The 107,791-nt window shown below is 38.2% G+C and overlaps 5 protein-coding genes and 3 long non-coding RNA genes across 12 annotated transcripts; 4 read left to right on the top strand and 4 right to left on the bottom strand.

Moving 5' to 3' along the window:
* Positions 1–4,147: 4,147 nt before the first annotated feature.
* On the top strand, positions 4,148–14,188 carry LOC123873393. The gene is made up of 4 exons (XR_006797684.1): positions 4,148–4,506; positions 5,459–5,462; positions 8,667–8,674; positions 14,176–14,188. It is a non-coding gene; the product is annotated as an uncharacterized LOC123873393 (long non-coding RNA).
* A 2,330-nt stretch (positions 14,189–16,518) lies between these two features.
* On the bottom strand, positions 16,519–18,430 carry LOC123873371 (protein elav). The gene has a single exon (XM_045918216.1). It carries the CDS (start codon positions 18,031–18,033, stop codon positions 16,936–16,938), a length of 1,098 nt encoding a protein of 365 aa, XP_045774172.1. The 5' UTR covers positions 18,034–18,430; the 3' UTR covers positions 16,519–16,935.
* An 870-nt stretch (positions 18,431–19,300) lies between these two features.
* On the top strand, positions 19,301–23,035 carry LOC123873382 (39S ribosomal protein L33, mitochondrial). Its single transcript, XM_045918231.1, has 3 exons — positions 19,301–19,472; positions 19,784–19,887; positions 20,580–23,035. Exons 1-3 carry the CDS (start codon positions 19,432–19,434, stop codon positions 20,630–20,632), a joined length of 198 nt encoding a protein of 65 aa, XP_045774187.1. The 5' UTR covers positions 19,301–19,431; the 3' UTR covers positions 20,633–23,035.
* Positions 23,036–26,292: 3,257 nt separating this feature from the next.
* LOC123873360 (1-phosphatidylinositol 4,5-bisphosphate phosphodiesterase) lies at positions 26,293–92,627 on the bottom strand. Of its 4 annotated transcripts, none has more exons than XM_045918194.1 (22): positions 92,435–92,627; positions 66,976–67,096; positions 61,951–62,064; positions 53,538–53,597; positions 51,362–51,499; positions 49,582–49,661; positions 44,607–44,843; positions 43,966–44,132; positions 43,146–43,356; positions 42,028–42,286; positions 37,677–37,874; positions 36,552–36,711; positions 35,669–35,826; positions 34,697–34,903; positions 34,325–34,489; positions 33,573–33,777; positions 33,079–33,210; positions 30,663–30,840; positions 29,957–30,160; positions 28,942–29,098; positions 28,392–28,481; positions 26,293–27,637 (listed from the first exon to the last, which is right to left on the bottom strand). In XM_045918194.1, exons 2-22 carry the CDS (start codon positions 67,030–67,032, stop codon positions 27,569–27,571), a joined length of 3,246 nt encoding a protein of 1,081 aa, XP_045774150.1. In that variant the 5' UTR covers positions 67,033–67,096; positions 92,435–92,627; the 3' UTR covers positions 26,293–27,568. The 4 variants fall into 4 exon arrangements, with proteins under 4 accessions (XP_045774150.1, XP_045774152.1, XP_045774149.1 ...); XM_045918196.1 differs by having other exon boundaries at positions 37,677–37,856; XM_045918193.1 differs by lacking the exon at positions 49,582–49,661 and adding an exon at positions 46,494–46,573.
* On the top strand, positions 38,464–40,178 carry LOC123873384. The gene is made up of 2 exons (XR_006797675.1): positions 38,464–38,943; positions 40,078–40,178. It is a non-coding gene; the product is annotated as an uncharacterized LOC123873384 (long non-coding RNA).
* Positions 92,628–93,003: 376 nt separating the features above from the next.
* On the bottom strand, positions 93,004–96,641 carry LOC123873391. Its single transcript, XR_006797682.1, has 2 exons — positions 95,992–96,641; positions 93,004–95,858 (listed from the first exon to the last, which is right to left on the bottom strand). It is a non-coding gene; the product is annotated as an uncharacterized LOC123873391 (long non-coding RNA).
* Positions 96,642–97,257: 616 nt separating this feature from the next.
* On the bottom strand, positions 97,258–103,669 carry LOC123873364 (PR domain zinc finger protein 5-like). Of its 2 annotated transcripts, none has more exons than XM_045918200.1 (5): positions 103,475–103,669; positions 102,689–103,253; positions 101,353–101,632; positions 99,780–100,431; positions 97,258–98,024 (listed from the first exon to the last, which is right to left on the bottom strand). In XM_045918200.1, the coding sequence occupies exons 1-5, from the start codon at positions 103,523–103,525 to the stop codon at positions 97,344–97,346; spliced, it is 2,229 nt and encodes a 742-aa protein (XP_045774156.1). In that variant the 5' UTR covers positions 103,526–103,669; the 3' UTR covers positions 97,258–97,343. The 2 variants fall into 2 exon arrangements, with proteins under 2 accessions (XP_045774156.1, XP_045774155.1); XM_045918199.1 differs by having other exon boundaries at positions 99,780–100,435; positions 101,357–101,632.
* Positions 103,670–104,004: 335 nt separating this feature from the next.
* Positions 104,005–107,426, top strand: LOC123873426 (chymotrypsin-1-like). The gene is made up of 6 exons (XM_045918270.1): positions 104,005–104,015; positions 104,088–104,113; positions 104,888–105,119; positions 105,779–106,013; positions 106,870–107,040; positions 107,268–107,426. Exons 1-6 carry the CDS (start codon positions 104,005–104,007, stop codon positions 107,424–107,426), a joined length of 834 nt encoding a protein of 277 aa, XP_045774226.1.
* Positions 107,427–107,791: the final 365 nt, after the last annotated feature.

Here is a 107,791-nt window from a genome sequence, read left to right as displayed (position 1 = left end):
GTGCTTCAAGCACACTTCAAGCGAGCAGCCCAGTTGGGCTAACATAATGCCGACGAGATATCACGCGACGAGAGAGAGAGACATATTGTCGATGTCGACTGTTTTCTCATTTACACTAACATGGCGTTGTACAGCGTGCGGACCATTCGAGTAAGTTGTAACGCGCTCAGTAAGGCGACGCTACTGCTAGCAGTCATCACGTGGACAGCGAGCTTTCTGGCTTTTCCTGCATGGCAGTGGGAGGGCGGGCGGTGCACATCGTATTCTGCATGTTGCACCACACAGATTTGTCTGGTTTAGCGGGTTACAAGCAAATTAAGCTTTTGGTTCCTTGGACTTCCGCGAAATAACGCCTGTTTCTATACTACAGCGAGCTTTCGAGCTTTCGAGCAACCTAAACACAGGTTTTTCTACCGAGTTTAGGGACAGTGGATCAATAATTTGTGTCTAGTTTTGTTAGGTTTAACTAAATTATTCTAAATTATATTAGTTGTGAGTGCCTTAGTAAAAACTTTATAATTAGTAATTCGTAAAAAACTAGTCGTAAGCTGCTTTCAATAAAATTATTGTTTATTTATTTATTCTGCTAGCTGTCAGCGCGTGGACAACTAGCGGTCACTTCGATTTGAGGCGGAGCCGTGCGTGTGTCGTGTGGGAACGGTGTCGTGTAAATGAGCTACGACCTTAACCGTGACCGTACCTACTCGGCGATCGTCAGTCAACGGCCATGCCTGGCGGAGTGCCATCGTAACGACGTATGGCGTTACTAACGCGCCTTGTTGGTGTTTTTGTCTATTTCACGCGTATTTGTGTGATATAAATATGCAAAAATAGACAAGAACATCAACAAGCCGCGGGCTTTGATGTGAGTTTACTTTATTTAAAACTAGAGGATGCCCGCGTGGATTTCGGGTTTTTTAAATCCCGTAGGAGCCCTTTGATTTTCCGGGATAAAAACTAGCCTATGTCCTTCCCCGGGATGTATCCCAAGTCTGTACCAAATTTCATTGAAATCGGTTCAGCGGTTGGGCCGTGAAAACGTAGCAGACAGACAGATAGACAGACATACTTTCGCATTTATAATATTATATATAAGTATAAGTATGGACTACACATCCCACTTCTGAACTTACAATCCTTTTTTAGTTAGAAAAAATAGTTGACTACTTAGCTTTATCATTACAGTACCGCACTCAAAGGGTGCCAACGGGATCCTGTTACTAAGCCTCCGCTGTCCGTCCGTCCGTACGTCTGTCTGTCAACTGGCTGTAACTCGTGAACCGTAATAGGCAGAGAACTGAAATTTTCACAGAATGTATATCTATATCAGAATGTCGGATACAGGTATAATAAAATATGGTCCAAAGGTTGTCCATCGCCATTCAGCGGGGCAATGCTGCCAGCTTGATGGGCACTTTTGGTCCAGGGGCAACCAGGGGTGGTCTTTTTGACGACGATAACTAATATTAATTTAAATTTATAAAAAATAGTAAAATTTCATGGCAGCAATGAAAATTTTTAAAAAAAGGTCTTATTTCTTAAATGAAAGCCATCAAACTCATTCGGCATTGGTTGGTTCTACATTGCTGCTTCACTAAGCGATATAAATATAATATGTCGTAGCGCTTTCATTCAGTGATGATCACTGAGTTAGCGAATCACCTCACAGGTCATAGGTCCGAAAAATCGAGAATAACTAACTCATTGTCCGATCTACCCTGCTTCAAACGAAGACGAAAACTTACCTACTTAAATAAATACTTGAATATTAGAGATAACATTATCTTATCATTATCAAATAATCACTTTTTTATCCATTATTATAAGGGCCATTTAAACGAGCCGAGAAAAAAATGGCGTATTCACAAAAAAAAAAATATTTTCCTGGTTTTTTAAAACATTAGTCCAAAATTGGTGTTTAATATCGGAAAAAAATAGTTGAATAATTACATAATTAACGTTTTTACTTTTTAAATAAGCACTCGGTATTTTCTTATAATTTCATATTTTGGCCGGAATGTAGGTAATTGGGGGCACTTCAAAGGCTTCCTTTTAACGAGTGTTGTGTGTACTAAAATTGCGTCCAAAGTTCATGATTTCGAACACTAAATACATATTTGAACTTATTTTCAAGCAAAACGACATAAAACTGAGCTAAAAATGAGCCCAAAACTCGATTTTTTGATCAAACAGTACGATCACAGCAGTTTTAAAATCTGATTGAGTAAATATTTCGTGTAATTACACTGTTTTGTTCGCCAGCTCCTCAATTGTACCGAATAAGACACATTATAATCCCCAAAACTGAATAAATAAACTGGACCCATAACTTCTAAATCTGCAGGTTATGGGCCCAGCATCTAAAGTTTCTGAGTTTTCTCGCCTTTCTATCTCACAAAATATCAATTAAATAACTATGACATCAATTTCACAAATCATATCACCTTTATCAATGTAGGCTTGTACACGTACTTAAAAGGAATACAGATCTGAATGTTAAGGGGCAAGCGACGGGTCTGCCCGCGAAATTCAAATTTAATTTGGTTTTTCGCAATTTGTAATCTAATACGACAACGTAGGCTTATGGCACTCTAGTTGCGACAATGGCAGTATCATTTTCACGTGTTTAGATAAAAATCTTTACTTGACAAGGTCCAGTTTAAGAAATTAGCTCTAGTATCGACTAATTTGTGAGTTACAGTCGATACTAGAGCTAATTTTTTAAACTGGACCCTTTCAAGTAAAGATTTTTATATAAATAGGTGGGGATGATACTGTTATTGTCGCAAATAGAATGTCATAAGTCTACTTTGTTGTATTAGTTTACAAATTGCAAAAATCAACTAAAATTTGAACTTCGCGGGCAGACCCGTCGCATTCACCTTAATACAGTAGGTACAATAGCAGTAATGAGTAATGACTCACAGACATACAGGTTCGCCGAGACGGATTACGAAATAAGTATTTGTTTTGTTAACTTCCAATGACGCATGGCGTAGTTGTGACATCGCATATCAGTCAATCGAGCTGGGTAAGGAACGTTGACCTACGTCGGTAACTGGATGACTGATTTTGGTCGTTTTGTTTCCTCCGTGCCTCGGAGAGCACGTAAGCCACCGGTCGTGGTTTATTGCCACTAACATCCTATAGTCGATATATTCCCATACTCTGTATCTACTCTTTCTAATCGTAAGCGGTAGAAGGAAAGGGGTCATACCCCTCAGCAATGAGGAATAAAGTATATTGCACTAATGAGGTCATGATTGATAGAGATAAAAATTAAACAAGTGCGAGTCGGACTCGCGCACAGAGGGTTCCGTACTCGGGTATTTTTTCCAACATTTTGCACGATAAATCAAAAACTATTATACATAAAAATAAATAAAAATCTGTTTTAGGATGTACAGGTAAAGCCCTTTCATATGATACCCTACTTGGTATAGTTATCTTACTTTGAAAATTAAAACACATTTTGATTTTTTTCTGTGATGTAACCACAAATTCGCGGTTTTCAGATTTATTCCTGTACTTGTGCTATAAGACCTATCTACCTACCAAATTTCATGATTCTAGGTCAACGGGAAGTACCCTATAGGTTTCTTGACAGACACGACGGACAGACAGACAGAACAAAGTGATCCTATAAGGGTTCCATTTCTCCTTTTGAGGTACGGAACCCTAAAAACTGCGGTACGGTATAGTCCGCGACAGGTCGACATGGCAATCGGAGTGGGGAATACCCGTACAGCCCTCATGCTAACCAAGTGCGGTATACCGCGGGTGCTATGTGGGTGTGCAGGGCATCCCCCCGACTTAAACCCCGATTGCCATGTCAACTTGTCGCAAATTATAGATATCTAATGAGTCTCGAAGGTGCTCGAAGTCTGTAGTCTCAACTATATAGAAGATACAGTAAAAGTAAAGTAAAAGTAAAATATTCTTTATCGTACACCAACAAGACAGTAATATATAAATAGCATTATAGATTTATGTACAAAAGGCGGCCTTATCGCTAAAATAGCGATCTCTTCCAGGCAACCTTAGGGTGAGGAGATAATAAAAAATTAAAGAAAGTGGAAGGGGTGTACTAATAAAATAAAGTAAATGAACATAATGTATATATAAAATTTAAAGTAAATAATTAAGTAAATAATAATAATAATACTACAGTAAATAAAGGTAATTGAGATTACAAAGATCGTATGTTTAAATGATGGTAAAGAAAGCTCTACCTACTGATAGTGGAGAGAGCCACAGAATTCAGACCGTGTTTAGAGATTTATATTATCATATTTATAATTCTGTGTGCTCATGCTTTTTTTTGAAGTCAAAACTAATCTAAAATTCTCTAATATATGTAGGTAACTAACCTAATGTATTCATATTTCAGAGGTCATAGAATAATTATAAACGGCCAGACGAAATTACTTTAATATTAACATAATATTATATCCAGTTTTGACTTGGCTATCATATCATTAGTATTTCTCACATATTCAGTTAGTAGTTCAGTCATTTGGTAGATTTAGATGGATAGTTTTGGATGGATTTTGACGTACTCTTTTAGAATTTTAATTTTGCCACCTCGTATATTTACCGCTCGCGTCGCCATCTTGGAAAAATAGCGTCCAAAAACAGTTTTTCGACGATAATTTCTTTCCGACTCATTTTACGATAAAAATGGCTATGTAACAATTAAACTAGAGACAATTTCCTACAATTTATTCAGTCACTTTTTTTGTAGACTCAATATTTTTAGCGTACGAACGCCACAAAGCCCACTCCAACACTCATTTGGGCAAATAACTCATTTCCACACCACCATGTTGAAGAGTGAGTGGCGCGGTTTTTTTTTATGGTATCTCCAGACGACGGTAGTCACCTTCAATTTTAGCCATCACTACGTCCAGAGAAAACTAACACTCTTCAGAATTCCGCTGCTAATAATTCCTAGTTATTTTAATGTAGCAACCGATTGTACGTGCGATTTACAAATCACTTTCCGTGAAAAATCACCTGTGAAATCACTGTGAAGAAAAAATCATTTCCCCAAATGAAAGTGATTCAAAATTAGCAACCATGATTCATCGTTAGTAGAAAGGGCACAGAGTAGCGGAAAGGGTACATAACATAGTAGGATAATACGCCTGGCAGGTGACGAGTCGACAGCAGCTGGTAAACGCATGCCTTTGCCATGTTTTAACTTTATTCACTTTAAAAAAAATAGCCTCTTTCATGTAGGTACCTATTTACTTTATTAATATTCTTTCTAAATATATTAATAAATAATAAATTAAGGGGCTCATCGGACATAATTAAGTTCTAATAATAAGTTCTACTGAAATCCATATTAGGTACTTTTAAGCTTGTTGTTTCTTGGTTTATCCTTCAATCACGCGACAAACGGAGGAACGCGCAACGGATCGGCGTAATTTTTTGCAAGAATATGCTAAGTTAGTTAAGTTAAAAAGTTAATGATCTGGAGAGTGACATAAGCTACTTTTCATCCCAGAAAATCCAAGAGTTTCCACAGGATGCGGAATAAATAAAACCGAGCAAGTAGATAGACCGAGTTTCATGCTCATATTTACACGACTGCCCAAAAAAAGGAGTAATGTTTTCAGAGTGTATGTACGTGAGTCTCTTTATTGCACAATGACTTCTAAATTCCTGAAAAGATTTAGATGTATGGCATCGTTAGAATCCTTACATCATCCGAAATGAAACTGGCTATAATTTTTTGAAAAAAAAAAAAAACAATTTGGCGGACGTAGCCTGTATGGCGCCATTTTCTAATGTGAACTTACTTTTTAGTTTTTTTTGGAAGTAGAGTTTTTTTTTAATAACGACTAGTTTTCGGTATGGGAGAATTGCTCCTGTCAAGAAAAACTAGTGGTAAATTAATTAACTACCAATAGATAGAATTACACCTCAACTCTACTACCTACTCGACCGGTTTCAACTTTATATCGTTACCTGGAAATATGATACTTTTATTCCTACAGGATTAAAAAAAATTGGCTAAGTGCGAGTTGAACTTGCACACGAAAGGTTCCGTGTCATCACTTTTTAACTTTCATGGCGCCCATTTTGTAATTTTTATTGTTTGTTATAACGACAATAGAAATACGTTATGTGAAACTTTCAATTTTCTCCCTATTACGGTTCACGAGACAGACAGCCAGACGGACGGACAGCGCAGGCTTAGTAATAAACCCCCGTCGGCAGTTTAGCATCCTTCGGGAATCGGGTACGGACCCCTAAAAACGTAAATTCACGGGGATAAAGTTGCCGGCAGAAGCTATACGTACACACATTCTGAACAAAAACACTTAGAAATTTAAAAAGAATGGAACTAAAGTTAACTACAATACTCGTAATAACAATAAAAATTAAAATACACTTAGCTCTCAAGGTCTCGCCAAGTTACTTAGCTGTTTAAAATTATATAAAAACTAAATTTTATCTGTCTTTGCTATGAATTTGTGTTTTGTTTTGTCTGTCTATCGGTTAGCGCAAAACTTTCTATACTCTATAGTTGTTGTTGGCGCTTGCGATGTTTCTGACATGGCCTACTGTCAGAAACTTCGAATTGGTGTACCTATACCAGAGTGAACTAGAATGAGGGAATTCTCGATTTGATCCTAAATAGAGAATATGTCAAATATTAGGCTAAGCTGAGTAAAATCAAAGAAAAATAGGGCTCATTTAGGGCTACCTGCGTCCAATGTTACTAACATTTGACGCCTGCCAGTGACGTCGAAGCCTCGACGTTTTGTTAGAAGTTCCCAACTGTCATCTTGAGGAAACCTGCACGATTGAGAGTTCTCCATAATGTTCTTAGAGGTGTGCGAAAGCCAATCGTTACTTGGCCAGCGTGGGGGGCTCTGCCTTAAACCCTTCTCATTCTAAAAGGGGACCTGTACTCAGTAGTAGGAGTAGGTATTCCGGTGGCGATGGGTTGTGATAATGACCATCAACTTATAGTTCGCGACAGGTCGACATGGCAATCGAGGTGGGGACGCCCTGTACACCCGCACGGCCTCCGCGCTAACCTGGGTCACGTGCGGGTGTACGGGGCGTCACCCCGCCTCATACCCCGATTGCCATCTCGACCTGTCGCGTAATTTAGGTACAAATAAGCGGCGCACGATTAGCACTGCAATTCGCAACGCATATCGAGCAATAGCTAGTATTGAAATACATAAAATAAAATAATAATGAAAACGTTTTCGCATGTTTTTTGCCGTTTCTACGCCATATACATTAATTATACATTAGATGGTAAACGAGTTTCCTGGCTCGTCATTCGATTAGGTACGTGTAATTCGAATGTCAAGTCCGCGATGATAAGATCGCGATATTACGAATTCGGGACGAGTAATGATAAAAGTGTTATTACACTACTAGCTGACACCCGCGACTTCATCCGCGTGGATTTAGGTTTTTGGAAATCCCGGGACAACTCCTTGGTTTTCCGGGATAAAAAGTAGCCTATGTGCTAATCCAGGATATTATTTATCTCTATTCCGAATTTCAGCCAAATTAGTCGTGTTTTTGCGTGAAGGAGTAACAAACAAACATACATACACACACACACATACACACAAACTTTCGCCTTTATAATATTAGTGTGAAGTGTGTGAAATGTGAAAACTAGCGACCCGCCCCGGCTTCGCACGGGTTTACAATGTTACAATTTTTGTAGCGATCTCTAATTTTTTTGAAAATAAATTAATATAGTCCATGTCACTCAAGAATAATGTCGCTTTATTCTGGTGAAATAATTTCCAATATCGGTTCGCCCATGAACATTTGCAGCACCAGAGGAACCGCCAACGCGTTGCCGGCCTTTCAGGAATTTGTTGGTCCGCCCTTTGAACAACCCTATATGTAATCTAGTGGCTAGTGGTAGTAGCTTAGGTAGAATCTACGTTATAGAGAACCTCCAAGCCAAATCTCAAGTTTTAAGACTCAGCGGTGTAAGCTGTTATATTTATATTTACTGATAAACTAGATGATGTCCGCGAGTTCGTCCGTGTGGATTTAGGTTTTAAAAAAATAGCCTAGGTACCTATCTCCGTCTTGAAGAAGCGACCTTTTTTTTTTTTTTTTCATAAGATACCCACTCGGGTTATGTGGGATTTGTACCCACTAAAACCCCCTCGGTGGCCCTCCTCAGCACATATTGAGAGGCTCCGGGAACTCTGACGAACGTGCGCCGGTGCCTCTGAAGAAGCGACCTACAAGTATTTCTTCTGTATCTTTCTTCAAAATCGGATAAACGAATGGTCCGTGAAAAGGTTACGTAGACAAATCGACAGACATACAGCATTTACAATATTATTTATAGTTATGAAAATTAAGTAACTAGTTAAATTACTTTAAAAAATGATATTTTTAAGACGGTATTTTCCGGATGTAATATTTTTACTTTCTATTGATATGTATTAAGAATTGTTTACCGTTGTGTAAACTTATACATTTTTTCTATCAATAAGAATACCTACGTCAGAAGCAAAGAAAATAATACAGATAATGAAAATGGATATAGCAGTGGAAAAAGTACGAACGCCATCCATACGAATTTCTCCGGGTTTGTCCTGGATTGAGCTACATAGTAAATAGTTTTTTAACCCCCGACCCAAAAAGAGAGGTGTTATAAGTTTGACATGTGTATCTATGTAGGTATCTGTCTGTGGCATCGTAGCTCCTAAAGTAATGTACCGATTTTAATTTAGTTTTTTTTTGTTTGAAAGGTGGCTTGTTCGAGAGTGTTCTTAGCTATAATCCAAGAAAATCGGTTAAGCCGTTTGAAAGTTATCAGCTCTTTTCTAGTTACTATAACCTTCACTTATCGGGGGTTTTATAAATTTTTAATTTACACTTGTTTTAACTGATTGCTTGTGCGAAGCGAATCGCAATCGAAAAATGGATTTCCTGTTATCATCTAAAAACAGGAACTAGTTATATAAAACAATTAAGTCATAATCAAACCTTGCCAAAAAAGGTCTAAAATTTGAAAATGGCGCCATTATACCGCGACAATGATTTTTTTCAAAAAAATTATAGCCAGTGTCACTCGGGGTTATGTAAGTATTATAAGGATCTCCCATTCATCTTAACCTGTTCAGTCATTTAGAAGTTATGGTGGAATATACACACCCTTAAAACATTACACTCCTTTTTTGGGCTGTCTGTAATGACAAATTTTATCAACGAACAACTCAAACCGTTGGGTCTTCATATTTTGCGTATAATTATTATGGTCACTCTATAACTGACCTATTAAGATCTCGCGAGAAAATCTAGTAATAAAGTAATAGTTAAAAAATCACCGACCAACTGTTCCTAGGTTCAAATATTAGATTTCGGGACACGTCCAGATTTTCATGATCGTTCATGGTAATCTCAGTTTATGGTTAAAAAACCCGACCAGTCGTCGGCGTAAGGCGTTTCAGACGAGTAATTATCATACCTACAGCTCGATAAACGGTGAACGCCCTTACCTAACGGCCGGAGCACTGTAGCTTCATAGTTCATACCAGAGTGTGGAGGTATTATTCTCAATTCTCATTTCTATACGTTACTGTATCTATTGTCATTTATGCTACGCAGGTTTTTCGTCAAACTTTAATTTATTTATATTTTAAAATATAAAAGTTTAGTTTAGTATTTATAAATTGTTTAACAAATATTTTAAATAATTTTTAAATCGTCAACATAATAAAACAACTCGTAAAAATAATTTATTTTATGGCCAAACCTCGAATAGTTTGATAGGTACCTACTTAGCTACTCTACCATTTTTAGGCATTTTAGAGGAAAAGTAGAGAGGATTTTGAAAATGAAATCGATAGATAGTTTTTGATTTATCGTGCAAAATGTTAGAAAAATACCCGAGTACGGAACCCTGTGCGCGAGTCTGACTCGCACTTGACCGGTTTTTTGGTCAAGCGTGAGCTGTCCATAAAAATATATGTAAAGTAGTAGTAAAAGTGTATTTTTTGCAATATATAAATGAATTATGAAAAAAAACTTTTTTAATTTAAATTTCATGTAAGGGTCATTTTCATTGCATCGAAAGAAAAAATTGGTACAGCAGAAGTTGGTCAAGTAAATGTTTTTTCATACAACATGAGGAAGCAATGTCTCCTATGGTTTGGATTTCCCCATACACTCCCAATTTAAAACAAAAAACACTGCATATGTTTGGATGGATGATCAAACAAGTACATGATACGGAGGGGCCTTGGATACAAATTAATTCTCCGCATTGCTCCAACATAAAAAAATAATACAAAAGGATTCCCTGGACGTAGACGATATGACCTTGCGGGGGTTGGGGATACGATCTTATTTGACCTCTTCTGTGCGTATAAGCCGATACAATATATCTCCTATTTACTCAAATACAGACGAAAGTAGGCGTAAGTACGTATACATAACATCGGTGATAGCCTAGTGGTTAATACGTTCGCTCGGCCTCCTAGTTCCTAGGGTCGGAGGTTCAATCCCGGACACGCTTTAAAAAAAAATTACGCTTTAAGAATATAAGCCATGCTAATCATGACTAATACTGCCTTTTCCCTTCCAATTAGGCGTAAAGCTTGTGCCAGGAGTGGGTACGACAATAGTACAACGGGTGGGGTTTGAACCGCCGACATCAGAATTCAGTCCGCCCCTCAACCGTTGAGCTGTCGAGGCTTTCTCTAACGTTTCGGAGTTATTTATGTACGTTTTAAGTAATAAGGTTTACTGGCTTTAACGGTGAAGGAAAACGTTATGAGGAAACCCGCATGCCTAAAGAGTTCTCCATAACATTCTCAATCGTGTAATCTGTCAATCTGCATTTGGCCAGCGTGGTACACTATGATCAATCTCTTCTCATTCTGAAAGGAGACTTCAGTGTGGTAGCCGCGGCCCAAGTCTCCCAGTCCCATTAGACTAGACCAGAGACAGTTATTGAGCAATAACTTACTGGAGTAAGCTTTTAAGCGGAATTTACATTACGAAATTACTTTCATGCATGTTGAGATTAATGTCACGCAACTAATTTCAATACGCACGAAATTAGACGTTTAAACGTGAAATTGCTTATGGAATTTATTTCATGAAACTAATTTCATGCCACTAAGTTTGTAATATAAACTCGGCTCTACATTATAAAATTAGTTGCCGATACTAGTTTCATCCAAAAATCGCGTCTAAACTGTTTAAGTTTCATGCAATTAATGCATGCATTGAGAAATTAGACGTTTACACGTGAAATTGTTGATGAAATTAATGTCATGACATAATTCGTAATGTAAATTCGGCTTTATGGCTCCTCTATGCACGTCATTATTACTGTCCATTGTCCAAGCCTAACCAGGTTGTTGATATTCTAAGCGCATAGTTTTTGACAAGCTAGGTGTCTCCTTAACGTATAAAGCTATGGTTTCCTCCAAAAGCGGTGCCGTTTTTAAACGGACGCAATATGATGACCTCAAAAAGACGGCCGTAAACATGTGGAATGTTAGAAACTGCATAGACCGTTTTATTACGGTGAACAGACCACAAAGTACGTGTCAATGGTTGAAAATGGACGAACTTGATTTAGCGTTACTAGTATATTTGGAAGATGAACAATCATCAGAAGACGAAAATAGTCTAGTCTTTATGTTTTACATTATAATATAGCACATCATGAACCCGCACAAAATCAATTAAAATTTCATCATCCTCGCTGGTCCAGTTGATGAAACTCATTTTGAACAATAAATATTTTAAAATGACACGAAAATTAATATTAAGCTTGAAAATACCTTCACCGCTACATGAAAAAAACGTTGACAGACACTTCGACACCGACAAGACGGCCGTCATGCAAATGGCGGTACCGCTTTTTGACGTTACGGTGTCAATTACCGTTATCTAGGAAACCGCGCCATATTGTTTACATAGACAACGTTCTAGTGACGTCATTCACCGCTGTATTAAGGCCGCTACATGATGGCACCGCTTTTGGAGGAAACCAGAGCTTAAGTGGCTACACAAAGCGGCCCTACTCTGACGTGGAAAAGGTCGTCGGCTCCTATTATGTACAGACGAAAATATTTATAGCGCCTGCCCTTGAGAAGGACAGATGAGTGCCATGCTACGCGCCCGGCTTATAGGCGAAGAGCTGGGGAATAATATGTACAAGTATTTTGTACAAAACCCAAAATATTCATCAAAAAACATTACTTATTTTATTTAGCGTTGGTTGTACACTTACATTGTAAGTCTGCAAACCTGTACTGTTTAATTTTTTCTGCAAAACAGTAAGATAGATATTAATTTTAAATCGTATGAGATCATTAGCAATATATTCAAAATTACAATATCTCAAATTCAATAATATACATTATAAATTTGGATGAATTGCGAAATGCGATTATAGAATTACAATTATTGCTAGCGACAAAATTATATTGGGATACTTATACTCTACCGATATCATAATATCAGTGCATTTAGATTTCTGGTATTTATAAAACATAAACGTACCTATTCCGTACGTATTTATATACCGTAAACGTATAGTAGTAATACGTAACGTATTTGCGCGTTTAATGATTCACTTTATTGCTTAATATAATTGAGCGATTACAAATAAGTACCAATTTATCAAGGACGACACTAGCTCCTATAGCACAGTTTTCACATTTTTGGGAGTTAGAGGCTAAATTAATTACGTGAATATTCTATTTTTTGGCAAACACAAGATATTATTGTTATTTCCGCCATGAACCCTAGATATAAACAAATCTTCAACCGGCTCTTAGAGTATCCGACAAATTGCTCTAAATTGACAACGCATGAAGAGCAAAATCAATAGGAGCTTGGCGCGATTGATCAAATGTTTTCTTTAACAGCGTATTTTATCAAACGTTTCTCGTTATTTTAAAGTAGTACAGTAGAATACCATAAGTACCAGTAGTAGACCATTTGGGCCAGTATAAACCCTTAAAAGAAATAGTTCACCAGCTCTTGGAGCATCGGACCAATTGCTTTAAATTGACAAAGCATTTGAATATTGTTTGATCACATATTAGCACTTGACTGCGATCTCACCTGATTAAGTAACGATGCAGTCATAATCTATAGAGAGCACTTTGAATTTCCTCAGACTTATCTAAGCAAAGTTACGTTTTAAGTGTCTTAAGAGACACTGTTAAAACGAGACAGCGATATACCGTTGGCATAAACCTGTCTCGTTTTAACTGAACTTAAGTCTAAGCAAAGTCAAAGTGCGCTCTATAGATCACAACCTCAATGCCCAGATGGAATCATGGCAAGTGCCTAAAACCTAAAAACTCAGATATTTTGAAAGCCTAGTCGAAACCTGACAAATGCCTATTAATCCTAGGATCAATCCCAACGTCTGGTAACCCTGAAGAGCAAATCGATGCGTTGTAACAGTACCCTGGCGCGATTGGTTGAACGTTACACTGGCGATCACAGAATTCGAAATAGATTTAGAAGTGGTAAAGGTGCATCGTGTAAATGTGTAGTGAATATCATAACGTCAATGCAACTTTTTGTAAAGAAAGTCGTATTTTCAATGAGTTGAAGTTGTTTCACACTGACACGCAGCGACATTCTAAGCTTCTACGCATCATATTTTAACCTCTATCACCACAATGTATTGCACTTTGTAACGAGAAAAAAAAATCTTTTCATAGTTTTTTTTTTCGGTAGAAAGTGCATTACATTGTAATAATAGAGTTTAGAGATCAATAGGTATATATATGTGTGTATTGCGTACTGTCAATCGACCCTTCGAGTTTGAGTTTAATTTACTGTAATTGAGTTTAGTTTTGGATGTTTTATCTATTCGCCACTGTCCTTGACCAATGTAAATCAGCTGGCCTAAGGGGGTCGACACCGCTTCTATTATATTATTTAGGAATCCGTGGGTGTACTTTATCAGACCAGCGCGGCGTGTTATCAACACGTTACGAAGTAGGCACCATGATTGTAGTGGGTAGTTAAGGGCACGCAAATTGTATAATTTTTGCCCACAAAATTAGGGTCTATAAAAACTAAATGGCACCCGCCAATCACGACTTCGTCCGCATAGATTTAGATTTTTAAGAGTCCCGTGGTAACTTTTAGATTTTCCGGGATAAAACCTATGTCCATCTCCAGGGTGCAAGCTATTTCGGTTAAAAGGATGGGCCGTGAAAAGGTAACAGACCGACAAACATACCTACTTTCAAATTTATCCGTATTAGTATGGTTAGTAAACATTATTTTCTCTCGGACGTACTACTCTTCATTGCTGAGGGTCGTGATAATTTTCCATTTAATATAATGGCCCTACCATTGTATTTCATTTTCAGGGTTCCCTAGAAGAAAAAAGGAACCCTTAAAGGATCACTTTGTTGCCTGTCTATCTGTCGTGTTTGTCAAGAAGACCTATACCTAGAGTACTTCCCGTTGACCTAGAATCATGAAGTTTGGCAGGTAAGGAGGTCAAGCACAATAAAGGAAACAATCCAAAAAGCGTGAATTTGGTTAAAAAAAAAGTTAATGTGTTCACGAAAAATTAAAGTAACTTACGTATGTAGGTATATCTTGTAAATGATACAGAACCCTTCGAGGTCAAGTCCGACTCGCACTTAACCGGTTTTTCTAGTGATAATAATGGTAGGTACCTACCTACTCTACTAACAGTAATATGTATTTTGAATGTTAATTTATTTATGTTTGAACAGGCACCGACGCGTGACGGGTAATCACTCTTCGAGGCATGGAGAATACGAAAATGCCAAAATTGAACCTCTAAAGTCGGTCACCCAACCAGTTACCATCTCGGACCACCATCGCTTACCCAGCGCAATCGGCTGATATGCGCTGTCACAACTATACCACTCCTCCCTAACTTTATTTTAATTTAAACTTAAAATAAACAATTGATAGATCTAGTACTTTTGTACGTATCTGATGTACTTTTGTTGAAAAGCGGCTAACCCCAACAAGCAGTTTTTAAGTTATCGCCAGAAAACGTGGTAATTTTGAAAAATATGCTACATAGGGCCAAGGTTTTTAACCCCCGACCCAAAAAGAGGGGTGCTGTAAGTTTGACGTGTGTATCTGTCTGTGGCATTGTAGCTCGTAAACTAAAAAAACCGATTTTAATTTAGTTTTTTTTGTTTGAAAGGTGGCTTGATCAAGAGTGTTCTTAGCTATAATTCAAGAAAATCGGTTCAGCCGTTTGAAAGTTATCAGCTCTTTTCTAGTTACTGTAACCTTCACTTGTCGGGGTGTTATAAATTTTTAATTTACACTTGTTAGTTCTTAGCCCTACTTAACATACTTTGTCAGAAACTACAAAAGGTATGTTTTTGCCAAAAACAAATGAAGTTTCTAAAAAAGTATGTTATGTAGGACCAATTCAGCTAACAAAAAATCAGTCCTATCTAGCACACTTTTTAGATAAGTACACGAGTTTTTCAAAATTCCCAAATTTTTTGATTATGAAAAATACTTTTAGGAGTTAGCCACTTTTTAACAAAAGGATGTCAGTCATAGCCTCTACCCAACCATTCTGATTTCACCAACCAGTAAATAATACATTACAATTTATTATAATGTATGTACTGATATTCTATCCCAACTATGCAAGGTACTTCGAGATTCAATAAAAGATCCACAGTTGAGATTTTAACTCCAATCGATCCAAGTTCAGTGCACCTCTACACCATTGAACTACTGGTTATAAGAACTATAGTTATCCTTATCACATAAATGGAATGTTAATGTTAACTTTCAGTACTGAACTTAAATTGGTTTGCAAAGTTAATTAAAAAAATTATTACAATACTACTCACCATCACATGAAGAAGTCTGAAGTGTTCTATACTTCAATGTTTATTTTCCAAAAGCAGGCACCAAGTCACAGCATAGTAACTTTATTACTTGTGGCAATCTCTAAATCACAGTTATTCCAACATATTTTTTGGACCACTTATTGCAGTCTTATTGTATGTCCATCCGTAACAGTTTAACTCTCGTAATTAAAATTCACATGTTCATGTTTACATCACGCCTGCACTATGTAGAAGCCATATAAATTATAAAAGATTAAAGCTGGATATGATACATCGCCCGTGACGGTCTCAAGGCGAAGCAAGCGTTTTTATAGCTAAGATTCCCCAAACTAGACTGACTGACTGGCTCTAGCACCAAAAATATCAAAAATAACTAAAGGAGGCAAATAGAATAATGGAGGGGGCCATAAAACCAGCAGTAACATATACAAATAAACTATTTCTGTGCTCCACTACACAACATGCAATAATCAAGCAGTTTTACACAGCGACCTGTCCATGGACAATACACAATAGTATACTATACACATGTTAACACTACTGCCACAAATAATTATGTATATTAATTATAGATTATAATGTATATTATAAGTAAGTAAATAAGGAGAGGACTGGGAACCATGTATATAGAAACAAATAGAGAAATATACAATACACGCTATTTAAACATGAAATTTATTAAAGATAAAAAACATACAATGTTTGGTTTTACACAAAATAAAAATACCTGGAGGGTGTAAGAGGGCCAGGCGGACTGGCAGGCGGGCCGGCCCCATAAATACATATCCGACAGGTCATACATAGTTCATAATATAATACCATATCATAGGATACAAGTACACATATAGGATACGTTCAAGCAACTCAACTCTCAACAAGTCACGTCGCGCTCTCGCCAGTACGGTACAAAACTATATTAATCTTACAAAAATACTTATGCCACTAATCTGAAATGCACATAGAGGATCTCGCGTCTCCACTACAAAAATATTCTGAGATTGGAATGAAATCTTTCTTTAAGCTTTCGGCCCCGGGACGATCACAAACGAGAGGTGGCGTTCAAAACGTCCGTTAACTAGTTACTTCTCTTCTGCGTCTTAAAGCTAACCGAGAGAACCTGTCCGTTGAGCGTGTAACCGTTGAGGCCCTGGATGGCCATGGCCGCCTCGTCGTACTCACGCATGTTGACGAAGGCGAAGCCCTTGTTTTTCTTGGTCTCCGGGTCCTTAATGACCTTGATGGAGTCGATGGCGCCGTACGGGCCGAACAGCTGCCAGAGTGCCAGCTCGTCCGTATCTTCGCCTACGTTGTAGACGTATACCGTGGTCTGTGGCGCGGCCGGCGCGCCCAGAAGCGGCACGGGGCTGGCGGGCGCGCCCAGAAGCGGCAGCGCGTGCGCCGTGCTAGCCATGGGGTTGAAGCGCTGCTGCCCTTTGGTGACGAAGGGCAGCGCCTTGCCGGGCGACGGCAGCAGCGGCGGCGGCGACGCCTGCGGGAAGCCGGCGAAGGCGGGCCGCGCGCTGAACGCACTGAGGTTGGTGCCGTTGAAGGCCGGCGCCGCGCCGTTGAACACGGCCGCGCCGTTGTACAGCGCCGCCGGGCCCGTGCGCCGCGTCACGCCCTTGCCGCTGGGCTTGTTGGCGAACTTGACCACCAGAGCGCCCGCGCCCGGCAGCGGCGTCTGCCCGTTGAGGTGCGTGATGGCGTCCTCCGCCTGCTGCCGGCTCTCGTAGCACACGAAGCCGATGCCCTGCGACACGCGACTGTTGGTGATGTGCCCGAACGGCCCGAACAGGGCGTTGAGACGCTCCAGAGTCATGTCAGGCGGCAAGTTGCTGATGTACAGGTTGGATTCGATGTCGGGCTTGTGGCTGGCCTTGTTCTCGGGGTTGAGCAGCGCGAACGACACCTTGAGCGTCTTGCCCTGCATCAGCAGCCCGTTGAACGCCGCGCGCGCCTTCTCGGCGTCCTCGTGCTTCTCGTACTCCACGAAGCCGTACCCGCGGTTCGCGATCAGCTTGCAGCTCTCGATTTTGCCCATCGCGGAGAATAGCGCGTACATCATATCCCGCGTCATCAGCTCCGGTATATAGTTGACCATGAGTTTGGTCGGTGACACATTGGAATTATTAGCGTCGCCGCCGCCATTCTCCACACTCATTTCGTTTAACATCGTTTCTTTTTGACGAACTACACTACTTAACACAAAATACTAATAAAGTCACACGGATGGCTGTTTGTTACTTCATTTGCGACATGGAAACGAACAAAGGACTAACACAAAAAACCCAAATCGTACGAAAACGCCAACAGCAACGCCGGTTCACAAGTTCATCATCACACGACACATGAACGAGTTTGTTTTTGGAATGTTACCAGAACAATGTTACTTTAAAAGTTTGAAACGTAATGAACATGTAACGCTAACATCTAAGCTGTAAAGCACTATTTATTGCTTTTCTCTCCACACTTTTAGCGATTTTTCACAATTTACACGTGCAGAAAATTGTCAAATTTTATTTATTTTTACGTGGCAAAAATAATTTTTTGGCAAATTTTGTCTATTGGTCTATGTCAAAATATTTATTCTATGGTCAGCTATGGTCCTAGAACTCAAGACTAAAAAACTTCTGCTTCTAGAATGTCTACATCTGTGGTAGACTTCGTCTGTGATGGCGTTTGCTGGCGCGCGTGCTGTGCTTGTTTGGAGTGTTTTTTTTTGTTAAGAGTGGCTACTGGCTGGTTTTTATGTTAGTTGGTGTTTTTGGTGGTGGAACTGACTGGGAAGCGCTCTAAAGGGGCGCCGCGCGTATGTCGGCGGGCGCCGGCGCAGACGGAGTCCATACTTGTATAAATTCAATAACTTGAAAATATCACAAACTTGACATTGGCTAGTCAGAGTAAAGCCAGATTAAAAAAAAAAAATCTGTGGTCTTTAATATCTGTAATTCGTGGTCTGTGCCTGTGCCAGCCCCTAGGGCATGAATTTAATTTTAAGTGTGCCTGGAATACTTAATTACTCGTATTATCTAATTAACTACTTGACGCAAATTACCTGTAGAGTATATTATTAATATTTGCATGCTGAAGTTTCAGTAAATATGCAGGGACTAACTAGTTACCTAGTTTTTTAGTTTGTAACATATTTAGCAAATAAATAAATTTCAATTTCAACTAACTAACTATCCCACTTCGACTGCCTACCGAGTTCGAGAGATCACAAATTGTGATTCACAATTATTCGCACTCACACCTCACTGAGGTTCGATCTCTCGTTCTAATTTGAGTCGAAGTAAAGTATTGAAAGTGAACTCGTACAAACACCTTCATGTTTTTAAATCTTATATTAGTCTATGGGTTAATGTTTAATGTCAATGTCAACTGTCAAGAAAGATTTTTGTCATTTGTAGTTGTCTGTGGTAGGTTGTCATCTGACATCTGATCAGGGGTTGTCAATTGTCATATTTTTGTTATGATTTGTATTTTGCGAAATTAGTAATTTGGATTATCGAAAGAAATTAATGTTTGATTGATTTGTATTTTAGAAATAGCAATAAAATATATTGCAACCATGTTTTTAACAAATGCTCTACTTAAAAAGGCCAAAAGCAAGTGAGTACTCTACCACACAGTTCATGCATTAAGTTACTTATTTTTAACCCTAGGTAGGTTCTAACTTCTAACAGCTGATCTGTTTGGGATTTATAGATTTCTTACGCCCGCGACTTCGCGTAGATTTAGCTTTTTAAAATCGCTTGACAACTCATTTTGCGGGATAAAAAGTAGCCTTTGTCATTCCCAAAAATCACGCCGATCCGTTGCGGCGTGATTGAAGGACAAACCAATAAATATGGGTAATAATATGAGTAAATATGGGTAGTGATTAAGATTTAAGATATGGATTCATTTGGGTCTTCTTTCAGAAACATAATGGTCATGATGGAAAGCATAGTGAGCGGGCACAGGTTCAACACCGTCCGTGAACGATTAGCAGACAAATTGGAACTGATTCGGTTTGATCCTTTTAGTAAGTGGAGTTTTTGTATAATTCTTTTTCTAGCCAACTTTGGTCACTGCTAGAATTACTTCTGAAGTGTGGTCTAGTTGTGAAAATGCATAGTTGTGATTGCGATTATTTAACAATGTTGACCACCTTGATGTCTGGTGCACTTTGAACACCGGTTGTGCCAGATCCTGTGGTATCAACTTCCATTGGCGGTGTTCCCACTAGACTTTAACATGGGGTTATTCGAAGGGCAAACCAACAAATTCGACAAGACTGTTATAACAAGACAGTGTTATACTGCTGGCATAAATCTGTCTTGTTGTAACTGAAACTTAAGTGTAAGCAAAGTCAAAGTGAGCTCTAGATTTCAACCTTAGTATAGTTGTAGCAAAAAGACATACACATTTTGTATGTTTATTTTACTTGTACATGAAATATTTTACTAACCATGGAACCATGAGGACAACACTTTTTCTTCTGCTTCTTTTCTTGTTTGGTGGCATTTTGTTGTGCCATCTATTATATCGATGGTTGTGCCAGATCAGCACAATATACTTCGCTAGTGTCAGGTAGTAACCCTGTTTTTGTTAAGCTGGCATCATTATTTTTAAGTTTGACATTTTTCTAGCTGTTTAGTCTCTGAGATAAAAAAATAGACTATAATTAAAAGTTGAGAAAGCAATGTCGTTAACAGCTGTTTAATTACTTTTCAGTACAGCGTGAAAGCATTTACAAGGAAAAGAAGAAAATACGAAGTATCAAGTAAAACTTGTGGCATGCAGTATGTTCATAAATTATTATTAAATTCATAGTTTAGGTAAGAAATAAAACAAACACACTATCTTTTAAATAATATAATTATAGTACTTTAAAACAATAAACAAATCTTTGGATACAATGTGTTTTAATTACTAGCAAATAATAATATTTTTTTTTTTCAGTTCATACAGATTATATTATTCCATATAATATGATAAATTTAGAATATATGCTTTACGTTTCAATCTTATACTAAAACAAATAGGCAATGTATAGTCTCTTCCATCTATTCCAAACAATCGGAGTAAAATAGTTTTTTTTTATTCTATTCTTTGCTAGTCAGTTATTCAGAATAAAGGTCTTAGCTCATTTACACGATACCCTTCCCATAAAACAAACGCACGGCTCCGCCTATCGAAGTGACCGCTAGTTGGTCACGCGCTGACAGCTGGCAGAAAGCTCGCTGTCCACGCGATGACAGTACAGTGTTTATAACCTGCTTGAGTGGGCCAGCACGCTGTGGATGCGTGGGCCGCTCGCTTGAGGGGCATGGTAAGCGACATAAAACTAAGCCAACATTTGAAGGTTAATTTTATTGTACCGTGCGGGAGCAGTGTCGTGTAAGTGAGCTACGACCTTAATACTTAATTTATTCTTGTGACTCGCCAATCTGCTAAAAACATAAATACTGACTGACTAATATATAAATGTACAGATCTGTACCTGGGTCAACCTCGGGGTCTAAAACTTGAGAATTTGCATAAAGGTTCTTTCTACAATGTAGACATGACCTCCATGGCACAGTGGTGAACGCTGTGATCTTATAAGTGGAAAGTCCCAGGGTTGATTCCCGACAGGGGCAATTTATAATTTCTAAAGTAGCTAATATAGTAGTAAGGTCTGGTGGGAGGCTACAGCCATGGCTAGTGACCACCCTACCGGCAAAGCCGTGCCGCCAAGCGATAAGGAGTATGGGTTTAATAAAACTGCCATATCCTTTCTAAGTTAGTCCACTTCCATATAAGACTGTATTATCACTTACAACCAGGACAGATTGCAGTCAAGAGTTAACTTATAATAGAATTAAAAAATGACTTATTATAAGAAAAAAATATCAGAAATTCCAATAGTGAAATGTGCCTAAAAAATAAGCAAGTTTATTGGAAGTATGGAAAAAAAAACCATTTCAAATAACATTAACTAATTATAGAAGCCAGTTGGAATAGATAAAACAGACAGTATTCAGTAAACTGTAAAATACACTCAAATGTGCTCTTATTATAATATCTTAAAGTGCTAATAAGGTACTTTAAAAGAAGTCTGTGCCCCACTCAAATTACGTGCACAAACAATTTAAACCTCTATACAAAAGTAGATACTCCACATTTTAAACCACTTCTTTTAATCATCTCTAGGCTATTTCGCTGTACTATATTTAGAATTTCCTCTTTATTTATTCATTCCCTAATTATCGTCATACTATAACAAGTACCTTTTGAATAGAAGCGACGAATATATCGAAATAATAGTATTAAATGTGGTCAGTTAATAGAAAATATGATAAGTAACAATAGTTTTATTAATTTATAAGTATTAAAAATAACCGTACAAATACTATCTTATTGTTTTCTTATAGGGCTAAGGACATATCTAACGGGAAAATGTGAGGAGCTTAAGGCCGCGCTCATTTTATATGCGTTTACGACTTACGTACGTAATTTAGACGTGCGAACACGTGCGATAAAGCACGAACGATCACGATCTTTCAAGTACTCAGGAGCGATAGTTACGGCCGTATTAACAAATGTTAGTATGAGGTCTCACAGTGCGCTCGAACGCATAGTGTAGGTTCCACCAATCAGATCATTGTAAATTGACGTGATACAGTCATCTGATTGGTGGAACGGACACTGTGCGTTCGAGCGCACTATGAGACCTCATAGTAACGTTTGTGAATACGAGTGTTAATCGTACATTCTACCAAAGTGTGAGCGCTGCCAGTACTGGAAATATTGGGATCATTCGTGCCTTTTCGTACGTGTTCGCACGACTGAATTTCATACGAAAACGCATACAAAGTGTGCGCGGCATTATTTTAATCTTTTCCGTGCAGACATGGCACTCTTAATGCAATCATAATAATATTTCATTGTTACGGAATTCCGCTAGATGTGTTCTTAGCCTAAGATAGAGTAGGAAATGATGTTTATAAAAGATCAAATATATACAGGGTGTATTTTCTTGTAATATTTTTTTAACATTTAATATACGTAATTACAATTATTAGAGTCTAGATGCTTATAATTATTCTCACTATTTTTATTTACCTATAGGTATTATATAAATACAACAAACACAATAAAGTGTAATCCACACCAGAGCCATATACTTAGGTGCTTATTTTATTTATTTATTTTATTTATTTAAACAGCTTTATTGCACAAAAAATACAAAGATAATAAATGATAAAATTTTAGAAATGCAAAGGGCGACCTTATCACTAAAGTGATCTCTCCCAGGTAACCCGTATGTTCGAAACTACAGAACTATAAGACGAGGAGTCGTCGTGCAGCTTTATATTATACAATTAGGTATACATAAACATACACTCTAATAGGTACATACTATACAATAAATATCTAAATATATATATATATATATATATCTAAATATATATATATATATATATATAAATATATATAAAACATTAAATCTGTGTAATATAATTAAATAAATAGTACATAGTTAAATAAATAGCGTCGTGTACATAATATACTATGACAGAAACTAAAGATTTATAGTGATAGATAGTGTTTCTTGACACGATTTTTAAAGATTGCCAGTGATTTGGATCGTCTTATTTCGACCGGAAGTGCATTCCACAGCGAGGCTGCTTTTATAGTGAATGACTCATGATTTATTTATTAAAAAGATTTTTATTTAGATTTTATTGAGATAAAACTAAAATTTCAAGTTATCAACTTGAAATTTTAGTTCTATGTTGCAGAGTTAAGAAAATGTTTTATTTTATTATGATAAAGCTTTTTTTGAGTATGACTAAATGATTCAAAAGTACTTGTAAAAGTCTAAACGTATCACATCACACTAATATTATAAAGGCGAAAGTTTGTATGTGTGTGTGTGTGTGTGTGTGTATGTTTGTTACTCCTTCACGCAAAAACTACTGGACGGATTCGGCTGAAATTTAGAATAGAGATAGATTATACCCTGGATTAGCACATAGGCTACTTTTTATCCCGGAAAATCAAAGAGTTCCCACGGGAATTTTAAAAAACCTACATCCACGCGAACGAAGTCGTGGGCATCAGCTAGTAAAAAATATTTTGAATTTGATAATAACCTTATGTAGGTACAGTATAAATAAAGGTAAGACATGCAAAAAAAAGTAATATATATAAAAATTGAAGGAGACAGCACAATATATTTATTTTAGTCATGGCATGGATTATACTTCATGATTAAAAAATGTAAGAATCTTAATTAGTAACAATTCCAAGACAAAAGTAATTGATTATATTTTTTATTTATTTATTTTTTGAATAATAAGTAAACTGTACTTAATATTCGGAATCTAAATGTATCTTATTAATAAAATTGACTAGATAGTAGTTTCACAGTTTTATAAACTGTAACTAAAAATCAATAAAAATAGTACAATAATATGATTACAAATATCAAATAGAATCATCATTAACGATTTTTTTGAATTGATTGTATTAAACAATAACATACATAATAATATTTAATATAATATTAGATATAATATAATATGAGATAAATTATTATTATACTTAATGCAATGTGTCAATCAAAAATATTTAACTAAATATGAACTACTCATACAATTCCTCAATTCAAAATCAAATCACCCTTTATCTTTATTCTGAAATAAGAACTTATACTAAACTTCACTTGCTGGCTGTACAATTTTCATTGGAATGGTGTTTGTTAAGGGGCAATCGACGGGTCTGCCCGCGAAATTCAAATTTTACTTGGTTTCTCGCAATTTGTAAACTAATACGACAACGTAGGCTTATGGCACTTTAATTGCGGCAACGGCAGTATCATCCTCACAGGTCCAGATTAAGAAGTTAGTTCTATTATCGACTATAACTCACAAACTAGTCGATACTAGAACTAACTTCTTAAACTGGACCCTTTCAAGTAAAGATTTTTATATAAACCTGTGAGGATGATACTGCCATTGCCGCAATTAAAGTACCATAAGCCTACGTTGTCGTATTAGTTATACCAACTAGTTATCGAAAAACCAAGTAAAATTTGAATTTCGCGGCCAGACCCGTCGCTTCCACCTTAAAGGTGCCCACTCTCTTTTCTTTTTCTATACTCTCCAGCCGCGACGCGCATACGGTACGTGCGGAATATCGTGCGGGGCGCTGACGCGACGCGCAGTTCAGTTCAAGTGCGTGGGCACCTTAAGAAACAGCTGAAATGCTTTTATAATAATTATTGTATTTTAGTCACTATGTTCATATTTTGAGAATGCTCGTAGGTGTCATTATACCCAAAGGTGCGTAACCAGCGCACCAGTACCTACCTGTCTAATGTATCTAATCTGTAATGCTACGCACATTAAAAAAAAATTAATTATAGGCTCACGCTTGATCACTATCAACACCTGATGGAAAGTGATGATGTGGCCTAAGATGGGACGCGTTTGCCTGATGCCTGCATATTCACTCTTGTTTTAAAGATACCCAGATTATAATATTTAGTAAGAAACAGGTCGTGGAAAAGTATTCCAAACCTTAGTTAGTTAGAAAGTTAGTTTTTGGTTGGTTATTTACATAGATATGTGTTATTTACATATCTATGGTTATTTGTTTATATTTTAAACAATCTATCAACCAAAAGCGAGTGAGATATTTGGTCACCCATCCAGTTATCAACTGTAATCAATGTACAAGTTTAAATCGGAGACAGTTACCTATAGGTTATAATATATAATTTCTAAAAGATGTAGGTATTATTCAGTCATATTTATTATACTTATTTAATTTAATAATAATAAAATGTTAGTAATAAATTTTTTCTATATATTTTTAAATTTTTATATACTTTAGAGTAGGTATTTATATTATTCTCTTTTAGAAACTATTAAACTTTGAAGACAGTGTGTAGCTTATTCAAATTAAGTATATTTTCTATTTATTTTAATTATACTTATCATATTAATTAAAAACTTAATTTTAAACTCACTTATTAATATGTTATTCTACTAATAAAAAAAACCTGGTCAAGTGTGCTTCAAAACACGCATATGGTAAGGTTCCGTAGTCACGTTTATACAAATCGTTTTAAAATCATTTTATACTTAGAAAAATAAGCAGAAACAAAGTTATTTACTGAACATTTTTTCTCACAATAACCGTGATAATTTAGTTTGTAACTTCATTTATATTCTAGGTTTATTGATTTTTCAATGCAGTAGATACCTAATTTAATTCATGTAAAATTGCCATTTTGAGTCTTGTCATTTGATAAATGTTATTTTATTTTCGGCTAATTGTTATATAAGGTTTTTAATGACTCATAATGGTTTATTCAAAGAGGGCCTTAAGCGAAAGTCAATTTTTTTTTATATACTATTCATGTTCAGTTAAGAAGTGCCCGGATTTTTTTAAAATTCAGTATATTATAATATGTCTATGTAACAGTAACAACTTTCTATAACTGTGCCAACTAATAGTTTGTTTTTAAAATGACTGTGACACACAGGCAGATAGACGCACATTACTTGACAAAACTATAAGAGTTCCTTGATTCACTAAGGAACCCAAAAAATATAATTAAAATAAGTACATACCAAAATTGTCTATAGTAATATTCGATCAGTGACTAGGTAATAAAGAGGTTCTATACTTTTACCCGTAAAGAGAACAAAATCCTAAATCACGCTATAAGAAAAAAATATATCAAGAGAAGTCTTAAACTATGCATGTATGATGTTAAAAAGTTATATTTTTTATTAATTTACAAATTCAAAACAATGCGAAAATTATTCTAAAAGTGCAAAAAAAACCTTTATTTTTCAAATAAAAAAAAAACCTACATTTTGTATTAGGTCATTAAATAGTGAAAATATAAATGAAAAACGGTTGTTTTGGCACTTTGCGTAAACCCAACTTTTATAGTTAGGCAGATACTAAAAGTACCACTAAAAATATAGATTTTCCATACGAATAAATAATGAATTGCTAAATTACGCAGTATTTAAAGTAGGGTAGAAACACATTTTTTAAAAGCCACCCCACGCGTCGCATAGCAGTAGATACCTATGCCACGTGCTGTGAAGTTACCTCACGACACTTAAATAATAATAATTATTATAATTATTTCAGTACCTAATACTCCTTTAGGCACCAGGGTTGGCGCCTGAAAAGTTAAATGAGGGTAGATTTATCAAACTTTTTCGATTTTCAAATAACTTTTATCTGAGGAATGACGTTTTGACAGATTACCTATACAAAAACTAATACCTCAAATCTGTTCCTCAGATAAAAGTTATTTGACGGTTGAAAAATCGGCTCTGAAAAAAAAAAACAGTTTTAGTGACTGGGTGGAGTGGCGTGTTGCGAATGTGTTTCCATCATAAAGCCGAATGTCCACTGGCAAGTTTTCTCGCAGAAGTCGCTGTCACTATCGGATTAACTGTCAATTTCTGCAAATTTTAGTATGCAAAACTTGCTGAAGTCGACTTGCCGCAAGAAATTGGAAACTTTCCAGGAACTTTTAAGAAACTGACCCTGGAAAGTTCTCCACTGCGAAAGCCAGTCCCAATGGACAACCGGCCTAATATATTTAAATAATTAAGTATGTATAGTTATAATTAAGGAGATCACTTCACTGTCAAGTCAGTTCCCGTCAATTGCTCAAGTAACGGAGCAATGTCCGGATACTTTCATGCAAAGAACTCGGTCTTGCTCGCCATCTCAAATTCTGATTCCTCCATTTTGTACATCTCGATCAGCTGTTAAAAAAGAAAATCTTGGAATAAAACACTGGTACTATTTTTTGGCAAATTTTTCGGATTGTGAACTGGCAACATGTCCTGTCTTCAATTTTAAACGATTTCACTTTAAATACGATTTCGTACTCAAACAATCAAAAGCTTAATTTGCTAAAATCCGTTGAAAAAGGCATGTATGGTACAACATGCGACATGCACCACCCGCCCTCCCACTGCTAAGCATGCAGAAAAAGCCAGCCATCAAGCAAGCCCTAAGTACCACCATGCAAATCCACCAGAACATAATCGACGCACGTTTCGCTCTGACACCGGAGCATCCTCAGGAGATGTACCTAGACCTTACAACGCACAAATTGCACTTTGCAATGTACCATATAGATTTGCCTTTTTCAGCGGATTATAGCAAATTAAGCTTTTGATTCTTTGCATATCATGGACTTTCGCAAAGTAACGCCTAAAATTCCAAAAAGCACTATGAAGTGGTCTGAGTTAAGAGCAACACCGCACTGCGGAATTCCACCGCGCGATTTTTTTCCGCAGAATTCTGTGACATAGGATTTGTGTGAAGTCGTTCGCGCGTATTCTTTTCGGGAGTGCGTGCGGCTTCATACAATTACCATACGTCACATTGGATGGTGTATCAAAATGGTTAACGCCCACTGAGATTTTTGTCTCTGTCATTTGTTTGGGATTGCGTAACAGAGAGAGCGTTATACTAACTTCTTTCCGTGGAAGGAGTAGGACAAATACTCACATTATCGATGTCCTTAGACAGTTCCTCCATCTGTTTATCGTGGGTAGCTTTCAACTTGTCTTTTTCGCGATTCTGTTTGATGGTTTGTGTCTGTAATAATAACAACAATTAAAGGTTGAGTTCATAGTAGATATACAGGGTGCAACCAAAACGCTAGCAAAAACGAAGACAGGTTATAGTAATGACGATTACTGATATCATAAAAAATCCTCTATTTTTTAAAAGTTCACAATATATTGCAAATAAAACATCTGACTGACGCCAGGGGTCCACAAACGTTCCGTAAATAGGTCACTCGAAGTCAATGCCGGGTCGTAGGTAGGGTATTGACCCGAATTTTGCACGCTATACAATACGGGTTTGAAAAATACTAAATCCGACAGAGCTTTCATCGAAAATGCTGTCTTATTCTTTTGTAATAGGACCAAATAATGTTGCTAGATGGAATTGTTAGAATCTACGATCATTCGTGCCAAACCGGGGTGGGTCGCTAGTATGAAATAAATACATTTTATTTTATGTCATTGAAGAATAAGTAAAAAGTACCTACCTTTCGTTCGTCCATGAACTTCTTGGTGTTGTTCTGCTTTTTCTCGCGCAGGCGCCGGTCCTTCTCCTGTTTGGTCTTCAGCGTCTTATCGTTGGCTACCTCCTTGCTCGTCTCCACGCTGATCTTGGCTTGTCGCGTGTTCATCTCCTTCAGCTCCCTGGGGTATTGCAGAAAACCATATTAATATCACAAATCCATAGTTATTTATGGTTGGAAGCGTAAGAAATTAATCCTTACTCTAACTACTCACTCACCACCTAGTCTCACCCATCTCATACTTACTCACTACCTAGCCTCAGCCACCTCATACTCATTCACTAGCCAGTGCTTAGCGTCAAGCCGCTTCATCTGCGACAGTTGCGCCTGTTCCCAGAACTTTCTAATACCTCACGCATTTCATACTCATTCATTACTCAGTCTCACCCATCTCGTACTCACTCATTACACAGTCTCACTCATTACATAGTCTCACTAGTGCATGAACTTCTTCAGCATATCTCTGTTCGTGCAGCCTTGTCCTGGTGGCCTCACATAATTCAGCACATTGTTTCCAGCTTCCAGCAACAAGCACCCGCTTATTTCTTAATAGCTCATCCATCTCATACTCACTCACCACCCAGTCTCACCCATATTTCGTGCTCACCCACGTGGGCTAGTGGTAAGTGGTGATTACAAGTTTCACCACTTACCACTAGCCCACTCACCTCTCATGCTTGGCTTCCAGCTGCTTCATCTGCGCCAGTTGCGCCTGCTCGCTGAACGTCTTGAGCATATCCCTTGGCTCGTGCAGCCTGGTCCTGGTGGCCGCACATTGTTTCCAGCTCGCCCTAAAGGCCCGCCTATTTCCTAATACCTCACCCATCTCATACTTACTCGCTACCCAGTCTCACCCATCTCATACTCACTCACCGCCCAGTCTCACCCATCTCATACTCACTCACCACCCAGTTTCATCCATCTCTCGTGCTCACCCACTTGCTAGTCTCACCACTGTCTTACAGAGTAGCCCACTCACCTCTCATGCTTGGCTTCCAGCTGCTTCATCTGCGCCAGCTGCGCCTGCTCGCAGAACTTCTTGAGCATATCCCGCTGCTCGTGCAGCCTGGTCCTGGCGGCCGCACACATCTCAGCACGTTGTTTTCGCACTAGCTCGCCCCACGCGCCCGCCTGCTCCCCGACCAATGTACGGAAGGCCGCGTCGGCGCTTAACTGCTCCTTACTGAAAAGTGGAAGAAAGTCGTAGTTTAAAGAACCGGTCGAGTGCTAGTCGGGGTCGCACACGAAGGGTTCCGTACCAAGAAGTATACAAGGAGTTATATTTTTTAATTTTTTTGTGATGATCTGTTTCTGCAGCGTCATTTTGTCCTTGGCTCGGCGCTTCTTAATCATGTCTAGATTTTTCGCTCTCTTGCCTATCAAATACTTAAAATACACTTCTTGCCCTGGATCACCTCTGTATGCAGTGCACTTCTGCCTTGTTTATCTTTTGCCTATATCAATAAAAATTACACTTCTTGCCTTTTATCAGCTTCTCCAACACGGTGCACATCTGCTTCTTACCTACTTTTTGACTTCTTTTGCTTTCCTCTTCCCTGGCTCAACACTAAATTACACTTAATCACCTTTTCTAGCACAGTGCATTACTGTGTCTTGCCTAGCTCTTGCCTGACCTCGCAGCCTCTTGCCTGCCTTTATATCAAGTAGTTTTAAATCACACTTACTTCTTGCCCTTGATCATCTTCTCTAGCGCAGCACACTGCTGCTTCTGCAGTGTCATCTTCTCCTTGGCGTGGCGCTTCTTCATCACATCTAGATCTTTCTGCTGTTTCTTGCCTGTCTTCAAGAAACCCTTCTCTTGCCTTAACGACTCCACTGTAATTGGCTCGAAGACTAGAGGCTCTGAAATCATAGATAAAAGATTAAGGATTTAATAAACTCAATGAGCCATTATAGGGAACCTTAAAAATAAGTGATGTTTGTTTACGCCAAAAAAGTATACTAATTTACTAGACTTCTGAATCTCTAATTAAAAAAGTTTATTTTGATTACAATATCTATCGCCCATTTCTTAAATCTACTCGTAAGTAGGTCATGGCAAATGTGTGTATGTCCGAACTACATATTTGAGTTTCAAGGTGGTCATAGCGCAGTAATCATCAATTCCCAAAATATCTCAGTTCGACAAAGAAAGAGTAATTGCAGCTATAAATCGGTTAAAAAAAAATTGTGGCTATTTCGCAGTAAAGTCAGAAATTTCTTATTCCTAGTGGGATGAACTACTCAATTCAACAGTTTTTTAGTAAAAAAAAATTTTTTCAGTTCTCTTCTTGTCTTCACAAGACAAAACTATTTTTAGGGTTTTGTACCCTTATAACCAACTCCTTATAAGCCTTTGCTGTCTATCTATCAGAGGGATGTATCTCATGATAAGTAGAGAGTTGAAATTTTCACAGTGTTTATTTCGATTTGCTACTATAATAACAAGAAACAATTAAAAAAAACAAGAAGGTGAATTTAAAATGGCCGCCATGCAATTAAAATAATCTAATAAGTGAGTACATATTATAATGTATGATGGTACGGAACCCTTCGTGAGCGAATCCGACTCGCACTTGACTGATTTATTAAACTTTTGTTTAAGTAGGTACCTACCTTTAGTTTTCCACATTTCAGTATTATCACTACACGTAGCTACACAGTACGCACTAATGAATACCTACTTATATGACAATAATCCATTTGTGACTAAAATATATTTGGTACATAGCACTGCACGGTATATAGCACTATTCGGTATATAGCACTGCACGGTATATACCACTACTCGGAATATAGCACTGCACGGTATATACCACTATTCGGTATATAGCACTGCACGGTATATACCACTGCACATTATTTTCCAACCTTTTTGTGCAGCGCAGTAATACGTATGGGCAATCTACAGCTTTCGCTATAATATCTGCGCTCGAAATATGGCAAATCCCAGGTTGTATGGCGCAAGTGATAGACGTAGCGATTTGATATTTTTACCGTTCCGCCAGATGCTTGAGATAAACAACATACAGCAAGCATCGGCAAACACCACAGATCGCTTGCTTACTAAGTATCTTTAGCCGCCTATCTTACATTTTGGCCTTAATTGAAAAATGGGGAACGAAAGATACGTTTATCGGTTTTTCAAAATATGTACCCGTGCCCTGTTGCTACACGCTGAGCTACGTCGGTTACTCTGGCTCTCCTACGGATCTCAAAACAATGATCTTTTCCTTAATCAGCCGCTAAACAGAACAGCTTTTTTGAGGTCGCCATCTTTAACCGATGTGTTTTAGTTTTATTTCAACCGCGGAAAGGTTACATGCACGATTTTTTATTATCGCTATTGCTTAAGACTTGGGCATTTTAATGAAGACCTAAATATCGAATGGACACGGACGGGCACGGTACGCGGGAGTTTCAGCGTAAATTATGATTTCAGTGGCTATTTCGGGAGTCTACCTACAGGCCGACTACACAACGTAAACAATCTGATTTTCTTTAATCGGACGTCATAACTTGCGTTAATTTCTGCGAATTTCGGGCATCTCTTCAAAACATTTTGTACTGTACCTAAGTTTTAACCGGCCAAGTGCGAGTCAGACTCGCGCACTGAGGGTTCCGTACTCGGTATTTTTTTCCAACATTTTGCACAATAAATCAAAAACTATTATGCATAAAAATAAATAAAAATCTGTTTTAGAATGTACAGGTACCCCTTCATATGATACCCCACTTGGTATAGTTATCTTACTTTGAAAATTGAAACATATTTTAATTTTTTTTTTAAATGATGTGACCACAAATTCGCAGTTTTCAGATTTATTCCTGTACTTGTGCTATTAGACCTACCTACCTGTCCAATTTCATGATTCTAGGTCAACGGGAAGCACCCTATAGGTTTCTTGACGGACGGACGAACAGACAGACAACAAAGTGATCCTATAAGGGTTCCGTTTTTTCCTTTTGAGGTGCGGAACCCTAAAAAGGACCCTATATCTGTCCCCGGGATATATGATAAAAAGTAACGTACAAACCTTCACATACAAACACTTTCGATTTTGTAATGCCAGTATGGATTATGGTAAAGTAGGTACCCACCTTCTTTCTTCTCCTCAACCGGCGCCTTCTTCTCTGGACCACTTTCCTCAATGCCCATCTGTTTCATGTTGTCCGTTCGTTCCTTGGCCGCCCCCATGAATGCTCGAGGGTCGGACAAGGCAGCCATGAAGTCTGAAATAAGAATAGTTAAACTTTTTTCATAATTATGGGTATTTAAAAATGTCAACCGCGCAGAAGATATCACGGAGAATCAAATCGTTTGAAGACTAAAACATGGTTACAAATTACAATCTATGACTAACTTTACAATGGGTGTATTGGTAACCTCTATGCTCTCTGGTCTCTGGTCTCTCTGGTCTAAGCTAGTACAAATTGAGAGGGAGCAGGGGGAGGGTTTGATTTTGGTGTCCAAATTTCAAATGTACTAACATTTGAAACAGCCTCCATCATCAGGGGGATGTGCCTGTACCCGGCTTGCAAGTCTTAGTGGGTGTGATGCCAATGAACTTTCACTAGAGTTAGTAATCTCTTACCTTCAAACCCATCAGGCACGTAGATCTTCAGCTCAATATTACAGAACAGCATGGGCAGCGACATGGGGAAGTTGGCCTCCGTCCGCAGCGAGATGTGGCGGTAGCCAGCCTGCAAGCCGTCCAGCGGCAGGATGCGTTGGCCGAGCAGCTTGCCGCTCTCTTCGTACACGCCGAAGCGGAGCACGGCCAGGTCTGGTAATACGACCTGTGGAACGATGATATCGTAAAAACTGACGACCTTTCATGGTCTTATTAGTGGGAGGCCCCGGGTTCGATTACCAGCAAGGGTTTAGAATTTTACAATTCATAAATGCTCTTGTTTGCTCTGGTGGGAAGCTTGTCGTGCCGACATGCCGTGTAGAAACCAAAGGGGTACGCGATTAATAAAACTGCCATAGGTATACATTCCAGGTTAGCCCTTGACTGCAATCTCACCTGGTGGTAAGTGATGATGCAGTCTAAGACGGAAGCGGGCTAACATGGCAGGGGTATGGCAGTTATCATTAAACCAATACTCCTTTGGTTTCTACACGGCATCGTCCCGGAGCGCTAAATCGCTTGGCGGCACGGCTTTGCCGGTAGGGTGATAACTAGCCACGGCCGAAGCCTGCCACCAGAAGTAGTAGAACTTTTACTTTCATTTTGTTGCGTACCAAAAAAATTATCGATATCGATTACCCGGTATGATATATCACCTTACTAGAAAATGGCCATCACCATCTGTAGGGAATAATAGTACTTGTAAAGCTCACCTTTCGGAACAAGAAGGGTTCCTCATTATAGACCGGGTTCAGTCCGTTGGCGGGTACCATGCGCGTACGGAACTCCTTACGGATGGTGTCGGTTGGCAGCCCGTACATGTCCACTTCCACGTATGTGCCCACTTTCTTGTCTGACAAGAACTGCCCGGCTATGACCTGTTGAAAAATTCGTCATCAGCATCATCATGATCAAGCCATCGCCGGCTCACTACAGAGCACAAGTCTCCGCTTAGTATTAGAAGGGTTTGGCCATAGTCTACCACGCTGGCCAAGTGCGAACTGGCATACTTCACACACGTTTGAGAGCATATGCCGCAGTTGCCGTTGTACTAAACTGGCCGGGTTCAGGATTGGCGCACCTACCTGCACACCACACTGCGCAGCGATGACGCCATCCACGGGCGCGTCGGCGAAGGGATCGAAGCTGCGGTCGGCGCGCCGCATGAAGTCCGGCTTGAGCAGGTAGCCGCAATTGCCGTTGTATTCGAACTTGCCCTGGTTCAGCTGCATCGGCAAGTCGGAGGTCTGGAAGTTGAGGGACACCATCTGGCAGCCCGCGTTCCAGAACACCTGGAGACAATTGGATAATAAATAACAGTAATCAGTAATGAGGAGATCCATCGGAGAACCACAGTAACCGACATAGCTTAACTGGTTGCAAAGCTGAAGTGGGTGCTATATGGTTCGAAAAAACAGACACTGTTGTCCCAAGGCGCTAGAATGGCAACCTAGCAGCGGAATGCCGAGTGTTGGCAGACCTCCCGCTAGGTGGACCGACTACATCAAGCGATTCGCAGGAAGCCACGGGTTTCAGGTGGCGCAAGACCATGGTGTGGGAAAATTCCTATTTCTTATAAGATACCTATTTCCAGCAATGGACGTCTATCGGTTGATGATGAAAGTAAATACCATTAACTAACGCTTTTTTTTAATTTATGAATGTATCTAAGCTTGTCACAGTCAGATGATTACAAATTGGTCGATATTTGTAACTCCTTTTCTGTCAAAGCAGAATTTCGTAATAAAATACTGAAAGCTTTAATAAATGATGCCACAGTTCACTATGATGATGCGCTAATTTCGTAGGTTTTAAAATTGAAGGACGTTACATCAGAAGACATCTAAATAGGTATATAAAAGGAATAGGTGACTGACTGACACACACACAGCTCAAAGTACTGAACGGATCAGGCTGAAATTTGGCATGCAGATTGTTATTATGACGTAGAAAATTCAACCCCTAAGGGGGTTAAATAGGGGGTTGAAGTTTATGTAACCCGCGCGAACGATCATAAGCTAGTCATGAATAAAAAGAAGTTGAATTTTGAAAATTACCTGAGGCATGTAGTTGGAGGAATCAGCGCGTGTGCCCTTGGGATAGATTCTGGACATCTGCCGCTTGTTGTAGTTGACGAAGTCTATGGCTTGCGACTTGAGGTAGTTCATGCCGGTCGTCTCCGCGAACGAGGACATGTTGTGGTGGATGTTCTTTTCTGAAGGGAAAATACACTGTTTTATTCAAATGCAAAGTATTTTTATTCAATTAAACTTTTACAAGTGCTTTTGAATCGTCAAAATAATCTACCACTAGTTTGGAATGCCGTTCCTACCGAGAAGAACCAGCAAGAAACTCGGCGGTTGCTCTTTTCAAGTATTCAATATACAATAATATTATGCCATACTGTATACAAGCAATTGCAGCACCGTGTATTGCTGGAGCGAGTTAAATCCAAGCTTTTTTGTCATTTACATAATCTTCGATTGTATAATGAGCTTTTTCCAGGAGCATACTTTTAATACATTTTTAAAACTTGTGCTTTATGGGACTTTCAGCCTCCTCGAAGCTCACGAATTTGATTGGTTACGCGTAGACGACGGTCAGGGATATATATTGTGATCGATCCTGTATATTGTACGGGTCGCAGAACATCATTCCAGCATGCTGCTGCTTTCGCTTCTATTACCTATACAATAACCTTTTGCTTTGCTCAGATACAAGTTAGCCCTTGACTGCAATCTCACCAGGTGGTAAGTGATGATGCAGTATGAGATGGAATCGCAGTAACCTAGAATGGGTAAGGCAGTTTTTATTAAACTCTTTGGTTTCTGCACGGGATCGTACCGAATTTGCCGGTAAGGTGGTAACTAGCCACGGCCGAAGCCTCCCACCAGAGAAACTTTATTGCTCAAGTACTACTAGCTATAGTGTGATACATACTCTCAGCCTCCTCGAAGCTCACGAATTTGATGGGTTGCGCGTAGTTAACCATCGATGATAGCCAGGGGTGCACGTTGGTGGTTGATCCTGTGTATTGTACGGGTGGCGGGGCGTCGCCGTCTCCTGTAGCTGCCGCCTCTGCTACTATTTCTTCTTCAACCTGAACGAATGAACGAATGAATGAATGAATAACTTGTATTATATACCGTAGAGAAAAAGAAATAAGGTAATATAGCAAGTTCCGATATAGTTAAAAACTAAAAAAAACTAAACTTTCTCTCTCTTAATAATTTTATATAATAGTATTCAGATTAGTCAGTCAATGATTAAAGCCTCAATAGCTCAACGGATATAGGAGCGGACTGAAAAACGAAAGGTCGGAGGTTCAAACCCCACCCGTTGCACTATTGTCGTACCCACTCCTAGCACATGCTTAACGCTTAGTTGGAGGGGAAAGGGGAATGTTAGTCATGATTAAAATGACTAATATTCTATTAAAAAAAAAAGATTTCCAATATGTTCTGGGTGGTTAATTTGATGCTCTGAGCGTCCATTTGAAGGATGATTGTTGATGATTGACATCCAGGTTCGCATGACTTTCACGGCAATCGTCACTATTATTATCACTTACTCATCACTACCCATATATGCCAAAGTCTGTTTGTTGGTTTATTGGTTTGTGCTTCAATCATGTTGCAATGTGATTTTTTGCATGAGTATAATTAAAGACCTGGAAAGTGCCATAGGCTACGATTTTATCCGAGATGGTGAAAGGAAAATTGCAGGAATCCCAGGGGTTTTAAGTCGTAGCATTATCCAGTACTGTTATATTATACTAGCTGACGCCCGCGACTTCGTCCGCGTGGATTTAGGTTTTTCGAAATCCCGTGGGAACTCTTTGGTTTTCCGGGATAAAAAGTAGCCTATGTGCTAATCCAGGATATTATCTATCTCCATTCCGAATTTCAGCCAAATCCGTCCAGTAGTTTTTGCGTGAAGGAGTAACAAACATACACACACACACACACACACACACACACACACACACACACACACGCACACACACACACACACACACACACAAACTTTCGCCTTTATAATATTAGTGTGATTCTATGTGCTTACTTTCTTCTCAGGCAAGACGACAGCAGAAGCGTCTTCCTTCACCTCATCCTCAATAACGAACTGCCCTTGTCGGAACAGCTCCAACTCCTGCTTCTCCACTTCAGGCTTGAGGCGCTTGTTCTTGATCATGATCTTGCGCTTCAGCAGCGAGGGAGGCGGCAGGGGCTGGCCAGGTTCCAGCTGGAAGCAACGGTTTTTCTGAACCATACGTTATTAAAACTGTACTGCGATTAGTATTTTTACCCATTGGATGAGCAAAGGGTTTGGGGTGTTGTTATTAAACGTAATTTAAACTGACATAACCTAGTAACCTCAATTTTTTCTGACGACTTCTCTAGTAAGGTAGGTACTACCTTGTACCTTTTAAATGGTAGGTTTTAGGTTCGATTATCAGTTGGAATAATTTGAAAATTGAGGATTCCTAAATTAACTCAGGTCTAGTCCGGGAAAATTCGGCTATAGTATCACCCTAATGACTAAGTCACAAAATTCTACCAAACTCTTCTAAAACTGACATAACACTTTCGAGATAACCTACTAGGTACCATCTTAAACTCAAACTCAAATCATTTATTCAAAGTAGGTACTATAATTGTACACCTTTTGATGATCAGAATTGTTAGATTTGTAGGATGATAAACTTAGTGGTGATAATTAATTACGTAAACTTAAAACGAAAGCTACAAGGATTCTAAATGCGCCCAGGTCTGAGAAGAGCCCACAACAAACTCAGCCAGGTATTCGTTTTAGGGTTCCGTACCTCAAAAGGAAAAATGAAACCCTTAGAGCGTGTCCACACGGCGCGTTGCGTTGCGTTGCGTCGTCGCAACGCAAATATTTTGACGCATAGCCGGCCACACGGGCGCTGCAGCGTTACTATGACGCAGTCAACGTTCCGTCGGCGCAGCGGCGACGCACAGTTGCGGCAAGTATTTTGAAAAAAATTCGCAGTCAGTCTATAGCAAATCATGGATCGGAAAAGACGTCTAGCATTGCTCCTATTACTACGTCACCGCCGAAATCGACGCAAGATCACAAGACGGTACTGGATCAGTCCTTTCATTTCATTAAGAAATCGTGATGGACAGTTTTTTTTTTTAGAATATCGGGAGTTGCTATTAGACGAAAAGAAGTTTTATAATTTTTTTAGAATGAGTGTATCCAGCTTCGAATGTTTATTGAAGTCCTTAGAACCACACATACGAAAAAACTATACTAATATGAGGAATCCAGTGGAACCAGTAGAAATGCTGGGAATCACTTTAAGGTAACTATATAAATATATTTAAGTAATAAAAATATAACAGTTTTTTTGGTTTGTTTAATTAGTAATCAACTCACAAATAATCAGCAATTGTCATAATTTTAAATTTAGACATTATTTAAGAGAGTAATCAACTCACAAATAATCAGCAATTGTCATAATTTTAAATTTAGACATTATTTAAGAGAGATATCATCCAGTAATTAGAAATTAGAAAAATCGTATTCAGTTTCTTCACTTGCTTGAGATGTTTCTGGAGATGTAATTGAATTATTAAAATCAGAAATGTATGTACTTTGAAAATTTGCTGTTTGATACCCATATGGTGGTTGGTGAGACGTTGATGGGCCACTCACATATGATGATGTTTGTCCATACCGCATTTCATCTATAATTTGTATAACTTTACTTTGGAAACGGAGAGTTTCTCGGTCGGAAAATTCTTGAATAGATGGCAATATAGCTCTGAAAAAGGACATATGGCGATTTTCCGGCTCCTTGAGAAGTTTTAGTCCTTCTCTTTCAAACTCATCCATTTGCATTGCCCTTTTGCGCGCGACTGGAACATAGCGCGGAGTGTTGTCTGTGGTAATGTCATCATTTGTAGACGTAGATTCATTGTTGATTTCTCTAGGCGAGTCTAAGCTAGATTCGGTGGCATTTTGTTCCACTTTTCTTAAAAAAAGGAGTTGATTGTATAAATGATACTTCTTCAGTTTCGTAGCGCCCGAGCCCGATTTTGATGCTTCTTTTAATTTTTTTGAATATCTGAAGTAATTATCTTTTACACTTCTCCATTTTTTTATTAAATCATTACCTGCAAAACCAATAGTAAACATGATTTAATAATTTATACATAGTGAATTTCTCGATAAAATTTAATGACATATTCAGATATCGTTAACAAACACTATGTGACCGACTCTGGAATCGTGAAAATATAACAGCTGTTACATACAAAAAGCAATACCTACTGAATCAAAATGTATGCAACAGCTGCTATTTTTTTCGCGATTCCAGAATTAATTGGTTACATAGAGAAAGTTATTTGCTATCGATGTCTGAATATGTCAGTATTTTTTTTCGGGTATCTATCTATCTCATAAATGCATATTATAATAATTATTTTCTTTTCAGATACCTAGGAAGTGGAAATTCAATAACTGATTTACATTTCAAATTCAAACGGGGAAAATCTACTATTGCATATATAATACAAAGAGTTTGTCGTGCTATATGGACCAATCTTCTTCGAGACAACATCCCTGAACTGACAACTGAAAGTTTCCAAACAATAGCGAGGGGTTTTGATGTAAAGGCAAATTTTCCTCAATGTGTTGGTGCCATCGACGGCAAACATATCCGCGTGTGTAATCCTGCAAATAGTGGCTCACTTTTTTTTAATTATAAAGCCTTTTTTTCGATTGTGTTGCTAGCTATTGTGGATTCAAATTACAAATTCGTATTTGTCGACATCGGTGCATACGGAAAAGAATGCGATTCAACCATATTACAAAATTCTAAACTGTACGAGCTAATGATTAACAACAACTTACCACTACCTCAACCCCAGCCACTCTCTGGTAGCAATATACCAACCCCGTATGTATTTGTGGGTGACGAAGCTTTTGGACTGAGCAAACATATTATGCGCCCATAATACGGTCAAAATCTCGACTTACAACAAAAGGTTTTCAATTACCGTCTAAGCAGAGCCAGAAGATATGTCGAATGCGCTTTTGGGATTATGGCTAACAAATGGCGCATTTTTCACAGACCGATAGACGTGTCCTATGACTTCGCTACTGACATTATAAAAGCATGTTGTGTATTACACAATTTTGTCGCTGATCGAGATGGTTTTAGACAAAGAGATAAATTTGCTATAAGTGTTGATGAATTTCTCCCAATACAACCCGTACATGAAGAACAGACAGCACCGAATGTCATAAGACAGCAATATGCGACCTATTTTATGACTAGAGGAACTCTGCCTTGGCAGCTAAATAAGGTATAATTGTATTATGAGGGTTTTCAAGATTTTCTTGCACCGCCAATTCCGCGATCAGTAAAAAAATAATATTTTATACCTACTCAGCGTAGTCTAGCTTAGTTTTGAGCTAAGTAATAAAATAGTACTCACGCTAATCTAAATTCCCTAAGTTTTAAAATTTTAGAGTGTCGAGATATTAATTTTGTACTGATCGCGGAATTGGCGGTGCAAGAAAATCTTGAAAGCCCTCTTAAATAAAAAAAAACATAAATATCTGTACTGTGAACTCACCAACTTTATTTTTTCGTTCAGCTGTGAAATTCTCGGAATCAGGAAATAAAACTTTTGATATGTCTTCCCAGGCTTTTGTTTTTAAATTTTTATTTTTAAAATCTACGTTTGACTTGCCCCATATAATTTCCCTTTCCTGTATCAATGTAATCAAGTAATCTATGTCAATTTCTTCAATGGTATTCATTTTACCCTGCAAATAAAACTAAATACAAAAACGTAAACGTAAAACGAAATGAGCTTCCGTGTATCCTCTCTGTCAACGCACAAGCAACTGAGCGCTGACGCTCCGACGTCGCACGAGTACACCCCCTCCCGCTTCGTCTCGGGGGCTGCTGTCCGTCATGTGTGCGTTGCGACGACGCAGCGCGCCGTGTGAACACCTTGGTTATTTGTATGTAAAACAACGCAGTGGTAGCGCTGCGTCGACGCAACGCTGACGCAACGCGCCGTGTGGACTGGCTCTTATAGGATCACTTTGTTGCCTGTCTATCTGTCAGTCCGTCGTGTCTGTCAAGAAAACCTATAGGGTACTTCCCGTTGACATAGAATAATGAAATTTGGCAAGTAGGTAGGGTCTTATAGCATAAGTAAAGGAAAAATGCATAGTAGTTTTTGATTTATCGTGCAAAATGTCGGAAAAAATACCCGAGTAGGTACGGAATCCTCGGTGCGCGAGCCAGACTCGTACTTGGCCGTTTTCGACACTGGGTTACCAGTTCGCTCGTTTAGAATCCGCGGTTTTACTAAACGGCGCTAATAGGTTGCCGAAACATATCTGAGGTAAAGAATCGACAACTTACTGGATAGTCAGGCAAAGGCTCCTTCTGCAGCAAGTCCCCGAGGATCTCGTCGCAATACTTGGCTAGTTTGTACTGCTGCGCCTTGCAGCAATGGTTCTCAAAGGACAGGATGACGGGGTAGTCTGACGTCACGAAGGCCGTGTCTCTCAGCGCGTAGATCACGTCTTTGAACAGTATGTCGGTACACATGGCCATGCCGTGGGTGATGATTGGCTCCTCGTCTTCCCCTTTGCCGTCCCAGCAATCCAGTTCTACGCATCTGAAACGAAGACATGATTTAAACCTTTTGACAACCTCCCTGGCGCAGTAGTTAGCGCTGTGGCCTTATTCGTGGGAGGTCTTCGATTCCCGGCACGGAAGTTGAAATTTTGTTATTTTTGAATCACTGGTCTGGTCTGATGAGAAGCTTCGGCCGTGGCTAGTTACCACCCTACCGGCAAAGCCGTGCCGCCAAGCGATTTGGCATTCCGGTATGATGCTGTGTTGAAACCAAAGGGGTATTAGGTTTATATAGGGTAGGTTTGAATAGTACAATCGCATACGTTTCGATACGATGCTGTGTAGAGCCCGATAAAGCTGTATATAGGTTTAAAAAAACTATCATACCACTTCCAATCCCCGCTTCCATCTTAGACTGCATCATCACTACCACCAGCTGACTCTAGCCAAAGGCTGACTTATAATGGAATTTAAAAAAGTAAGCCGACCTTGTTTGAATACAAGGATGCCTAAGACGGGCAAAATGGGTGAGGAAATGTGGGTCAGTGGACCCAACCTAGATAGGGCTTGAGTGTCTACATCTTAGGTTGAGATATTACCTGCATCCAGCCAACAAGACTTGTCGGTACATCTCCACAGAGCTCTTGCCGCCGAACTGTCTCCCGGACAAGTAGGTGTTGTGTGAGGAGTTGATGTAGTAATGCGACAAGGGCTGGTCCATCTCCATGTAGAAGTCCAGGCGGTAGACAACCATACCGGCAAAGCTGTGCCGCCAAGCGAGTTAGCGTTCCGGTATGATCTCCTACACTACTTCCATCTTAAACTGCATCATCACTTACCACCAGGTGAGATCGAGAACTTGTATCGGAATAAAAAAATATCTTAGGTTCAGACGTTACCTGCATCCAGCCAGCAAGACTTGTCGGTACATCTCCACGGAGCTCTTGCCGCCGAACTGTCTCCCGGACAAGTAGGTGTTGTGTGAGGAGTTGATGTAGTAATGCGACAAGGGCTGGTCCATCTCCATGTAGAAGTCCAGGCGGTCGAGGAACACCGGCGCGTTCTCGTCAGACATGAGGTACCGGATGAGCCCGTCTTTTGTGAGACATTCTGGAAATTAGAAAGATGAAACTTTAATCGGTATAAAATCATCAAATAAATAAATAAAATCACACTACATAATATTATAATGGCGAAAGTTTGGGTGTATGTGGGTGTATATGTTTATTACTCCTTCACGCAAAAACTACTAGACGGATTTGGCTTCAATTTGGATCGGAAACAGATAAGCACATAGATCCTGGATTAGCATATAGACTACTTTTTATCCCGGAAAATCAAAGAGTTCCCACGGGATTTCGAAAACCTAAATCCAGGCGGACGAAGTGGTGGGCATAGTCAGTAACAAAATCACTGGTTTATAATAATACATCACTAAGCAACATAACCGTTTCTCCGTAGACGGAAAGAAAGAAAAGGTGCGAAGCGCCGCATTACAGCGGAACAAGCCCTAAGTCAACCAATGTATGTGGATGTGGATATGTTTCTGGATCTGTAAGTGGGTGTTGCTTGCGCGCGCGCGCGCGTTTGTTTGTGTGTGTGTGTGTGTGTGTGTGTGTGTGTGTGTGTGTGTGTGTGTGTGTGTGTGTGTGTGTGTGTGTGTGTGTGATTTCAATGAAATCCAATTGTTTTATCCAGCTCTTGGATGTAAGAACTCACTGGCAGTCTTGGCATCCTCCTCCTGCTCGTAGTCGTTGATGATCTCGAGCGCGCGCTTGTCGTCGTACAGCGGGTAGAGGATCTCGTTGAGGCGCGGGTCCCGCTGCTTCTCGTTCAGGAAGTTCACGAACTGCTCCAGATTGATGCGGTCTGACTTGCCTTGCGTGCTGGAATATTTATTGATATTTGGTACAATTGTGTTGTATTCTATCCCTATTTTAGCGTTTAAACTATCGAAATTCGTCAGTGATGTTCGATATAAATATAAATAACTGAAGGCTAAGACCCGATTTCACCAAACAAGGCATTTGTCGCGAGTAAAGGCCTATTCAAAAGGGACCATTGACGGGTTCAAAACTAGTCGGCCATACTCCGACAAACACGAGAGTTTGGTCGTCAGACATTTAAATTTTAGCCTTGTTAATGAACCGCCTAGAAGATGTCATATCATCATCATCATCACCATCTCAACCTATCGTAAGCCCACTACTGAAAGCGGATCTCGTTTCAGAATGAGAAGGATTCAGACACACTACATACCTTCGAGAACATTATGGCGTACCTACTCTCAGGAATGCAGGTTTCCTCACGATGTTTTCCTTCGCCATTATTCAGTTCAATAGCTACGAAAAGTTACTCACATCGATCTAAACAGTTCCTCAATGTCGTTCCTCGGACAAATCTTATGGTACAGGGCGTAGAACTTGTCAAAGGTGAAAGCTTCCTTCTCCATGGCTTCATTCTTCCCCGAGGGCAGGCCCAGGTCTGACAGGCACTGGTAGACCAGCTTCTCCGTCTTGCCCGAAGCGAATGTTCGTGCAACCACCTTTACTGGAACTTTGCCTTTTGGATCCGTTAGGAAAGACAAGCGCATCCAACTAGAAAATATAAAATTAAATGAAAAAACTAGGTAGGTACTTAAAGTAATATGACATGTGATTTTTCACAAGTAGCATGTGTGATTTTTCACATGCTACCTGTGAAAAATCAAATGGACTTTCTCTAATGCCCACAGAACAAATAAAGGCTGATTCCCACTTCTGCAGGTATGCCAAAATATTTCATCAAGCTTAGTTTGTGTTATTATCAAGAAAAACGCTGCGCCTCTTCTCTGTCGGTGTACATTGCCCTTAAGGTCAGGTAGATCGCAGTCAAGTGGCAAAAGTATCAACGTACCCAACCCTTATATTATTATCTGTGTAGAAGTTAAATAAAAGCTTTTATGTGTCTAGAGATCGTGAGCGAGTTTATATATCGAAAATAAATATTAGTTCATTAGGGTTGTCACACGTACAATAGTTGGTATAGTTACTAATAAAAATATTCTGTACCTACCCGCAAATCACTACTCATCATATTATTCATGCGAAAGTGTGTTTGCTTATTGGTTTGTCCCTCAATCACGTTACAACGGAGCTACGGATCGACGTGATTTTTGCATGGGTATAATTCTTTAACCTTGAGAGTGACATACTTAGGCTACTTGATCCTGAAAGATGAAAGATTTCCCACGGGATTTTTAAAAACCTAAATCGCAGTATGCAGAGAAACTTTCAACTTTTATAAAATAACGTAGGTCTGGCCCTCGCTGACTCCCTCTCTATAACGGACATAGTAGGTATGTTACGGTTAAAGATTTCATGTACTTAATACAAATCGATCATGCAACGTTCCGTCAGTGTATTTTTTTCATGAAAAGGTGACAACCCTACTTCTGATACATAGCCATAGACGCATAACTTTCAAACAACTTTTATGCGAAGAGTAAGGCGAAGAGATATTTTGCTACAAGATTATTTCTGAACCAAACGAGCTACAAAGATTTGTTGTTCTTGTTATAGATGTTGACGTATGATTAAACAATCTTATACCTACAACAAGAACAGTATCTTCTAACATAAACACTAAAGCGACAAGGCGTGTCGCTTACGCTTTTCTCCGAAAAGTATTAAGTAAGTATTTTAATTTTTGCTCAAACTGTGTGAGTGTTATGACGCTCTATTTCTGCGATTTGTTTATCTTTAGAAAACTAAGGGATACATAGACATACTAAATAATTTTAAATAGATAAGTACATATGAAAAATTGCAAAAATAAAAATTAACAGTCACTTCAGTACTGAGTAACATACATTCGTCACTGGCAGCAAGCGAACCGTGGCTTATCCATATCCATAACTAATATTATAAATGAGAAAGTGTGTCTGTCTGTCTGTCTATCTGTATGTCTGTCTGTCTGTATGTCTGTCTGTCTGCTACGCTATCACGGCTCAACTATTGAACCGATATTAATGAAATTTTGTTTAGACTTAGGATACATTCCGGGGAAGGATATAGGCTACTTTTTATCCTTCACCAAACTAAAATGGGACTACCTCGGAAGTATGACCTACCAAAAAAAAATAAAAAATCGGTTCGTATTTGGCGGAGTAATCGCGTAACAAACATACAAAAAAAAAAACATATAGTCTAATAGAGAACCTCCTCCTTTTTTGAAGTAGGTTAAAAATAATAAAAAAGAGTACGCACTGTTTCATGAGGCTGATCCGGGGGCAAATGTTGTTGATCTTGTTGTTATGCGTGATGGCACGAAGCGACTCCTTCCACACCTTGCCGAAGCGGGACACAAAGCACATGCAAAGTCATGCCAACATATGGTGCTATCATGCAAAAAAAAAGATTCTGACGAATTGAGAACCTTCTCCTTTTTTCGAAGTCGGTTAAAAAAGGGCTAAATATCATGCAAAAAAAAAACTGAAACCTTCATAGCCCGCAATTGTAAACATAAAGCGACATTGGAGGCATGCCTGAAAACCAGCGCTGCAGTCGACTGACTGCCGCATCAAGCCCTGTTCAGCTAAAACACATACAGTGGACCCCCGGTAATCCGGCCCCTGTCTAATCCGGCACCCCCTGTAATCCGACATGTCTATTATTATTGAATTTACTAAATTTGCCATACATAGTGAAGTATGATTTGTACTGATTTGTTTGTATGTATGACAGAATCTTATCATTGGATTTGTAATTTGTCGGATTACAAGGTATTTTTTTGTAAAAAAATCCGGATTATAGGGGGTCTTAGACAGTACTCCATAATCCGACAAATTCGATAGTCCGACAATGTCCTGCAAAACGTTTGCCGGATTACCGGGGGTCCACTGTACTTATTAGCTAGGTTTAAGAATTCATTAAGCTAAAAATAGATATTAAGCTAGATAAGAAGTGAGCAGCTGGCTCTCCGGGAACCAAGGATCATAAAGTTTAGTCGGCTCCTTGGTTCCCTGGGGACTATGATACTCTCTCTGTTTGTATTTCATTTGTTGTTTTTGGCTGAAATATTTTTTATTATTTTACAACGTAAGTAACAGGGTTATTATTGAATTATAGCTGAAGGTTGAGTAGGTGAAGCTAAATGAAGGGGCGACGGACCGAGTCTTCTGGCGAATCTAATTTAAAATACAAAACCTCTGGGTACTGCGCGAAAAAGTAAGTCAGTCAGTCATGAGTAGAGGTGTAAAAGTAACGAAAACGAGCGTACCCGTATGCATTCGTTACTATAACAATTAGTACTCGTTACTTTCGTATCGTTACTTGTTACTTTTGATCGAGTCGTATTGCGTACGACAGTATGATGTCGCGGCGTCCGCGTCGCAACATTCGTAATTTGTAGAAAACATACTGAGGTCTACATTACATACAAAGCTGCGTAAGGTGCAATTTCTCACTTTTCCGTATTTTGAACCAGACGTGTGTTTAAGTTATTCTCAATTTAGTTTGATTTAATAAGTGTAGAATCTACTAAAATATTTAAAAAAATTACCTTGAGCTTGAGCTTATGTTAAATATCTATACTAATAAATAAAATTAGAGTGTCTGTCTACAATTTCGAAATAACTGTCTCATTATTAAGCTCATATGGTTATTTGAACGATACCATAACAGAATCGTACGTTTTTAAAATTTTAACAATAAACTAAACAAACATCGGTTTTTGTAGCGTACGTTTTTAAATTCACCGAATGAGCGCGCCTGCGCGTAAAACATACGGTTAGCAAACATTTCAATACACGTATCTACGGTACTTGCGTGAACCGAAACAGTGTAGGAACGGCCATACGACGAAAAGTGCGAGTAACGAGATGCATTTGTGAGTAACGTTTCGGTACTCGGTACTAGATGGCGCACCCGTTACTCAGTAACGAATACATACGGTTCGCTACAGCTCTAGTCATGAGTAAATCAGTCGTCAGTCCAGCCTGCTTGTCAGGCAGTATTTAGTCAGTCAGTTAATGTCAACATTTTCGTACTCTAGGTATAGGGGTAACATAATTAGGTATCTTCTAGAAATAACCGTTGATTGAACCTTCGGCTTTGTATATGAAATGGAAACGATTGACAAAAATCTCGGTATTAGACTGAGAACCATTTCTTCCATTACAATTCTGTGGTCCGTATTCAGATCTTATTAAGAATTCCGTGGACGTAACGCAAATGGTCGGGAGATAGGTGATTTGAATTCATTTGACTTTCATAATAAAAATAAAAAGTCCCGATTTCGTCCCGTTAATGTTTTATTGAAACAAAATCTGTTTAACAAAGCAGATCGTAGACTGGCTGGAGTCTTTCACACGAATTTTTTTTACCCATTACCATATTTTGTCCGTATATCAAGGGAAATAAATAATACATAGAGAACTACGAAATTTTTCTTGATCGAAAAACTTTGTTTATCTGCCGTTCCGTAGTAGTAAATGACGAAACTGACTGACTAACATACCTAGGTACCAATCTACAGCTCAAACGGGATCTAGAAAAAGATTTTTCATGTAAGTTCGTTCTCTCTAGAACTGTAACTCTATCAAAGCATTTTCGAAATAATTTAATTTTACAAAATGATTGGGCTAAAATTACTTTCAAAATTCTATATAACATTATAGGTAAAAAACCACACAGAATTTATCGATTTGTCTTCAAGATTAAAAATACAGGACACACTCAAAAACAAAGGGCGACCTTATCACTACAGTAATCTTTTTTCTGGCACCCCATACCTAACTCAATATGTAAGTTTGGAACGTAAACTAAAATTCGGGAATGGCTGACTTACGGTACCTACCTATACCTACCCTAATACCTACTTACCTAGTACCCTACTTCTTCTCAATTATTTTTTTGTTGTTTTTTTTTGTTTTAAAAAAAAAAGATTATTAGCCATGTTAAAATGACTAATATGTCCCTTTCCTCTCCAACTAAGCGTCAGGCTTGTGCTAGGAGTAGGTACGACAATAGTGCAACGGGCGGGGTTTGAACCGTCGACCTTTCGGTTTTCAGTCCACTCCTTTACCGGTTGAGCTATTGAGGCTCTAAATTATTAGTAATTATTGCTCTTAGAATATCTCGAAACCGTCTAAAATCCACGTAATACCTCCACCGACCGCCAGTATTCACTACATGACTAATTGTTTATACCAAAAATAATGCAAAGATTTGCCAACACATTCAAAATAAGCCATGCGGTTAATCCATGCACCGAACGCCGACTAAGCATATTAAGTTATCAATAATTATCATGCAACATCAAGGCACTAAGATGAATGCCTGCAAATAAACTTACTGTTTCTTGAGGCATGTCATTGGACACACATTGTTGGCCTTCACATTGTGTGTGATCTTTCTCAGCCCTTGCAACCATACCTTTGTACAAATAAGTATGACCGATTAGATGGAAAACATTTGAAAGGCCGAGGTCTTATTGAAATCCATTCTAAGTAACTTGAGGAATTTGTAATTTGTATGATAGGATAGGGTTGTAGGATAAGATGGAATTGTATGTATTGATAGAATTGTAGGATAAGATAGGGTACAATGAGGCTGACATGCATAAATGTAAAAGCTTATAAATAAAGGATTAAAAATAAAAGACGAAATTTCTTACACGGACTTTGACGATTCTTAATGATTTAATTGAAAATTTCGTCCACCATTATTTAATGTGTTTCGCTAGGTTAACAAATGAAAATATTACAATAAAACTTAAAGCTAGCCTTATCTAATCACTATATAAATCATGCCCGCGTGGAATGGTGCCAAGAATACTGGCAGCATTTCCACGCTGGACAGCCAGGCTGATCCGTTGCGCATAAAATGAGCTAGCCCTTCTGTCACCCGATGAGGCTATTAAACGCGGTGTAATGTCTCGTAAATTTCCCAAAACCCCATAATTCTCAGGATAGGATCATAGTATTTACTTTTCTAGGTTCTAATGTAGCTAAATTATTTTATTTTAAAGTATATTATCAGATATTTAAAAGACCTTCTTTGAAATCAGAGGGCTCTCTCCGTCACTCGTTTCATACAATCGTAGTTCCAATTTCATTTGAATATTAAGCAACCAAAGCCCATGAAATTTTGCAGACATATTCTAGAAACTAATATCTATGTTTGTGGTGTTTTAGATTTTTCTAAAAATATGTAGTTTTAAAATTACAGGGGCTCAAAGATTTGTATGTAAATTTTTAAGACCGCGTAACTTACCCGTTAAACTTTAAGACCGAATATTTTAACAGAAATCTGGAAAACAACAGACATAGATTTTAATTTCTAGAATATGTCTGCAAAATTTCATGGACTTTGGTTGCTTAATATTCAAATGAAATTGGAACTACGATTGTATGAAACGAGTGACGGAGAGAGCCCTGTTAAGGAAAATCTGCTAAAGACTTTATGACATAGGTACATAAAGTATGTCGCCAGCTTGTGATTTAAATATTAAAGCGAGAACACAAAGTAGGTATCTACAAGCAGAGCACAATTTTCTTATAACAAAGCAGAACTTCATAGCATTTTCCCTTTTGTTTTTGCTCATAATGGCTATCTTATTTTGCTCGTACGTCCCACGGCTCTTTGAACCTTTTCCCTTACATTGTCTGTACTTTTGATGTTAATAATCGTATTGTTTACATATTTCGAGAATGCTGTGCAAATTCATGTATATTTGAATAAGAATATTTTTGTTCAGTTTTATCTAATTTGAATTGTAATTTTCAAGAATTTTCTATATGTATATACATAGTTATGTATATATAATGTGTATATTTGAATTGCTATAGACTGTTTAGTATAAAAGCAACAAATATATGGGTCGCGACAGGTTGAGATGGCAATCGGGGTGTGAAGCAAAGGGACGCCCCGTACGATGCCCGTACGTTAGCCCGCATCAGGTAAGCGCGGGGACTGTGCGGGTGTGTGGGGCTTTCTCTCCCCGATTGTCATTTCAACTCTTCATTATATATCATAGACTGTTTTGTATAATGTATAGTAATTATAAATGTACATTATGTTGTATAATTTGAAGTCATTTTAATTGTGTGATATGTTGTATAATTAATACATACCGTGGCAGTGTTCGCGTCCGCGCAGACGACGTGCTGGTAGTTGATGTTGATGTAGTCGGTGCCGCTGCATATTGTTAACGATTTCTCTTCCAGATCTTTGCCGTGTTTCTTTTCTAGCTTGTCGTTGAGTTTGGCATCCTGAAATTAAATCACCACTTTAGTATAGTATGAATTATTTCATATTTTTTATATTCGACATAAAAATAAATAAAACTAGAGGATGCCCGCGACTTTGTCCGCGTGGATTTAGGTTTCTAAAGAACCCGTGGGAACTGTTTGATTTTCCGGGATAAAAGTTGCCTATGTCAATTACAGGGACGCAAGCTACCTCGGTACCTTTCATACAAATTGGTTAAGCGGATGGGTTTTTGGGAATCCCGTGGGAACTCATTGATTTTCCGGGATAAAAGTAAGCTATATCCTTCCCCGGGATATAAGCTAACCCTGTACTAAATTTCGTCAGAATCGGTTAAACTGTTGGATAGACAGACACACTTTCGCATTTATAATATTATAGTATTAGTATGGATTGAAGTTTCAATCGACTGTGATTTCAAATTAATTAATTACTTATACATGGTCTTGAGATCTATAGAGCGCACTTTGACTTTGACACTGTTAAAACGAGACAGCGTTATACCGCTGGCACTGGCATAAACGAAACTTAAGTCTAAGCAAAATCCACGCAAAATCAAAGTAGGCTCTAGAGATGTTAACCTAAATCCCAGTGCCACCAAAGTCGCTATTTACATTAATTTTTAACGTCTATGCGGGATGATTTGTTTTTGATCATTCTAATCTAACACGTATCAAATATCAATGCCAGCGCATGTCATTGAGATCGGGTGATATTGGGAGAATATAGACACGTGCCGACAGCCCCAATCTACCCCTACACGTGTCTACTAGGATAACGGATGCCAAACATTATTTGTTGGACCTCATGTTGTTTGATGACATTGTACACAAAACGTTTCTAGTGATTACACGAATGAGTCTGCCTATCCACACTTAGCCAGCATAGCGGACTATGACCTAGCCTAGGCCTGGCCTGGCCTAGCCCTTCTCAATTCGAGAGGAGAGCTGTGCTCTGAAGTGTGTCAGTCTAATGAGTTGATCATGTTGGCACGAATGGAGTCCAAAAAAGGAGTGTAATCTTTTCTGGGTCCTTGTATGTATGTGAGTTTCTTTATTCCAGCATAGCTTCTAAATGCCTGAACAGATGTGGACGTATGGGGTATCGTTAGCATCCTTCCATCATCCTAGCGGATACCGGCTATATTATATTTTTTTTAAACCAAAAATTGCGGCTGTATCTATCTATAAGTATTTTTTGCCCGACTACGGCAAAGCCACAACAAAGGGTTATGATTTTGGCAGTCTCATGTATGTATCACATCACACTAATATTATAAAGGCGAAAGTTTGTATGTGTGTGTGTATGTTTGTTACTCCTTCATGCAAAAACTACTTGACGGATTTGGCTGAAATTCGGAATGGAGATAGATAATATCCTGGATTAGCACATAGGCTACTTTTTATCCCGGAAAACCAAAGAGTTCCCACGGGATTTCAAAAAACCTAAATCCACGCGGACGAAGTCGCGGGCGTCAGCTAGTGTAATATGTATGTATGTATGTTAGTAGTTAGTTCCACCGTGGTTCCACCGTAGCGCCTAAATTACTGAGCCGATTTTGATGAATGAGGTGTCAATTGATTCGTTATCATGGCCCGGGCGACATAGGCTATATTTTATACGAAAAAAGTCGACCTTACGGATGTTACATCCAATAAAGTGTGGGTCTCCAAATTTTTTTTGCAATTGTATCGAGTAGGATATCAAATGAAAGAGGAAAAAATTCTGAGTTCACAAACATAGTGCAATGTTTAAAGTACACCGAGAGACAGAAAAACAATTTTATTATATCTATCGCTATCTAGTAGTTGGGTTTTAGTGCTGTTTAACTTTTTAAATGTGAAATTTTTACCGCCGCAGGAAAATCAGTTTCTCAAAACAATGTAAGTAGGTATTAGGTAAGGTTAGTGTAACAAAACCGCGCAGGCCTGTCAGCATTTGATTAAGGTGATTAGGGTTAATGGGTTAAACTTAGCCATTCCAGCAATCTGACATGGCCGTGGCCGCCAGTAATATTAATATCATCATTACGAATATTACCTTTGGCACTCCCCCAGACCTCACGTCGCTCACTTGGCAAAGCTCAATCACGTCTCCATCCTGAAACAAATTATCACAAATTACATAAAACATAACAAGTATAAATTAAAAATTTATAACACCCCCGACAAGTGAAGATTACGGTAACTAGAAAAGAGCTGATAACTTTTAAAAGGCTGAACCGATTTTCTTGGATTATAGCTAAGAACACTCTCGATCAAGCCACCTTTCAAACATAAAAAAACTAAATTAAAATCGGTTCAATAGTCACTATGCTACGATGCCACAGACAGATACACAGATACACACGTCAAACTTTATAACACCCCTTTTTTTTGGGTCGGGGGTTAAAAATAGGTATTATGACTTTGACTAATCGGGACAGTTTACAAAATACTGAGTAAATTTCTAAAAAAAATCCGTTGTAATTTGTAATTCTTCGATTTTCTAAATTTCATCAAGATAGTTTCAGCGCTTGTGACCATGGCCGTAGCCTGGAATTGGTTTCGGTTTAATATACTTATTTACAAAGGGGGGTATTTTGAACCCCTAAAACCCCAGACAGGTACAGCCCTGTATAATAATGTTTCGTCATAATCGGTAACTGTTGGACCGTGAAAAGGTAGCAGAAGGACAGATAGACACACTTTCACATTTATAATATTATTATTATATATATATAATTTTTTTTTTATTTTTTTTAAAGAATATTAGCCATGTGAATCATGACTAACATTCCCCTTTCCCCTCCAACTAAGTGTAAAGCTTGTGCTAGGAGTGGGTACGACAATAGTGCAACGGGTGGGGTTTGAACCGCCGACCTTTCGGATTTCAGTCCGCTCCTATAACCGTTGAGCTATTGAGGCTTAAATTATTGATATATTGATGGATTAGAATTAATAATGGATAAATAATAAAAATCAAAGAAACAGATTTTTGAGTAACCTAACTTACTAAGATGAAAAGATCTTATGTTTATAATAAACTTATTATAAGCATTAGTTTACAGTGTGACCTTTAACATTAAGAACCATAGTCTAACCTCTATGTAAGTATAAAGGATGTTATTTCAATGTCAGCAAGCTGCATCCGCGCGACATCAGAGAGACATCCGCCCCGCTGCCGACACGCAATATCCGTGCAGCCTGTCTACACCCTCCCGGAAACGATCCAAACCGGAAATGAACTTTCCGCGCTTGCATTTAGCAGTTAGTACTTTAGTAGTTGCCCTACAGTTCGATTACGAAAAAGCTGCATCAATCATTGCTACAATCTCAATTGCTGCGATGCAAAATCACGAGGAAACTCTTTGATTTTCCGGAATAGGATGTAGCCTATGCGTTAATCCAGGTTATAATCTATCTCCATTCCATATTTCAGCCAAATCCGTCCAGTAGTTTTTGAAAGACTAACAAACATACACACACACACGCCTACAAACTTTTGCCTTTATAATATTAGTGTGACTAGCGACCAGCCCTGGCTTAGCACGGGTAGCTTATTAAAATTTTCGTTGAGATCGCTAATTTTTTGAAAATGCATTATTACTTAGGAATAATGTACTTTCTACCGGTGAAAGAATTTTCAAAATCGGTTCAGTAGTTCCAGATATACATCCCTACGAACAAACTTACAAACTTGAGCTCTATGTCTGTACATGAGCTGAAAATTGAAATATCAAAAACTGCGCTTGATTTAGTACCGAAAGCATCAAGTTAGCAACAATTGCTTGCACTTTATCTTTCAAAGCTCACGGAACTTTCAAAAATAACTAGCTTTTCCCATTCGGCATTATTATACTACTTCAATGTATTCCACAGTCAGCTCTCTTCAATACCAAGTTCCTTACCGCTCCCATACTATAGTGTAGCACCTCTCTAGTTAGGAGCTTGTTACTTGTTTTGAAGAACCTTTATTCGTTTCAAAGAATAGGTGTTTGTGGGTAGAGGTATACCGATATACTAACTCTATCCGTCGCTGACAGTAGTCTGCTGACGATACTTTTTCACAGCTGCCATATCGAACATAGCTCAGAACATACTTATTCAAAACTAGAGGATGCCCGCGACTTCGTCCGTGTGGATTTAGGCTCTTAAAGATCCCGTGGGAACTGTATGATTTTCCGGGATAAAAAGTTGCCTATGTCAATAACAGGGACGCAAGCTACCTCGGTACCAAATTTCATACAAATCGGTCAAGCGGATGAGTCTTTAGGAATCCTGCGGGAACTGTTTGTTTTTCCGGGATGAAAAGTAGCCTATTTCCTTCCCCGGAATGTATCCTAAGTCTGTACAAAATTCGCTAAGACAGACAGACAGACAGATAGACAGACAGACAGACAGACACACTTTCGCATTTATAATATTAGTATGGAGGATGTTCTGCTGTTCTCGCCTCTCATCAATGGCCTTATACCCTTCACAACTTCATGGTGTTTGGAAGTTTCTATAGAAGACCTATTATTAGCGCATGGATGATGATGGTAACTCTGTCACAACCACCAAAGAACGACAAGAGAGCCTCAGAGGCACAGATCCCTTAACTTATGTATGGTCATAGCGCTCCAAAATCAATGGTCATAGCCTCATAGGTATCTCTTACAACGCACGTCTCACAATTATTTTATAGGTAGGTACGAGTACATACATCCTTTCAATGATTTATATGAAAGCGTTCAGGTATTGAAATGTTGAACGGAGATAGAACCGATATGCGGAACACAATGATTGTCTTCTACACGACTGACATGACAGCACCATTCAACCTTCATGTCGGGTGCGACCTAGATGTATTCAACTTGTACGGAAGCCTGCAGTGGGCTTTTACTCCACCGTGACAAAGCTTATGGAGAATTGTAGTTTTAGATAGGCATAGCTTTGACGATTCTAAAGCGAATACAAAATATTAGTTGATTCCTCTATTTCCTGCATACTTCTAATCCGTCCGTCTGTCCGTCCGTCGTGTCTGTCAAGATAACCTATAGGGTACTTCCCGTTGACCTAGAATCATGAAATTTGGTAGGTAGGTAGGCCTTATAGCACACGTAAAGGGATAAATTTGAAAACCATGAATTTGTGGTTAGATATATCATTAAAAAAATAATTAAAATGCGTTTAAATTTTCAAAGTAAGATAACTATACCAAGTGGCGTATCATATTATGAAAGGGCTTTATCTGTACATTCTAAAACAGATTTTTATTTATTCTTATGCATATTAGTTTTTGAGTTATCGTGCAAAATGTCGAAAAAAAATACCCGAGTACGGAACCCTCAGTGCGCGAGTCCGATTCGCACTCGGTTTTTTGATATTGAGGATTTGAACGCAATGGAACGCAAAAGGCATGATTGCATTTCTGACAAGTTTGTGAAGTAACATCGGAACATAAGTTTTTATAAAGTGTAGTGTAAGTTAGAAACTAAACTAAAGTTAGCGCGTTCGTTTTAAAAGACCTTAGAATACATCTCAAAACTTGTAGGTAAGTACAAAAATTGAATAGGAACGCACCAGCGTTGCCAAAAAAAAGGTTATACTTATCTAACTCATCGTAGAAACCTTTCTACTAATGTTGCAAAATGTCTGTTCATTTATCATCACCTACCCCCTAAAAGAGGTCATTTGGGAAATATACCTAGTTCACTTTGTAGGGAGCGACAACCCTTGCTGGGTTACCACTTAGCGTGAAATGGGGGCGCTTAACCTATCCTTTTCATGTTTAAGGATAATCAGTGCGGTCATCAAAACGGAGGGTTGAAGGGAATAAAGGTCTAACTTCACTGTAGGTAAACTACGGATCCATACAATCATATAAAAGTTATCCTTTGATTTATACGACCGACTAACTGACTCACCTACAGCTTAAGCTATTGGGTCTAGAAACTTGAGATTTTGCTTACCTTATAGCCTAAGTTCGTTTTTAGATAACAGATACGCCTTCAGTAAGAACCAGATGATAAGGGCATCGAATAGAATAAAGGTCTATCTTCACTGCAGGTAAACTACGCGTGGATCCATAAAATATGTACCTATATGAAAGCTGTCCAATATACATACATATAGCATGCCGATTTACTGACTGACTCAATAACACCCAATCCATGATACCTTTGGACTAGCTAAAATTTTGCACAAAAGTTTTTTTTATTGCGAAATAGGCTTGCTCATGTATAAAAAGCAATGATGAGGTCTAGCTTGGAGCGCGCTTGTCTAGATGTCTATTCAGTTTAAGGTAGACAAAGAGGACAAGATTTTTTGATATTTCACCCTCAGAATAGAGAGAGATTCCACCTGAGCAAAGCCAGGGCAAGTGAGCTAGTCGCGAACATATTGGTCCTTTGATAAATCATTTCCCTATCATTAATCTGTATGATCAAAGATCGCCGTCCCCAAAAATTAGGGCACCTGACTACATGACCCTTGTGCCAGAATCACAAGCAAGTTCAAGGGCCATTCACCTCTACCGAAAAGATGTAAATTGTACTTACTCCACTTTGTATTCTAGTACGCGGGCCAAGTGCTCCTTGAACCTTTGTACCGAGTAAATCGTAGTACTAGTATACTATAGTATAGTAGTATTACTAATGTACATGCCCCAGGGTTTTGTTCTTTTTTCCTTTCTCGTCTGGCTTTACAAAGATTAGCCAATGTCAAGTTTGTAGTTATTTGTAACAAGTAAGTTAAACTATACAAGTGTGGACCCCGTCTGTGCCGGCGCTCGCCGACATACGCCCAGCACCCCCTTAGAGCGCTTTCCAGTTAGTTTTAACAAAAAAAACACTCCAAAAAGGCAGAGCACGACCGCCAGCTAACACCAACACAGACGAAGTCTTTTGTGTCTTTATAAAAAAGTTACAAATTCATCATCATCATGGTCAACCCATCGCCGGCCAATTACTGAGCAGTCTCCTTTCGGAATGAGAAGGCCATAGTCCGACACGCTGGCCAAGTGCGGATTGGCAGACTTCACACACCTTTGAGAACATTGTGGAGAACTCTCAGGCATGCAGGTTTCCTCACGATGTTTTTCAATACCGAGTTTAAAGCGAGTAATATTTAATTGCTGAAAACGCTCCGAAAAGTTGGAAGTTCGTGCCCGAAATCGAACCTCCGACCTATCGAATAGGAGGCGGACTTCTTAACCACTAGGCTATTACAGCTAGTTGTTACAAATTTCTCAAATATCTATCTATCTATTTATCTATCTATATTTTCTATTAACAGCATCTAGTCTATCCCTAGTCCTACTTCATGATCCTATACAACGGGACACTGAACACATAGTTAAAGATGCTGGCGGCTATCGGTAATTGGACGAAACTGTTGGTAGGTACATAGCACGGCGATCACAGAGTGTTGGCCAATCAGGATGGATTGATTTGATCGATTCTTCAAAGTCTGGCATCATACGGAAATAGGTGTTTTAGAAAAACAGACGCAATGATTGCCACATAAAATTACTGTAACTGCCAGTGTTCGAACTGAAGTAGGTACCTACCTAGCTTGATACGGGCCATCTGAAAGCTTTTATAGATCTACCAGCTTCGGCCCGCGACTTCGTACGCGTGGACTACACCAAACCCCTTATTTTACTAGTGTAAATTAAGAATTTATAACACCCCCGACAAGTGAAGGTTACAGTAAGAGCTGATAACTTTCAAACGGCCGAACCGATTTTCTTGGATTATAGCTAAGAACACTCTCGATCAAGCCACCTTTCCTATCGGTTTATTAGTTTAGGAGCTACGATGCCACAGACAGATACACAGATACACACGTCAAACTTAGGTATAACGCCTCTCTTTTTGGGTCGGGGGTTAATGAGTTGAATTTTCAAAAATCTTTTCCTAGCGGATGTATATACGTTATACTAACTATCTGCATGCCCAGCCTGATCGGTCCAGTAGTTTGAGCTGTGATATATCAGTCAGTCAGTTAGTCAGCTTTTCCTTTTTAACCCCCGACCCAAAAAGAGGGGTGTTATAAGTTTGACGTGTGTATCTGTGTATCTGTGTGTCTGTGTATCTGTGTGTCTGTGTATCTCTGTGTCTGTGTATCTGTGTATCTGTGTATCTGTCTGTGGCATCGTAGCGCCTAAACGAATGAACCGATTTTAATTTACTTTTTTTTGTTTGAAAGGTGGCTTGATCGAGAGTGTTCTTAGCTATAATCCAAAAACATTGGTTCAGCCGTTTTAAAGGTATCCGCTGTTTTCTAGTTTTCTTGTAGAAAAGAAGGTTAGATAACCCTTAGGTTCATAATATTCAAGTGTCAATTGACAAATGTCAAGCTGTCAAGATGGACGTTGCCTAGATATACATAATTATTTATTTGAAAATGATTTGTCGGGGGTGTTGAAAATTTTTAATTTACACTTGTTTTATATATTTAGGTAAGTATATAGATAGGTATAGGCATAGCAAGTAACCTAGCAGGATCCCCAGATGTGAGGCGATTTCCGCTGCCGAATATACCTACGTATTCAGCACACAGGAACTGCCAATGAAAACCGTCTATTTTGGGACTTTGTTGATCCGTCCCTGGAATAACTTTAGTGAAAATCTATAAAAAAAAGAAACTGACTTTTTATATTGTAGATAACGGATACATACCACGATCAATTTAAATTAAGACTATAATAAGGTAAAATAGGGGTTTGAAATTCGTGTAGTCTTCGTGAACGAAGTTGCGGGCATAAGCTAGTCACTACTAATAATATTATTAAATGCGAAAGTGTTTGTTTGTTTGTTGGTTTGTGTTTCAGTTACGCTTCTATGCAACATATTGGTGGGATTTTTTGCATTGGTATATTTTAAGACCTGGGAGAGTGATATAAGATTTATTTTTATTCAGGAAAATCAAAGAGTTCCCCCGTGGGAACTTTTTGATTTTCCTAAAAAAAGATTGATTTTATTTTTAAAAACCTAAATCCACGCGGACGAAGTGGAATATAAACTTATTGCTGTTTCAAGTGGTCTTCCATTAGGATGATGGATGTATGGTCGAATGTTGCAACGATAACCAATGCAACAGATAACAGTAAGAACCTAGTAAAATTAATCTTTGGCTGTTTTGCAATAGTATTCAGAAATCGATTAGCAGCCGTCTAGACTCTAGCAAACCTGTGATTTTGCATGTGGGTTTACTCCCACGTAGGTATAACGTAGACCCCTACAACACCATACTCTAACCACGGAAAGAAGTTAGTATAAGGCTCTTTCTGTTACGTAATCCCATACAAATGACAGAGACAAAAATCTCAGTGCGCATTACCATTTTGAAACACCACAACCAATTTTTAGGGTTCCCTACCACAAAAGACCTTTATAAGATCACTTTGTCTGTCTCTCTGTCTGTCGTGTCTGTCAAGAAATCTTATAGGGTAATTCCCGTTGACCTAGAATCACAGAAATCCAAATAATACCCTAGAATCATGAAATTTGGCAGGTGGGTAGATCTTATAGCACGAGTAAAGGAAAAATACAAAAACCGTGAATTTAGGGTTACATCATAAAAAAATGTGTTTCAATTTTCAAAGTTAGATAACTATACTAGGTGGGGTAACATATGAAAGAGCTTTACTTGTACATTCTAAAACATTTATTCATTTTTATGCATAAGATTTAGATTTGTCCGAAAAAATACCCGAGTACGGAACCCTCGGTGCGAGTCTGACTCGCACTTGGCCGGTTTTTATTTATCGAGAGTGGGTGGAGAGTCGCTCCATGTATTAGGGGCAATAAGCAGTGAAAATTTCATTCACCTTTTATAAAATAACGAAGGACTGGCCCACACAGGTTCTTACGAGTACTCTATAATTTCGGACATGGCACTAAACTTCCGTTTCTGTAGCCATCATTGGCTGTCAGAAGCAATCCTGCCCCCTCGGCTACTATCGCATGCATTAGCTGGGAAGCCTGGGGGAAATAAATATCTGAAATTGTTACTCCAACTAGCACCCTTGATTCGGGTCGGTTGTTTGAATCTCAATTTGCATAGTTGACCGAATGCCTTTAAACTATTTAAATATCTATAGTGTGTTCATACTTTATGTAAGTGCTTATGTGAATTGTGAATACATATGGCTGCCCTTCTATTACTAAGCCTCCGCTGTCTGTCCGTCTATCTGTAATCGGGCTATATCTCATGAACCTATAATAATAGAGAGTTGTCACAGAGTGTGTATAATCTATGACACACCCGTAGGGTTGCGTAGAAGATGCCTATTCATTCTTGCCTTATCTACGTTAAAGAGGAACCCTAAAGCTCCCGACAGGTCGACATGGCAATCATGGGACGCCCCGCCTAATACCCCGATTGCCATATCGACCTGTCGCGAACTTTATGGCGGTCTACGGTGTGGTGGTGGTACGTTGATATGTCAATCATTAACCGATGATTAAAAATGTAAGACTGACCTTTCCCTCGCTCTTCCAGTAGATGAAGAAGCCATACTCGTCGACCTTGAACAGGCAGTTCAGCTCCAACTCCGTGTTATCCTTCTCCTCCGTCCAGCGGTCGAAGGTCGCACCCTGAGGACAAGAGGATCGTCATCATCATATTTCAGCCTCTGACCATCCACTGTTAACATAGGCCTTAGGTATTTCTTAAAAAGCGTCACCACCACACATGGTCCTTATAGCCTTGCACATCACCCACTTCCCGCTATAATTTAACAATCAATAAGTCAAAATATAAAGAAACCCCCGACACAAAACCCTCTATAAAAAAACTAGAAAAGGGCTGATTACTTTCAAACGGCTGAACCGATTTTCTTTGATTATAGCTACGAACACTCTCGATCAAGCCACCTTTCAAACAAAAAAAGAAATAAATTAAAATCGGTTCATTCGTTTAGGAGCTACAATGCCACAGATACACAGATACCTACACACGTCAAACTTATAACACCCCTCTTTTTGGGTCGGGGGTTAAAAAGCGTACATTTAGTATTCTACTAGTACTCTACTACTACTAGTCTCTAGTAGTTACTGGTGCAGTGGTAAGCGCTGTGGTTAGGTGCAGATATAGCTTGCGTCTCAGGGACGGATATAGGCTGCCTCTTGTCCCGGAAAATAAAAGAGTATAAATGGTTTTTTTCATTTTAGAATTTATTTTATTCCAGAATTACGTTTTTAATCAAATCCCGCGGTCTACCCACTCGCCAACCGAGCAGTTTTCCGCCGAATAGCAAGCTTTAGTGAGGTTTTGCTGAAAGAATATTTCTGATCGTCCCACACTCCTTGTGAAATGTAGAATTTTTATAATTACTTAGGTGGAGGAGTATCGTAGGTGGCAACCCTATATGTTAGAGCGAAGTAAAAGTAAACAGACGTAAAGCAAGCTTTGATAAATCTACGTAGTTTTAGTGTTTCTAAAAACCTAAAGGCAACTGTCGGATTTTCCGGAATAAAAAGTTGCTTATATTCGTATGCGATGCAAGGTATCTTTGTACAAAATAGATGATGGTTCGTCCAGTGGACGGACGGAGTGGATAGGTTTTTTTAAAAATCTCGTGGGGACTCCGAAACAAAAAGCAGCAGCCTATACATTCGTCCCTGAGACCCAAGCTGAGATAGCTTGCGTCTCAGGGACATAATTTCATCAAAATCTGTCTGATGGGCCGTGAAAACTACGTCGGACAAACAGACACACTTTCGCATTTATAATATCAGTATGGATTTTGATTTGAAGAAAAACATCGTAAGAAAACCTTCATGCCTGAGAATTCTCTTTAAAGCTCTCAAAGTTGGGTGAAGTCTGCCAACCACTTAGCCAGCGTGGTAGACTACGGCCTAACTGTTCTTATTCTGAGAGAAGACTCGGACTCCGTAGTGAGGCGATGTATGGATAATGATGATGATGATGGATTTTGATTTGCGAGTACTGAATCTGTTGGTAAAAATATGTTTACGGAAACGAAATGGCATAACAAAACATAGGCAATTAACTTCGAAGGTTTCTTCATAATTGCCTCGTGGTATCGTTTGACACAGATCAAAGACCTCGTTACTTGGAGAAACGTGATTGCGATCGTTCAGGAGATGCATTCGAAATTTCCGAGTTTATTTAAAGTTTACCCGTGACAAAACGTGCGATTTATTTCACTGTAATTGTAGTGTGTACTAAGAAATAGATGTCAATAAAGCGATGGTATAAAAAATCAAATTAGGTATGTAACCTACCTACTGACTAACTTAAGTTTATTATGTACCTACCTGTATTTTGTGATTATAACTAGTTTTTATAGTTTTATCATATTATATTAACACAGTGCCCAGTAAAACCGACTGTGGTTTTTGTGGCACTGCATGTGGCAGATACATATACTTGCAATGTAATATACTTTGTATAAGTTTCAAAAAATAATTTTAAAAAATGCATATCGTTTTAAAAACTGTTACTTAATAAACGAAAAAGATATAACGTATAAAAATACACATTTGAAATTGTAAGAATCCACATAAAGAAAAAACTACAAAAATAATAATTAGTAATTTTTTTTTCACCGTTTTTGACTAGAATTGAAAAAGATAGTATTATCGAGCAGTTTTATGGCCATATTTCAAGAAAAACCTTAGAATTTAAGTGTCTACTAACCCAAAAAATTACATCTTGACAACCCTAATCTCATATCAGTTGAGAATCTCATGCGAGGTGCGTTTTTTCCATTTGAAATATTGCATGAGCTTCGGAACGCAGATTACGCGAGTGAATAGCTTTCCGATGATTCTTTCCAAAAGCAGTGTGGGGTCAAATCTGATGTTCGATATTTCATAAACTATGTTATAACCACAGAGTAAGGATATGATATTATGATATTACATATTGAGGTTCGACGAGCCTCAATCACACTAATATTATAAAGGCGAAAGTTTGTGTGTGTGTGTGTGTGTGTGTGTGTGTGTGTGTGTGTGTGAGTTTGTTACTTCTTCACGCAAAAACTACCAGACGGATTTGGCTGAAATTTGGAATAGAGATAGATAATATCCTGGATTAGCACATAGGCTACTTTTTATCCCGGAAAATCAAAGAGTTCCCACGGGATTTCAAAAACCTAAATCCACGCGGGCGAAGTCGCGGGCATCGGCTAGTATGTAATAATACGAGACAGAACAATCGTATGGTAAGTACAGGACGAATGACCGTCTGCCGAATTGGCCTACGTTGTTAGGGCCGTATGTCAAGGAGCATGAGACGGGTCTGCCCGTGAAATTCAAATTTAATTTGGTTTTTCGCAAATTGTAAACTAATACGACAACGCAGGCTTATGGCATTTTATTTACGCCAATGGCTTATCATCCTCACAGGTTTGTATAAAAATCTTTATTTGAAAGGGTCCAAGTTAAGGAAATTAGCTCTAGTATCGACTAATTTGTGATTTATAGTCTGGTAGGTGACTGATACAATATGTTGCAAGAAAATCGTAAACCTCCGTCTATTTTGAGTCTATTTTCGTATTAGTGTGGACGCGACTTAAACAGCTAAAGAATATAAAGTTACAGTGTTGGTATTATCGGCTTAAACCGCAACTCAATTTATTTCCTCGTTATGACCCACTTGAGCGCTTACTACTAATTGCATTATGTTGGACGGATTAAAACTTTCCTATTATTAAACCATTATCGCACCGGTCAACTACTGAGTACGGGTCTCCCATCAGAATGAGAATGGTATGACCACAGTCTACCACGCTGGCCAATTGCGGATTGGTAGACTTCACACACCTTTAAGAACATTATGAGAACTCAAAAGCGTCCTTTCCTCACGACGTTTTCCTTCATCGTCAAATCAAGTGGTATATTACCTAATTAGCCGATGCCCGCGACTTCGCCCGCGTGAATTTAGGTTTCTTGAAATCCCGTGGGAACTCTTTGATTTTCCAGGATAAAAAGTAGCCTATGTGCTAATCCAGGATATTATCTATCTTCACTCTGAATTTCAGCCAAATCCGTCTAGTGGTTTTTGCGTGAAGGAGTAACAAACATACACACACACACACACACACACACACACACACACACACACACACACACACACACACACACACACACACACACACACACACACACACATATTGGAGGTACGCGCCCGGGATCGGACCTCCGACTCCCTAGTAGACCGAGGTCTTAACCACTAGGCTATCATCGTTTTTAGGGTTCCGTACCTCAATAGGAAAAACGGAACTCTTATAGGATCACTTTGTTGTCTGTCTGTCTGTCAAGAACACCTATAGGGTACTTTCTATTGACCTAGAATCGTGAGCAGGTAGGTAGGTCTTATGCATAAGTAAAGGAAAAAAATCCGAAAACCATGAATTTGTGGTTTCATCACAAAAAAATGTGTTCATGAACAATTAGTATTTTCAAAAGCAAGATAAATACACCAAGTGGAGTATCATATAAAAGGGATTTACCTGTACATTCTAAAACAGATTTTTATTTATTTTTACGCATAATAGTTGTTGATTTATCATGCAAAATGTCAGAAAAAAATACCCGTGTACGGAATTCTCGGTGCGCGAAACCATCGGCAAAATGCGAGTCAGGCACTTGGCCGGTTTTTTATCCTTACTATCTGCGGTCAAAAGTATGTTATCTAAAAAGAGTTAAGTACTTCTTATCTGTAAAAGCCTAGCCAGTCATCACATAATACCTATCGATATCAAAGGCGCTTCAATATACAAAGTGCATTTCAATTTTCATCAAGCAAAGTGCAAATGTTGCCAAACTGCGGTCTGAGGAATCCATGTTTTACTAACTCTAACCATATTTCGAATTTCGAGAACATTCTCCGTTCTATCTCTGATTCTCCATTTCTATTCTCATTTTCTCCATTTCATGTATAGGGTCTGAATTAGTTCCACAAAATGTCTGTACAGAATAAAGGCTTGAGCATACATATCACGCGATGGAAAACAGGAAAACATGTCCACTTTCTTTCTCTATCAAACTCGTATTTATTAGTCTGTGGCGGTATTGCTCCATTCCACTCCACTCCACTTACCCGAACTACGCACTTCCTTTGCAATCAGATGCCTACAGATCTTCGCAAAACCGATAGCCGATGGGGTTAAGCTATGTCGGTTATTTTGGTTCTTCTACGGATCTCTCCATTTCTGATTTGATCACGTAGAGTAACTTCTCGGGCACCTACCTCCCTCTCCATATCGCTTTCTTATGAGTTGTGCCCATAGCACAACTGCCATGGGCACAACTCATAAGAAAGCTCGAGTCATTGGAAGTAAAGATGTACAGTCATAGGCCGTAAGTTGTTTAGCACCTTGATGATCATATATTCGCGTGGCACGGTTATGCACATGCGTTAGGTGTACGTGGCGTGTTTATAGAAAAAGGTCATAAGTGAGTCAGGTTTTTGATGCAATAGTTTCGCGGAATTGCTACTCGAATTCTGAGGCCACCCGTACATTCCTAGTTTCTAACCTGCAGCAGTGGTTCCGGCACTGGTATCTGCCAGTTGAACTCGAACTTCTTAGTCATGGTGCAGGGCGCTCACTCCACTCGCCCGAAACTTCGCTCTTCCTGTTTAGCAGCTGGCCATCTCCTGAGGACAACGGAGCAAGACATTATAAAACAAGTCTAAAGATACCATTACAGATGATTAATGGAGTGGAGACATCTAGAATTATAGACAGCAATCATATTGTGGGATCAAACGTGAAGTTTCAATCCCAAAATAGACAAGTTTAAGTACAGTACCTACCCGGCAGAGAATATTGGATCTTTAGAAAGAGATAGCGGTTTCGTAGAGCGTTGTCTCTGTCGTTGAGACCGACAAAATGTCACATAGGTAGGTATGATTATGCGGATGTGTATGTCTATCTGCTAGCTTTTCACGGCCCATCTGTTTAGCCGTCTTTATAAAATCCCAGGGAAGGACTGAGTTTTTATTCTAAGGACATAGACTACTTTTTGTCCTGAAAAATCAGTTCCCACGGGATACTTAAAACGCCTAAATCTAATTGGACGAATTCGCGGGCATCAGCTAGTATTTTTATGTGTTAAAATATAGATAACGCTTCATCATGCATATTTTGACGAAATTAGATCAAGGTCGTTTTTACGTAGGTAGGTACCTACTTATCGTATCCCGATTCTTGATAGGATGTTAGTATTATGTGTGTATAAAAGCGAACTTTTTGTATTATACATTAGTTACCAATCGTTGACGTCCGTGGTAAGGTCCGAAAAAACACAAAAAAAGTACAAGGAAAAGGAAAGGGTAGAGCTGATCTATCAACGCACAGATCAAGCTACTGGACGGACTGACGGATGTTTCGCATGTAGATATGTATGTTTTTACGACCTTTAGGTGGAGGTCCCGGGTTCGATTCCCGGCAGGGGTTTGGAATTTTATAATTTCTAAATTTCTGGTCTGGTGGGAAGTCCTCGGCCGTGGCTAGTTACCACCCTACCGGCATAGCCGTGCCGCCAAGCGATTTAGCGTTCCGGTACAATGCCGTGTAGAAACCAAAGGAGTATGGGTTTAGTGAAAACTGCCATACCCTTTCCAGGTTAGCACGCTTCCATTTTAGACTTCATCATCACTTACCACCAGGTGAGATTGCAGTCAAGGGCTAACTTGTATCTGAATAAAAAAGTTAGCTATTATGACTTAGAAGTCCGCTAAGAAAGGATTTTTGAAAATTGAACCTCTAAAGGGACTATTATAGGGGTTTGAAATTCGTGTAGTGCATGCGAACGAAGTTGCAGCCATAAGCTAGTACTTTATAAGATAACACAGACAGACAGGAGGTACCTTCGTAGAACAAATTAAAGGAACTTTTCCTCATACCTATTTGTACAATGAAATACCATGGAAAACAAATAAGAAAATACTTAAGATTCGTAATGCTTTTTTGATTGAAACCGCGAAAAGAAATATGTCGGTATATTATTCTCGCTCCAGACAAAATGTTTATACTTTTTAATACTTCGGTTACCGCTTTGTTATTCCGCCCTACATTCCTACAGCGGATGACTTAAAGTGCGTTTTCAATACACCTTACAAGACGTGCGTTCATGCGTTCACAGATATAATAAATAGATTAACTAGCCATCAACACAGAAAACTACAAGGAGGATAAAATACAAAAATGTTAGGAACTACAAAATTAAAACTAATCTTAAAACCTTTTGAACCTTGAGTTAAAAATAGTTACGGAGTGTATTTAGTAAGTGTAAAACTAAATCAATCCCGTGTATCAGCTAAAGAGTCTACCGCATAAGTAGTCTTTATTTTTATCATAGTCAAATAATAGTTAAATACTTGTATTAGCTATTAGCTCTGTGCTTGTGAACTCAAACTCAAACATTCTGTTGGATAAAATTTACTCTAAAATGCTTCTTTTCTCGCTCCGAAAGAAATCTTCTGATTATCTCCTTCCAAAAGCGATTCCAGAAAAGGGAGAACTTTTCTTTATCGATTATCTACCTACCGAATCTGAAAATCGTGAAATTCCTACCGAAATCGGTAAAGAAAAAGCGCTCTCTTTCGAAACGCTTCTAATAGAAGAGGACAGGATATTTTTCTTAGCGCGAGAAATGCAATTTGTAGCGTTATTTAGGTGATTTCCATAACAGTTTTTAGAGGCTATAATTAAGTGGAGTAACCGTTAGTTTAAAACCGTTCAACGAGCTTTCAAAGTTTTGGCATACACCACGGTCCACGACTGTCTGATATGCTTTACATTTGCGTAATAAAATAAGCAACTCACTTTCGGAAACGTACCTTAACTTTTTCAATGACATTCGAAATAAAATACGCCATCTCAAAACTCCTTCGCAAGCTGTTACAGATAATATTTTATGTGTGTATATAATGTGTTTTCACTGGGCTTTTGCCATGCTAATCTGGCGTTACCTTCTCTAGAATATATTTCGAAATACCTACTTTGTGGTTAGCGAAAGGTCGACGGTTCAAGTTTCAACCCCCAACCACATGCCCCAACCCCGTTGTACCTACTCGTAGTAGCATCAATTTCCTATAGCACATTTTTTTTTAAATTCAGATACAAGTCATCCCTTGACTGCAATCTCACCTGGTGGTAAATGATGACTGGCTGACTGACTGGCTGACTGACTGACTGACTGACTGACTGACTGACTGACTGACTGACTGACAGACAGATTGCAGAGAGCTACGAGTACGTCATGTCCGCTACGAAAGGATTTTCGAAAATTCACCCACTAAGGGGTAAAATATTAGTTTGAAAGCATTGAACGTAGACGAAGTCGCGGTTATTGTGAATATCTACTGCCAAGCTATTTGAGTTTCAAATCAGTTCAACAATGGAGCAATAAAAAGTCAATCACACAAATGACGGGGCGTTATCCCTCCCAGTAAATCAGGCAGACATAAAACAAAATAAATCCCCCCATTATTCATCCGCCATCTTCATTTTGTAGTGTATTTAAATTTTAAGCCTTTATTGCGAGCTTCATTAAGCTTGGAAATCAACTATGGTATATAGGTTTTTAAAAATCCCGTGGAAAGTCATTGATTTCCCGGGATGAAAAGTAGCCTATATGTTTATCCAGGGTTTAATATATCTCCATTTTAAATTTCAGCCAAATCAGTCTAGTAGTTTTTGCGTGAAAAAGTAACAAACATCCATACATACAAACGTTCGCGTTTATAATATTAGTAGGAGATTAGCGACCATGTTTCGGATCCATTTGTCATCACTGATATCCTTGTCCAATTTACCCCTAACGTCGACAACAAAGTTACAAGAACGCCACTTGACTCTGAGGTCAAGACTCAAGCCATCCAGACCAGCGGTCCCTGACCTCGCGCAGTACGACCCTGAGGCGAAGCCTGGAAGGTCAAATATGCTCTCACTGGAACAAATCTTTATAACTACGTAAGTACCTTTTTCCCGGAGGTCTCGCATTTCGGACCTTCGTTCGCCCTTCGACCGTTTCCAGAGAAACTCACAAGTAGCGAAGTAGGATATCTTGTTTTCTCGTATCGTTAAAAATATCTACCATCATCAACATTATTATCAACCGATAGACGTCCACAAATGCACTGTCTCTTATAGGGACTTAGGGATTTTTCCTTTGTGTTATAAGATCTACCTATCTGCCACATGATCCCTGGGAAGTACCCTATAGGTGTATAACAGCTATCCTATCTCTTTTTAGGGTTTCATACTTCAAAAGGAAAAACGGAACCCTTATAGGATCACTTTGTTGTCTGTCTGTTTATCTGTCTGTCTGTCTGTCAGGTCTTATAGCACAAACAAAGGAATAAATCCGAAAACCGTGAATTTGTGGTTACATCATTAAAAAAATAATTAAAATGTTTTTAAATTTTCAAAGTAAGATAACTATACCAAGTGGGGTATCATATGAAAGAGCTTTACCTGTATATTCTAAAACAAATCTCTATTTATTTTTATGCATAATAGTTTTTGATTTATCGTGCAAAATGTCGGAAAAATTACTCGAGTACGGAACCCTCGGTGCGCGAGTCTGACTCGCACTTGGCCGGTTTTTTCCTTTTGAGATACGAAACCCTAAAAAAAGTAGCCTTTTAAATAGTTCGCTTTGTAGCCAAGAGATATGAAACTGGAATTCAACACAAAAGAGAAAAATCCCCGTCTTTTTGATGAATTTTTGGGGAGGAATTTTCTTGAATTTTCTCTTGTAAGCGCCGCTTATTATATTTATTAGCCAGGGGTTTTTAATGTTCGCAAAGTTAGTACTACGTTACAGGGATTCGCAATTTTTTTATGAAAAGCTTTATTTATGAAGTTTTTACTCTCTAGCTTATGAATTTATGCAAAAGGACTATGGCATCTGAACACTTAATTTATTCCTTCGTATATCATAGTACAGTGCCGATATTTTACCTCCATTCGTTCATTATTATTCTTGTTAGGTACCTAGTTAGTTTTTGTTTATTTGTAGGTATGCATCACGTAAGTAAACATACTATACACTTTTTTTTAAGAATATTAGCCATGCTAATCATGAGTAATACCCCTTTTCCCCTCCAATTAAGCGTAAAGCTTGTGCCAGGAGTGGGTACGACAATAGTGCAATGGGTGGGTTTTGAACCGCCGACCTTTCGGAATTCAGTCCGCTCCTCAACCTTTGAGCTATTGAGGCTCTAACGTGATTACATACGGCTAGACCACCATTCAGTGTAAAGTAGTGATACCTACACCTTTAGCGGCTTTAGCCTTTTTAGCGGCATTCTACGCTCTCGTCGCGAACATCCTGAGGAAACTTGTATGCCTGAAAGGGCTCCATAAGTTCTCAAAGGGGTGTGAAGTCTGTCAATCAACAGTTGACCAGCGTGGTGGACTATAGCCTAAACCATTCTCATTCTGAGGTGGAACCATGCAAAATGGCGAGCTCGGCGATGGGTTGAGATGATGACCATTCACATCATCAACCCATCGTTGGCTCACTGAAATGGGTTAGGCCATAGTCTGTCGCACTGGCTAAGTGCGGATTGGCACACAAATAAATTGAGAATACTCTGGCAGATCACATAGATTGGCAGACAAATAAATTGAGAATACTGCAAAATGTTATAAAAGGAGTGCCAATAGGATAAATTGGATTCGATATTTTCCTGTAATATGTTCCTCTACTATACCGTATCAGCGGAAAGAAGTTATCTAGTACAGCGCGCTAGAAACATGATAGAGCCAATATTTGTCACCAACCAATCACAAACATATTTTCAAAAAACATTCGAAATTCAATGGGAAAAGGTTTTCAAAAAATATTCGAAAGTCAATGGGAAAATGTTTTCAAACAAGTGTAAATTAACAATTTATAACACCCCCGACAAGTGAAAGTTACAGTAACTAGAAAAGAGCTGATAACTTTCAGACGGCTGAAGCGATTTTCTTGAATAATATAGCTAAGAACACTCGATCAAGCCACCTTTCAAATAAAAAACAAACTTAAAATCGGTTTCAAACAAAATTAAAATCGGTTCATTAGTTTAGGAGCTACGATGCCACAGACAGATACACAGATACACACGTCAAACTTATAACACCCTTCTTTTTGGGTCGGGGGTCAAAAACATTCGAAATTGAATTCGCAAACATAGAACCCATTTGTAATTGTACACCTACACTTACTTTATATAACAATAACCTTTTCATAGCAAGGAAACCATATCAAAGTTAGACATAGGGCAGATTTAAGTTTGAATTGAAATCCTCGTAGGTACTACTTGCTTACATAACGCCACAAATCTCATTTGAACAATGATATTAGGAAGCCCTTGGGGCTCTTTAATGCGATTGTGCCGAGCCGCTCTCGACGACCACATAAAATATCAGTTCCAAGGTTCCTCTTACCTTGAAAGTCTTGAAACACGGAACCTTATCTTTAAAACAAGTGTAAATTAAAAATTCAAATCATCCCCCGATATCTCTCATACTACTTTAGATTTTGGCGCCATTCTTCATCCTCTGGGATTTTGTGATTACTTCGAATGTGGTTCAGAACAAAATTTGAGAACCAAAATCTAAAGTTAGGTTAAGATAAATTAAATATTAGAGCACTTAGGTATTCTTCGCCAATATTATCATTATCACTTAATGTTTCACTAGACTAGAATCGAAATCTGGTCATCTCGACCCTTTAATAGTCTGTCTTATCGGGTGACAGAAGGGCTGGCTCATTTTTTGCGCAACGGATCAGCCTGGCTGTCCAATGTAGAAATGCAGCCAGTATTATTGGCACCATACCACGTGGGCATGATTTGTATAGTAATTAGATAAGGCGGGCTTTAAGTTTTATTGTAATATTTTCCCCTAGCGTATTTTTGTGAAGAAGAACTGACCGACTGGTCAGTTCGGTCCGTCATTACATCATAAACTATGCTCAGTATTCTATGATACCACTAGATTTGTTTAGTGAAATGGTCTAATTGAGCTAAAATGGCTCCCACGATCGCCGAAAATCCTCTAAGACCTAAATTACATGAACCCGTTACGTAGTCGACTAGTTTCTATTGAAATTGACCGAAATTCAGGAAGACATCACACTTCACACTAATATTATAAGGGCGAAAATTTGTGTGTATGTGTGTGTGTGTGTGTATGTTTGTTACTCCTTCACGCAAAAACTACTGGACGGATTTGGCTGAAATTTGGAATGGAGATAGATAATATCCTGGATTAGCACATAGGCTACTTTTTATCCCGGAAAACCAAAGAGTTCCCACAGGATTTCGAAAAACCTAAATCCACGCGGACGAAGTCGCGGGCGTCAGCTAGTAGATAATATCCTGGATTAGCACATAGGCTACTTTTTATCCCGGAAAATCAAAGAGTTCCCACGGGATTTCGAAAAACCTAAATCCACGCGGGCGAAGTCGCGGGCATCGGCTAGTTTTAACATAAGGTCACAAATGTTATTTCAGCAATGACAATATTAGTAAGCCCAGGGGGACACTTTAATGCAATTTGCGGAGCCGGGCGCGATGTGGACGTGGATCGAAGCAAGGTCAACATTCCATTTGTTAAGTGATTCTGTTAGGGAAATATGTTTTTTATCTACCTTTAAAGTCTATTTGAGACCATTATAATTACAAAATTCACTCAGGTATTATTCGGCTTCCTACAACTAATTGAACAAAATTGTTAGTTATGTCTAGATCGCAGAGTCCATTTCTTAAGGTGCATGAGACGGGCCTGCCCGCGAAATTCAAATTTAATTCGGTTTTTCGCAATTTGTAAACTAATACGACAAAGTAGACTTATGCCACTTTAATTGCGCCAATGGCAGTATCATCACAGGTTTATATAAAAATCTTTACTTGAGTACCAGTTTAAGAAATTTGTTATAGTGTCAACTAAGTGAGTAACTCATGTCAAACTCATTATTTTGACTAATTTCAAGTAAAGATTTTTATGTGATCCTGTGAAGATGATACTGCCATTGTCGGAATTAGAATGCCATAAGCCTACTTTGTCGTATTAATTTACAAATTGCGAAAAACCAGATTTTTGAATTTCGCGGGCAGACCCGTCTCATGCACCTTAAAGCGTCGCGTCGGGCTGTTTCATGGGTAGGTAATTCATGAAGGGTCTGGTGTTTATTACATCAAAATAATTGAACAATAATTTTTTTTTCGCAAATGAAATGGCGCCATACAGCCGTCATATCAAATTTCTGTTCATAAAATTTATACCTAGTGTTATTCGGGATGATGTAAGGTTTCTAACGATACCCCACTATACAGCGAAAGTTCAGGTATTTAGACGTTATGGCGAAATAAAGAAACTTGCATACATGTACATCGTACATACATGAATACGGAAAACCATAACACTCCTTTTTATGGGCAGTCGTGTAAAAAGCGCCCTGCATTTAAGTATCCATTTATTGGAGTAGAGGTGTCCATTAACTGGACAAAATGGCTACTAAAGCGAAATCTGGGTCGCGGCAATACCAGCCGGGGTCGTGTTCGGAAATTCATTTAAAACGGCCCTTTCCCTCGTCATTCGCGTGTAATGGGGCAATGAAACACGAATAAACTGTAAAGTGATGTAAAATGAGTAAATTTGAAATCTTGACCCATTTTGATGATGAACCTGAATGGTGCCAACAACGGGACCCTTTGTATTAGAGTTCTGTGCCCCAAGGGTGCCAACGGGAGCCTATTACTAGACTCCGCTGTCCGTCTGTCTGTCAGCGGGCTATATCTCGTGAATTGTAATAGGTAGAGAGTTGACATTTTCACAGAATATTATGTATTTAAGAATTTCAAAATGACCGCCATAAAAATGAAAAAAAAAAAAAGTAGTATTTCTTGTACAATGGGGACCCGTCGTGTGCTAGTCAGACTCGCACTTGACCGTTTTTTTGTGCTATTACTGAGCCTCCGCCGTCGCTCGGCCCGTCTTCTGTTCGTCCGTCCGTCTGTATCTCATAGACCTAAGGTAGAGTTGAAAATTTCAACATGGCCGCCAAATTATTATTTACTAGAGGATGCCCGCGACTTCGTCCGCGTAGATTTAGGTTTTTAAAGATCCCGTGGGAACTGTTTGATTTTCCGGGATAAAATGCCTATACCAATTACAGGGACGTAAGCTACCTCGGTACCAAATTTCATAAAAATGGATTTTTAGGAATCCCGCGGGAACTCTTTGATTTTCAGGGAAAAAAGTAGCCCATGTCCGTCCCCGGGATATAAGCTAACCCCGTACCAAATTTTGTCAGAATCAGTTAAACTGTTGGGCGGTGAAAAGGTAACAGACAGACACACTTTCCCAATAATATTAGTATGGATTCCGAGAGGAATTCCAGCTGTGGAATCCATGGTTTGATCATGGTAATTACACTAGGCGATAAAAATATGTAAAGTAATTTCCACTGAACTGTATCCGATATCCGTTTCTATATTGTATTGTGTTGCCTGGCGGGCAGTTTGTTTACACATTTGGTAAACACTGCCGACACGAAGGCCGCCGAATTCAACCAATATCGTGCTATTTATAATTGAAAACCGTTAATAATGAAACAATAGGTACAAATTTTATATGTGTGGTGGAATTGTCACATTGTGTGGTTCAGAATGTTTGGCGGCAAAAGGGATGGATGACAGACGAGTAGGTAGGTAGGTAGTATAGCGCTGTCTCTGTTACGTAATGTAATACAAATGACAGAGACCAGAATCTCAATGGGGCGCTAAGCATTTTGTGTTATCCTTTCTTAGGCTGAGATCTATAGAGCGCACTCTGACTTTGCTTAGACTTAAGATCGCTGCTTAAGATAGAGTTAAAACGAGACAGAGGTGTATGATGTATCTCTCACATAAATCTGTCTCGTTTTAACTCAATCTTAAGTCTGAGCATAGTCAAAGTGCGCTCAATAGATCTCAGCCTAAGAAAGGATTACTCGCAATGCTTAGCGCCCCATTGAGATTTTGGTCTCTGTCATTTGTATAGCATTACGTAACAGAGAAAGCGCTATACTAACTTCTTTCTGTGGATAGAATATAGACGGTGCAAGACTGCGGCGAGTGGAAGTCTCTACAAGTGACCTATGTCCAGCAGTGGACGTCTACGACGATGACGATGAGTTGGGGGCTTGGGGTTATGTTATGGTTGGGGGTTTATGTTAGTTTTTACCCGACTGCGGCAAAGCCAAAACGAAGGGTTATGATTTTAGCAGTCTATGTATCTACGCATGTGAGTATTTATGTATGTATGTATGTATGGTTGCATCCAGTTTCTGTGTTCCACCGTAGTGCCTAAACTACTGGGCCGATTTTGATGAAAGAGGTGTCAATTGATTCGTTGTAAAGGCCCGGGTGACATAGCAACATTTTATACAAAAAAATTAACTTAACGGATGTTACAAAAAAGTGGGGGTCTACAATTTTTTTTTTGCTATTGTAACGAGTGGGATATCAAATGAAAGAGGAGAAAATTCTGAGTTCATGAATATAAATGTACTACAAAAAGCGACAGAAAACAATTTTAGTAGGTATAATATTTAGCGTTTACTAAGACGATCGCAGTCGGGTTTTAGTTTTCAACTTTATCTTTATTGTGATTTCAGGTTATTGCATTTTACAGACGATTCGACCGGCCCGTTGTGATAAGCGATGATAACACTACACTACTAAGGTCAGTGATTGCTTCATTGTGTGGACGGTTAGCGAAACGAAAACACTATCGTGTTTAGTATGTAATACAAATGTAAATTAAAAATTTATAACACCCCCGACGATCCAAAGTATCAGGGGGCACGGCAGTGCCCCCGCCAAGACGAGCCGAGCCAAACGGCGGCCGGGGCGCTACGTACCTTTTTCTCGAAGTGTTTCGCCGTATTTTCGACTCGTCATAACTTCGGTCTGGATGACGCTAGAAAGCTGAAATTTGCAGTATAAGGTGACCTCAGCAAATTTATCAAATATACCAAGTATCAAATATCTAGCTTTTATGGTTACAGATTTATTGATACCTAAAATACGCCGATTTCGTCCCTCACTGATGATCATCAAAACCTCTACTCAAAACCTCTAAGGTACTTCCCGAAGTCCTAGAAGACTGAAATTTGGTATGTAGACTAGAAATTGACAACAAACTACAGGAAAATTAAGAAATTGGAAATGCCCCCCCTCTACGCCTCTTATGGGTGAAGCAAATCTGTAAATTCTGTCGCTAGAATGCTGATATTTTCAGGATAAGATGTCCTTGGCAGATTTATTAAACGCATTGAGTATCAATTGTCTAGCTTTTATAGTTTCAGATTTATTGACAGTCAAAACTTCTAGTCTGTAATTCTAGGGTACTTCCCGAAGTCCTAGAAGACTGAAATTTGGTGTGTACACTAGAAATTGCATACAAACTACAGGAAAATTAAGAAATTCAAAATTTTCCCCCTCCACTCCCACGTATGGGGGAAGCAAATTATTTGTAAAGTCTATCGCTAGAATGCTGATATTTTCAGGATAATATGTCCTTGACAGACTTATCAAACGTACTAAGTATCAATTCTCTACCTGTTATGGTTTCAGATTTATTGCCATTCAAAACCCCTCTAGTCAAAAGTTCTTAAGTACTTCCCTAAGTCCTAGAAGACTGAAATTTGGTATGTAGGCTAGGGATTTCATTCAAACAACAGCAAAATAAACTTTTCCCAGTCTGTACATTTAAAAAATGTGTTTCCTGAAGTCCTAAAAGACTGAAATTTGATATATCTGCTTTAAAATTGAGTTGCAAGATTCCACCCAAACAAACATAGTTACATACATTGCAAGTGGAATAAAAGCTTTTAAAAAAAGAGGTAACGATAGAGAGCGGGCCATGAAAATGATGTAGGTACCTACAAAAAATAGATCCAAAAAAAAATCTAGGGCACCTGCCAAAAAGAAATGAAATCCCACCAAAAACATTTCATGTAAAATGTTGCCAAGACTCACAAGTTCATAATGCTTTCACTGTTAAAAAGTTATGAGATCTCTAGTAGAGCCAAGCCCCTAGCTGAGCTTAGAATTGCGCTGCCCATGGGACCTATCCCAAGTCCAAAGTATATAGCTCTTAAATGCTCTTGAGTATATCACATTTATAACAATAAAGAACAAATAACTCTACTTACAAGCTCTGATTTTACAAACCCTAAATCTTGGTTAAAAAAGTACGGCTTGGCCGTTTAATGTTCGTGAAACTATTACATGTCATAACATATTATAATATTAAGGTCATAAGGAATTGTTTGTTCGACAATTACTAATTTATATTATTCTTCATGATTGTCGCACAAGCTATTCCGGGCTTAAATGTCATATCAGATAAAAGTACCACGAACATTAAACGGCCAAGCCGTCCTTTTTTAACCAAGATTTAGGGTTTGTAAAATCAGAGCTTGTAAGTAGAGTTATTTGTTCTTTATTGTTATAAATGTGATATACTCAAGAGCATTTAAGAGCTATATACTTTGGACTTGGGATAGGTCCCATGGGCAGCGCAATTCTAAGCTCAGCTAGGGGCTTGGCTCTACTAGAGATCTCATAACTTTTTAACAGTGAAAGCATTATGAACTTGTGAGTCTTGGCAACATTTTACATGAAATGTTTTTGGTGGGATTTGAGTTTTCCAAAACATCATTTTCAAATAAATAATTATGTATTTAGGCAACGTCCATCTTGACAGCTTGACATTTGTCTATTGACATAATATTATGAACCTAACGGTTATCTAACCTTCTTTTCTACAAGAAAACTAGAAAAGAGCTGATAACTCTTAAACGGCTGAACCAATTTTTTTAGATTATAGCTAAGAACACTCTCGATCAAGCCACCTTTCAAACAAAAAAAACTAAATTAAAATCTGTTCATTCGTTTAGGCGCTACGATGCCACAGACAGATACACAGATACACAGATACACAGACACACAGATACACAGATACACACGTCAAACTTATAACACCCCTCTTTTTGGGTCGGGGGTTAAAAAATACATTATTACCATATAATTACCAAAGGAGTAAGAGTTTAATGAAAAATGCCTGAAACTCCATAATGTTCTGAAATCTGCCAATCCGCACTTGGTCAGGTGGTGGATGGAATAACTATACTTACTTACCTACTTATTTACTTATATTATAAGGCGAAATTTTGTTTGTCTGTTGGTTTGTCTTTCAATATCGCCGAAACGGAGCAACGCGACGGATCGACGTAATTCTTACACGGATATAGTTAAGCATACCTACTTGTAGGCTGCATTTAATTCCGGAAAATCAAAGAATTTCCTCGAGATTTTAAAATGGTAAATCCACGTGGACGAAGACCATACCTTGACCATTACCTAGTCCAAGCTGATGCCAGCGACAAGCGTCTGTGTGGCCTAGACCCTTTTAATGATTCTCGTAATTCGACGATTCGCCATAGAGAATGCGCGAATAATTGATTAGCTATTCGGCATATCCTATAGCGAATATTCGAACAATCGCTAATCGATTATCCATAACAAGTATTCGAGGCATCTCTAATCTAGATCTGTGTGTTGTTTACATCACGAAATGTATGAATTAGGTCGCGTCGAGTCGCGGTCAATGTTAGTGAAACAGTTTCTCACGCTTCGATAATTAAAACGCAATTAGGCTACTTTTTATACATGAAAATCAAAAAGTTTCCTCGGGATTTTTAAATCCTAAATCCACGTGGACGAAGATCATACCTTAACCATTACCTAGACCAAGCTAATGCCAGCGACAGGCGTCAGTGTAGCCTAGGCCCTTTTAATGATTCTCGTAATTCGACAATTCGCCACAGGGATACAATGCGCGAATAATGGATTAGCTATTCGACATTCCCTATAGTCGAATAATCGTTAATCGATTATACACCATAACAAGTATTCGCGGCATCTCTAATCTATATCTGTTGTTTACATCACGAGACACGCGTAACTAATGAAATGAATGAATTAGGTCGCGCCGAGTCGCGGTCAATGTTAGCGAAACAGTTTCTCACGCTTCGATGATTAAAACGTAGGTACCTATTAGTAGTTAGTACCACTTTGTTTGAGGGACTAGCTTAAGAGGGCTCTCTCCGTCAGTCGTTTCATACAATCGTAGTTCCAATTTCATTTGAATACTAAGCAACCAAAGTCCATGAAATTTTGCAGACATATTCTAGAAACTAATATCTATGTCTGTGGTTTTCTAGATTTCTGTTAGAATATTCGGTTTCAAAGTTACGCGGTCTTAAAAATTTTCATACAAATCTTTAAGCCCCTGTAATTTTAAAACTACATATTTTTAGAAAAATCTAAAACACCACAGACACAGATATTAGTTTCTAGAATATGTCTGCAAAATTTCATGGACTTTGGTTGCTTAATATTCAAATGAAATTGGAACTACGATTGTATGAAACGAGCAGAAACGAGTGACGGAGAGAGCCCTGCTAAGCCTGCGACTTCGTTCGCGTGGACTACACAAATTTCAAACTCCTATTTTACCCTTATTAAACCCTTCAGGGGTTAAATTTTCAAAAATCCCTTCTTAGCGGATATCTACGTTATAATAGCTATGTGCATGACAAACATCCCGATGCTGTTCGTTGAAAGATCGGTCAGTCAGTCAGCTTTTCCTTTTATATAATACTAGCTGACGCCCGCGACTTCGTCCGCGTGGATTTAGGTTTTTTGAAATCCCGTGGGAACTCTTTGGTTTTCCGGGATAAAAAGTAGCCTATGTGCTAATCCAGGATATTATCTATCTCCATTCCGAATTTCAGCCAAATCCGTCCTGTAGTTTTGGCGTGAAGGAGTAACAAACATACACACACACACACACACATACAAACTTTCGCCTTTATAATATTAGTGTGATGTGATGTGATTTAGTAAGGGATGGAGGATGGAGAGAGCTATACTTGGAATCTCTTACGTGATCAAATCAGAAACGAGGAGATCCGTAGGAGAACGAGACATAACAGCGGGTTGCGAAGGTGAAGTGGCAAAGGCGAGACCCATAGTTCGATAAACCGATATCGTTGTCCCAAGGTAATTTGAATGGCAACCTCACACCTGAAAGCGCATGGTTTTGAGATCCTCCATACTGAAACGGCTATACTTACTCACGTATTTAGTCCATGTAAGCCCGATTAATTTCGAACCCATCCGGTGTCCTTTTTCATACTCGGCTCTCCTCTAGTTTGATAGACGACATCAAACAAATCGAAAATGAGAAGATATGATTTAATCGCTTTATACTGAACCTCAGTAGTGTTGCCATGATGCCAAAATTGGTATCAAAATATCTAAAAGTGTCATCCCTTTACCCGTAGCAAGGGCAGTTAACACTAAGCGCTCTATATAAAATTTTCAAGATGATTTCTAGAAAAATCCTCTTTACTCTAGGAGTCTGTAGGTACTTTGTGATGTCGCGAACTCTCAAAGCGAGAAAGTAGGTCGAGCTGTCCAATTACAGGACAATCGCAAACTGTGTTGGTACACAGACAAACTTTGCTGTGTACTTTACTATATAGATCACTGTTGGGCGCTCAAATATTTGGGCTATTGTAGTTACATCGGAGCTCGTGTGCAGAGTGCCAGTACGAAACGTTTTAGCTCACGTTTCTGGTACGAATACTATACGAAATTACTGCATTAACAAGAATCGAACTAAAAAACATATTGAAAATTACATCAAAAATCAAATTCAAATTTATTTATTTCAAAAAGTCATACATTCTTAAATTTAATAACTTAGGTACACCTATAATACTTATTTGTACACACAATACACAGTATGATACTGTGCACACAAATATTTAAACAAATACATGAAATACAGCCGCCATATTTTATTTATTTATTTTATTTTATTTGCTTTGGAACCGTCCACAGAGTTACACATTTAAATTATATATGTTATTCCTTACGTTCTATGGCTCTTGTGTTACTCCACTTATGGGCAGTCACTGCGTGCGTGATATTGAATTTTATCCAATATACGAACCACTAAGGTTTCACAATCCACACCTTAGCGGTTGGTTACCCTAAACCCTTCCGGTATCCATGTTTCCTGCCATAACTTGTTGAACAACAAATGTTCCATCATAACATCTAGAATTTAGAATCTTTACCTCATCATCCTGAGTGACTATAGATATAAATTTTTTGAAAAAAATTCAATATGGCGGCTGTATGGCGCAACTTTCAAATGTACTTCAAGTGGTAGAATGCTTTTGACGATTAAAAGTACTTGTAAAAGTTTAATTAAATAATAATATTTTGAAATTTTGAATTTTGTGATTTTTTTTTTAGTTCTTGATAAGATAGAATAATTAGATAGACATACATTTACGGCCCGGATCTAAATAGGTTAATCTTCTACCTATGTAGCACGCACATTGTAGCTACATTAACGATTTATCACATAGGTAGGCAATACAGGAAGACAGGAAAGTGGGTCACTCGATGGTGTCGGATGGAGTAAGGTCGACAATGGTCAGTCATTACTGGTAAATTACAGCATTGTAGACCTATATTGTAGCAAATGTTATTATTAACTAGCTGCGTTCGCGTGGAATAGTGACTTATAGCCACGGACGCTCAGGCGCGAGGCGTGTAGTACGTACTCTGTACGTTAAAAATGTTCGCCGTGATTCTTTAAATTGACATAACTTTTTTATTTATGAACCGATTGACATGAAATAAACACTAAATGTTAGTGAAGCTTACTACAATATATTAGTGAAAACCGTATCTAAATCGAATAACCCGTTTCTGATATTAGCGTGCACAAACACACAGACAAACAGACAAAAAAAAAATTAATTACAATTTCGGGTTCGGCATCGATATAATAACAACCCCTGCTACTTTTTTTTATATATTGCCATTGTACAGACACCACTTTTCTACAATTTTATTATATGTATAGATGTGATAAATAATACATACCTACTTGTTTTCAATATTGAAACTAACGTCTTCATCTCCTAAGGGTGCTCCAGTGTCGGAAACGTGCGTCGAGTGTTTTTAGTGGATTTGTGTGGTGTTGCATTTCAGGCTTGCTTGGTGGCTGGTTTTTCCTGCATGCTTAGCAGTGGGAGGGCGGGTGTGCATGTCGCATGCTGCATGTTGTACCATACAGATTTGCCTTTTTCTGATTTTCCGGGTTAAAAAGTAGCGTATATCACTTTCTAGGTCCATACCTAACTAACTATACCGATGCAAAAACATATCCTGGATCCATTGCTCCGTTGCAGGGCGATTGAAGGACAAACCAACAAACAAACTCTCGCATTTATAAAATGGGTAATTAATTAGGTACTAATTAGTGATTCCTTAATTAGTTAATTAGGTTAATTTAGGTTTTATTAATTAGGTTAGGATTCCTTAATTAGGTTAGTTATTTCTGAGGTACCATTCCGGGACGCAACTCTAATCTTTCGAAGTTATGTGCGTTCTAGGATCACTTGCTTTAACGATGAAGGAAAGCAACGCGTGAGGAAACCTGCATGCCTGAGTGACAAACTTTCAGCTTTTATGAAATAACGAAGGTCTGGCACGCGCTGGCTCTTAGTCCATAAAGCAAGTGATATCTAATTGCTTAACACACACCACTTATACACTCGTAACTCTAAAAAGTTAGAGGTGGTGTAGTATACAGCTACCTTTTACTGAGTAACTTTTATTCATGCGTGACAAAGAGACATAATAGATTGTACGCCAGGCCTTATTAGTTAAGAAATTGAAGCTATTATGTTATTAATGTAATGAGCAATTCGTGGACATGATAGCTGAAGGTACTATGTCACGCGATGTAGTATTAGCTTAATTTTCATCCAGGAAACAAAGGTCGAGGTCAGATAGATACATGATCACGCCACTCTACACTGGGCCAGTGTAGCAGACTACAGCCTAAGCCCTCACTCAGAGAGGAGACCCGTGGTCTGTAGTGGACCGGCAAGAGGTTGATCATGATAATAGATAGATAGATAGATATACTCACACTAAGGGGAAAAATACTTTATTACTCAGAATAACGGGGAAAAAGAATGAAGATTAAAAGAATGCCTCATGAAAAGAGAAATTGCCGAGTTTCTTGCCAGCCCCTCTACTCTAGTCCAAAGCTTCTCTGCTTGTCAATTATTGAATCCGTTTTGCAAATCGGTGCATTGGCAGTATTGAGTTGCCCTTATCTGATAAAAATATATTACGGGCTAGTTATAATAAATATCAAAATTAATTCATTAGTACTTAACAATAATAAGAGATAAGGTGGCCAAAATTTTTAGAGAATTTTGCTATTATTACCAAATACTAATTGGCCTTTATTTACTTAATTAAATTAACAGCACTTAGATTAAATAATTTGTCAGGATTTAATTAATTTGTAATAGCCGAGTGGTTAGAGCTTCTAGATCGCTTAGGAATGTGAGTTTGAATCCAGAGTTTCTATTACATTTCACTAGGAAAGTAACACATATTTTTCGGACAGTAATGTTATGTAGTATTGTCATATAACACTCCCTTTATAATTTGGTTCCACAATCGGAACTAATAACCGCTGGTAGTCCACACCTAAAGATCATTCCCTAATACCTATCTCTATATTTTCAAACAACAATCGTGGTCTACGAAGCTGTTAAAATTAACTTGTCACTGGACCTCTAAGTTGTAACCGCACATTTTTCGGCCATTCTTGTTTGTACCTTCTTCAAGCTACTTGAGACTTTTTGAGAGAGGTTGATGCGCCTATATTTATATATTTTTTCGATTGAAATGAGTAAATAGATTTTTTCGATTGAAATAAGAAGGTAAAATGTTTTCGCAAAAGGTTAGAGTTAAGTGAGACGGTAAGCTGTGAGAGGGAGCGTAGGCGCCAAATGACCCGTTAAAGACGACCCATTGTTCTAACTTTAGGTACCTACTGTACGCAAAAAAAGAACCAAATTAAAATTAACAAGTAGATCTTAATAAATGTATAAAGGGGAAAGGCATCCAGTTAGCCATTAATGATGTGGGCATCCGCTAAAAAAGGATTTTTGAAAATTCAATTCCTAAAGCTGGAGACTGACTTGTACTGTTTGTTTCTAATGTATCATTCGAGCTCTGGGCGTAAGTGTGCTACATTTTTACTCAAAATAGCATACCTGCGCTGACTTGGTAATGTAACACCCTTATCTAAGGAAACATTAAAGAATACCCGATAATAATCTCATTTAACGTAACGAATGAAGAGTGTCCGTTGTCGACTAGAGATAGGTTTAAATGACCACACACCACCAGGTAGCATGTCCTATTTTTAAATGCTCTAATATTATAAGCGTAATCTAACCCGTAGGTATAGCGGGTAATAGCTTTCAAAATATAAACGTTTTTTCTTTATTTATTTACTTAAACAATAAAATTAAAACTTCAAATTATTTTAGTTTTTAATTTAATATTTTTTTAAACTTTTAATGTAGATTTAAGTTTATTTTATAGAATTGTCAGTTATTCTTTACCAACTCTTTTTTTGCGGAAGGTACAGCGCCCCATTTAACGCCCGTGGGGGTTTCATTTATTCAGGAGCAACCAGTGAAATGTGCAGACGTTGCTTTGAATATTATGTTTTGGGGCCATTTGTCCCAGATACGCATAACGGTTTGTTTATAATGTAAAAACATTTTCGATCGTATTGAAGTGGTTCTGCAGCTGTCAAAACAACCTACCCTTTAAATTTTTACAGCCTCAATAGTTCAACCGGTAAAGGAGTGGACTGAAAACCGAAAGGTCGACGGTTCAAACCCCGCCCGTTGCACTATTGTCGTACCTACTCCTAGCACAAGCCTGACGCTTAGTTGGAGAGGAAAGGGGAATATTAGTCATTTAACATGGCTAATATTCTTTAAAAAAAAAAGTATTACTTTCTATAAATATTTACTCCTCGAAAATCATGTCTAATGCTTATGTCCCGACTCCCGTCTCATCCAGTAATCGCTGAGAGTACTGGAAATTGTGAAGAGTAGGTATATATAACGTATTCCTGGACAAAAAGTCCGGTATGGTAGGTCCAATTTTTTTTAAATAACAAGAAAACGAGCAGGCGGGTCACCTAATGTTAAGTGATTACCGCAGCCCATGAACATTTACAGTACCAGAGGAACCGCCAACGCGTTGCCGGCCTTTCAGGAATTTGTTGGTCCGCCCCTTGAATAACCCCATGCTGTAATCTAATGGGAACACCGCAGAAGGGAGTTGATTCCACTCCACTTGATGGGAACTTCCAGAAGGGAAGCTTCGAGATGTATTCTTGTCCAAATTGAGTCCACAGAGTGCGTATTGCTAGTGAGCATTGAGCAATAAAAATCACACTATCACACTAATATTATAAAAGCGAAAGTTTGTATGTGTGTGTGTGTGTGTGTGTATGTTTGTTACTCCTTCACGCAAAAGCTACTGGACGGATTGGGCTGAAATTTAGAATGGAGATAGATTATACCCTGGATTAGCACATAAGTTACTTTTTATCCCGGAAAATCAAAGAGAGAATCACGCGAACGAAGTCGCGGGCATCAGCTAGTTTTATTATAAAGCTTTTATAAATAAAAAATTTAATTAGCTTATTATAAATAAATAATAGTATATAATGTACAAGATCCGTGTGATTTTCGAGTTCTTATCCCAATATCCGTCGGTCCTCGGAATTGAACAAGATCACTACATGATCACTACGACGTGACCTAATCACGTCTTCGGCTTGACTCAACACGTATGACGTCACGCGTCGTGATCACTGATCACTGAGACGAACTCGCACGAATCGCGATGTTTCCTCTCCTTGATTGTATACCTTTGTCAGTTGTCAGTTGTCACCTTCGCGCCGCTCTGAACAATCGCAATAATATAATATTTAATACATATGTAATGCAATACATAATATTATAGTGATGTCTACCTACATTAAGGATTAAGGTTTTTAAAAATCCCGTGGGAACTCTTTGCTTTTTGGGAATAAAAAGTTGCCTATGTCAATTTCCGGGACGCAAGCTAACTCTGTGCCCAACAAAATCAGTCAACAAAACTGTTAGGCCGTGAAAACTAGCAGACAGACAGACACACTACCGCATTTATAATAGGTATTATATATACCTACAGTTAAAACCCATCTAATATAACACATATAATAGGTATTATATACAGTTAAATGACATAAAAGGACAAGTGTAAATTAAAAATTTATAACACCGATGTTACAGTAACTAGAGAAGAGCTGAAAACTTTCAAACTACTGAATCGATTTTCTTGGATTATATCTAAGAACACTCTCCATCAAGCCACCTTTCAAACAGAAAACTAAATTAAAATCGGTTCATTAGTTTAGGAGCTATGATGCCACAGACAGATACACAGATACACACGTCAGACTTATAGCACCCCTCTTTTTGGGTCAGGGGTTAAAAAGGTGACTGGCTGACTGATCTGTCTTCACAAATTCCGAACACGATTTTTGTCGGATTCGTAGTCTTGTCTCTGTCGTTGAGACCGATAAAACGTCACATATCATAATATGAGTCGTACATATTAAGAGTGACGGAGACAACGTTCTACGAAGCCGAAATCTCTTTCTAAAGGTCGATGTACAATATTTCTTGCCGACTACTGCACCTACCTTCTGGGAGGTCGTTGAGTTACATGCCAATTAATGTTTTAAAAAAAAAAGTCTTATTTTTCTGCTTTATTTTATCCTGCAGAAAGTCAGTTTAGATTACTTTACTAAGCTATCTAATTCAAGTTCTTGAAAGTTGTTACATATACAACTACAGGGCATTAATGTTTAACGATAAGCCTTTGGCTACACGTTGCCGTTGTTTACACGAGCTGTGTACAGAATACTGTGTACACGTGGCCTTATTTGCAAACATAAACAATTACACACATTAAACTTAATGTTAATGTTTCCACATATGCTTTGTTCGCATAGTACCTAAGTACATTATGATTAAACTTGTTGGTTCGTTAAGATATTATTACCTACCTAGATTAAGTAATAAAATATTAAAAAAAACGGGCCTAGTGTGACTCAAACTCGCTCACTGAGGGTTCCGTACTCGGGTATTTTTTCCAACATTTCGCACGATAAATTAAAAACTACATAAAAAATATAAAAATCTGTTTTAGGATGTACAGGTAAAGCCCTTTCATATGATACCCCACTTGGTATAGTTATCTTATTTTGAAAATTGAAACACATTTTATTTTAATTTTTTTTTTAATGATGTAACCACAAATTCGCGGTTTTCAGATTTATTCCTGTACTTGTGCTATACGACCTACCTAGTACAGCTACCTACCAAATTTCATGATTCTAGGTCAACGGAAAGTACTCTATAGGTTTCTTGACAGACACGACGGACTGACGGACAGACAGACAGACAACAAAGTGATCCTATAAGGGTTCCGTTTTTCCTTTTGAGGTACGGAACCCTAAAAATAATGAAATATTTAATGTGTATGTAGGTAAAGCGACGATAGCCTAGTGGTAAAGACCTGTAGCTCGATTGCGGCAGAATGACAGCGACAATGTCACGATCGCAATCACCTCTGATTGGTTGACGCTCGCTCACTATTGCAATGTTGCAACAATAGCATAGCCAATAACAACAATTGCGATTGTAATAATGATTGATGCAGGTTTTACGGAATCGATCTGCTGGAGACGATAGTGACATTGGCTAGGCTGTGGTTCCGGCATGCCTCTAACGGTGTTTGGGGGCATGTAGGGTCCGGTGGTGGATATGCTGCGGCGAGTAACGAGGCGTTGTCGGTCCCTTGTGCTCCGTCGTCAGGTTCTTCGTAAGGTTTTTTGTCGGTAGGAGTCCGACATAATCATTGTGCTCCCCCGTGGCCGATGGCATCCATGTCGGATTTTCCTCACGAAAAAAAGATACTTTTTGTCCAAAATAGAGAGTTCCCGCGGGATTTTTAAAACCTAAACACACGCGAACGAAGTCGCAGGCATCAGATAGTATTTAGGTTAAGATAATAAAATCCCGAACCCCTCGTACGAGCTATAATAAGCCACGAATATTACGCTACATTACCTATATCGCCGGTCACTCAGTGGCTAGTTATTTACAAACACCGGCAAAGGGTCCGCACGGGTCATATAGCTTGGATGATAATAAGCCTGGCGATGCATGTAATGCTATAGCTGCAAATAGCTACAGAAAATGTGTTAGGTACAGTCAACAAAGAAAATAGCTCTAGTATCGACTAATTTGTGAGTTATAGTCGATACTAGAGCTAATTTCTTAAACTGGACCTTTTCAAGTAAAGATTTTTACATAAACCTGTGAGGATGATACTGCCATTGGCGCAATTTAAGTGCGATAAGCCTAATTTGTCATATTAGTTTACAAATTGCGAAATTAAATCAAAAGTAGTTTTGAGTTTTTTTGATTTTTTTTTTGCAGTTAAAAGTAGTTCTGTCCAGATAAGAATTTGACTGTAACATACGCAACAATAATGTAACACAAGTTTTGTAATTTAATACCCTATAGTTCCAAAGCAAATATAAGGTAACTTAGGAATTGAAGCATAAGTTAGGGTATTCACCTAATTTCGCGCTCCACTGCATCAGGTGTCAGGTGTCAACGGCTAATATGAAGGCGACATCGATATAATTGTAGAGACGTGAACACTGGTCATACACCATCAAGTTTATTAGACAAACCGTGGACTTGAAGCGGCGCGGGGTCCAGTACCTGAACTTTTTAGGGTTCCGTTCCTCGAAAGGAAAAACGGAACCCTTATAGGATCACTTTGTTGTCTGTCTGTCTGTCCGTCTCTCCGTCGTGTCTGTCAAGAAAACCTATAGGGTACTTCCCGTTGACCTAGAATCATGAAAGGCAGGTAGGTAGGAAGTAGGTCTTATAACACAAGTAACGGAATAAATCCGAAAACCGTGAATTTGTGGTTACATTATTTAAAAAAAATTAAAATGTGTTTAAATTTTCAAAGTAAGACAGGCAACTGTTGCGCCGATATTCTAAACTTTGAAGTTTAGAATTGACCAGTGCTTCGTCACCAATGAGTCTTCTAGCACGACGATCCACCAAATCTAAAGGATCTTATTGAAGCAACAATTGGGGTGGGGACGCACCCCCCGCGTAAACCCGGTGTAGGATAGCGCGGGTGTGCACTGTGCAGGGGGCTCCTGGTCTCATACCCCGATTGCCATGTCGACCTGTCGCGGGGGGCTCCTGGTCTCATACCCCGATTGCCATGTCGACCTGTCGCGAAATATACTCAGTGACGCGTAAGTCATAGAGGCATAAGAGCACTGCATACCCTTATTGAAATATCTTAATGTTTATTTTTTATCATGACCTGTATGTAAATACAATATGTCTCTACTCTACCCATCCTCAGCCCAGTACTGAGCATGGGTATCATCTCTTCATGAGAAGGGTTATGGTCATACCTAGTCCACCACGCTGGTCAAGTGCGGATCGGCAGACTTCACACACCTTATAGAACATTATGGGAACTCTCAGGCAAGCAAGTTTCTTATGTTTCCTTTACCGTTAAATACAGTGATATTTAGGTAAGTAGGTATAATTGCTTAAAACGCACAAATTAACTCTTTCATACGTCCTTATTAGTACTCAGCATAATGTGTCTTGACAATATAAAGAGACTAGCCGATGCTCGCGGCTTCGCCCGCGTGGATTTAGGTTTTTCGAAATCCCGTGGGAACTCTTTGATTTTCCGGGATAAAAAGTAGCCTATCTCAATAAATAGTTTATTTGGATAAGGATTAGTATTTGACGATAATATGATCAATAAACATAGGCTAATAATAATTTTAATTACTTTTATTCTATGGAAAAGTGGTTATAATGGCTAAAATATAAATGTTTGGTTTATACTATCGCGGACTTTTTTGTAGGCATTATTGAGTTCTACAACTTTTCTATAGAAGTCAACCATACATCTCTAACCATTTAGGCAGCGTTCGCGAGAATCGTTAGCGTACGGCAGTTTTTTCGACGCCTTACTCCACAATTTTCACTACCACGAAAAATCCTATCTATTTTCCGGGATAAAATATAGCCTATACGGATTCGGAAGAATCCCTCTAAGTAATGGTAAAAGAAATTTTGAAATCGGTCCAGTAGTTTTTGAGCCTATTCAATACAAACATACAAAAATACAAAGGTTTCCTCTTTATAATATTAGTATAGATATAGCTTGTAAGTTTGTTCGTAGGAAGTATTCTCTGGAACTCCTGAACCGATTTTGAAAATTCTTTCACCAATAGAAAGTCCCTTTATTCCTGAGTAACAAGGCTATATTTTATTTTCAAAAAAAATAGTCCTTGGAAAATTGTATTAAGCTACCCGTGCGAAGCCGAGGCGGATGGCTAGTAATTATTAGGATAGAACTAGCCGATGCCCGCGACTTCGCCCGCGTTGATTTAGGTTTTCGAAATCCCGCGGCAACTCTTTGATTTTCCGGGATAAAATGTAAATGTAATGCCTATGTGCTAAACCAGGATATTATCTATCTCCATTCCTTTCAGCCAAATCCGTCCAGTAGTTTTTGCGTGAAGGAGTAACAAACACACACACACACATACTTTCGCCTTTATAATATTAGTGTGATTATCACTGACAAGTGACGGAACACCTAATTAAGATAAGTAATGGTCACATTTATTTTCTGCCTTCCAAACAAAGCATGTTAAATGTACCAAAAACGACTACCCAGTAGGTATACATATAGATAGACTACACAGCTGAATTACGTAGTCTTATACACTCTAGTGAGTATATCATGCTGTTACATGCATAGCTGAAACGAAGATAATACACTATAAACATTCGAATAGGTACTAAAACATGACGGATTACAGATAATCGTGCATACTTCGATACATACCTTGTTATTCGTCTCCGAAACAGATTCACTGACACAAAAACCACACAATATCATACATTAGAGGTTATGCAGCTATATGAATAGGTATTCAAGTATTGATATAGTTATTTAGACGTATGAATGATTGCAATAGCACGCGACCGCGTCTTCGCGGTTCGTTCGCACGACCGTAACGCGCGGCGGCCTCGCGGACTTTGAGAATTCAGAGAATGAAATAATCCAATGTCTGGCAGGTGACCCGTCGCGCATGCGCTAATCCAAGGTCGGTTGCTGAGGCTACTTTATATCACACGACTTTGAAGTACATAATATATTCTTGAGAGGGGTCTCTCCGTCACTTGCTCCATACAAACGTAGTTCCAATTTCATTTGAATATTAAGCAACCAAAGTCCATGAAATTTTGCAGACATATTCTAGAAACTACTATTCTACTTTTTATTCCGGAAAATCAAAGAGTTTCCACGGGAATTTTAAAAAAACCTACATCCACGCGAACGAAGTCGCGGGTATCAGCTAGTATTAATAAAAACCTAACAATTAATTATCAGGCCATGAAATAAAAACCAGATTGAACAAAAAAGTTGATGTAATAAATTAACTATCTATCTACTAAAAATTAATAATACTACACATTTGTGTACAGGCCGTTTCTTAATTAACAAGAGATCAATAATCACTAATCAGACAATTTATAGCACTGTCGTAGAACACAGCCTTAGTTACTTTTACTTAATTATAACTTAGTTGATTTTGTACTTTAAGTATAATTTAGATCTAAAAAACAATATATTGTACAGCTGGCGTCAGTTAAACAGAACTCTGGACTAAAATGAAAATGGATATGTGCTTTCATATCGCGCGGAAAACGAATGGTTGACTGAAGAACCAATAGCGCAGCGTACAATACGAAGTGGCGTACGACACATACGACAAGAAGTGACGTGCGGCACGGCACACCTCACTTTAGATCAGCTCGATAAATCACTCACTACGCAGCTTCACCATCCGAATTCTATTTATCAGATACCAACTGTACTAAATATTGTAAGGATCAAGGCATATTATGGCAGAGCGAAGCGACGCGTAGCTTCACTAAGATCACGGCGACGCAACGCTGGCCATACACCGGCCGCCTACAAAACATTATGTAAAATGCGATTTTAAAGTTGAATGGTATTTACGGATGTCGACAAACGTTACGGTAAACTACGCGATCTAGAATTTGCTCCATAAAGTACATTAGATACGTAGTAAACTTCAATTTCTGTTCAACACATTTTTAGAAAATATCTGTCGCCTCGCTTCCATTCAATGTACCTTGAGCCCTATAGCTGTTATGAAAAGACAAACATGTTATATATCAATAAAAGTATGAAGTAACTAATATAAAAAAGTTATTTTAAAGATTTATAAAAAGTAAATTAAAAACTTTAAAAACCCACCACCTTGGACTTGATAACAAAATAAAAATCTGCGATAAAATGAAATTTTGATTTCATCTTATAAATAAAATCTTAATATTAAGTATATTTTAATATGGTTTAAAAAGGTATCATTTAAAGCACTTTTACTATCACTCAAAAGTTTGATAAATCGAATGATTTAAGTTAAAAATTACATAACGATATTCTTTCGCCCAGCCAAACTAACCACATAGGAATTAATTTTCTAATCACTGTGTAAAAACATAAAGACCTAGTTTCTGTCTTATCAGAAATTACTACAAGTAAGGCTATAAAGGTATCTTACCAAAATTCACTAAGAGTCCGCTTCATAGAAGCGATAGATAGCTCGTTGACGGGTGAAAGGGTGCGTGTCACCCTTTCACTCTAATCACACTTCACCCCGAGAGAGACCGGGTGAATAAATTTCGATTGAGATTCAAGATTTTTAGTCAAAATTGGCAAAATTAAAATTGCAAATCAACGTTTGGAATTACGCCTATTTTTTTCAAAAGAAAACATTTTTTACACAAACTAAAGTCATTTGAAATTATTATGAAGTAAAGTGTGACATAAATTTATTAATTTTTTAATTTTCTACTTTCTTATGCCTGAAAATTAGCCCTAAAATAGAGATATTTCAAGGGCCATAACTTTTAAAATAAATACATTTTTACTATATTATTTTTTTAGGGCATAGATACTGGAGAGGTAAATCGATATATAACTTAGTTATAGATCTAGATTAACAAAGAATAAAATAATAGGCGTCATACTTTTGTATGGCGAAACGCGTAAGAAGTGTACCCTTAAGTAATTAAAAATCAGTCTTCAACAATCAACTAGGTATAACAAAAGTATAAATATCTCACAAGTTAATATAAATTATCTTTGAAGTTAAAACTAGACAGATTTGTCTATGACATTAATCTGTCTCGTTTTAACTCTATGCAAACTCTAAGCAAAGTTAATATATGCTCTATATAGATCTCAACTTTAACAAGTATGAACTATCGTAATCTCAAGGCCCAAAAACATTTAAAAAAAATTAATAACAGCTTGGTTGCGATAATTTCATTGATGTAACTTCACGCTATTATGGGGGAACATTGTTTTAGAACAGTATTAGATAAGTTTTTTTTTTCGCGCGTATACTCATTTTTCAGTGCGTTTACAAACTTATATATACGCGCGAGCCAGTCTGAATGCACCCTTACTGTGACATTTATAACTCAGTTTCTATAGAACTTCGCTACTGATTTGCTAATAATGATAGCCACCGAACTCATTTGACAATCCATTATTGAATATTTTGTACGAAAAAATATTTTAATGAAGCAGCAATATAGAACCACCCAATATCAAATGAGCTGAGTGTCTATCATTCAGTGTTAGACATTGTTAGCGAATCACCCCATGGCTACAATAAGTATAATGGCTCTTATACTATATAATATTATATGCTGTAAGTAAAAAGATTTATAAAAAAAATTGTATCGTAGTCGTTGCGTGTCGTAAAAAGAAGACTTACAATATCTATTGCCCGCTCTTCACTCGCGGCGTGAAACGGATGAAATTGCATTTCGCGCGCGTTGTAGAACGAACTTAAAAAACCTAAGAGGTTGTTAATAAAGTAATACAAAAAGATATTATAAAAATCTTTAAAAAGTACTTAATTTATAAACAAAAAAAAAAAAATTGGCACCTTGAATTCGCTAATAACATTTACTATTTGTAATTTTTTGATTTCATTTTGTATTTAAGTATGATATCTTAATATTTATAAGCCCGTGTTCACACGGACGTTTTAATAACGCGCGTTTTTTTAAAGTTACAAGGTTCTTCTTGCTTATAAGAGCTGAAAATCATTGGAATAAAACAAATTCAAATAGCTAGACATTTTTCGTTGGCTGACTTAAGGCAAATTAATCCGTTCTCGAAAAACGCCTGAACGACGCGGCATACACGGCACATAGAGGTTCTTAGGCTGAGATCTATAGAGCTATACTGATACTGTTAAAACGAGACAGCGTTATACTGCTGCCATAAATCTGTCTCGCTTTCACTGAAACTAAAGTCTAAGCGAAGTCAAAGTGCACTCTATAGATTTCAACCTTAGTCCTTACCGCGCACTAACAACTAAACCATGGCCAAGAAAAAGAAAACTTTATAACGTCTAAAGCGCCAGACAATGCGCGTCGCTTACGTATTTTTTCGCGAAGTTCGCTTCTTTTTGTTTACCTTTTAAGTCGGCTAAAGAAAAATAAGATTTTTAACAGATATTTTGATCATATCTTAACATGTTCCTCAATCCTAAGCGATAGTTTGCAGTAGTGGATTTTCAACCGTCGGCGGTCGCCGGTTATATCGAATTTGGCTTTTCTTTCATTCGACGCCTTCTTAATCCGCGTTAGAAAAAAGTTCATGTGAAAGAGGTCTTATACATTTCTGCAACAAACTAGAATATCGATTGAGTTTGAATCCATATTAGGATAATTTAAAGTAAATGAAGTACTCAGTAGATTTAAAATTACATAAACGATTTGGAGTTAAGAATATTTTCAAAATAAGACCCAAATAATTAAAACTTACCTACTATCTAATGCTATGATAAAAATCAGTCTCAATGAGTAAATAAAAATAATAAATAGGCAACAACAAAAAAGTAACAATTCATCATCCTACAGTTTTTTTGATTTAAAAAAAATTGAAACTAAACTTTCAAATGAATATAACTATTTCAGAATAAATTCATCTCCAAAATAATTTTAAAAGAGTAGATACCTATAATTTATTAAAATATTTTAAAACGTCGAAAAACTAACAAGATTTAAAAAACAAAAATATGCTGTATTGTAATCAAAAACATCGATATTATATGGTGCCACTTTGATCACTTTAAATTATAGAACCTATAATTTTTCAACATGGTCATAATTCAAAATATCTTCTGAACTTTGACCCAAAATTAAGAAGCAAAAACAGTTTCATAAAAGTTATATATAATTGTTAGGGGAGACGCGGGTTCGAATCCTGCCAAATCCGCAATTTTTGATAAGTACTTAATTAAAATTTTATTTAGAAATTTCATGATTTTTTTTCCAGATTGTGCTTTATTTCAACGACCTGCGTTTTAACAACAACCTGCTAACGGCGTTATTTCTTATGTCCTGGATTTCGACCGAAGGAAGGCTAAAGATTATGTCATCAAACGTTTTGCCAACAGAAGATTACAAAAAGTTCAGATTATTTTTTGATTTCCCTAATTTCATAAACAATTATGTTATGATGATCAGATTTTAATTCAAAATTTTCTGAACTGTGACCCAAAAATTAAATAGCTTTATTTGCGGGCCCTACATTTTCGTAAAAGCGTACCTAAACAGCTTAATTTTCACTACGCGACACTTGTTACAATATTTCAGTTCACAATATTTTCTGAACTGTGACCCAAAAATGAAAAAGCTTATTTACGAGCCTTGCGTTTCTTCAACAGCCTCTTAGCCGGTGGGATTTCTATTTCGTGGAACAATTTACAATGTCGTTTGAGTTCAGAATATTTTCTGAACTTCTCCCCACAGAGTAGACAGTCCACAACTATTTTCCTGATTTTGTGTACCATCCATTCGTGGTCCCATTTCTCCTTTAAGGAGTCTAGCAGATCATCACAGATCGTACATTTGTAGCGGGTTACTCTGCACTTATGTGCTAATTTTATGTGTTTGTTTAGTGACGACTGGCAGTAGAATTCTTTGTCACAATAATTGCATTTTAATGGTGCGTTTTTGATGTGATACTCTATGTGTTGGGTTAGAGTTCTTTTGGAGTTGAATTTTCGCTTGCACATGTCGCATTGGAAGTATTTGTTACCGTGGACTTTCTTGTGTTTGGAGAAGTTGCTGGAGTCGCTGAAGGTTTTGGCGCAGATCGTGCATTTGTAGGTGGTTAGCTTGGCGTGCTCGCGAAGGTGGGCCTTGTACTCGTCGATGCGGGAGAAGGTCTGGCTCTGACAAATGTCGCAGTTGATGCAGAGGATCCCGGAGTCGTCGGAGGGGTTCTTCGCCAGGCTGCTCCGAACGATGTGCTCGATAAGGTGACGCTTCAAATCACTAAGGCGGTCGAAAGTTTTTAGGCATATGTTACATCTCTAGAAAAAAGGGTCGTATTTTAGAAAAATGTCTCATGATTTTAGTTAGTAAATTTTAGGATATCAGAGCAGTGGCTAAGTGAATCGACTTAAGCAGTACTATGGACTACAGTTGTTGGTATTGGAAAAATAGGCACATTTTTTGAAAAAAAAAAAAAAAAAAATCTAGGCTCAAACTCGTATATATTATGCGAGAAACATTAGCAGTGGCCGAGCGCGACGTGACAACCACGCTGTTCTGTTAGGTATGGCAGTTTACTAGATCCATACTTACATAGTTTCATTAAGAACCTATACCCCTAATTGATCGGTTTCTACGCGGCATCGCACCGGAACGGTAAATCGCATGACTGCACGACTTTGCCGGTAGGGGACTAGCCACGGTTGAAGGCTCCCACCAGAAATTGCCCCTGTCAGGAATTGAACTCGGGACCTCCCGCTTATAAGACCACAGCACTCACCATTGCGCCAGTGAGGTCGTCAACAGTTTAGTTCATGTGTACAGCTTGGCTGGGCAGACCAGACCCCTTAATATTAAAAAAAAAAAAACTTTCGTTTGCCTTAATATCCAGCCATTTTATAATTTAGAAGATAAATTACCATATTACTGTTACCTATGTACTTTAAAGCGACGTCTTTTCAAAATGACATAAAACAAGGACATAACAAGTGTAAATTAAAAATTTATAACACCCCCGACGATCCAAAGTATCTGAGTTTTCCAAAACATCATTTTCAAATAAATAATTATGTATTTAGGCAACGTCCATCTTGACAGCTTGACATTTGTCTATTGACATAATATTATGAACCTAACGGTTATCTAACCTTCTTTTCTACAAGAAAACTAGAAAAGAGCTGATAACTCTTAAACGGCTGAACCAATTTTTTTAGATTATAGCTAAGAACACTCTCGATCAAGCCACCTTTCAAACAAAAAAAAACTAAATTAAAATCGGTTCATTCGTTTAGGCGCTACGATGCCACAGACAGATACACAGATACACAGACACACAGATACACACGTCAAACTTATAACACGCCTCTTTTTGGGTCGGGGGTTAAAAATAAACAAAATTGATTTTTTCATGCCTCAGTAAAATGCAACAGAAAAATTTGCGCCACGTAGTATTTTGTCGTTTTAAAAGGACGTGTCTCCAAAGTGACCTGTATAAATGACCTTTGCATACATTTCTTCGCTTTCTTGGCGTATAGCAGGAACAATAATTCATTGGTCAAATTTTAACATAATACCATAGATATGTATAATACCTATACTAAAGTTAAATTACCTTTTTGATGCCTTAGTAAAATGCATCAGAAAATTTGGCGCCCCATATTTTGTCCTTTTAAAAGGACGTCTCTCCAAAGTGACCTAAAAAAATTACCTCTGTCTTACATTTCTCCGCTTTCTTGGCTTGTAGCAGGAACAATATTCATTGCTCAAATTTTAATATATGATATTTTATTACTCGTCGCTTAAGCTACTACGGAATCATGATCTCGTCTGCTTTCCTCATAGGGCATGCTGTAGTCTTCAGTGACTGCACAACAACAGATCCAAACAACGACAGAACGAGTACAGTGACACTTGAGTATCGCAGGCCTAGGAATTGGTACTGAAGTGTTTAAATAAAAATATTAACAAAATTACCTTTTTTAAGCCTCAGTAAAACGCAGCAGCAAAATTTGCGCCCCATAATATTTTGTCCTTTTAAAAGGACAACCCTCCAAAGTGACCTATATAAAAATTACCTTTGTCTTACATTTCTTCGCTTTATTGGCGTCTCGCAGGAACAATTCATTGCTCGTTGCTTGAGCTATTCCAGAATCATGATGATGCCTGCTCTCCACATAGGGCACGCTGTAGTCTACAGCACTAGCGGGCCAGTCATTCAGTGACAGAATGTCTTCAGAGTTAGAAGCTTCGAAGTCAGGTTCCTGAACTAGCACTCCATCCAACTTATGTTCGTCTCTGTGTTTCTCCAATGCTGATGTAGATGAAGAAAAATTACAAACATCGCATTTAGAAACAAGGTGAGCCTGCTCCAAATGAGCTGTCAAGTCTTCGAATTTTTGATAACGTTTTCTACAGTACGGGCATTTATGTTTTCTTAAATGTATTTTCATGTGGTTCTGAAGAGTCGTTTTGGATGCAAAGACTTTTTTGCATTGACTGCATTCTACATCTGGGTTGCCGTGGCCGAGGCAGTGTGTTTCGAACTTTTCGCGACTTTTGAAACTTTTATTGCATTCGATGCATATGAAGCCCACACCATTGTTTGTCGGCCCGTCTGGGTTCTGAGAGTTTGGTGTGTGTATGCCTTGTATATGCTGTCTGAATGCTGATATCTGATAGAATAGTTGTTTGCAATTTTCACACTGGTATTTCTTTTGACGCAGATTGCTACCTGGAAAATATAGAAAAGAATATAGTACAGTGATAAATCATAATTATATCATATCAAATGAGGCAGGCTTATAGTTAGTGCCAGATTCTTTTGTTGTCTTTGTTATTTGATATTTGGCAAAACAATCAGCTGTTTGCAGGGTTGCTACATTGGGGTTTCAATGAAATCCTTGTCCTCATATCTCCCACACCACAGGTAACACGTTACAAGGCTCAGTATTTTTTGCTACATCTACACATCAGCCCTAAGCCAGCCATTTTGAAATTCGCCATCTTGTTTGCCTTAAAGACATTTTTATTATTTGATGTTATAGGGGCAATAGAACTGCATACTCTGTGAAAATGTCAACACTCTACCTATTACGGTTTGTGAGATACAGCCCCCTGACAGACAGTGAACGGACAGACGGCGCTGTCCATCTGTCTTAGTAATAGCCATGCTCCAACAAACCTATCTTGCAATTAAAAAAGTAGGACCCGGTTGGCAACCTTTGGATACAGATTTTTAAAAATTCTGATACAAGTTAGCTCTTCTCTGCCGTTTCACTTGATGGTAAGGCTAAGGCTGAGGCTATGGTTAAGGCTGATCAGACATTTAGAACTAAATTAGAAGGTAGGTATAAATTCCAAAATTGTCCCTGCCGGGAATCGAACTCGGGAACTCTAACTTATAAGACTACAGCGCTTACCACTGCACCAGGGAAGTCATCAAATAGGCACATACTCAAACCTACAATTGGTACAAAATAAATCCAGGAACATCTCTTCCAGCCCCAACCTCAAATGCTCGATGGATGGACAGCAGCGTCTTAGTAATTGGGTCCTTTAGGATATGGAACTCCAAAAAAGTAGGGTCTCATTGGCACCCCTAGGGTACGGAACCATAAAAACTACAAAATTTGGTACAAAAGAATCCACTTACCAGCAAAATCACTAGCACAACTCTTAAGGCACTTAACCCGTGGATCATTTATCGCCATAGTCTGAATGGTTTGTCCATTCTGCGAATTGTCTCCAAGCAACATAATGGTGTGTTGCGTCCGGGGCATGGCCTGCACTTCCGAGGACATCAGCTGCTTGATGGCGACATTATCGCTGGGTAAATCTATGTATTTCCTCTCCTCTCTAGCTCGGTTCTCATTGGCTAGCCTTATTTCTTCTGGTAACTGCGTTAGAAACAATCCACACTCGAGTTGGTCTGGAATCAAAAAGTATAATTAGATAATTTATAATTGAGATGTCAGAGGGCAATGGAGCACAGTATGGTGGGAGTAAAGAGAAAGGACAGAATCAGAAGCTCAGATATCGAGACAACCAGGGTCACATATTAACCAGGATGGATCAGCTGAAGTAGAGGTGGACGGGTCACATGCTCCAAGACAGCCAAGGAAACTGGAGTACCCTCATGACACAGTGGTACCAACAGGATGGGAAAAGAAACAAAGGTTGGCAGCAAAGACATTGAGAGCAAGAGTTGAAACTAACAGATGGTCCATTTTGGAAAACGCTGGCACAGGAGTAAGCACTGGCTAGAGCTGGAGGCTTTTGCTGCGAGGACTAAAAGTTGAGAGATTTTTTGTGATACAAATAACTTTAATACTAAAGTATTATGGACTCTGAAATAAAGGCTATTTTAATTTTATAATCTATAAATAATTAATAAGTTCTTTACATAGTGGTTTTAGAAGCGATTTTGAAAGATTTTATGAATATCTAAATCCACACAGACAGTTGCAGGAATTTTCAGTTTGTTTTCAATTTATAGAATAGCTTAGCTGTAATCGCACCTGCTGGCAAGTATGATGCAGCCTAAGATGGAGCGAGCTTGACTAGAAGATACCTAATCACTCTTGACTTTCATCATCATTAACATCAACCCATCACCAGCCACTACCTGAGCCAAATCTCTCAGAATGACATAAAGGTGTTCAAGCTATAGTCCTAGGCCAACACGCCAGATTGGCAGATTTCACCCGCCTTTGAGAACAATATGGAGAATTCTCAGGTATGCAGTTTTCCTCACAATGCTTTCCTTCAGCGGTAGATGCATTTGACAATTCAAAAGTACTTGTAAAAGTTTGATTGAATAAAAAATAAGTATTTAGATTTTGATTTTAGCAAGTGATATCTAATTGCTTAAAACAGTGTAAAGTTTTTTTCTATTCTTGAACCCTGGACCTTTTTGTCGGAGGCTAGAGCCTTGACAACTAAGCTATGACTGCAATCAACAAGTAAAATAAATATATATAATTACCGTTTAAACTGGGATCAACGTGTTGTGGATTTGTTTCATTGCTCATTTTCACCTGTTTAAACTTTGTGTGCTCAAACTCCATGAATTGAGCATACTGCATGGATTCACTGTAGTTGTTCACTTTTCTCTTTAGATAAGATCTGTGTTGTCTCACTGTGATGTGTTCTCTATGAGACTGGTAAATGGAGTAGTTCTCAGCTTCCATGGCACCACTAACATATGGATTATATGTTGGATCTATCAACATTTCAGTCTCATTGCTATCATTCGAGTCGGGTAGTGTGATTTCACCCAATACATTATCCGAATCGGATAGATAATTCATTTCGCCATCGTTATCATCAACATCATAACTGTTTATGACTTTAACGTTGCAAAACCCAGAATATACGTTCATCACATTTCCCTCTGAGTCCGCAGACGTTATATTCAAGTCAATAAATACGTTATCAGATACTGCACAGTTCGTTTCGAGCGTGGTTAAGTGTTTAGGTATGAACAAAATTGGATGGTCAGCATCCATTTCGCCGATGACAATTTCTTCCTCCTCCATTTTGTATAAATCCTTTGGGGACAAAACATCAACAATGCATGGTAGGTAGTCATGTTCGAACTTTCTCAAAAACTTAGGTAAGATTTGTATTTAAGTTCAAGTTACTTAATACAGAGGTGTTTAGACGTAGGTAGATAAATAAACTTTGTAATAACGTAAAAATACAATATTTAAAGACGGGAGGTAATTTAATTAGCAGTAATAAAGGGTAAGAAATTTAAAACTTCACTTACCTCGAGCCTCGCTGATGTTTCTCGCCTCGATTGGTAAAAAGAAAGAAACATGGCGGTAAGGGTTTTATAAAATTCATCGCTATGTCATTAAAATCACTCAACTACCCTCAAAAAGTTATTTTCCTTCGCAAAACTCATTCAAACTTCAATCAATTCCAATTTTTTAACAATTATTTGACAACCGTAAACCACTCCGTAAGCCGACAACGACAATTACCGACAATGACCGACAACTGACAGTATTCGCTGTCGCCTGTCAATTGTTTTGCCGCCCTAATTCAAAATCAAAAATAGAATTGGTTTTTTCACTATTTTGAGATTATTATTATGATTTGAGAATAGTTATTTTTGAACGAAATGATAACAATAAATACAAAGACAATGCTTTTTTTTTTCATAGTTAAAAATAATTATTTTGGCAGGTTTTATAGTCTCAAAATCGGAAAAAGCAATACTTATCTAGTATTTTGTGACTAAGTAGTTAGGCACTGGTTCTCAAGATTATCATCTACAGTGGAAGCAAAATAACAATGCCTGAGTAGTAAGTGGTGATTGGTGAATACCTACTTACTAATTATAAAAACGTGCAAAAAAGATTAAAAATATAAGTAAGTACCTACTTACAAAGATTGAGTAGAGGTCAGATAATTTTATTATATGTAAGTTTAGCTGTTGTCACCTAATTTTCTTTTGTGATTGGAGTGTGATTATTTTCAAGGACACAAAGGTTCAGGGCTCATCGTATCGTGCTCTAGAGAACTATTTATTTGTAGATTATCTGAAGAGATTACACGAAGACAACAATAGACTCCTAGTAATGAAAACAAGAGTTTAATTAACTCAATAATATCGAACTGATAATCATAAATCAAGTTTTCATATAAATACACGATAATAAAAATAACTTTATGTAAACAATCCTGAGTTGAACATTTAGCATGTTTGTTAAAATAGCGATTTTATTTGTTACTTTCCTACAAAAATCCAGTGGTAATTATATTATATTATTTATTTAAATAAAAATTTGCTGTTTTTGAATAGTGCAACAATTTTTAACAATTTAAAAAGCGCGCCAAACGACAACTTAAAATGTAATGTCTTCTTTACACGACACGGTTTCAAACTTAATTTTTTTAAATCAGCCCAGAATTATAAAATTTGATGTTTTGATTGAAATCTTATGTAGTTTTAAGTGATAATTATTAACCTTATTGTTATTATTATTATAACTAGTTTTTTTCTGCGACTTTACCCGCTTAGCTGTAGGTTCTTTTAAAAATCCCGTTGCAATTTCAAAAAGGCTTTTGTAGTGCGGGTATACGTGTTGTAACTTGTAAGGGAATCTACATAGAATCTACAATCTACGTTAGTCACTCAGTTTCTCTATAGGTTCTGTGCTTTACACTTTTTCAGGGCTTCCATTAGAAACAGCCCAGCCTAACTATGACGTAAAAAGTTTCTTCTCGTCTCGGATAGTGGGAGGAGTGGACGCTCCACCTGGGCATGCGAGGCATATGGTGGCACTCATTTATAAGGGCTGGCACATGCGATGGCTGGTCTGCGGTGGCTCCATCATCACTAAACGCCACGTTTTAAGCGCGGCCCACTGTATTGAGCCTTACTCACATTGGGGACAGCTTTCACCGTGAGTTATCATCATCACCACAACCAATCACTAAGCCTTTTAATAAGCATGGGTCTCTTCTCACTAGGCCATAGTCTATCTTGGTAGCCAAGTGTGGATTGGTTAACTTCACACACCTTTGGAGAACTCAGGCATGCATGTTTTCTCACAATGTTTTCAGTTACTGTTGAAACAAGCGATGTTTTATTGCTTAAAACGTATATCTACTAAAGTTTATTATTTAATTGTAGATACATGTGACTTAACCTGTATGAAATATGGTAGTTTTTTATTATATAATATACAGCCATAATTTTATATAATGTACATAATATGTCGAATATTAAATAGCTTGGCAGCACAACTTTGTTGGTGAGATGGTGCTGATAACTAGCAACGATTATAACATCCCACTAATCGTCCCCACCAGGAATAGACCCGAGATTTCCCCAGTTCTCATCGCTACACCATGGAGGTATAGTACGCAACAGGTTGAAATGGTCGCGGGGAGGAAACGCTCCGCACATCCGCACAGCCACCGCACTAACCCAGTACGGGTGAGCACGGGTGACGTGCGGGTATATGGGGCGTCCCTCACCTCCATACACCGAGTGCCATCTCAAGCTGTCGCGGACTAATACCTAGTTTTGTTTAATACTATTAAGAGATTTTTCTTTCAGGGATTTTATTGGAGTCTATGGTACTTACCATTGGAACTCCACTGATACGGAAGTAACTTTTTCCGGGTATGTAAACCATCCAGACTGGGATTGGAACACCATCAAAAACGATATTGGTATCCTCTGCACCGTTAAAGAGTTTACGTTCAATGAGCATGTTGGTCCAATTACATTGAACTTTGACTATATGAGCGGCGGACAGCACGCATCTGTGACTGGGTGGGGACGTTTGGAGGTAAGTCCATTTTTGCCCGACTAAGGCAAAGCCAAAAGGAAGGGTTATGATTTTAGCAGTCTATGTATGTATGTTTATATCCAGATTTTGTATGTTTCACCGTAGCGCCTAAACTTCTGGGCTGAATTTGATGAATCAGGCGTCAATTGATTTGTTGTAAAGGTCCAGGTGACGTAGGCTATATTTTATACGAAAAAAATGACTTTTGGATAAATAAGTTTTCTAATTGTGAAAGAATTATTAAAATCGGTCCAGTTGTTTCAGTATTTATCGATTACAAACCAACAAACCAACAACATTATTATATTACTAGATGATGCCTGCAGCTTCACCCGTGTGGATTTAGGTTTTTAAACATCCCTTAGAAACTCTTTGATTATCCGAAATAAAAAGTAGCCTTTGTGTTAATCCATGGTATAATCTACTTCCATTCTAAATTTCAGCCAAATCAGTATAGTAGTATTTGAGTGAAAGAGTAACAAACATACACGCAAAAATACAAACACGCCTTTGTAATATTAGTGCCTGCCTGAAAATCAGCGCTGCAGTAGTCAAATACTGCAGCATCTTGCTGAGGCAGAGCCCTTTTAGCTCACAGACACAGCAATAGGATAATGGTGTTTTCTAGTTTTGAGTTTGATTTATATTCGAGTTTGATTTTATCTTTGTTGTTATTCTTGTTTTTTTTTTTGTTTTTGTGTGTGATTCTGTATATGAGAGCTGAATAAACCTTTATTTATTTATTATTTATTTATTTTAGTGTGATTATTCTGCTATGATAGAAACACTAGGGATCTACTTACATCTAGTCACTAGTGTCAAAACTCATGTTTTTTTATCGCGTTTTCATTTCCAGCCTTGGGGAGAAATACCTGATCATATGCAGATGTTGGACGTCACTACCTTGTCACCCAAACAGTGTTATCTGTACATGAAGTATGCTTCGCAATCCTTAGGGCCAGCACTGCCCGTGGATCCCAAGGTTGAGATATGTACGTTCCACTCCAAAGGACATGGCATGTGCAATGTAAGTTATTCTTATTACCAATGTTGGTATGATTACTTTACGTTTAACAAACAAATTACTTAATCATAACACAAAAGTTATGATTACAAAATCTGTGTGTTAGCGAAACCGGTTCTACATCTGCATTACATACGATATTTCAGCCGATATTGTACCTTAATAGATCAGTCAGTCATCTTTTCCTTTTATATATTTAGACTAATATGGTTTTATCAAATCTTTTTCAGGGCGATTCAGGCAGTCCTCTATTTTTGAAGCATACCTGGGAACAAATCGGCATCGTGTCGTGGGGCTTCCCTTGCGCCTTGGGAGCACCCGACGTCTTCACCCGGCTAGGTGCCTTTAAGAAGTGGATTGAGCTGGTCACTGGAAAATATTTTGTCTGAAATTTGACTGATTAAATTCAAAGTCAACTCAAAATCAAATAATATAATCAAAGTATTAGTTATACACTTTTTGACTGTCTGTTGTTGAATTTGTATTTATAAACTGTGCATTTTAAATGTGAAGACATTCTCCATATTTAAAATGTAAAGTTGAACTTAAAATTAAAGAGCACAACGACGAAGAACGCTTTTATTTTATTTTAGTTTGGCAAGTTCTATAAAATTTTGAATCCATAAAATAAGCGATTGTAATGTTATCCACATCCACTATAATTTTCTTAATAATGCATCCGCAGCGTGTATAAGAAACATAACATAATATAGTTGCATTCGATTTGCGGACTGAAACAAAATCATAGATTAAA

The sequence above is a fragment of the Maniola jurtina genome, chromosome 16, assembly GCF_905333055.1.
Source record: "Maniola jurtina chromosome 16, ilManJurt1.1, whole genome shotgun sequence".
NCBI lineage: Eukaryota > Metazoa > Arthropoda > Insecta > Lepidoptera > Nymphalidae > Maniola > Maniola jurtina.
The sequence above is the reverse complement of the archived record's forward strand: the minus strand, read 5'-3'. Positions and strand labels throughout refer to the sequence as shown.

Excerpts from the sequence above, each read along its gene's own strand:
- LOC123873426 (XM_045918270.1), top strand. Across the intron at positions 105,120-105,778 it reads CATTGGGGACAGCTTTCACC|GGATTTTATTGGAGTCTATG; the intron begins GTGAGTTATCAT and ends TTTTTCTTTCAG. Across the intron at positions 106,014-106,869 it reads CTGGGTGGGGACGTTTGGAG|CCTTGGGGAGAAATACCTGA; the intron begins GTAAGTCCATTT and ends TTTCATTTCCAG.
- LOC123873360 (XM_045918194.1), bottom strand. The coding sequence starts at position 67,032 with ATGACTAAGAAGTTCGAGTTCAACTGGCAGATACCAGTGCCGGAACCA. Across the intron at positions 42,287-43,145 it reads GTCTTGCTGGCTGGATGCAG|ATGCGTAGAACTGGATTGCT; the intron begins GTAACGTCTGAA and ends TCTTCGTTTCAG. Across the intron at positions 30,841-33,078 it reads GGTTGAGGAGAAGAAAGAAG|AGCCTCTAGTCTTCGAGCCA; the intron begins GTGGGTACCTAC and ends CTATGATTTCAG.
- LOC123873371 (XM_045918216.1), bottom strand. The coding sequence starts at position 18,033 with ATGTTAAACGAAATGAGTGTGGAGAATGGCGGCGGCGACGCTAATAAT.
- LOC123873382 (XM_045918231.1), top strand. The coding sequence starts at position 19,432 with ATGTTTTTAACAAATGCTCTACTTAAAAAGGCCAAAAGCAA. Across the intron at positions 19,473-19,783 it reads CTTAAAAAGGCCAAAAGCAA|AAACATAATGGTCATGATGG; the intron begins GTGAGTACTCTA and ends GTCTTCTTTCAG. Across the intron at positions 19,888-20,579 it reads GATTCGGTTTGATCCTTTTA|TACAGCGTGAAAGCATTTAC; the intron begins GTAAGTGGAGTT and ends ATTACTTTTCAG.
- LOC123873364 (XM_045918200.1), bottom strand. The coding sequence starts at position 103,525 with ATGTTTCTTTCTTTTTACCAATCGAGGCGAGAAACATCAGCGAGGCTC. Across the intron at positions 103,254-103,474 it reads AAACATCAGCGAGGCTCGAG|GATTTATACAAAATGGAGGA; the intron begins GTAAGTGAAGTT and ends TTGTCCCCAAAG. Across the intron at positions 98,025-99,779 it reads CGAAGAAATGTAAGACAAAG|AGATGTAACATATGCCTAAA; the intron begins GTAATTTTTATA and ends CCTTTTTTCTAG.